This window comes from Hydra vulgaris, chromosome 11, assembly GCF_038396675.1.
Source record: "Hydra vulgaris chromosome 11, alternate assembly HydraT2T_AEP".
Taxonomy (NCBI): Eukaryota; Metazoa; Cnidaria; class Hydrozoa; order Anthoathecata; family Hydridae; genus Hydra; species Hydra vulgaris.
In genome coordinates, this window is record NC_088930.1 from 23,346,107 (window position 1) to 23,490,285 (window position 144,179).

At 26.9% G+C, this 144,179-nt stretch overlaps 3 protein-coding genes and 3 long non-coding RNA genes across 9 annotated transcripts in view; 2 read left to right on the top strand and 4 right to left on the bottom strand.

Annotated features, from left to right (window-relative positions):
- Positions 1-4,903: 4,903 nt before the first annotated feature.
- On the bottom strand, positions 4,904-14,666 carry LOC100204703 (DDRGK domain-containing protein 1). Its single transcript, XM_065810496.1, has 8 exons — positions 14,494-14,666; positions 14,311-14,421; positions 12,046-12,155; positions 7,817-7,918; positions 7,412-7,534; positions 5,827-5,865; positions 5,406-5,511; positions 4,904-5,191 (listed from the first exon to the last, which is right to left on the bottom strand). Exons 1-8 carry the CDS (start codon positions 14,630-14,632, stop codon positions 5,013-5,015), a joined length of 909 nt encoding a protein of 302 aa, XP_065666568.1. The 5' UTR covers positions 14,633-14,666; the 3' UTR covers positions 4,904-5,012.
- A 14,056-nt stretch (positions 14,667-28,722) lies between these two features.
- On the top strand, positions 28,723-94,038 carry LOC101241756 (rac GTPase-activating protein 1). Of its 4 annotated transcripts, XM_065810498.1 has the most exons (25): positions 28,723-28,973; positions 45,204-45,304; positions 49,952-49,992; positions 50,330-50,390; positions 54,643-54,797; positions 57,346-57,415; positions 59,798-59,848; positions 61,260-61,304; positions 62,313-62,351; positions 65,654-65,695; positions 67,258-67,414; positions 69,675-69,729; positions 77,595-77,642; positions 77,922-77,978; positions 78,074-78,131; positions 82,147-82,197; positions 82,270-82,315; positions 87,332-87,423; positions 88,495-88,551; positions 89,803-89,867; positions 90,040-90,100; positions 90,460-90,571; positions 90,868-91,106; positions 91,235-91,446; positions 93,397-94,038. In XM_065810498.1, the coding sequence occupies exons 1-25, from the start codon at positions 28,826-28,828 to the stop codon at positions 93,446-93,448; spliced, it is 2,115 nt and encodes a 704-aa protein (XP_065666570.1). In that variant the 5' UTR covers positions 28,723-28,825; the 3' UTR covers positions 93,449-94,038. The 4 variants fall into 4 exon arrangements, with proteins under 4 accessions (XP_065666570.1, XP_065666571.1, XP_065666572.1 ...); XM_065810499.1 differs by lacking the exon at positions 65,654-65,695; XM_065810500.1 differs by lacking the exon at positions 77,595-77,642 and having other exon boundaries at positions 28,724-28,973.
- Positions 94,039-116,859: 22,821 nt separating this feature from the next.
- Positions 116,860-121,438, top strand: LOC136087531 (uncharacterized). The gene is made up of 3 exons (XR_010641851.1): positions 116,860-117,132; positions 120,858-120,926; positions 121,280-121,438. It is a non-coding gene; the product is annotated as an uncharacterized LOC136087531 (long non-coding RNA).
- Positions 121,439-128,025: 6,587 nt separating this feature from the next.
- Positions 128,026-129,073, bottom strand: LOC136087218 (uncharacterized). The gene is made up of 3 exons (XR_010641634.1): positions 128,915-129,073; positions 128,739-128,818; positions 128,026-128,371 (listed from the first exon to the last, which is right to left on the bottom strand). It is a non-coding gene; the product is annotated as an uncharacterized LOC136087218 (long non-coding RNA).
- Positions 129,074-129,495: 422 nt separating this feature from the next.
- LOC136087219 (uncharacterized) lies at positions 129,496-130,066 on the bottom strand. Its single transcript, XR_010641635.1, has 3 exons — positions 129,964-130,066; positions 129,758-129,871; positions 129,496-129,678 (listed from the first exon to the last, which is right to left on the bottom strand). It is a non-coding gene; the product is annotated as an uncharacterized LOC136087219 (long non-coding RNA).
- A 13,888-nt stretch (positions 130,067-143,954) lies between these two features.
- The window catches only part of LOC105845741 (uncharacterized), a 69,854-nt gene continuing 69,629 nt past the window's right edge, over positions 143,955-144,179 (bottom strand). The window contains exon 5 of the mRNA XM_065810502.1: positions 143,955-144,179. This exon is cut by the window's right edge and continues 2,819 nt beyond it. The gene's annotated coding sequence lies outside the window, so the exon portion shown is untranslated.

A 144,179-nucleotide genomic window follows, 5' to 3' on the forward strand; every position in this document is an offset into this window, starting at 1 on the left:
GAACGAAGCAGTACAGCGAGACGGTTCTTAAACATTGAGGCAGACGATGCAGAAACCACATTCTCCGATAAACTATTTCATACATTAACAATTCGATTAGAAAAGAAACACTTGGGGCTGTTTAAATTGCAATGGTGTTTGTACAGTTTAAAGTTATGACCACGATTACCCAAGTAAGAATTGAGAATAAAAACACTTGATAGGTCAGTGGTCTATGGAAAGCATTCAGTAATAATAATTATCTTTTATTTGTTCGTTAAACCGACAATTCCCAAAGAAAATGAGGCTAATGCAGTCTTTCATTTTTGAAATTTTATTTCATTAAAAAATATAACAATAACGCTTATGTTATATTAATTGTCAATTAATTCTAAACAGACTTAAAAATAGAGGAAATAAAAAATTAATGGCCTATGAAAATAAGGGAGATCTTTTAAAAAATTTGATGCATTTTTCAAAGCATCAATTTTTTGTCTATTTTTATATGCCTGTTATGGACAAAGCAAGAAATTAGCATAGTATTGATGCTTCTTTCCTTGAAAAAGCAATATTTTAAAAATCTTATCATCATTATCACAACTTACACTATCACTAATTTTTAAACTTTAAAATCAAGTATTAAATAAAAAAAAATTATGAATTATTGTCTCATATTTAACTCTCCAAAATAAATTTGAATTCACAATCGTGAATTGTGAAATATAATAGTTTACGTTACTTTAACAGAACATTGTTTACATTCACATTATCATGAAAACATAATTAGCAAACATTAAATACACAGTGTTATACAATATGTTAAATAAAATTAATTATTAAAAGTTATTTAGGTCTTTTAAAGTTTATAAACTTTCCATAATATCTTTATAAAATGGATATACCGCATTTTGCTAATAAGCTTTTATTGGTTATACAGTATTTTGAAAGTAAATGCAAATTTATAGACAAAAAATATAGAGTAAAACATAGAGTATAATATAGTAAAATATAGAGTAAAATATAGAGTAAAACGCACACTTATCAATAAAAAATTAAATAACTTTTTTATCATTATTTTTTTATTTATTGGATAGATAATGAAAAACTGCATTAGATAATATATGTTAAATAAATAATAAAAAAAATTATCGAAAATATTAAATGTAAAGAAAAAAAAATTGTGCGGTTTGAGGCGACATTCTGATAAAACTGCACATTTGAGAAAACATTGAACTTTTTAAATTTTAACTTTTTTTTTATTATTTTTTTTAACACAACTTATATTTAAGAAACTATATTTAAGTTTTTACATTTTTTGCTACAAAAAAATTTAATTGCAACTACATATTTCTTTGGTAAACATGTTTATTTGCACAACCGTTCCCTACACATCGAATTCTCGCATTGCAACATTTCTGTATGTAACTGTTCTCTACACTTTTTACATTTTGCAACTTTTAATCGTTTGACTGTTGGTTCTTGTTTTTCATTATTGTTTTGCTGAGGTTGCTCAGCATTGTTATGCTCAGGCATTTGAGTACTTGGCATAGAGAGTCTACGCTTTGCGCTAAGTTTAGAAATTTTCACGGCTTCCTTTGTTGCTTTTTCTTCACCTTTTTGTTTGAGGAACTCGATCACATTTTCTTCGGCAATACATTTTCCGCCAAGTTTTGACATGTTGCACTGCTTCGATTTCTTAACATGCGATTGATTTCTACCTTGAAAAAACTGCTTCAACTCTATCTCGATACTGTTTTTGCAACGCTCAACACATGCTTGATACCTGTCAAAACTTGAAGCTGGTGTAGTTGAGAAAGATGGTAACCGGTGTGTAGTTGAAGTATGTGCTGCGGCGACTGTTGAAGATGATGAAGCTGTGTCTGTGCAAGATGTTGTAGGTGCTGTTGAGGCTGCTAAAGTTGATGAAGGTGGATTCACCGTTTGTGTGATTGCTAATGCCTTATGATTTATGCTGTTTTTATTAGGTGGAAATAAGCCAGTGTACTGGAAACCAGCGATTGCATGCAAGCGTGTAAAACATTTACCACTCTCGTACAGCAGTTTGAGCAACGGTGGAAAATTTTTTTAATCTAAATTCTTTTATTTTGAGTCTTTGTACAGAATGTTTTTTGTACAGAATACCGCTTCCAAAGTTTTGTGATGGGCATACAGACCATCTAATACTAAAATATGAACACCACCAATTTGCTCAGTTTCGGGTATAAATACTTCTTTCAGCCATAAATAGTATATATACTTCTTTCAGCCATATAAACGTATCGTGCCTCATCCAACCTGATTTTGAAATTGAATATTTGGTGTATATGATTATAATAACAAATAACATTGTTATTTGTTTATATAATCATATTGTTCATTTTTAATTAAACCGGAGTTAAGACTAAGAGTGTGCGGTTTTATCAGAAAAAAGTGTTTTTTTTTACTTTTTTGATTTTTTATTTAACTTTTTGTTCGAGCTGCATAAAGATTATACTATCAGAATTAAAATTAAATTTCCAACAAGATAGTACTAAAATTATTTTTATATTAGTTTTCGATTCAAGCGCTTTTTTTTTCGCAACGATAAAAAATATATAAAAATTTTTGACTCCCCGTTAAAGTTGTATAAAAAAAGAAAAAAATGGAGTTGAATCGGCATATAATTTTATCAATTCGAATAGAGGAGATTGTTCTATATTTGAATCTATTTTTATTTTTTTCATAGCCATATTTGTATAGTATTTATTGAGAATTTTGATCAGTGTGCGGAATGACTTCTGATCAGTATGCGGTTTGACCCGGTTTTACTCTATATTTTTTTATTTACCAGTATTTCAATTATTAACATTATTTTATATACTTTATGTATATATACATTAAGCAACAATAATTTTTCCAAATATACGAGACATGATTGAGTGGCAAAAAAATGTCAATTATCTCAAGACCACAAAAATGGGTATACCGCATTTTGAAAATACACTCTTCAAATGATTGCGTCTAGGAAGAAAGTTCGGAACATACTTACGTCATATTTCAGAATGATGACCGCAAGACAAGAAGTTAATAAATTTGGTAGATATATATCATTACCTATATCAAAACGATGTATTAATTTAGATTTGGATTGAACTGCATTGAAGGCGCAGAAACTCAAGTGATGGTAGATTAGGTCTAATCTTTGCCTTTTGCAGTATTAAAGATGTCTCAAGCCTATTTTGTTGCCTTGCGTTAAGCAGACTTGACCAAGGCTATACTCATTTTTAAGTAAAGAGCCTAAATAGACACTCAATATTCAAGGTGTGGTCTTATAAACACATTTTATAATTTGAATTTAGAAGTTTACCGAAAGATTTTAATTTTACCGTAAGTCCGTTGGGAGGTACAGAATCAATATCAGCTTAGGCAAAATCAAGATAGATTACATCAATAAACTGGTGAGATGCTATGGAGGACTTAATGAAAAGAATAATATCAAAAGTCTCTATTAGATTAGTTTTGCATGATTTATGATGAAGGAAGTCATGTTAAATTGCAGAGATCAAGTTATTATTGTTAATGTGCTATTAAATTTTGTTCTTAACAAGTTTTTCAAAAATTTTGCAAGCGATAGAGATTAGTCAAATAGCTCGATAATTTTCAGCAAGCAATTATTTCCCTTTTTTATAGACAGGACTAATATTTGCTAATTTTCACAGAGTGGGTATTATTCCAGAATTAAAGGATTCATGATAGAGTTTTGTTAATTTAATTGCAAACTTTTGGCACATACCTTAAGTATTAAGGGATGCAACCCGTCAGATCCGAAAGATTTTTAAGTTCCTTAATAATGTCTGAGATAAAGAAACCCAAGTTTTCATTATAAATATTTCATATTTAATATCACTTTTATTTAGCGGTGGAAAATGTTCAAAGCTTTCAAGTGTAAACATAGATTTAAATTGAGAGTTCAAGAAGATCAACTATGTCAGGAAGAGCTTCAATGATTCTGCCTGAAGTATCTTTGAGGAAAGAACTATATCTATAATTTTTCGTTGTTTGTTAATATATTTGTAGACGATTTGTTAATATATTTGAAGAATGTTTTGATTTTTGATATCATTTCTTTTTCATGTGTTCTTTTTGCTTTAAGTATTTCAGCTTTTACTGAACGATAAAAACGATTGTAATTTATTTTAAGCTCATTATTCTTCCATTTGTTAAAGCACTTGATATGCCAAGCGGATATTTTTGCTCGGATTAGATGTGGAATAACCCAAGGATCGTAATTTTTGTTTTGTTTTATTACTCTTGGGAAAAAAATATTTGCAAACGATGCGATAATTAGAAATTAGTAAATCGAACATATGCTCCGCAGTTTTATGAAAGAATAAAATATCCCAGTCGATGTATGAAATAAAGTTCGATATTGAATTGCAATCACCTTTGTTGTAACTAAACAATTAAGATTCACTCTTGGAAAACGGTTCTAAAACTAAGAATCTTCAAGTGATACTAAAATGACCCTTAGTGTTATTACCTAGTATAGCATTAGGAAACAAATTTAAAATAGAGCTACTGTTAAAACGTGTCACACTTTGTTAAAAGGTGCGACACGTTTATTAAAAGTATAACCCCAATTTATAAGAAGGGGTAACCCCAAATTAGCACCGATCCGTTTATTAGTGCGACCCAAAATTAACAGTGAATTAGTTATTAAAGGTATGACCCATAATTAGCAATGACTCGTTTAACATTATTCTCCTCAAAACAGAGTTATTTAAAAAAACACAACAAATGTTATTTTAATAACACAAACATTTAAGTAACACATAAAAGTGTTCCGCTCAAAAACTTTAGTTTTCAGACTGTATTAAATACATTTCATGCACTTGATACAGTTAGCAAACTAAATTTAAATTTACTGCACTGTATAAAAAAATCATTATAAATATTTCATATTTTCTAGTAAATAATTTTATTGTTCGGTCTATATATCGAAAGATCTAGAGACAAAATATAATGAAACAAAACAATTAAAAAATAAAACTAAACTAAGCTGGTGCCTCAATAAGTACATTTTTTCTGTTCGCCTCTTCAAGTTTTATTAAAGAATTACTTGATTCAGCAAGTTCGGCTATTGATATCCGACCACGTTGTTTTATGAACTTTGCAAAACTTTTAAGTTCCTCCTCCGAAATATAGACAAATTTTCCACGGTCATCCATAACACCTATATAGAATTTGATATATATATATATAAATATATATATATATTTATATCACCTATATAAAATATACATATTTAAATTTATATATATATATATATATATATATATATATATATATATATATATATATATATATATATATATATATATATATATATATATATATATATATATATATATATATATAAAATTACACAACCATAGCAAATTAAATACCAGTAATTCTTCCCATTTCTTGCAAGTTTTCAAGACGATCTATAACTTCTTGCGTTTTTAAGCTAAAGTGTGACGCTACATCTTCCAGCAATACAACTTTAGAGTTCTTCGAATGTATAAGAAATAATAGTTTTATTTCAATAAAAATTTATATTAAAAAAGTAACAACTCATTGCTGAAACAAAAAACTTAAAAAAAACAAAAAATAAAGATGGTAAAATCAACATTGGAATTAATAGGGTGTTGCTGGATAAGCAAACAAAAAACACATACACTTTCATCAAGTCAATCAGTGGGTATAATTAAGTGGGTATAAATAAGTATTTACTTTTTTCCTAAATAATAATAATCATTAAAAATTTTGATAAAATAGAAATTAAATAAACACCTTTATTAAAAATTAAAAAAACTCTAAAAATACCTTAATAAAATCAATAAACTCCTGCAACAATGATTGAGACTAAAATATAAAAAATTAAGAATAAACGGTAAACTGTAATACAAATAATGGTTATATATATATATATATATATATATATATATATATATATATATATATATATATATATATATATATATATATATATATATACAACAGCGTGTTGTCATTGATACTCACTTAACTGCTAAAATATTCACATCAGATTGGAAAAAAGTTACAAGTGGCGTCCCTCAAGGAAGTGTCCTAGGCCCTCTCCTTTTCGTACTATTTATAAATGATCTGCCGGACAACATTACCAGCCAGTTCAAGCTCTACGCAGATGATAGTAAAATTATGAACATGATAAAATCGAATGAAGATATGCTAGCTTTACAATCAGACATTGATCAAGCCATAAAATAGTCTCACAAATGGTTGATGTTCTTTAATGTGGAAAAATGCAAAGCAATGCATGTCGGTCGAGGTAACAGAAAATCTAATCAAGTCTATTCAATGACGAACACAGAAGGCACTCGTCGAAACCTGGAGGAAACTGAAACTGAACGAGATCTAGGTATTCTAATATCAAATGACCTCAAAGTCCGTGCCCAGGTAAAGTCTGCAGTCTCAGTAGCCTATTACAAATTGGGCCTACTAAAAGAAGTGTTCCGAAGCAGAAGCATTTATCTCTGGCGAACTCTTTACATCACATATGTGCGCCCACACCTGGAATTCGCTATTCAAGCATGGTCTCCTCACCTAAAAAAGGATATCAATATGCTTGAAAGAGTTCAGCGCAGAGCGACAAAAGTTTCCTCAATCAAACATCTCCCATATGAGCAACGCTTAAATATATTTAGAGTGACAACACTAGAAGAGAGAAGAGCTAGAGGAGATCTTATTGAACAGTTTAAAATTATAAATAAAATTGATGATGTTAACTTTTTTGTTCCTCAAAGGATCTCTAACAACGTATATTGCAGGAGGAGTCACAATAAACAGCTACACAGACAAATTGTCAGCGATTGCGAAGAGCGACATCACTTTTTTACTAATCGTGTTACACCGTCCTGGAATATGCTACCACAGGAAGCAATTGACACTCACTCGGTCAACTTATTCAAAAGTTTCCTATCATGATGGGCATCTTTTCTCGTTGACAATTAGCCCTACACATTAGTTAGTATAGAGATGCCTGGTGTTGCATCTCTTCGTCAATATACTTTATAATCAATGATTGACTAATTTACAGTATTATTGAATTTGTAAAAACATAAAAAAAAAAAAAAAATTATTATTGATTGTAAATTTATTGATTCTAAATAAAATCAAATTCAAATTCATATATATATATATATATATATATATATATATATATATATATATATATATATATATATATATATATATATATATATATATATATATATATATATATATATATTTATATTTATTTCCAATTCTCATAAACTCTCGACAACTTAGCTATTTTGTTTCAATATAAATAAATAAATAAAATATATATCATAGAATTTATAATAAACAAACAATAGGTACAAATATATTTAAAAAATAATAACAAAACCTCTTCTTCACTTAGTATACCAACATCTCCACTTTCTTCAACTGTAAACTCTGTTTTCAGTTTTAAATATTCCTCATTTTCTTTTCTTTCTTGTTCCTCTTTTTTTAAACGCTCTTTTTCAGCCTTAATAACAAAGAGTAAATTTTAATTTTATAAAAAAATTTTCAAAAACTAATTTATAACAAATTATTGATTCAAAAAAACAATGTTTTAAATTTTATAAAAACCCAATCCATTAGATTTTCAAAAAACAAAGTTAAAACCCTTGGTAAACTTTGGCTACGGACCTGTAGAAATAGACTCTTGACTATTTTACAATGTTTACATTTTAGCAAAACGTTTTGCCAAACAAAAAAATAATTTATAAAAATAATTTTTCAATTTAACTTGATATGTACTGCTTACCAACTCTGCCTCAGCTTGAATACGAAGCTCTTCTTCTTTTTTTTTTTCTGCAGCTAATAAAATGTCTCTTTTCTTTCTTTCCTCTCTTTCTTCAAGCTCTGTCTATTTTACAGAAATATAAAAAAGCACTTAACATCATGTTAAATTTATATATATATATATATATATATATATATATATATATATATATATATATATATATATATATACATATTTAAATATTCCTCGTATTCTTTTCTTTCTTGTTCCTCTTTTTTTCAGCCTTAATAACAATGCTAGGGATCTGTAGAACAAGACTTTTGACTATAACTCCTAACTGGTTGTCAGAAAGTTTTTCTGTATTTTAAAAAATTTAAATAAAAACATTTTATTAAAAAAAATAAAAACATTGTTTATATTATTCAAAACATTCAGAATATTTCAAAAACATTCAGAATGTTTTTAAAAACATTCTGGTCAACTAAATTTGCGTTTTTGTAGTTTTTTTAAAAAACGATTAATTTGTAATTAAATTAATGGTTTTAACTTTCTGATAACACGCAAATGTTGGACAAAAGTCAAAAGTAATTAAAAGTGACATACTTGTGGACAAAAGAATCATTTTTTACCTTAACATACTCCCAAATATAACAATTTATAGAACTATATATGTATATATATATATATACGTATATATATACATATATAAATATATAAATATATATATATATATATATATAAATATATATATATATATATATATCAGGCCTTGTTAAGAAGCGTTACGCAGCTCGCATTTTGCTTGCAAAAAGGCAATTTGCCTACGCGTTCAGCAGTTTTGCGCTACACAAAAACTTATATCTTTTAGAATAATGAAATTACCTTTTGATTGTCGTTAATGTGACGCTTATTCGGAAGAAATAAAGTCGTAAGTAAAAGCATTTAACTGCAATTGTAAACTTATAGATTTTTTGTTAAAGAAACAGTTTGTTAAATAATTTTTTTGTTGTTGTTAAAAATTAGTTTAAAAAAATTAAGTGTTTTAAGTTTTATCTTAAGGAATTAAATATATAATTTTCTTTCAAATATAAAATTTATTTTTAGTCATAATAGTTTAAAAAATGCACAATTTATTTTGATGTAAATATTTATTAATAAGATATTTTGTTTATTGTTAATTCAATAACGTAAAGATTTAATGACATTCGTTTAATTTATGAAAATAGATTATGATCACGAATATGTTATCGGTAACTGATAAACAACAAAAAAAACTCTTTCTTGAAAACTGAATGTAAAGAGATGTGTATCATTCAAAAACATACAACAGAAAGATTTTTATATACAAAAAAGAAAAGATAAATGGTTACAAAGCAAATATATAACCAGCAGTACTTAAAAGAAAAACAAATAAATGATTAGTGATGGGATACAAACAACAGACATTCTGTGTAAGAAGTTAACACCTGATCTAAATGAACTAAATGTGTGTATATTAATAAATAAATATAATTATATAATAAAAAAAGTTATGCATAAACATATGTGCATGCATTACATAGACATAAAGGGACAATATATACTTGATACATTAAAATTATATACATTTCACAAACAGATAAGAATTTATACTTTTGCTTTACACTTTAAAAAAAATAAAAAAAAATATAGGAAAACCATTATTTTTAATATTGACTTGAAACTTGTTTTTTTTTTCCTTTGCCTTATCAAATTTTGTTGCTGAAAATAAAAACTACCCTAAAAAAACAAAAATAAAAACAGAACACAAATTATTTAAATTGGTATTATTTTTTTGATTTAAATTTATTTTAATAATATATTTTATTAGTTTTGCTTTTTTTTTTTTTTAAACTTAGTTTTTTCCCCAATGCCTGATATAACAAAACTTGCCGTGACCAAGTTGTCTAAAATAAAATACTCAAGCATGGACATACAATATAAAAAACCACACACATTTTCTGGAGAGGCTTGAATTGTAAAAAAAGATTTACTCAATAAACAAAAGAAAAACCAAAAATTCAAACAAAACAACATTTAACATGTTCGCTGCCAACTACGAGCATACTTGTAGTAAAAAAACGCTATTTTTTGGCTAACTATGAGTATATTTGTAGAATGGGTGCGTAAAAAATTGGCCAACTACGAGTATATTTTAAAACATTCGCCAACACATTACGGAGGCTTTTTTCACATACAACGCATTGATAGCGTGTTTCCTTACGCTTCATTTTAGAACAAACACAACAAGGTTTTGTGGGCAATTTTTTCACTTCATTTAGTGGTATAGCAGCCAAATAATAAAGTTTGTTGTTGTTGACTCGAGGAATCAATGTTTCTTTGTTTATGTGCTCACCCAATAAATTGGTAACAATTATTTCCTGAAATTTAAGCAAGGAGATTGCTTTCTGTTCCATACTTGCAGTTAAGACATAAAGCATTAAATACAAATATATCGAAAATATGAACTACTTTTTTATACCATCTAGGGGTTTTTCTTTTGATCAGCTCAATCAACTCCTGACATGCCTTTATTATAATCTAGAATTATATTGGGTTAAGTTTCTTTACATCTCTTCTGTTTGTCACTTCAACCGTCTCTAATGAATGCATGTTGCTAATCATTAGAACGTCTCTTCTATCTTTCCATTTAGCCACAATTACACCTTCCCTGCTTCTGCTCACGACGTCTCCCTTTTTTAACTTAGCTGTTGTGCAATCTTTTGGATTCGATTTACGATCACCTCTTAATGTACCGCATATGTATGTTTTTTCTGTTAACATATGTTTTGATAATTCAAAGGAATTATAGAAGTTGTCAGTATACAAGTGATATCCTTTTCCTAGAAAATTCTCCATTAAATCTAAAACCATAGCCCCTGTTTGACCCAACAAGTGTTCATTGGGAGTTGCCTCTCCCGAATAGATTTTTACTTTCATTACAACACCATCAGATTCGCAAAGTTCATACAACTTGACCCCATACTTATGCTTTTTGTTTTTAATGTATTGCCTGAATATAAGACGTTCCCTCCAAAGCATCATCGACTCATCATATGAAATATTTTTATCAGGAGAGTATATTTCATCCATTCTATCATTCAAGTGATCAAGAAGTACCTTAACCTTATGCAAATGTCCGCTACATAAATCTTCATTATTTACAAAATGCCAGAAACGTAGCAATAGCTGAAATTTATTTCGTGACATTGTTCTTGAAAACAATGGAAATCTATAAAGACTGTTCTTAGCCCAGTAGTGGTCAATAGAAGGCAATTTGACACATTCCATATGCAGAATAATTCCAAGATATTGTTGCATATCTTCTGCATTTATTGGCTTCCAATCTTTATATCTAGAACTTCTTCTGAGAGGACGCACTTTGTTGATTTCTTGGGTTGCATAGCGATTTGTTCCATTGTATTTAGAAGCTCATCCATAACAAGTAGCTTTAAAAAATCCATTAGATTCTTACTCTCCATAAGGAACTTTAAACCAGGTTTGCCAATAAATTGAAAACTTTGTACAACGTTTGGCTTGTCTTTCCATTGGTGAACATTGTTTCAAGTTGTTGTACAACGAGTCCCTCCCCTTGTTCTTGCTCTTTTTGGTGGATGATGCATATCACTTTTGTCAGCTTCGCTGACTTCAGATTCAAACTCTGGATTCAGTATAACTGAAAGACGAAGAACTTGAAAAAAGTGAATCTGAACCTCCGTCATCAGGGTCATCATTTTCGCTATCACAATGCTCCTCCATAATTATATTTGCTGCTTCAATTGCAGAATATCTTTGATGAAATAAAAGGAAATATATGTGTATATTTGTTATTATTTATATTTTTTATATATCTATATATAAAAAAATTAAATATATATGTGTGTATTTATTATTTGCAAAAATAATTAAAACAACTAAAATGATAAATAAAATTTAAAAAAATAATAAAAATAGTCTGGCGAAAAAAATTTCTTCTCAATTGCCAAAGTACGAGTATACTCGTGATGATTTTTTTTTCTCCTTAATATTCAGAATAAAAAATGCTTTTAAATTATGTTTGATAGAAAAAATGTTATTTATTGAAATGTTATCTATCCTTGGCAGTGAGTATAAAACCACACAAAACAGCTTCAGCAGAAATTTAATATCGCATAATTTACAGCTTGGCAGTGTAACAATGCCTTGCTAAAACAGGTTTGGCAGCGAACGTGTTAAAACATAATTTCTCCTACCTTTCTTATTTCACGACTCTCTGCTTTCATTTCCAATTTTTTTAGCTTTTTAGCTCCAATTTTACCTACTGGTTTATCATCATCCCACATTTCAGGTCCTTCTTCATCATCTACATAATGATAAATTGTTTGTTTTTTTTGAAAAAATATTTGTACATATTAATCCAATAAATAAACTTTTTAATCAAAATTTAAACACACAACCCGTAGAGGTCAAATAAAAAGTTTACCATATGTTGTAGACATTTAAAAAAATTAAATATTAAGACCAGAATTTTTTTACAATAAAACAGCTCTCCTTGTATGTTCAACCTATTTCAGTGAATTTAACTGCACTTTTCCTATGTTCAACCTATTTCAGTCAATGTAGTAGCACTCCTCACATGTTCTATACCTATTTTAGCCAATTTATGCACACTCCGCACATGTTCTACCTATTTAAGTTAATGCACATACATTAAAAAATAATAATAAAAAATAAAACAAATAAAATTGAAAAATAAAAACAGTATTAAACATTAAAAAATAACCAATCACATCCTGCACTTCTGCAAGGATGTAAATAACTTAATGGTTCTGGCTTTTAGATAACAACAAAGTAATTACAAATGACATAATTTGTTGTCAAAAGAATCTTTTTTAACCTTCCATAATCTCAAAAGATAACAATTTATATATATATATATATATATATATATATATATATATATATATATATATATATATATACATATATATATATATATATATATATATATATATATATATATATATATATATATATATATATATATATATATATATATATATATATATATATATATATATATGTACACACACGGGTAAAACCACAGATGTCACATTTTTCTCATTTTGACAAAAATGAAATTTAGTGTTTAGTGGCATAAGATATCTGCTTATTAATATATTTAATTAAAAATATATTTTTATGACTATTTAGTCCTAACACAATATATAAATGCAATTTTTGTGCTAAATACAAGAATTATTTATTCACAGTGTTCTTTTGAAATACACAAGACACTCATTTTGGACATCTGTGGTTTTTCCGTTGTAAATTCATCAACTCATAAACCACGTTAGCTTGTAACCTTTTAGAGCACTTATATTTTTAAAGGTTGATGGTAACACATTGTAATATACAACCACAATGTACTAAGTGTGTGATGGGATAATAAAGCTGCCCCCCCCCCTCTTCCGTATTTACATTAAAAAAATTCAAATAAAAAATTATATGCAAGTTTTTCTTTTAACTTTATACAAAATATCATTGCAACCTTTTCTCTTCCCCAACCTCATCTATTTACCATAGATGATTCAATGATGTCTTTGTTCCATCACTTTATATCAAGTTTGTATAAGCCATACAAAAACCAATTGTGAACACACCAAAAGAAAAATAAAATAAATTCAAAGAAAAATAAAATAAATTTTTCAAAAATAAGATAAAAGAATATCAAATGTCTTATTTTGACCAGTTAGGTCAAAAAAGAGGCAGCAGAGCTATGTATGCTTATTTCAGTTTATCAGGCACTTTGATCATTGATCTAAACATATGGAATGTAACACACATAAAATTAAATATTTCCAATTTTCCATATAATTAAATTTTAACCAGCCTTTAATTTTTTAATTTCTTCAAGTGAACATGTCTTAAATGAACAAACAACCAAGAAGTTTGGTTTTGAAATTCTGCAAACTTCAGAAATGTTTCTTGTATCATGTTTATATATAATATTGAATTATTATGGTTTTTTATGGTGAGATCGTCTAGTGTTTCTGACAGAAACTTTTGATTTCCAATGGCCATGTTTCTATTACATTCTGTAGGTGTCATGCCTATACATAATGTAGCAGAGTTCTAATTAGTAGTGAAATAGTAATGCTGTCAAGTTTTTCAGTTTTATGAACTAGATAATAAAATCAATCTAAAACTTTTCATTTTATATTTTGCCTAGCACATAAATTGCAAATTAGTTTGATATCATTTACATTTGAGATAATTGATAATTCATAAAATTACTTTAAAACAACTTTGAAAACAAAATATGTGAAAAAACTGAGGTGATCATAATATTGTGACCAGGGACTGTATATATATATATATATATATATATATATATATATATATATATATATATATATATATATATATATATATATAGATATATATATATATATATACATATACAGATCTGTATGTATATATACATTTTTAAAAAGTAAATTATATAAATATTATACCACCCAATCTTTCAAAGTTTTCACTTTCTCGTTGAACTCTCATTCTACGAGGTCTTTGTATTCGAGCTCGTGATGGTCCTTCTAGTGAAGGTGATGTTGCAACAGGTTTTTCTAAAAAAAAAAACGTTATTACAAAACAAATATAACAACAGAACTTAACTCAATACAGCATTTCAAAATTACCTTTTTTTTTCTTTTTTTCTTTGTCAACAAAATAATATGTGAGCATTAAAAGCAGACCAAACACACATGCCAAAACTAACCATATGAATGCAGCATACTGGGTTCGCTCAGTAAGTTTTCCAGTTTTATCATTAACCATTTTCTATTCTTATCAATTAAACAGTAATAACCTTTTTTAATCATTTATATATATATATATATATATATATATATATATATATATATATATATATATATATATATATATATATATATATATATATATATACATATATTATTATTATTACTATTATTATTAATATTATTCTTATTATTATTACTATTATTATAAACTGCAATGAAAAAAATTATTTAACATTGCTTTTCAGTCCTTGTGCTGATTGGAAATGTGATATGGTATTGCTATGATAACAATTAACTTTGAATCCCTTGACTGTTTTAAAATATTGTATTAAGTCTCCTCTTTTCCTTCTCTGTTCTAGAGTTTGCAGATTGAGATTAGTTAGATGGGTCTTGTAATCTAAATTTCTTATTGCTGGTATAAACTTGGTTGCTCTTTCCTGCACATCTTGTAAAATCTTTGTCATTTTTTAAAAAAGGATTCCAAACAAATGCACAATATTCATTAGAGCTTTATAATCACCATGTTTATAATCTCGAAAATATTTTTAAGTGGTTTTTGAACAGGGAAAATTTTTAATTCAATAGTCCCATAAAAATGTCTTTTGAAACTGATTTAGCTCAATGAAACCAATATGGGAACCTATTTCTATTGCATATACACGATTGGATTATTGATTGAAATTAGATCAAGAAAGTTACGCTTGAATATTGCTTTACTAACTTGTTATTGGAAACAGTCATCAAAAGTTTTAAAAACCCTAAGCTTGAAACTTGTCCTAGGCCAAAACACATATCTCCTTTTGTAATGTGCTTTTCTAATTTATATATATATATATATTATATATTATATATATATATATATATATATATATATATATATATATATATATATATATATATATATATATATATATATATATATATATATATATGTATATATATATATATATATATATATATATATATATATATATCAAAGTAAAAACTTCACTATTCTCTTTCTTTTTAGTGAATTTTTCGTGCAAAGTTTGTTTTAATAGTAATAATTGAAATTTTAGATTTTAAAACAAAAAATAAAATCGGAAGATTAAAGAAATGATTCGATAAATAAAAATCATTTTAAAGTGGTTATAAATTATAATCACTTTAAAATAATGATTTTTATTTATCAAATCACTTTCTTTGTCACTTTCATTTAGCAAATATAACACTTTTACTTATTAAACATATAATAAAACATATTCGTAATACTCTGTTTCACTATTATAAAAATTGTTTTGAGTACAATAGTATCTTTTAAAATCAAAAAAATCAGTAGCGGTTCCGAGTAGGAAATATATAAGATTAGTAATGTTCCTATAATAATAAAAAAAAATTAATAAAAATTATAATCAAAATAATAATAAAAATAATAGAAATTTCACGCTTTTTTTTAAAAAAAAAGCGTGAAATTTTTAATACTTATGCATGGCTATAGTAAACAATAATTTTTTAAAATAATATGCGCAAAAGAAATTACTTTTTATATTTAAACTATTTAACAGCATAGCTTTACGAAAAAGATATTATGTAAAAATCAGATTTATAAAACTCTTACTAACTTTAAAATAATAAAGTAAATTTCTAACGTTTAAAACTTTTATTTTGGTAGTCAATAAAATGCGAAACTGCAAACTTTGAACCGGTAAAATACGAACTTTTTTGCACCAAGGCATTATATATTGATGACCACTACAGTTATGATATTTAAAAAAACGCTTACTCGTCAATTTTTTAATCTAAATTAAATATAGTGTAATTTGATATATTTTATTGAAATTAGATTGTATTTCTTTTAAATTAGATATAATTTATGTTTCTGCTTGAAGTCCAAAAATATATAGTAAAATCAATGATATATCAAGAATAACTAGATGTCTAACTGCCGTAAATCGGCATAAGAAAAAGTGAAGTAAAAATCGGCCATAATGGGGGGCAAAATCTTTACGCTATTTATCGAAACAAAACAAATACGAAGCTTAAGATTGTTTAATTTAAAGTAATCAATAAAAAATCGATACACAGATATCTGAAAAATTTGATGTTATTTTGATTTTGATTTAAAATTTAATAATTATATAAAGTATGCATTGTTTTTGTTAAGTATTTCAAAATCATACTTTTTTCATCTTTTTTTGATTTTAAAATTTAAAGTTGTATGATTTTAAAATTTAACATTCAACTCAAATCTTAGATTCAGTTGGATTTTATTCTATAATCTATTAACATTTTATGCACCTGTTAGTCATTAATTACCCTCTACAGTAATGCTAGGAGGTATTATAAAATAACTGCAAGGTAAACAGAGTTAAAACTTGTAATGAAACATTTTATAAAACTGCTTTGACTATTAACTAAGCTATGTGTGACACAATTTAGAGGTTCCTTCTAGAAATGTTAGAATTTTATTTATGGTTAAACACTTCTTGTTATCATAAAAATCATTATTACTTTTTTCTATAATTGATTTACCGTCAATAATTAAATAAATTTAATTCAATGTTATGTTATAATCTAGTAAGGTTTTCAATACAAAAAAAGCTCCATAGGTATTCAGGTATATAAAGAATATCTTTCCTCTGATAAGCGAGTCTTTCAATATAAACAACAAATCAAGAAAAGTAACAGTAAATAAAATTTAATTCAATATTTTTATTTATAATATTTTCATATATATATATATATATATATATATATATATATATATATATATATATATATATATATATATATATATATATATATATATATATATATATGTATACATATATATATATATATATATATATATATATATATATATGTATATATACATATATATATGTATATATACATATATATATGTATATATACATATATATATTTATATATACATATACATATGTATATATATATACATATAAACTGAATTTTTAAATGATTTATTATCCTTTTATATTGTTTATTTTATATTTATGTCATAAACCTTTGAATGTAATTAATTTATTAGATTGTTGACGTAGACCAATCATTGATTTTTTTAAAACTTTTTCTGTATATAATTGGCCATATCTTTGCAGTCTGATTGTAAAAAAGTCATTTGCTAACATTTTAATTAGTTGTGTGGAATGCATGTCTTTGGTGACAGCTTCATGCTCAGCATCGTGTTCATTTAGGTCTTTATAAAAATGTTTTTCACTGATAATTTTATTAACTGCATAAATAATTTTCAGTTTAAGGTTTCGTTCCACATTCATTTTTGGTTTTTTGAAATTGTCACCGCTGACATAAATTTTGAAAACGTTCTCGCATACTATTATAGTTTGTATAACATCATTTCTTGGAGCAATAAGCCCACCCCTATTTTTTATGTTAATCAATGAAAGAACTGATTATGAACATGTTATTTTTGATAATAATCTTCTTACAATAAATCCAGATATATATCCTAGTATTGCTTCTTTTTATATAGAGGTATTATCAAGATAATTTTGAATTGTAACAATATCAATATCAAAATTTTAAAAAATCTGTTTCAGGATTTGAATAAATTGCAGGTTTTTTACTCCACTTTAATGCAAAAATAGAGCCATTTGCAACATCCTCAAATGTTAAACAATTTGCATGCTTTGAGCCTACAATAGAATTGCGCAAAAGAATTCTTTTTAAAGATGACTTAAGTTGGATGCCATCTGGATTATTATTAAATCCATTCATTTCACAAATACAAGAGAACAGTAACTCAATATGATCTTGTGAAAATTTGTATGTTAGGCAAAATTTAAAAGGATGAAAATTTAAAGTCAAAAGCTCATAGGCTAAGTGTTGAAGACTTTTTGCAGCCACAATTAACCCTAATACAAAGGTTTTTCTCCTATGTTTTAATAATGGAGTACCATTAGCATCTGTCAACTTTGATAAGTAGTTTATTATTTGATCAAAAGTTGCATTCCAATAAGGATAATCATTTAAAAAAAGAGCTTTCTTATATGATTTTGAATAAAGATTTTTAGAGTTAAGCATATCAAATAATTTGTCAATGACCCTTATAAAATTTATAGTTTCTTCAGCATGCTTGAAATTTGGATGTTTGGAAAACATCAGAAATTTAATTGCATCTGCAACTGAACTACTAAGTGTTTGTACAGCAAACTTAACATTCATTTTGTGACGCTAGAAATAAATATGTTTTATTGAGACTTTATTTGCAAATTTCAATCCTTCTTCTTCTTGTATTTCATATAAAGCTTTTATACAACTCCATTTAATGTATTTTCAATCACAATCCTTAAGTACCTTTAAATCACATAACGCATTTCTAGCTAATTTTAGCATATGACTTGGGTCAGGGATTACAAATGTACATCCTAGTGATGCAGAATTAAGTTAACATTTACACCATTAAATGTAATGCTATGTACATTAATTTTTTTATCAGAAGAAATTGTTAATGCTTTTTTAATAAGACATGAAAGGTTTTCAGCTGTTATTTTACTACACAGTATATAGCCAATAGGTGTTTTCCAATGACCTCATAATCCTACCAGCATAAATACCAATGTTTCTGTAGCTGGTGTACTCTTTGTTGCCTAATAGAGGTCCCCCTGCTAATTAATTTTTCGAAAATTTTCCACCTAGGACATTCTTATTCTAACCCCTCCCCCCGGCTATTAAATTTTAGAAAAAATTCCATCTAAGACAAGTCAATTTTTTTAAAAAATTGTCTTTTTTACTACTTGCTTACGTTACGTTACGTAATATCATTCATTCAAAAAACTTTGTTTTAAAAAAAAAGAACGTTTTAATTTCTTCTTTCTATCGTTACGTCATAATTCATTAAAAAATAAATTTAATAAGTATTTAAAAAAACTCGAAATTTTCCAATCCCTCCCCCGCTTATTCCAGCCCCCCTGCTTATTAAGTTTTAGTGATATTTCCAACCCCCCGCTTATTCCAACCCCCCCTTCTATTAGGCACCAAAGAGTATCTGGTTCAATTGCAACAATATCTTTTCCATAATCTGTAAAGCCAATGAATCAACCTGTCTTTTTATCGTTTAGAACTGATGTTTTGATTGCCATTGCATCTATAATTAATGCACAATCTTTATAATTAATGTCAGTCTCTGCTTTTATACTAATATAACTTAAAACATCTTCAAAAAAACCAGGCTCACAATCTACAGAAGAAGTCCAGTTGGCTAAAGAGCTTGAAGCAGGTAAATGGAGTATAGGCCGTAGAAAATTGTATGCTTTAGGTGAGTAAAAATGCAGAGTTATTGCAAATTTTTTAATTTCATCAGTATACCTATGCCCTTTTAGAAGTGAGGTATTGTTTTTAAACTGATTTTTTATAATATCAAAAGTCAATCCACTAAAGTTTTTATAAAGAACATTAGCAGCATCTTCAGAAACATTTTTTTTTTGCTTAGACTTTTTAGCATAACCTTTAATGAATTTATTTTTTTTTCTTTTTGTTGCAACTTTTGTTTAAGAATTTTAATTTTTGCTTTTAATTTTGCTTTAGTTGGACTTGCATTTGTCGATAATGTACTTTTAGAAATAATAGTATCATCATTAATAATTTTGTTACTACTTTTGATAATATCAAAGCTACTATTTATATCCACATGGCAATCAATACTCTCTGTTGTTTCTAAAATAACACTATTAATATAAATTTTGTTACTATTAGCAGTAACATTACTGTTATCACTTATATCTGAATGGAAATTGATGTGATGGTGACTGCCTGTTTCTGAAACTTTTTTAATGATTCTCTTTTTATTTGTTTGTGGCAATATAGAACTAAACTTTCTTTTGACTTTTGGTTTTGAATCAATAATGGCACAAAAAAAGGTTTTTATTTAGGCTTGTTATTAAAATCAGGTATACTGTAATCTGAAGGTAAAAAATGATCACTACATATGCGGCTGTGCTCAGTAGGAATAAATGTTTCACCTTTTATAGCAACAATCCACTTTTTACAAAGTTTGCTATTATTAATTGGAAATTTATGAAATGCTCTGTTGTCATTTTTCATTTCTCTATTTGTGCAACCAGCTGCAGCACAAGAATTAACCATGATTTATAAATTTTGAATATTAAATATTGAATATTATTTGATCCAAACAACCGTGATTTACTATTTTTATAGCCTTCTATTCACTCACTGACGAGTCCGCATTTTTTGATTTTTTTTTGGTGGAGGCCAAAACTTCACAGCGCTTTTTGAAGCAATTCTTTTGATCGTACAGCCCTGAAATTTTAGAAATAATCTTTTGCCGACTAACAATAGCTATATTTGTTACATTTGATTCAATAAGTATTTTAGATTTACTATGCCCCACCTCCCCGTTGGTTAGATCTGGAACTCCGAAAAAAATATCGGAAACCGAGAGGGCATCAAAAAGTGTTAAGTATCAATATAAATTTAATTAAAATTTTTACAAACATTCCACTTGTTAATTTTAGACAAATAAAAATGCGTCCAAAAAAGAACAAATACATTAACCGAGAAGAAGACCCAACCAACATTTAAATTAATAAAAAAAAATATGCTCCAAATATTTTCGTTAATTATTATATACAGAATTCAAAATAAATTTTTATTGAATATTAATCATAATCAATAAGTGTAATAAATCAATTTTATCAAGACTAAAAAGTAGAAAATAAAATTAGTAAAAAAAACTTTTTAAAAAAAGCTTTCTATTCAATCGACTAAAAAGTAGAAAATAACTTTTTTTTGTTTCTGGTACTCGTGGAAATCATGTACCTAGTAATAATCACTTTTGTAAAGCCAATACTGGAAGACATTGAAGGCAATTCATGTACGTATGTAAACAAACAAACTCATCGAAGTAAAGGAATAGAAAGTTTGGCGCCTTTTAAGCCAGATGCTTTCAAAATCAAATTCGTTTTAAATGTACATAAAGCTAAAGGCACCAAACTTTCTATTCCTTTACTTCGATGAGTTTGTTTGTTTACATACGTACATGAATTGCCTTCAATGTCTTCCAGTATTGGCTTTACAAAAGTGATTATTACTAAGTACATGATTTCCACGAGTACCAGAAACAGAAAAAAGTTATTTTCTACTTTTTAGTCGATTGAATAGAAAGCTTTTTTTAAAAAGTTTTTTTTACTTATTTTATTTAAATTTGCCCTCCATAATGGCCGATTTTTGCTTCTCAAAATACGCGGAAGTTAGACAACTAGTTATTTTTAATACATCATTGAGTAAAATAAACAATTTAACGGCAAACGGAAAATGAAAAACATTACATCATTAACAACCAATAGAACTATGGTTCGCAAAAAAGTTTGCATTTTACCGCTTCGCAGTTCGCGGTTCGCAGTTCGCATTTTACCAACTAACTTTATTTTGTACAAAAAGTGTCACATAATTTCAAATTACAAGTTACAACTTTGACCTAGTTTTTTTTTTCCCAACTTTATTAACTGATGATGCTACATCATCATCAGTTAATAAAGTAGGGAAACTATGCTGTTCTTTTGAAAAAGTTTGTAACAGAACAAAAAAAAGAAAACTTAACGAGCCGTTAAGCATTTTTATTTTTTTTAGATAGAACTATTAATAACATCGACTAGATTCAGTATACATAACGATAAAAGATCTACTAAAATACACTCTTAAAAGGCTGTGTGATGTAAAAGCTCATGTGCTAATCACAACTTTTAAGGAACTAACTAAACCGACGTTTAGATGCAACTCTGGATTTGATGGTGCTACAAGACATTGTGTTTACAAACAAGTGAGTTAAAATAAAAACGGTAACGAAGTCTAACGAAAGAAGAAAGTTTGTTTTATTATTTGTATTGTACCATTTGAACTGAGTGGACTTTATAATAATAAAAACGTTGTAATATTATTCATCCAGGATATGAGGCCAATAGATTAAAAATAAGAAGAAAAAAAATTATTATATATAGAGATGATAAACAATCTACAGACTTGTTTAAAACGTTGCGGATAATTCGATAATAGAGTTTCAAATCTAGAGATAAATTTTCATTTTTTTCTTAAATGAAGAAAGAGAGCTTTTGATTTAGTTCCGCGATTTAAGGAAGTTAACGGACTTGGTATTAAAAAATTATAAATCCACGTATTTAAAATTTTATAAAATATCATTTAATATTAGTAACTGTTTAACTAAAATTTATAACAAAAGTAAATATATATTAATACAAAGTGGTTATTTGGACATTTAAAGGATTTTAGTAAAAAAAATGATCAAAATAATTTAGACTGCCATATATCTAATATCCGCAAAAATATTTGCGCTTACAAAAGCCATAATCTTTTTCTTGAGAAAGTTTTTAAGTTCGATAAGTAATTTCCTGAAAAAACATGCGGTGTTAAGATAAAAACACTTCTAAGTTTTTGATTTTTTAAAACCCTCTTTAAATCTTGGAAACGAAAACAAAAACTATATACGCTGTCATGGGTTAGTGTCTAAAGTTACAACTTACAATCAGGCATGGTGTAGTGCTTAGAGTTCTGGCCTCAGAACTGAAAGTCCGCTTTTCAAAGCCGGCTATGGCCATATATACATCATTGATCGGAAAGGAGGCGCAAACTTCTTAACTAAATTTTATTCCGTGATTCTCTGTGATAAGACAATTAGAACTTCTTGGAGCACCTAATATACGTCTAAGGTAAAAATAATAAAAATGAATAAATCTAAAAAAGGTCGTGGCAAGTATAATTTTTTTGAGCACAAACATCTATGTGAAAAAACTAAAAAATTAGGCAGAACTACATACTTCAAAAATCTCTGATGTAATATCAGTTGCAACAAAATTTAATTCGCTTTTTGTAAACGTGGTTTTAAACACTTATCAAAGTACAAAAAAAGTTTGTGTTTTTAACTTACTTGCAGAGAACTGCTCGATTAAAAAAACTAAAAGTAAACAAAACAACTGGCAATGATTCTATTTCAGCTATCATAGCTAAAGATTGCTATAGATTTAATGAAGGTTTAATAAATTTTTATTACAAACTGCTAAAACAGGTGTTTTTTCTAATAAACTGAAAACAGCAGTCATTACACCCAAACAGGAGATGAAAATTTAATAACAAATTATAGATCTATATTGTTGTTACCTGTGTTTTCAAAAATCGTTAAGCATATAATATATAATTGACTATTTGCATTTTTAATGGAATCAAAACCTTATATTATAATCAATATAGTTTTCGATCAAATTATTCTACAGAGAAAGCAACTCGTTGATATAATCAGCGGAGCCTTTTCTCATCATAAATTTACTTAAACTATATTTTTAGACTTGTCAAAAGCATTTGATATTGTAAACCATTAAATTCTATTAGAAAAGCTGAAGTATTATAAAACATTGAGAGAATATCATAAATCTCTACCTTCACTAAATTGGAGAAACGAGTATCATGAATGCAATCTTAAACACATAAACTCCGCTTATATAACTTTTTGACACTGTTCTTGAGCATTACAGCAAGCATTTTCCAAAACAAGAAATAGAAGTTTAAACTAAATACTTAAAATCTCCATGAAGAAACACGTCCTCTCCCACCCCCTCCCCATTCCTCCCCTCCCCCTTCGGCGTTGTTATCCCTGATATATAGCTTATCGTCGTCCTTAGCTGTAAAACAAATTAAATTCTAATAATACCTTAATATCTCTGTTATAGAAAATTAAACATGAAAAAAAAAATATTTAAAATAAAGCGAAAAATACACTTTTAGCATATATGCAAACGAAGCTTAATATAAATTAATATAAATAGTACTGCATATATATTACAATGTATATTAATTGTAAATATATGCGTGTGTTTGTATGTGCGTGTGTATTCATATAAAATGGGTTGTACGACAAACAGGGCCGGCGCGATTAGGTGTCACGTGGGGGGGGGGGGGTTAGGGGGTGTCATAAGCACTTTTGCCGACTAAAAGAAAAAAAAAAGAAAAGGTCCGCGTTTTGTAATTACGAATTACCCAGTTAGCTTACATTTACTGGCAACACTTTAAAAAATGCTGAAGTTATTAATTTAAACTAATAGTTATAAGTGTATATATATAGGCCTTTACTGTCTTGACTACATCTCTCAATTTCTGTAAATATTTTACCGAAAATAAAACCGAAAATTTAGCTGAAAAGATTAATTTCATTATAAAATGTTTTCTAAAAATGCAGTTTTTAGAAAACATTTTTTTGGTCTAAAAGTTTTGGTTTAAAACATTTAAAAGTTTTCACTTTACGAATAGCAAGATTATGAAAATGAAAAACAAATTCATACTGCAAAACTTGGAGAGAAAACTCTTGTCTCATTTGAATTGTGAAACAATATTTCTGAATTGAAGCTTGCAGAAACTCTTTAGAAATGTAGCGATTGCACTGCATATTTTTGCTTCAATTTCAGCAAGAGCGGCCTTAAGTGAGCTTTAATTTAGTAAATTGAAGCTCATTAAGAATTTTTTGCGTTTAACTTTGGGACAAGAACGAACCTTGCTATTTTAAGTATTGAGTCAAAATATTTACTTCCATGATATTATTGAAGAGCTTGCAGAACAAATGACAAGAAAGATAAAATTGTAATAAACAAATTCTGGAATACTTAATTATACTAATATACCAGTAAAAAAATCAAAAAATTTGAGGAGGCTTTTTTTTTTTTTTAGAAAAATCTATAGAAATAACAAAAAGATTACATCAACAAAATTTTATCCTTTTTCACTTTCTATTTTAACTATTCAAACGAGATTTGTTTTCTTTAAACAAAACGTTATCAGTGCAAGATTTAAAATGATATGCGCACCGCAATTGTTTGATTATTTGGGGTTTTGATATTTTTAAGAAGCTTATAAATACGCGCTATTTACTTTTTAAAAAGTTAATTAGTTTGTGAATGGGTTTAGCATCTCATTCAGAAATGGTAAAATATTTTGTAAAAATTGTCAAAAATAACTATTCTTTTAAATTAAATTAAAATTTAAAGTCATACAAAGTTTTCGGTTTTCGCTATATTTTTTTTAATTTTGCTTTTTACCGAATTTATAAAAAGTAACGACACAATTTCAAATTAAAATTTTGGCCAAAATCAATACCGAAACATAATTTTGGTCGATTGTTAGTTTACAAGCAAGAATCAAAGAGATCAATTCTCTTGCCGAGTACATTCCATGTGCTACCCAGTTCTTAAGCCTCGTAGAAGTAAGTGCCTCGTAGAAGTAAAATTCAGCATAGTTGCTATTGAGTTCTTTGGCATTCTTTATGATATTTATAATTTTTTTTCTGCATCAACTTATCAATGGGATGTATTAAAGTAAGGTTTTTCCCCCAAAGTTCCAAGACTCTCTCAAGAGTTTTTGATTATGTTAAAAACAGTGTTTAATAACAGAAATTGTAAATAACTATTTTCCATTTAGGTCACCCTTCCTGAGCTTAACAATGAACGCAGAAAGCAAAAAAAAAGGCCTTCTACCTTTTAACCAAAATGAACCAACTTGAATACCTTTTCTTGCTATTATTTGAAGCAGCATTACTGAAAAGTTCATTAAAGTTAATATAAAACTGCAGTCCGATTCATTTAGGTTTAGTCGAAAAACTGTATAACTTCATTTTAATATGAGCATTTACATTTCTACATTTTAATATGAGCAATTTCACTCCAATTTCGAGCATAACAAAACGGAAGTCATTTCTTTGGTCGATGCAGACAAATATGCTTAAGATAAAAAGGGTCCGAGAACACGTAAAAGATGAAATCTATAATGTGAAAAATATATTGTTTTATGGCTGAAGTTAACGTGATCTTCGTGATAATGAATTAGATTAAAGGAAAATAACCTATTCTGGATTGAATTCTCTGATTGGTTTTTACGTGAATCTTCCCAACATGAATGTCTCTGAGATCACATCCGCTGCAGAAAAATCTGTTTCCGTTATCCAACTAATCTAAACTCTTAGTTAAACTTTAAGAAACTATTAGCAATAACTATTTGATTTTTATTAAACAACCAAAGTTTCTAATTTTCACGTTATCATTAGTAAAATAATTAAAAAAAATGTTTTTCTTTTAATTTCCGCAGCAATTGATTTTTTTTTCAATTTTAATACAACAGCGCGCGAGTGGTGTCCGATTCGCCAGTAAACTTTGACAGTAGATCCCAACGTTTGATGTTGTTACCGAAAAAGTTATACAAATCTTTCAACGTTGCGAAAAAAATCTGTTTTTCAACACAACCTTAAACGGCATCATTTATCACTAAATTTAAATTATGAGCGGCACAATGTACGTACTCTGCGTTAGGCTGGATATCCTTAATATGTTTTTGTACACCATTATAAACACCACTCATCACACTGGCTCCATCATAGCCTTGCCCCACACATTTTTTTAAATCAATATTTTTGTCGATAAATAATGTTGTCACTTGGTTGACTATCACTGTACCCCACTTTAATCATGATAACTGAGTTATCATGATTAAAGCGGGGTTGCAAGTTGCAACCTGTCATATTTATTTTGAAAATGGGAAAAATTTCCAAAAATTTAGTTCGATCGAGATTTCTGGTGAGGATTCGAGGGCCCCCTGAGCTTAAGGGCCCCGGGGCACTGCCCCGCGTAGCCCTCAAGCTCAGGGGGCTCTCGATAAATTTAATTTTATTTGATATTACAAGATAATTTGTCTCACTTTCTTCTACTGAAAAAAGAATTAGCAAAAATTATAAAAAACAAACACCCAATGCTGTTTATATCAGTTTAGGCGGTCACTATATTTCTTAATATATATAAATTTTTGCATGGAACTTTTTAAACATTTTTTCACACTTTTTATAACAATTTTTATAACATTTTTTATAACAATCAGGGGCGGATTTTTTCACTCGCCAAGGAAGAGGCTAAAAAGGTCTAAAAAATAAAAAAAGTCCGCATATTTTCATTTATAAGTAACTTTTATTTTTAATTTTTTGTACTTTAGTGTAATAATCAAGTTCATATATGTATAATTACGTATAATAGTCAATTTCATTCGTCAGTATAATCGTCTAATTCTGACCCGCCACTGATATCAATTAGATTTTTTATTGCTTATAATAAAAATCATGTTTTAAAATTGTTTCAATATATCATGATCATGTTTCCAGAATAATCTATGGAAAAATGCGCGAACTTTGTGATTTTATTTTGTAACTAACAAAACGATAATAGTATTTTTTTTCCAAATACATAAATTGAAATTCAATTTCAAGGGGGCAAGTAAAATTACTTTTTGGTAGGTTTATTGAGATGTTTAGGTGAACAAAACCTGGTTGCTTGGTAAACAAATAAAGGTGTGAATATATTTTACGCCTTAATACACCATAGCGTTATTAGGTTGCAAGTATTTCACATACTTAAATACCATGGTCTAATTAAATTATTACGTATATATATCCTAACGAAATCAGCTTGATGAAAAATAGTAACAATTAATAGTACATAAACTTAAACATTCATTGGGGAATATTTATGATTTACACTTATTTGTATTTATGTATACAAATGTAAAAGAAAAACATTTTTTTTTCCTTTCCATTTTCCTTAGGGATTGTTGTCTAAAATCAATATTTCCGGTAACTATATAAAATTAATCTTTGAAATATAATTATTTAAATTCTTAATTTAAAAGAATGTTTTAGTTATAAAAACCAATTGTAGTGTTGGAAGTATACGTTATTTAAATATTTACTTTCAGCTTACTATTAGTCACATTTCTTTATTTTTTATAATATTATCATTTTTTTTACAATGTTACATATATAAATTATAACTTTATAATGCTTATATTTATAAGCTGCTTGATATACGCACTTGTTTCATACCGAGGATACGTACTTGTTTTGATTTATTTCTTTTTGATTGGTACAATAATTTCAAAGCGCGAACTCTCTTTAAAATGTTTATACTGTGGTTTTACAGACAAAAACAAATTTACAATTACCAATAGTTATAAGTTATAAAGAATATTTTAAAACCATATTTTTGTAATATTTATTTGAAAAAAATAAGTATTTTTATTATAAAATTTAAATTTTAGTATTATTTACTGTAATCAAAGGTCTATTAGACATATTATGATAAAAAGTTATCTGTAACAAGTGTGTCCACCCCGTTCAATTAATTTGAATTGTACAAGAAAAATGAAAAAGGCTAAGAAAACTGATTCCGAAAAACCTGGTAGTAAAGTTTCGTTTGAACAGCCAGATAGTAATATGACTAGCGTTGCCATAAAAAAATATGATGAACTTATACGATGTACAAATGTATTGGCTGAAGGCATTGAAACTGGTGAGTTTTTAAAAATTTTAAATGGTTATATTTTGTTTATTTATCATGCCTAGACTACATAAATGAAAGTAGCTAATTTAACTAAAAAAAGCAGTTTTTTCTATTGTATTAAGTGCACTATAAAGTACTAAAATTCTTACTTTACGTTTATAAAAAATTAAATAAATAAAAACTAAGTAACTCAAGTCAAAAGTTTCAATGTTTTCAATTTAATGCTTCATGACAACAAGTGTTATCTATGAAGTTCTATCCTTGCAGTTTGCCAACACTATGTCGTTGTGTAATATAATCCAACAAGTTTTTCCATATAAAGATAGCTCATAAAATTAAAAAGAAAATTGTAACACCCTATTGATCTTAATGACATAAATGTCATTAGGTGTTTAATTCGAGTTAATTCATAAAATTAGTAAATGTCATTTAGAAATAATATAAGCCATCATAATAATGTCACAGCTCTTAATATGCATTTTCTAGATCTTGATAAAAAAAGCTTTTTTTTGTCAAAACCATGGCCAGTAATGTTTACTTTAACAAAATATTGATTGTCAATATGTTTTAGTGTTGTGAGAAATACTTTTAAAAAAGTATTTAAAATACAAATACAAAGTATTCAACAAAAAGTGTTAGAATTACAAAGTACTTAATTTCAAAGTATTTAAAATACAAAGTACTTTTTGAATTATTAAAAGTGTTTCAAATCTGCTAAAGTTTAAAACGCCAACTAAAACTAATCCATAAGTTTTTTTTGACTTTCAGCTGCAACAATTTTTATAAACGTTTATTGGATAACAGATTTCAGCATAGCTCTTTAAGTAAAGTTTTTTTTAAAAATAAATGTTTAACTGGAGCCGATGATAGAACAGTGGCTTTAACTACTCTGAATAATTTTTTTTACCTATCAGATATTGCTCCAAACATTCTAATAAACATGTGTACAAAACATTTTCAAGACATACATAAACACTTGATAGTGACTTCTGACTAACACGCTTGTATGCAGTTTGTTTTTAGTGATTAAAATTAAAAAAATTCATCAGTCCCAGGTATTGAAGCTTCAGCAGCATCTGCCTAGCATCCAGCTAAATTCAATTTTACTTATCTTCTATCAGAGTTGTTAGTCCTTGGCCTTGGCCTCAGCCTTGCCTTAAGGCCAAAAACAAAGGCCTTGGTCTTGGCCTTGAAACTGTTGGCCTTGGCCTTGAAAATTTTGGCTTTGGCCTTGATTGTTTTGGCCTTGGCCTTCAAAAAAAATACATAAAATTAAAGAATTAAGTTTTCATTTTTTATCTTTATGTATTTTTGTTTTCGGCTTTCATATATATCTGCAAGTATATTTTCTTATTGACTTCGTTGAATTCTGCGCATAACCTTGGTCTATTTTTACAACGTGGTTTTATTGTCACAGTTCTTGCTACCGACAGTTTTTTTAATAATTGGCTTTAATGTAAGGCAAAAATTTAAGTCTTTGGTCTTGAAAATATTTGCGTAGGCCTTGGCCTTGAAACTCATATTTTTGGCCTTGACCTTTAAACTCTTGTCCTTGTCTTTGGCCTCATATCTTTTGGCCTTGGTCTTGGCCTTACTACTTTTGGCCTTGTTAACAACCCTGTCTTCTATAAAGGTTTTCTTAACCCAGTCTTTCTTCTGGAACCTCTTGCAGCTTCATTTGAGAATGAGATGCAGATGCAATTATATTAAAACTTGTATTCAAACAAGCACAAGAAACATTGATCTATGTATGAAATTTGTTCCCCTTCAAGTTTATCCAGAGGTTCGGCAATAGGTTTCATAAATTAATTGTATTCTAATATCTTCAACTCCACTTGAAATATATATTTAAGTCTTGCTCTTCAACAACTATCTACGGTAAACAATGGTTTTATCATTTCTCAGATCAATGACATGTGGGTATTTTTATTTTAAGTTTGCAAATAACTTTTTTTTTCAACACCTATATTAGGACTAGATACCAAAAGCTTGCTTCTTCTCAATTAAGATCTAGTTTTATTATAACAAATGACTCCTAGTTCAACAATTTTTGTTAAATAACTTGTTCTTATTAGCCTTTTTTATAAAAATTGTTCGGTATTATACTAAAACATTTATGTTAAGTAAACAAACAATGATGTTAAATAAGTCTGTTATGTTGAATTAAATCTTTCAACATTTCACTCCAGTATATCAATAATGATAATAAAATCAATCCTAATATTCCCCCACCCCCCTACCCCATAAAATTGTCACTTAACCTCATAATTGGAGAAAAGGGTTAGGGTTGGGATTAAGATTTTCTAACCTAATCCTAATGCTCAATCAATATATGTGCTCTCTGCCTCTTTTCCATTTAACCATGGTTTTAAACAAATGCGCTGAAATAATTAGTTTTTAATTATGTTGGAAATAAATAATTTTGACACGTTTATCTTTACTAACATTTACTTATTAGCAAAACGCTTTTAAATAAAGTAGCTAATGATTTTAATTAAAGAATCATTGAAAGTTAAATAATTTTTTATTTATATTATTTATTTATAGAAATTAAAAAAAAAAATTTTTTTTAGAAGCGACGACTTTAAACAGCGAAGGTCTCTCTTTAATAAACTTTATATTAGAATCATTAAAGTTTTTGCTGAGAAGAAGAAGAAAAAGGCAAACTTTTTTGAAAGCCGTTTAAATTAAATAACTTTGATCTTTACTTAGGTTTTTATATTATTAAAACGCATTTAAATAAAGTAACAAATCACTGCTAATGATTTTTTATAAAAACATTAATGAGTAATATATGTTTTTTTATATTTATTGAAGTATTTATTTTTTATTATAAATGTTTTTAAATAAAAAAAAATTATAACAATTTTTTAAATAAATGATTTAATTATTTTTACTTTTTTTTTTTTGTGTGAAGAATTGTTAAGAATCTTTTTTTAAACTTTTAAATGTACGCATTTATTAAACAATTGTCAGTTGTAAGTTGTTACTTTATTTAAAAAGGGTTTCGCATAATATGAAATTATAAAAACATTAGTAAAAATAAAGATTTCCAAACGTAATTTAGATAATCTTGTCGTTATAGTTTATTATTTATTTTAGTTAAGTTTTAATTTTATTTTTGCTATTTTAGTTTTAGTCAAGTTATTTTTATTTTGTTTTTCGTTATTTTTTTTACGAAAATTCATTTGCTTCTTTAATGATAAGTTTTTTTAAGTTTCTTTATAGTTGAGTTAAGATTTTTATAGTGTGTTTTTAAAACACATACAAATTTTTGAAACTTATTAACAGCCGTGGTCAAGTTATGTAAAATCAAATAGTATTTGCGTGGTCTGCGTGGTCATATTATGACGTGAAATCACACGCCTTCCTGGCCAAGCCTGATTAATAAATATCTTTGAAGTTGAGTTAATCTGTGCAGGCAAGTGTTTAACTTCTACACCTGGCCTACTTTTTTTTTTCATCAACATATTTGGTTATTTCAAAATAACATCCAGTACTTCCACACTAAAAAACTTACAAAGATCCCACTTAATTTAGCCTAATTTTCAAGTTTATCATTTCAGATTCTGAAAATTTTTACAAAATGTTACAAAAATTAAAATAAAAATCTTTTATTTTGTCTTCAGTCCTATGTTTTTTTGCCTAAAATAATTCCAAAAGTTTTACTTTTTTTATCGGAAAAACACCAAAAAATTTAGATACTTAATATCTGTGAAGTTACTTGTCAAATTTTTATTAAGTTGATTAAAAGGCTTTCGAAGCTTGTGAAGTAACATAATTTCTGTTTGAAATCCATCAGCTGAAGTTGAAACCTTTTAGCATACTTGCTTGAATACTAGCATACTTGAATGTACTCCATTACATAAGTACTCTAAGTACGTCTATTACACTACTCTAAGTATGTCTAAGTAGTGAACTGAACAAAAGATGAAATCAAATCATTTGTTGCTTTTGGATTTGTTTTATTTTTTTGTGTGAAATATAACATATAAGGATTTTACTGCTCCTGAATTCTGCGGACTGCATTGTGCATAGTAAGCCAACTTGTTGGCCTGGCTTTAGAATGAAATGTTTTGGACATGTGTATTCTTGTAAATCCCTGAATTCAGCCCTCCTAGAAGTGCTGTGGGCAAATTAATTGTAGCTTTGAAAGGACTCAGGTGAATACTATGGCAGGAGCATGTCTATAAACTGTAACTACTATGTACAGAGTGTAACTACTATGTACAGAGCCTCCTAAAAAAATCCTAAAATATCCTAATATTTGGAAAACATCCTAAAAAGAGCTAATTTATCTTGAAGTATAGATGATTTTCTCAAATACTCCTAAATTTTCCTAATTTTTTTGTCCTGAGTATAATGCATAAACTATTATCAGCCAATCAACAATAAAGTTAATGGAATAAAGTTAATGGTTCAGAATAAAGTTAATGGTTCAGACTTGGAGTTAGAATTGTTGTATACTGAGACAAGATAAATTACTCAAATGTATATTTGATATTTTTTAAATATTTTAATAATTTAAAAATTTTATTCTAATAAAATTTAAAGCTTTTTTTCTTATTTCTGTCTAAGTTCTGAACATCAAAATTATTTTTATTAAAATTTTATTTTAATTAAGTTGACCTAAAATAATTTTGTAGTTTCAGAATAGAAATGTCAGTCAAATATAAAGCTAAATTTTAAGAGCAGTTGAAAGACAATAATTATGAAATTTTTTATTTAGTTAAGCATTATGTTATTATGGGTATGTTTGATGATTTTTTATTTCTGCATAATCTTTCTTTTAACTACTCCTTTTTGCCAAAAGTTTTTTTTTCTAAAAATATAATTTTGTAATATATTTGTTTTTTTAACTTTTTCAATCATCACCTATCATAAAATTGAGAAAGCCACCAGCTAAATGCTAAATTTATAAAATAAATTATTCTGCATTATTTAACAATATTTTTTGCAAAATATATCCTGAATTTTTTAAATAAGACCTAGATGATTGCTGTATGTTTAAAGGTTATATCTGTTTCAGATCTGGATACAAACTCATTGAAAATACATGTTAATGAATGAAAGTATAAACAATATATGCCTTTGAGTTGACGAGTCAGATGGATTTGTATGTTAGATATTGGGACTCCTTATTAGAGATGGTAAAAACAAGATATTACAACTCTGAATTCTTGGTAAAAGCTCCTGCTGTTTATATTATGATAAATTTCTATAAATGTACGAGTGGTTTACAAGATTAAATGCTCCAGGTTTCCATGGATGGTCCAAATATTAATATGTCTTTCCTTTCTTATTTGAATGGTAAGAGAAATAAATGTGAACTCAGTCAGTTAGTATCAATTGGATCATGCGGCCTTTACACAATGCGCTGTTCATTCAAGAATGGTACAAATGCTTCAAGATGGAAGTTGAACAAATTACTGTCTTCATTATATAAGATATTCCACAATAGCCCTTCCTATCATGCTGATTTCAGAAATCTTACTCAAGCTCAGAGTTCAGACTATGCTCTACAGTTCTGTAGCCATCGTTGGATTTAAAATGAGAAAGTAGCAAAGAGAGCAATGGAAATATGGCCCAAGGTTGTTGTGATTATTGACTTTTTTCAATTTTTAGAAAAATTTACCAAAAAGCAAGCAACCTAGTTAATATAAGCCTGGGCAAAATATCAGTTATGAATACCTTTCTTCATGCTATAAAGATGTGTTAGTACCTATAAAGTTGCAATTTTTTAAGGAAACTGCAAAATTGTTAAATTTTTTCCTGTTAGTTTTCCAAACCCACTGTCCTTTGACACCTTTTCTTGTGGAAACACTTAAGAATATACTGAGGCTATTTTTATCAAAGTTTATCAGAAAAGAAGTTTTGTCTGAAGCATCCACAACTTTTAAATTATTAAAAGTTAATATCAGTGAGTCAAAAATCAAGCGTTGGTCACAAATATTGATCTTGGGTTTGGAATAAAATATGAATTACAGCAACTGAAATCTAGAAAAAAAGTTACTAATCACAAATATATAATTTTAAAATAGAAGTTCAACAGTCTTAGTTACAATGTGCTAACATATGGTTGAAAAAAGTGTGCTAAACTCATATTTTGCCAGATACTTATTATGTTTATCACCTTTGTACATGGTGGAATCTCATGAGATGTGTGAACTTTATATTGACAAGTTGTTGCTGAAATTAGTTGCTTATAAAAAGGTATCACCTTCAGCTGCTGATTAAGCCAAATTGCAGAATTCACAATTTTTAACTACTTTTGTGAAAGTGAACAAGGAGAAATTTCTTGGGCTCGAAAAAGAAAGTGATAGATTTGATTCTTTTTTGGTTCAATATACAGATGCTTCAAGGTTCAGGGACTTAATGAAAATTTTTACTAATATTGTCCCATGGCCAAGCATAAGTAGAGCGTGGATTTAGTATAAACCACCAACTTCTGGATAATAATATGCTAACTGATACTCTTGTTGCACAGAGAATTGTGCATGACCACATGCGCAGTGAAAATATAAAATTATCCCAATTGGCTATGACAACTAAACTTATGTTACACGTCAAGGATGCACAAAAACTATACTTTAGCAGTTCCTGAAGGCTTTAAAAACTAATTGTGATACTAAACTGAAAATTTTTAATAAAGAGATCACAAGATACCCTTGAAGATACCATACTTCAGCTCAAATATGATGCAGATAAGTATGCATTGCAAGCAAAAAAGCAGAAATCATTAACAGAAATTAAGTCAACCTTTCCAAAATCTAATGCGCTAAAGAGGGTTGCCACTGAAAAGCAGAACTTACTAGAAAAAACTCTGCAGCAAAAAAAGTACTTATTGACAAGAAAGCTGAGATTTAGATTTGAATGTTTAAGTTTTTCAATCGTTTTTTTTTTCGGATTTGATTATTTCTTTTCATGACTGGATAATATGAAATTTATAAAGTTAAGTTTTTGAAATTGGCTGTGTATTTTAGTGATTTTTGATTGTTTTTTGCTTAATCATAAAGTCATCTGTTTAGTGCAATGTTAAATTTGATAAATTTCTAATGCAAGTATGAAATTGATTTCTTTCAAGTTAATATTTTTGTATGTGTAGAGATGTTAGATTATTTTAAATAACAGTTTTTAGGCCCTAATTTTATCTTATTTATTTTAGCTAGGCATTCTTACAGTTTTTAGATAAAATGAAAATATTTTAGTGCCAATTTATTTTTGAAATCCTCCTAAAATTTCCTAAGATATTTATACTTTTTTTTTCAAATTTCCAGGTAAATCTCCTTAAAGACCTTAAAAAATATCCTAAATTATCCTAATTTTTTCAGACAAAAAAAGTGAAGCCACTCTGTATGTATTGACAATCAAAAAGAAAACATTGATAATTTCATATTTGTTCTTTTTCTTTTTTTTTTTTTGATGCCTGCTCATCATAATTATGTTATGTTAAAGATTTTGGGTTTATCTACTTTATTTTACATGAACTATATACAATGTTTAACTCTCTTGACAATAATTGCAATCATCATTAAAACATTTACAAAATATAATATATACAAAGTTTAACTCTATTCATAATTCTTAATAATTATAATAGTTATTAAAACACACACATAAATTACTGTGTATAACCAACACGTTTATCGTCGTGACTACTAGCACAAATAATGTTAACTAACCTAATTCACAATAGTATAATAGATTAATGCAGTAAATTTAGAAATTTGTGAAAATGTTTTTATTCCAAGTAAATATATATTTAAAACAGAAAAATCCTACAAAAATCATAAAATCTTGCATAAAATCAAAAATCATAAATCTCAAAAAAGAAAAAAAAAATTTACTAATTGTGATAAATCATTCAAAGTGGAAACACTGATAGCATCTATCCAAGATTGAAAAAAGTCCAGGTATTCTTTTTAATGTTAGCATGTTATTCCTAAGTCAGAGGTCATACTATCTTTTTTTTAATGTTGCCAGAATCTGAATCTCTATTATCTTCTGATGCTATTGTTTCTTATATATATTGTTTTCTCATTATATATGTTAATTTGAATAGTAACAGTGTGTACACTCAGACGTTTGGTCGGTCACCAGAAGGGCAACAGAAAGTATTTTTTCTTATATATGTTGTTTTCTCTTTGTATATTTTAGTTTTAAAGATTATTTGAATAGTAACAGGGATGTACACTTAGACTTTTGATCAGTTGCCAAAAGGGAGACTGAAAGTAACCAGTTTATTAATTTTGGTTGCCTGTTGACTTTGAGTTAACCTTTGCTTTTTTCTATAAAATTTTTTTGCATTCCGCGGATTTCTCACATATTTGAGTCATTTTTTATTATAGGGCTAAGTGTAGAATTGAAATAATTTACATAAATAAAAGTAATATAAACTATTGATAACGTTTCACTTTTCTACTTTCAGATAAAGCACATGCCAATATATACACTATTAGGTTTTTAAAATTTCACTTAATTTATCAAAAAAATACGCGCTTTCTTTTACAACAACAAAGTATTGACAAATATAAAAAAATAATTTATAAATACTTCAAAACTCTTTGCTTTTTATATGTTTTAATTAAGATCTTATTTGTTACAGGAGCCTAAAAACTTGAGATTTTGAAAGTATTTTAAAGTATGGTGTTGTAATTAAATTTAATTTTAAACTGCGCTAAAAATTATTAAAACTAATTAAACAAAAATTATTAATAGAACCTAAGTTTGGTATTTGAAAAAGATTATACTTCCTTATAATTTATTTCTTTTAACAGTCTTATACTTAACATTCTTTTTTTTTGTTTATCACAATTTTTTTTTTGCTTATATTTATAATATAGTATTTTTAATAAAGATTATAAACAATTTATAGATAGATTATTTTAATAAAGATTTTATTTTAATAAAGATTATAAACAATTTATATAGATTATATAGAATAGATAGATTTTATAATTTACCGACAAGTTATAAACATAATTTTTGTTCATAAATGTATTACGTCAAAGAACCTAACTCGATATTAAATTACTTTAAAGGTATCCCAAACCTCTGAGACATGTTGTGTTCATATTTAAGAGAATGATAAAAAATGTTTTGGCTAAATTTTTTTGATTAAAGCAAAAGAATTAAAGCAAAAGAATTAAAGCAAAAGAATAAATCTTTTTTTTTGTAGGCCAAAAAGTAAGCATAATATATACTGCAATCTACAGACTTGATAATGTAAACAAACAAAAAAGTCAACGACCTTATACTATTCTGACCTTTTAGCCTTCAACAAAACGGAGAATGCGAGCAACAGTTTTCAAATATATATATATATATATATATATATATATATATATATATATATATATATATATATATATATATATATATATATATATATATATATATATATATATATATATATATATATATATATATATATATATATATATATATATATATAAATTTATAGGGGTAAGGCTACTACAGTTCAACTTTTTTCCTAGAGTAGCCCCTAATAATAATAATAACAATAATAACACTAATAAAAATGATAACAATAATAATAATAGCAATAATATTAATAATAACAATAATAATAATAATAATAATAATAATAATTGCTATTGTAAAAAAATATAAAACAACAATAAAACAAACTGCAAAGTTGTTTTGACAATATAAAGAGCTTGTGTTAATGTTAGAGTTTAAGCATACATGTGTTATCTCCAGGCAGTGTTAGTACAAACGCTAGCAAATTTACTACCACGGCAAATTTAAAAAACGTTAAGCTTGAAAAACATTCAACATGCACATTTTAAGTGATTAATTATTCATGAATAATTTTAAAGTTTACTATTTCCAAAAACAATTTCAAAAACAATTCCAAGAACAATTCCAAAAAAAGTCTGCGCTATAAACAATCAAAGCAATCTTACTTGAAAATCTGCATCAAAATTCTTTAAATTTAAAGATGACTTTGGAAGTTAAAGAGATGTTAACCTCAAAAATATTTAAACAAATCATTTTAAACATAAGTATGAGTTTTAAACTTATTAATTATTCATGTAATGTACACTTTTAAACAGTCGTAAGAAATTTCTAAAAAGTGGTAAGAATTCTAGCTAACGTTTTAAAAGCGAGGCATTAGAAAGGAAATTTCCCTAAGACTTATTAATTATTTTTGAGAAATTCTTTTCTATTCCTAGCATTACCTTTGCATAACACTTATATGCTTAAACTCTCTGTTGAACAACTCTTAACGCTTTTTTATACAGTTTATAACATTAATAACATAAAACGCGTTTAAAATAAAATGAAGTAAATAAAATTAATGATCTAATTTATAAATTAAAACATTATTGTCACTTTTTTACGTTTGCGTTCACGTTTCACATGTTTGAAACAAGTAAGATCAAAGCAAGAAAACATTAAATACCACACTTTTTATAATTTATTGTTTATTGATCCAGCGTACTATTAAAGTATAATTAATTTTTCATTCAAATGGTTTTTAAGTTAATGTTTTCATTCAATTCTTTCATTTAAATTGTTTTGCAATTAAAGTGAAAGAAAAACATTTAGTCTAATAATTCGAATTAAGTTTAAATATATGCTTAAATTATTTTGAGAAAAAAATTTCCTTAAAAGAAAAATTATTTATTTTTTATAATTTAATTTTTGGTTTAAAGTTGCAATAATCACTGGTTTTTATTTAATTAATGTTTGCAACAGAATGTTTCTACTTTTAAAACTATTTTCAAGAAACAAGAAGTAATTAACTATTCAAAATGTTCATGAATAAAATAATACTTTCTTCCTCACTTGCACTGTTCTAAATATTGTTACTGTAGCTAGATGTATTTTTAACTGTCCGGAATGATCCTCACTATCCCACTGTATTATGGAAGTTGCTGCAATTAAATAATGCTGCTGCGATTAAATTATTAAGCGTTAAAATTCTTTTAAATTTTTTCTATTTTTTTTAGTTTTTAATTTGAATCGCAAAATTATTTGAATAAGAGAGTTTTAGAAGGCTAAAATGTTTTGTTCAAATAAATTTCTTTTTAAAAAAAATTCCTAAAACAACTTGCGTATTTATAGAAAATGTTTAATCTTAATATTGTTTTAAATAAAATTAAAATATAAAAAAAATGGTATCATGTTTTTCATATTCTATTCAAGATTTCTTGTTAAATTTTTTTAGTTAAAAGCTTATATTATATGTAAAACAGCATATAAGATATAAATAAAAACATTTGTATGGCTAACTTTGCAAGTCTATAAGTATATTAAGTAAATTTAATAGTTGAGTAGCTATAAGTTACTGTAGTAACCTAACTGGTTGCTTTGATTTAGTTTAAAGGTAAATTAACTGTGTTGTACTTTATTCATTCAGTAAATCAAACTAAATGAGGAACCCATCTGCAAAACGCGTTAAGTCACAAATATAAAATTTTGAGTTAATTTTATTTCCACCTTCTATATACTGATATCTATCATCTATTTAAATATTAGACCAATTAAAAAATCTTTGATCCTAAAAATGGACAAAAAAAATAAATAAATTTCTGTTGATGCACAGCTAATAGTAGTTTAGTTTTTCGTTGTTTTCTCAAAATCAGTTTATTCGAACTTGGTGCGTTTTGCAAATGTACTCCTCAAATATAACTTTAAAATATTATTGGTTTCCACACAGAGATTTAAAGTAATTTAAATTCAAAAACACTTTATGTAAAATAAAAATCTCCGCACAAGAAAGCAAATGTTCATATTCCTATTCAAAAGATAAAAGAAAAATGACCCCTAATAAAAACCTAGACAAAAACATTACTTTAAAGTGTGGTCAAAAATAATGTTAAATTAAAAAAAAACAAAAAACAAATGAAAAAATATTTAAAAAAAATGAAAAGCTAATCGCAAAGATGCGAAAAGTAATTGCGATATGCTTAATTCGAGCCCTGATATATATATATATTTTTTATATATATATATACTTTATATATATATCTATATATATATATATATATATATATATATATATATATATATATATATATATATATATATATATATATATATATATATATATATATATATATATATATATATAATATATATATATATATATATACAAAGCTGTGTTGACTGCGAATACTTTTATATTGCGAGAGCCAACACTATAGAAGAAACTCTATACAACATATGTTAGACCATATTTGGAATATGCAGTATGCACTGGGTCACCATCAATAAAAAAAAGGACCAAAGAACACTTGAAAAAGTTCAGCAACAAGCCACCAAGATTGGACATGCAATGAAACAACATATCTATGAAGAAAGGCTAATCAAACTCAACCTAACTAATCTAACTGCGCCAACAAAGAGGCCACCTCATTCAAGAATTCAAAATCATAAAAGAAATTAATAAAGGGAAAAGGTGTATACCAACTATCACAGGAGAATCTAAAACTGATCATAGAGGACAACTTAGCAAAGAATTAGTCTGCAATTGCTTACTGCATTGCAACTAATTATAACCAACTCAGGGCTCAATTTAATGGTTGGACATCAGACATTATCTGGCTAAAATCTCAGATTGTCAGATTAATTTAGAAAGTAATTGGACATTTTGACTGATGGAAATTAAGTTCTACAAAATAAATACTTTATTATTGAAATAACTAAAGAATAGACAAAACAATTCCTTATGAAAAAGAAAATAAATTAGCTTTAAAATAAAACTCAAGAAACTTGAAGCAAAAATTACTTTTTGTTTCGTTTTTAATTGCATTTGAAAAAAATTACTTTAAAACTTATCTTTTGAAACATTTTATTAAAGTTACGCAAAACGCTTTTACAAAGAACTTCTATTGATTGTTTAATAAATAAATAAATTTTATTTAATTTATTGAAAAGTGAAATTAAATTATTGAAAAGAGAAAAATAGAATATTTTTAAGTTGTATAAACATTTTTTTTCAAAGTTACACAAAAAAAAATTTGTTTAAAAAATTACGCAGTCTTTTTAAAATAGTAATTTTTACACATATCATGCTTTGATAAGTAAGTCAAGTTTAAAAAAAGAACTTTAAACGATTCTTCGTAAAAATAGAAACAAAATAAATAAAGCAATTAAATCATTGGAATATTTAATTTAACTTATAATTTAAAGTAACTTAAAAAAATTATCTTTAAAATGTTTTTAAAAAGGTATTGAATAATAGTCAAGCGTTTAATATTATCATAATAAATACATACATACAAAAAAAAATTTAACTATAACTTTTAATTTATTAACAAATAATGCGTTTGTTTTAAACGATCACTTTAAAAAAGAACAACAATTTAAAGTTATATGTAACGTAACGATTTTTTTAATTGCATTTAAATTATTAAAACCTCAAAAGAGCTGTCGTCAAATTATAAAAAAAGGACATCACTAAAATATATAATATTGAATTAAAAATTTTTTATTAAAAAAAAAATTTGTGATGAAATATTCTTAAAATAATAAGGACAGAAACTTCACTAGACTAACGAAAATGAACTGAATAACATGACACAGATTTTGATTGCATAACTTGGTCCCGTAAAACCGTAAAAATTATATTTTATATATATAATTTGATCGAACACTGTCCAATCCAAATAAGCTTTGATCGGACATTTTTTCCAGGAATTTATACATATACATACATACATATATATATATATATATATATATATATATATATATATATATATATATATATATATATATATATATATATATATATATATATATATATATATATATATATATATATATATATATATATATATATATATATATATATATATATATATATATATATATATATATATATATATATATATATATATATATATATATACTATATACTATATCAACCCTCTGAATTAGGAAAAATGAGGCATTGAGTACATAACAGTTTGAGGTTGTACATAACAGTTTTTGGTCCTTCGGCAATGCCGACCTCAAACTGTTACTGTTTGGCAAAAAAAATTTGACGTAAAGAAGTAACCATAATACAAAGGAACAAGGTCAGCGAATTTCTGTTGTCTTCAAACTTTGAGGTCGACAATAATTCTGAGGGTTTATATATATATATATATATATATATATATATATATATATATATATATAATATATATATATATATATATATATATATATATATATATATATATATATATATATATATACAGCTATGCTCAAATGTATGGAGCACCCCTATATTTTATTTAAAATTCAAAAGTAATGAACAAATAGTAAATGTGAATGTGTTTATTTGATACAAATTATTTCAATTCAACAATATTATTTAATATAATTAATATTTTGTAGCACCTCCCTTTGCCTTGATCACCGCACGTAGTCTTTTGGGCATGCTGTCCACAAGATCCTTACATACATTCGCTGGTATTTTTTCCCATTCATCCAGAATTTTGGCTTTAAATTCTTCTTTGGATTTACATCTGTAAATTGACAACTTCCTCTTCAAAATAGACCACAAATTTTCTATGAGTGACAAATCTGGAGACTGGGGGGGGCCACGTAATGAGGGGAACTTCATTTGTTGAAAACCAGTCCAAACTTTTTTTTGCCTTGTGGCAAGGAGCGTTATCTTGTTGAAAATAATATTGAGGGACATCTTCGTCAAATAATTTCAATATTGATGGCTCCAAAACTTCATTTAGCATGGTAATGTAGCGCTCTGCATTCATCCTACCCTCACATAAAAATATTTCACCTACGCCACTGGAGGCCATGCAACCCCAGATCATTGTGCCACCACCGCCAAATTTGACTGTAGGGATGATACATTCCGGCTCAAATGCTTCGCCTGGTCGTCGTCTTACAAAGGTGCCTCCAGGTTGCGCGAAAATCTAGGTCAAAAAAGTAAAGGAATACAAATTTGATATTATAAATTTCAACATGTAAAATTTCAGGTACTTAAAGGAATAATTTCGAAATGATATTTTTTTTTTATTTTTTGGTTACACCGTAAGTCATAATGATGCCTTACCTCTATATTTGATTCGTCTGACCAAATAATTTTGGCCCAATCTTCTGATGACCAATTTTGGTGCTGTTTAGCCCATTCTAAACGAAGTTTCTTATGGTGCTCAGTCAGCAATGGTTTTCGGCGAGCCCTTCTTCCATGTAAATTACCTTCTTTTAAGTATCTTCTAACACTTGGAGCAGAAATTTGAATTTTTCTGTGCTCCCACAGATCGCTAACCAAGTCTTTAGAAGATTTGGTCCGATTTCGAAGTGAAATCCTGTTGAGGAAACGATGGTTTCTAGGAGAAAGTATACGTTTTCTTCCCGTTTTTGGTCTATTTTCGTATGAACCAGTTTCACTAAATCTATTTATAGCATTTTGCACTGCTTTCCTTGAGCATTTCATAATTTTTGAAATTTCCACTTGGGAATGTCCTTGTTTATGGAGTATCACAATTTGGCTTCTTTCACTCACAGAAAGTTCGCGTGTTTTACTCATAATGAAAATAAATAAAGAACGATAAAAAAAATCACTACTTTTAAACAATAGATAATGAGCGGCTGACAATAGTTACGTTTAAGATAAGAATGAAATGAATATCTTAATTCGACAGAATTTATACTAAGTGAGTATGTAGACAAGTTAAGACAAGTCTAATCATGCCCAGACAAGCAAATTCAACATGCATTAAATGATTTACTAATGCTTAAACGTAAAAAACAAATAAAATACCATTTAAAAAAAAATTCATCATGTATATCTCATTTTTTAAACACAAATATATTTAAACAAATAGGTGCTCCATACATTTGAGCATAGCTGTATATATATATATATATATATATATATATATATATATATATATATATATATATATATATATATATATATATATATATATATATATATATATATATATATATGTACATTAAAGGTTTACTCTTGAAAAGAAAGTCAAAAAAAAATAGTACTAAAAAAAAGCTGTTACAAGTAATAATCTATTTATAAGCAATTTGAAGCACTAAAGATCGCTCTCTAGGGCAAATATGATAAGTGCGCATTTCATATTTTTGTTGACTACATTTCAATTTTACTAGTGCAAATAACATGCTGGCTGAGTTTTATTATTTTATTTTTTAAATATAGGCCAAAAAAGGTAATAAGTATTTTAACTTTATTGTAATTTTAGGTGATAGCTTTTCTTTTTTTATTCAATATAGAGTTTCTAAAGTTTGTTACCCATCAAGAAAAATGTCGTGAAAAATGGCATGTCACTGAAGAAGAAAATCACATGATGAAAAAAGATATGGCAAAATATAAGGTTAGAAATCAGGAAAAGAAAAAAAAAACTGTTTTTACTTTATTTAAAAATTTAGTTCTTTAAAGGGATCCTCTTTAAAGTCTAAGCTTGCCTTCTCCATTTTACTTTGGTTCTTGGAGTCTTTATAATATACGTTGCAATCTACAGATTTGATAATTTGTTTTATGCAGGTTCAAATCCTTTGTTTGGAACTATTTTTTATAATTTCAAATGTTTTGTTTCAAAGTAGTTTTGTTTTTTACCTAATATTAATACTAATATAATAGAAAAAAACTACGCGAAAAATTTTAGTGAAAAAAAAAAAAGTAAAGTAAGTTAGTATTTTTTACTGTAAAAAAGTAAGTTTTAAGGTAATTTTTTTTAATCTATATTTAATACTTTACTCAGGAGTTTTAAAGTAAAGATTTTTTTATTATCTATATTTAATATTTTACTCAGGGCTCGAATTAAGCGTATCGCGAGCGCGAATTGAGATTTTTCTCACCTTTGCGATTAGTATTTTCTTAAAAAAAATGTTTTGTTTTTTCCTTTTCAAATATAGCATTTTTTAGACTGTTCTTAAAAGTAATGTTTTTGTCAAAGTTTTTTATTACGGGCCATAAAGTACATCACACTAAAATTATCATTTAAGTTATTTAGTTTGATTTACTGAATGGATAAAGTACATCGCAGTAAAACATCGCAGTACCTATAAACTAAATCAAAACAACCAGTTAATTTACTACAGTAGCTTGCAGTTACTTAACTATTAAATTTACTTAATATACCCAAAGACTTGCAAAAGTTAGTCATACAAATGTTTTTATTTATATCTTATATGTTGTTAACACATAATATAAGCTTCTAATTAAAAAATATTCTATCAAGAAATTTTGAATAGAATATGAAAAACGCGATACCATTTTTTTATATTTTCATTTTATTTAAAATGGTATTAAGATGAAATATTTTCTATTAATATGCAATTTGTTTTTAGGGTTTAAAAAGAAATCTATTTGAACAAAAGAATTTTAGTCTTTTAAAATTCTCTTATTCAAATAATTTTGCGATTGAAATAAATAAAAAACTTAAAAGATTATAAATTTACTTGCAGCAGCGTTCGAAATACCCTTTAGCATAGTGAGGATCACTCCTGAAAGTTAAATGCATATCTAGCGTCAGTAACATAACAGATTTAGAACATTGTGCAAGTAAATAAGAAAATTTTATTTAAATTGAGTATTTTTTGTTTCTTGAAAGTAGTTTTAATAGTAGAAACATTCTATTGGAAACATTGTTATTAATGTTATAAACAGTATAAAATGGCAATAAAACAGCGTCACAAAGTTGTTTTACATTAACACAAGTTCTTTATAATTTCAAAACAATTTTTGCAGTTTGTTTTATTGTTGTTTTATAGCTTTTTACAATAACAATTCAATACTCTTAAAAAATAACACGTAAATTATTTTAGCGATTAGATTTTTTTGCGTTAATTTAAGCCTTATTACTAATAAATTAAAATTAAAAAGCAAAATTAATCAGTAATTAATAAGTAAAACAAAAAAGTTCTTATCAACATAAGAACTGTACATATATATGTACAGTTCCTATGTTCTACCTTTTCTTTTTATTTTCACTTGTAGTTTTTGTAATTTTGTCACTTCAAAAAAATGAATAAAATAAGTAATACAAGTCTTATCAAAAAAATTTGACATAATATATTCTTACATGAACAAATAATATATATTTTGTTAAGATTTGAAAGTACGCTAAATTTTTAATTTTGATTTATACTTATGATTGTTAAAAAATAAATATTTTATTTTATTTTTAATTGTATTACGAATATTTTGGATAAATAAATGTAATTTTTTGATTGTGGAAGAAAAAATACTTTAATAAATTAAAAAAAAAAATTCACAATGATATCATTTACTAAAGCCGTTATGAATTAAATGGACATAAAAAAATTATGAAGTCTGTAGATTGCAAAATATATTACAATGGTTTGAGACCAAAGTAGAACAGTTAAAGCGAAGTGGAAGATCCACCCCAGATATGGCAACAGTATTTCATACAAGGATGGATTTGAGATTTATAGAGATAAAGAATAAAATCAGGAGTAAGAAAGTGGCAAGCATGATAAAGGGATGCAACCTTAGCAGATGATAATTTTTCTATTGATTTGATATATGGCTTCCAAGAATATATAAATAATATAAAATTTATTAAAATAAAAACAGCAAAACAAACCTTTTATTTAAATACTAAATAAAATAAAAACGGTCAAACGTTTTATTTAAACTCTAAATAAAATAATAAAAATAAAAATGACAAAACAAATGTTTTATATTTTAAATGAAGTAATAAAAATAAAAATGACAAAACAAATGTTTTATATTTTAAATGAAGTAATTAAAATAAAAATAACAAAATAAACATTTTATTTACAATCTAAATCAAATAATTAAAATAAAAACAAAAAAACAAATGCTTAATTTGAATTTTAAATAAAATTATTAAAATAAAAACAAAAAAATAAACGGTTTGCTTAAATTTTAAATAAAATATAAAAAACAAACAAACAAAAGCAGCAAATATAAACATTTTGTATCATAAATATTATTATATTTATTAATATAAAATGTTCACATTTTATATTAATAAATATAATAATATTTTTGATATAAAATGTTGTTTGTTTAAAAGATCAGTAAAAAAAAAATCTATGTTGTGAAGACTATTTGACCTACAACAAAACAAAGAAGGCAAGCTTTGATTAAAACCAAAGTTAAAAAAAACCAAATTTAGCCCAAACATTTTTTTGTATCATTCTCTTTAATTTGAACTCAACGTGTCTTGGAGGTTTAGGATCCCTTTTAAATCTTTTTTAAATTTTGAAAGGTTTTAACAATGAAAAATGTTAAAACAAATCATGTGACTTAATATATAGATGTAATAAATTCCTGTTAACCAATCATGTTATTGACTATTGTTTTAAAATTGCTAATCAAAAATACCAATTTAAATTGTGATATAAAACACAAAATTAAACTCTAAAACTTTCAAGTAAACAAAAATAAAATCTTTTTTAAACAAAATCAAAAAGTAAAATTTTTAAAATGCAAACACGAAAGAAAGTTTTAAATTTGATAAGAAATGGTGCAAGGCCAAAACATGCAAGGCTAGGGCCAAGGCCAAAATTTTCAAGGTCAAGACCGAGGCCAAGGTCTTAATTTTTGACTTGAAAGCAAAGCCAAGGACTAACAACTCTGTTTTGATTAAGTTAACATAAAAAACACAAGAGAAAAATGAACACTTTTATTATTTAAAGAAGGCGTTTTCAACAAACGTTTTAACGAAATTAAATAAAAAAAGTATATTGTTTAAATACTGAAAAAACTGAGTTATTATATCCGGTAAAAATGCAATTACAAAAAATACAATCTAAATAAACAGCTTTCCCTACACCTCAATAATAATCTGAAACACCTCGGATTCCTATAGGATAATTAAAATCATGCACAGCAAATGTAAACAAATGTATTATTCAGTTTCAATCAATCTCCAGAGTTCTTATAAAATCTGGATATTCGTTTTTGTCACCCATTAACTATAGTACATTTGTTCAAATCTCTGACTTTACCGAATCTATACAGCATATAAATTTGTTGTTTTGATAATTCACTTCTTAATAAATTGGACGCTGTTGGAACAAAGTAATAAAAATTTGCAATCAACTTGAGTTAAACTTCGTCCAGTGTAAACTATTAGTTTTATACACTTTGTTTGTTTTACCTGTAATTTGGGCGATTAAAGAATTAATAAATAAATAATAAGAAATTTTCATAATTTAATTTCATCAAAACGTTTGCTAATTAATAGCAGTTATGACTTCAAAATCTTCATTCATTCTTTATTAAAAATGAAAACTGGCATTCTAATTTAAACAGAATGACTTAAGTTAATAAAAAAAAAGGAAAATACACTTCAACAATTAGACTTTAGAAATGTTGCTTTATTGTTTAGGTTAGGTTAAAAAGTAATTATCAAAAGCTATTTTGTTGATAAAAAGTAACAGTCCCTCAAAAACAAAAGAACAAATTTACCTTTAGCAGCAAAAATGTTGCTAAATGTAGAAATGCAAATTGCGGCAAAAAAAAATCAATTTAAATAATGAGTAACTTAAATTTAAGTAATAAGTTAAAAAATGAACCAATTTAAATAGTCGCCGGCCTGGCTACTCAACTACATCAAAACATTATTTCCATTAGTCCTTCGAAAGATTTGGGTGGCATTTACCATCTGGGGACCGGGAGTGGTGTGCAAGTGTACATCACTGATATATATATATATATATATATATATATATATATATATATATATATATATATATAATATATATATATATATATTATATTATATATATATAATATGTGTGAGTGTATATATTTATATATATATATATATATATATATATATATATATATATTATATTGTATATATATAATATGTGTGAGTGTATATATTTATATATATATATATATATATATATATATATATATATATATATATATATATATATATATATATATATATATATATATGTATATATATTACTATTACTATATATATTTACTTTTTTTTTTTCTATTTTTTATTAAGGCTGAAACAGACACTTTAGTGGTAAAGCTGAAGCATGCAAGGTTTGCTTAAATTTATATATTTTTAATGATATTATTATAAGGAGAGCTCATTATAGAAAGTTAAAAATTCCTAATTTTTTTTGTAAAATTTTGTATGATTATATTATGCAAAATGTTACAATTTGTTATTGTTCACATTGTTTGAAGCTAAATGAATGTTTTGTGATGAAATAGGTAAATTATTAGGTTTTGTGGTTGTTTTTTCTCACCATTTAAAATAAATTATGGATTTTATGTATAAGCTTATGTTGAAAAACGGAAATTTGTTTTTTGCTAAATATTTTGTTTATTTAGTATTTTAATTATAGTTAGATTTGTTTACAAATGATTGTTTTAGGAATCAATTAGATTCTGAAATGAGGAAGCGTTTAAAAGCAGAACAATCAGTTGACCACATGGTATGTTAATTTTATTTTATATTAGTAATTTTTAAAATCTAAATATTGATTTTTGTAAATTATAATTTGTATTAAGCAACATTTGTAAAAAAAGAAAGTTTAAGAAGTTAATTTACAATAGGTTATATATAATTTACAATAAGTTGTATAAAATTCTTTTTGTAAATGATCAATAAGTCTATATGATATATATTTAAAAGTGTTCAAAAAAAAGCAACAAAGACATCTGGTCCATTGAAGAATCAGCCATACTAAAATAGATTACAAGCAATGGAAATAATGAAATTAACATTATTTAGGAATTAACAGAGTGGAGGAATATAGGCAACTTACTTCAATTCTTTAAGTATTAAAAAGGTTTCAGTATAGTGAACTGGCATAAAGCTCTTAAAAAACTTTTATCTATCTCTAATGCATATATGCAAACGCGAGGTAACTCAAAAAATAATAAAAACATTTCTTTAATTTTATTTTTCATAAAATAAAATTTACAAAAATCGAATTAAGATATACTTATATGAAAATTTCGAAGAATTCATAGAAATTTAGAGAATAAATCTATTTCTTTTCTGCTTAGTATTTTTTGGAATTTCTCGCCATTAAGCGAGTCTTGTTTCACCTGATTTTTCAACAATAAAATTTTTTCGTTACTGTTTTTTTCTCATTCTAATCCTTAACTGATTTTTACCGTTACCATTTCAAATAATTCCAAGATGCAACAGCTTACCTGAAGAAGTTGTATCAGCAAAAACAATTAATGGCTTCAAAATAGCATTGGATAAACACTGGTGTAAAGTTTGTTATTAATGCAAACAACAAACTAAAGCTGCTTATGGTATAGGATTATCAATTCCTATGCCTAGCAGGATTAAAATCCTGTGCAGTTTGTTGTACTATTATTATATCATGCATGTAAATGATCAATTAGTGTATGTATATAATATATATTGCAAATATTTGTAAATATTAGAGGTGATTAAGTTCAGTTAAAAGGAACTCAACAAACTATTTTAGAAAAATGCTTCAAAGGTGCATTAAAAATTAATCAGAATTAAGCAGTGTCAAGCAATCAGAATTGTGGAATGGTTTCTTCCCTTTTTTACTAATTCTGCATTAACTGATGCTTTTTTTACACCAGTGGGTAGAGAAGCATTTCACAGCTTTGGAACACTTAAGTTGAGATATTGCTGACAGCAGGTCTTCATAAGCCACCTTTGCATAGTGCTGGTTTCAAAACCAGGCCCGCCACCATGTAGTTGCAACGAAATCGCAAGTATCCTCAGCTGTTCTCGCCAGTTTGGAAGAATGAAAAATGCAATAAGCGCAAAAATGCCTCTTGAGTTCTACCTGGCACTGTGCAGTGATGGCAACTTGTGCCATTTGATACGAAGCCATTTTTCCTCATTTTTGTAAAACTTGCTTTGCTTCACATAGCTGAAAAAGAAATTTAAAGTCATCTCTCCAGCCAAGGTAATCATACTCTGCTACCATTGCTGTGCCCTTGTAGGCATTTTTTAAATCGTCATAATGCTCCATAATCTCATCAATAAATTTGTAGTTAATGTTAGGCGACTGTGACTGTATAGGAAAAAAGAAATCCAACAGATTTCTTTTTTCCTATACAGTGAGTCCTCTGCAAACATATATAAAGCACTACAAGACCTACTTGATGATTACAATGCATGGAACAGTATTCAGATAATCATCTTTGACACAACAGCTGTAAATACTGGTGGCAAGAATGGAGTTGTAGCCAAGCTTTAGAAAACATTTCGAGACAAGGGATTCAATGAACCTCAATACATCGGCTGCCAACACCACACAAATGTAATTTTCCAGCACCTGCGTGCTGGAAAATTGCATTTGTGGTTCCTATTTAAAAAAACTCTGGAGAACTTTCTGCCCTCTTTAACTATTGTCCAATAAGTCTTCTCTTTATTATTAGCAAAGTCTTTTTATTCTTTGAACAACAAATTTCTCCATCTTGAGAAGATGGAGAAATTTGTTGACAACTTACTCTCTGACGATCAATATGGTTTTCGATCTTCTTGTTCTATGACCAACTAGCTAACTGCTGTGACTAATAGATTCAATCGTGCATTAGATAGAGGGGTGATAAGGCAAGAGCCATTACTCTTGATATATCTAAAACAATAAAATTTGACATGCTGGTTTTCTCCATAAGCTTGCTTCATGTTGTCTGCGAAAGTTTTTGAGATTATCAAATCATTTCTTTCTAACCGCTTTAATAAAGTCATCCTCGAAATCCATCACTCTTCTTTATGCCCTATTTTGTTTCTCATCTACATTAATGATCTTCTCGACCTTACATCTAAAGTAGCTCTTTTTGCTGATGACTCAATTTTATACTCCTGTCTTGACAAAAAGTCTTCTCTTTTCAATTAGAATAAGTAGCTGGTCTTGAATCTGATCCCACTTCTATTTCAGCTTGTGCAGTAGCTTTTGATTTTTAACTCTAACAAAACTCAGTCGTTTGCAGTTATTTACTGCAAACGACTATCTCAATACTGTCGACACTCCTATAGTGATGAATGGCAATCCTCTCACTAAGAAAACATAAAAAAGAGTCTTTATGTTTTCTTGGACTACTGACCCCTCATGGAAACCATATATAAAATCAATTGGTAAGTTAGCATCTGAAGGTCCCATCATCATAATATTGTATCTTGCTGGTCGTTGTTTAAAGAAGCTATCATCTCTAGTACAATCAACTAAAACTAATTCTCTCTTGATTTTTTATTTAGCTAAGTTGCATCCTACTATATCTGTCCTTGCTTGCTATAATAACTTTAATTTGTGTAGTCCAAATCCCCCCCTCCCCCCCCCCCCCCCACATCTCGATCTGTTGGAACTCTCTCCCATCTTCATGTTATAGATGAAGAAATGCAATAAAGATCTTTCTTTTTTTTTAAAACAGATCAGTAAATAAGGTCTATTAATGCCCTAATAATTATAAGTTTTTGTTTATCAAAAAAATTTAATAGGCTTGATTTAATAATAATTTATTAGAATAATATTATCTTTATAATTAGATTTGATTTTATAATAATATAGTTTACAATATTTTAACTGTGGCTTTTTTTTTTCTTTTCCTTTTTCAGTTTTAATGTATTTAGGAAAATTGTCATAGGCGATAGTGTGTATATTGTGTCATAGTGTGTATATTGCAATATACACACTTTATATTGTGTGTATTATATATTATATATAGGTTGTATTATATATTATATATTGTGTATTATATGTTATATATTGTGTATTATATATTATATATTATGTATTATATATAATTGTGTATTATATATTATATATTGTGTGTATTATATATTATATATATATATATATAGTGTGTATATTACACACTTTATATTGTGTGTATATTACGCACTGTATATTATATACTGTCATAGTGTGTATATTGCAATATACACACTTTATATTGCAAAAAAAATAAATGAATTTTTAAAGGCAATTTTTTTTTTGATAATTTTTAAATAAATTAAATAATTTTTTTTTGATAGTTTTTAAATAAAATAAATAAGCAAATAATTATAGGTAAATGAATTATGCTAATCAAGCCATATTTTAGCATAATTTTAGCAATTTCTACTTTTAGCAACTTTTAGCAATAAAAGTCAGGCTTGAAATTATAACCATGATAAAAAGCAAGTCTTTTATTTATTTATACATTTTTTTATAAATGATATATCTATATATATATATATATATATATATATATATATATATATATATATATATATATATATATATATATATATATATATTTATATATATATATATATATATATATATATATATATATATATATATATATATATTATATATATATATATATATATATATGTATATATCTATATATATATATATATCTATATATATATATATATCTATATCTATATATATATATATATATATATATATATATATATATATATATATATATATATATATATATATATATATATATATATATATATATATATATATATATATATATATATATATATATATATATATATATATATATATATATATATATATTGATAGCTTATGTATAAACATTTTCAAAATTTGGCTTTTGTGTTTTTGAATATCTAATTATTTAAATAAAACAATGCTATTATAAACATGTACATTAAATAAATATGCAGTGTTGAAAGTATTTGGGTCAATAAAGTTTATTAATATATTCTTTATTATCTATCTACAGGCTCGTCAACTTCAGTTAATTAAAGAATTGCTGCTGGATAAAGATAATACACATCAATTGAGTTCTGTTGATAGACAAGCACTTGCTCAATCTTTGAATAATTATAGCTCTGCAAACAATAATAGACATGGGGAGGTGGGACTTATGAACCAAAGGTAAAACCATACTTTTTTTTTTAAATAAATAACAAAACTGAACATATTGAAGCTCATACTTTAATACTTTATATTGCAAAAAAATGAATTTTTAAAGGCAATTTTTTTTAATAATTTTTAAATAAATTAAATAATTATTATTTTTTTGATAATTTTAAATAAATTAAACAAGTAAATAGTTATAGGTAAATAATTTATGCTATTCAAGCCATATTTAAAATTTTAACAACTTTTAGCAATAAAAGTCAGACCTAAAATTATAACCATGATAAAAAGCAAGTTTTTTATTTATTTATACATTTTTTTAATTAAATGGACTATTAAGTAGATAAAACTTTTGTTTGAAAATTTAACAACGCTTCTAAATTAAAAAATATATTAGTTTTATGCTTTTATTATTTCTGGTTTTTATTTATTTTATCATTCGTTAAGTTCATTTCTTTTTTCAGTTTATGGTTTGTTTATTTTCAATTTTCTAAATTTCAATTTTTAAATTAGTTTGGTTTTTTCAGCGCACTTTAAATTGAAAATTTTAATTGAGGTATTTTGATTTCTTTATTTCCCATGCAAAAAGTTCAAGTTATCCTAAGAAATTTATCCAAGGTTTGGCTAAATCGGAGAATTTTAGAAAGAAGAGAGTTGGCCTTTGAGGATAACTTTAATAAAGTGGTTAGAAAGAAACAATTTTATAATCTCAAAAACTTTTTTTTTTAAAATTAGAACAACACATGCCAATTTCCAGCAGACAGGAAAAAAAGACTCAATCAAGCACTTATTTTTATTTAATTTACAATTAAGAGACAATTTAAAAGAGTTCTAAAGAACACTTTTGTAAGACAAAAGCTGAAGTGATTTAAATGTCTTACATAACTTTGGGAGATGAGGCTTGACTTGGAACCAACGAGAAGGAGTTTAAGTTTCTATTCCTGCATGCAGAAACTGAACACAAGCTAGGATCAGAAAACAGACATAAATCAAGGAGTTAAGGTAAATGATTAGGGTTTTTAGGAAAATGAGTCACAATGTTAACTGTCTGGTTGAGAGATTGAGAAATGCAGAACTTATAGGTTTTATTGCCAGCAGGGTCAGTGGCGCCAGAGCCAAGCCATTCAGTGTGATGAGCATTAAAGTCACCAATAACAACAATATTGGCAGAGGGGTGAAGAGAGAGAACATGATCAATTTGATCAGAATTTTCATCTAAAAGAGTGCAGTCTTTAGAAGAAGGAGAATGATAGAGAGCAAAGAGAAAAGTGATAGAATAAAGAGGTGCTAAGCAGAAGCACATAAAAGAATGGTCGAAGGATTCAAACCTGATTTCACAAGAAATAGGTAAATAGATGGATATGTATACCCCCAAGTCAAGCATGTAACTGTTGTAGTCTTTATGAATCAAAGGGCAGTATCAGGGGGGCATTATTCAAAGATCTGCTCCATATATGAGAACAATATTCCATACAAGGACGAATTAAAGATTTATAGAGATTAAGTATAGAATCCAGAGTAAGAAAATGACGAACACAATAAAGAGATGCAACCTTATCAGATTCTAATTTTGCAATGGATTTGATATGGTTTCCAAAAAAGATTGGAAGTAAGAGTTTATCCTAGAAGACAAAGTGTAGATGGCTCATCATGTTCATAAATATTGGAAGATCTACATTATTGCAATAAGCATTAGTTGAAAAAAAATGAGTTTTATCTGAGATAAAGTTCACAGGCCTATTTAAGCTTGAAAAGGATCTCATTTCTGCTACAGCAGCAGTGAGAGCTTTCAAAAAAAATTTTCAGTCATCATTTATTTAATATAGACCGCAAATGATGTTAGGGTTAGGCACAGGGGTGACAAAAATAATATCTTTTTTTTCTTTTTGATGGTTTCAAATGGATTGGCTCAAGTATTACCTTAAAAATATTTGATGTTTAAGTTGTCATGTTGATAATAAAAAAATTAGTTTGCATAGTATATTCTAAAAAAAATACAAGCCCTCTATGATTCTATAACCAATTTACATTACTAGTCATACCTATATTACTTGTAATGTACAGGCATGCTGTAAATTTAATTTTTTTTTTTTTTTTAATGTTTTTAAATGCATGGCAACCAAGAAAAATGAGCAGTTGGTATTACTTATCCATGTATAACCTTTAAAATATAACCATTGCTGTAAAAAAACACAACAATAAAATTCCATCACTCTATTAAAAATGTTGTAAAGATGTTTTCAAAATATTTAATTTTAATTTTAGACATAAGTTTTAGAGTTCTCGTTTCATGTATTAAATCTGTCTGCATAATGCATGAAAATGAGGTTTGAACTATTGATCGAACCTTCCAAAGTTTTAAATCATTGTTGTTTACAAGTGCAGTAAATGAACCTAGATTTAAAAGATTGCCAGAGTTTTAAAATGAAAATAAATAATTGTACTTGTAAATTTTTCTGTACTATAGGTTTTAATTGCATAGCATTGCATTTTATTCATTTCTTAATGTTGCTCTAAAGTATTTATATATATAAAATTAAAAAAATGTTATTGTATTTTATAGCTACACATTTGAAGAGTCTGGTAGTGTATTGTCGCCATCAGATTACGATATGACAGATGATGATATATTGGTAGGGAAACAACAGAAAAAATATTTTCCTAAATTTTAGTTGCAGTGATTTTAGTTTTTAATGTTAGATTGTGTTAAGTCAATGAGTTCTGAAGTAAAATAAGCTTGTTTGTATTTATTTATTGTTTAACAGTTCTTCATTTATGAGTTATTCAATAAATATTTATCATTATTGCTAAATAAATTTATAAAATTTTTATTTTTAAAATAGCACTGATTTAGTCTTATAAAGTAGCACTAATTTAGTCATTTACTTATGTGACAAAAGAACCTTTAACTTTTATATTGATAGATATATAACATAGATATATTTTTATTAAGTTTTTAAAACTAAACACATATTATGTGTCCTCAATAACACTCTTAATATGAGTTCTGGAATAATTTTTTTTTCTTTACATTCATAAATAGTTATTGTTGAATTTCTTCTGTTTATTAGGTTCATTTAACATGTACAAAGTTTACTTTTTATTTTGAAAAAAGATAATAACAATAATTCTTGTTGAAAGCATTAGTTATGTTATACTTTTATATTTAATAATGCGATACAATTATTACCGCTCAATTAACAAATATTACAAAATACTTATGATGAAATTTTAAAATTCAAGTATAAAATCTGTTTTTACAAGTTAAGAGTATTTTTACTCAAGCCTATAAGGTTTTTTATTTTATTTTAAAAGAGTTACCACTTTAAAAAGTTGTTCAAAAAGTTATAAGCATAAATCAAAAACTTGTTCTTAAAAATCTATACTTTAAAGTTGTCAAATTATTCAAATGGAATTTTAAGATACAAGATTTTGTTATATTAACATAAAGTCTTTCCAGACAGAAAAAATAGCAACTTTTTGAGGAGTCTTTCAAAAACATAAATATCATTAAAAGTAAAAGTCTTAAGTATATGATGTTTTGCATTTTTGAAAAGTTTCTAAAATTTGAACAAATCTGTTTAAATTTTTTTTTATAATGATATCACAAATCCATAATGGCTGACAGAGTAGCAAGATTTTTTTGCCTTGGGGTATAGTAGCAAAAAAAGAAAAAAATAATACAGTATTATGGTAAGAAGTTACAAAACAAATATAAAAATTAAAATTTTTTTTCGAAACATAACTTGAATTGATTGTTTTTATGAAAATCTGAGTCATGCTATATAGGAAAACAATTATTTGCTGCAATTCAGTGAAAGGCAATACTGCATTGAAATGCATCATAAAAAAATATTTTTTTAAATTAAGTGTACACTTTAAAGTTTCTTCTTTTGCTCAGAATGGTATTTTCTATAGGACAAATATGGTTTGTGTTATGCATGATTGGCAAATTCTTTAAGACCAATGAAATACAGAATGAGCAAGAAATTTTAAAAATCTAAGCTATAATTTTGTGTTTATAACAAGCAGAATTTTTAAATAAATAACTGCTTCTGATTGGATAATCATTAGGTAACAATTTGAAAAAACACAAATCACAGAACAAAACTCCTTTCATTACAAAGACAGTAAAAAAAAAAAAAATTTCGAACACCAGTAAATGAAATCCTCAGCCACTGTCTGTAATGAGTTAGTTTGTCAGAATTTTGAGTTAATGATATAAAAGTTTACTAAAAACAAGCAGTCAAAAACTAAATTTTTTTAATCTAAAAATTAATATAAACACAATACATATAAAATATATACATATATATATACACACAATGTGTGTATATATGTACATATGTAAATATATATGTGTGTGTGTATATATATATATATATATGTATATACACACATAAATACAAATATACACATATGTGTGTGTCTGAATGTATGTATGTATGTATATATATATATATATATATATATATATATATATATTTATATATATATATATATATATATATACATACATACATACATACATACATACATACATACATACATACATACATACATACATACATATATATACATTCACAGACAATAATATTATTTATTAAATCATACTTCGTATATAGTATTGTTTTCCTGTTCTATTTTTAATTTTTTTGTTCATTGTTTTCTTGTTCCATTTTTCAATTTTGTGATTTTGACTGACATTTAAAAAATTTAAATCTGGTTTGAAAGCTTGACATTTAATAATTCTAGTTTTAAAAATATATTTGTACACTTGATGTTTGTATGTTGTTAGTTAACTAATAGTACTATTGAAAAATTGTCATCAAAAAATAAGCTTCAATATAATTCTTGGCTAAGGGCATTTTTTAAAATAGAAAACATTGGTTATTGGACATTAATTTAGGTAGGTAAAAGTTGTTTTATTAGTTTTTTAACCTTTGTATTTGTAGCAGAAGTAAATTCATTAATTATGCCACTCTCTTTCATAAAATAATTTTATAAACATTTAGGATGAAACAGGAAGTTCTATGGGACCGCACAAAGGAAAGTCTAACAAAAGGGTATTTTTATAATATAGTAATTAATAATTGTTTTAAATCAATCTATTGTTTATTTAAATTATAAAATCAAATTAAGTATTTACAAATTAAAAGTTTTCTAAGTTTTTATATTTTTAGAAAATTTGATTTTATATATACGTTTTAAATTTTTCACACCAAAACAGATTGTTAATGATCATTTGGTAATAAATCAATAAATAACAGTTTTGGCATACATAGCCATTAACCAAAATTAAGAAAAGTTTTCGAATAAATTTTTTTTTACTTTTATAAAATTTGTAAATTCTCTTATTAAATTTGTTTATAAAAAATGCACATAAAAAAAAACTATAATTTTTTCTCTTTATAATATAGAAAAATAATTATAGCTCTTAAATAAATAAATAACTATAACTCTTTATAAAAGTTTTTATTTTGTTAAAAAAAAAATAGTTTAAAGATTGTTAAATTGCTGTTTAAACATTTACATGCTAATCTAAATTAATTTATACATTTGAGTTGTATTTGAATACAACTCAAATGTATAAATTAATAGTAAAGAAATAAATTTTATTTTACAATTTTTTAAAAATAGCAATGCCAATCTTTGAGTTGATCCAAAGATATTTGTTGAAGATATTTAAAAGTTAGAACCTTTAACTAAAGATATTTTAAACTACCATACAGTCAATTTTTGTAATTTGTTGCTGATAATATTTTCCTTGCTTAAATTGTTTTCTACTTAACAACAAAAAACAAGGTTTAATAGATATTTTATTAAAATTAAACTTTTTTGTTAAAAGATTTTCCTATAAATTCCAATTAAACTTTTTGAAATTCTGTTAATTAATTTTTCTTAATGATTTGGTTAATTAATTTTTATGTAGTTATTTTTTATACACTTTAATTTCCAAGCTAATAAAATTTTTACTTAATAATCACTTGGCCTTGTTATTTAAAACAATTAAAAAAGTTCAAAGTAGATATTTAAAAGTATTTGTAATATACTAAATTGCAAACTTGTTATTAATATTCTTTGGGTTTTGTTGCTCAAAAAGATGGTCAAAATGACTTTTGTTAAAAATAGTTATTAAAAAAATATATTTGTAAATAAGTATATTATTATCACTATTTTTAATCAATTATTATATCTGTTATTATAAAATAATGTCATTTTACTGAAAAAATAATAAATACTTGCCAAATTATAATTTTCAATAAAGTATTTTATATCTTATTTCTTTTATAACACTTTCCCACTTTAATGATTGGCTCACCACTTCCTTTTGTACTACTTTGAAAATTATTAAAATACCTTTATTGACATTAATTTTTAAGGACTGTTAATATGTAAACATTTTTAAGAATGTTTAATATTTATAAAAATTTTTTTTTTTTTTATAGTAGTAAAATATAATTTTGTACATATTAGGGAAGACCATCAGCTCCTTTGTTAGAGACAGATGAGATTAGTGAGGTATAATTTGTTTTTGGTATAAATTTAAAGCTTTTGTTTTTATTGTATTGATTTCTGTTATATTTTACATACGATTTTATTCACCATAAGATCAAATCATGTTTAAAAGACCCGCTATTTAGACAGAATTTATTTAAAAAAAAAAGTTATAGTCTAAACGATCTTACTGTTTTAGTGTGATATTTCTAATGTAATCAAAGACGCAAATTAAGTGTAAATTACACTAACTTTGGAAATATTTTTGTGCAACAAATTTTCAGTTTGTTAAAACTGAAAACAAGGTATGTTTGTTAAAAACTGCGAACTTTGTTTTTATCATAGCATTCAATAATTATATCTTAATATAAATTATGCTGCAATCTATTGTGAATAAAAGACAAAGTTAATTTATAAAAAAAGTGTTTAGATAAATATTAAAATAGTTTGACTTATTTGATAAAATAACTCCAAAATAAAAAAGATTTTCTTGATTGTAACACAACCCAGCAAAAGATTTCAAACACACAAAAAGCGTTTTCAACAAGCTTTATCTGCTGTAAGAGATTTGTTTATTTTAAAAACTAGTTTAGTCTTATTTCAATATTTTCTGTTGCAAAAATTTACAACATTGATTAATCTGATCTGAAATCACCTTTTTTTACACCTTGAGGAAACTGGAAACTAAGTTAAGCATGTATAAAATAAAATTGGTTTTATTTTATACATGTTTATACAAGACTTGTTAAAGGCTGTCTTGAGGTTTTACAAAATGTAGTCAAGTGAAAATTAATTTTTAGTTTCCTGGGATTGTTCTAAAGGCTGCAGTCTTAAAAAAAAAACTTAACTGTTATAAAAAATAAACCTTCCATTAATTAGCAGTATTTTATTTACATTACATTTAGAAGCATGATGCTTCTAAATGTAATGTAAATAAAATACTGCTATTTAATGATAGAGTGTCTCTTTTAAAGGTTTTTGTTGCAAAAATAAATTTGTTTTTTTTTTCAAATCAAATGGTGTTTGTTTTAGGATCCTGAATATATTAAAAGGACTAGAGTTACAGAAGAGGTATGTATCTTGTGAATCTTTTACATACTTCAACTGACTACAGTGTGATCTAATAAGATTATTGATTTTTTTTTTTAAAGTTAACTAAAAATTATTAATGCTCATAATTATTTATAACTTATAAGATAATAATAAAAAAAAACTGAAAAGATTTTCTTTTTAAATATTTAAAATATTTTGTTTAAACTATTTAAGTATCAGTTACATTTTGTAATTATATATTTAAAATTAGTTTTCTTAAGTTTTAAATTGTGAACTTAATTTAAATGTTCTTTTAAAAAAACGAAGTTGTGTACATTAGGATGTTCAAAAAAATAACTTTTTATTAAAAAGTATTTTTAAAGTCTAAAAGTTCCTATATGAGTTTATATTTACTTGATGATTAGACTACTAAAAAAGGACTAAATTTGACAAGCTTATAAAATTGATGCATTTCATTAAAGAAAAAGTGTTATAACCTGTTAAAGGAACTGTTTGATATATCTTTTTAAAAATGAAAAAACTTAGTATTAATTACTTTTATCTCTAAAAAAGCCTTAAAACACATTTGTAAAAATTTACATTCATATGTTTAATTTAATGACCTTTCTGCTTTTAACCTGTGTTGTAGATAAGGATTTTTTTTTATTCTCATGCTTTATTCTCATGTCATTTTTCAATTACATGACACAGAAAAATTGTACATGACACAGAAAAATTTTTTATAACTGGTTGCCTTTCCTGGCATTAACTTGTTTTGCTAATCATTAATAAATATCTTATTGTGATACTAGGAAGACCATCATGACTTTGATCTTTATTACCCTTGCCCACAATTAAATTGAAGAGTTTTATATCAGAGTTTTCCTTCTCCTAGGTAAGTTGTTTTCAACCCAGCTAAGGAGCCTTCCCTACCCTGTATGAAGCAAATTTTACTGGATTATATATTACCAGTAGCAGAGCGGTCTGTCTTGACTGAAGTTATTAACTGACTAAAAAATTTTTTTTGTGATGCTACCATTAAGAAGATTAATAACCAATGTTTATGACAGTAAGTCATAACAAATTATTTTATAATTTATTTAGATGGTATTTTAGGTTGATTATATATTTTGATTTATTATTAGGTTTTACTTATAAAAAGACACACAATTTGATGCCTTTCTTGTTGTTGTGATTGTGGTAGCAACTTTTGCATAGTTTTTTTTCATATTATTAAATTGTGAGTATGTGTGTATTTTGCAATATTAAATATGTTGTTAGTGTATGTTATATGAAAACAATAATTTAAAAAGTAATCATCTAAATCTCATATTTAAAGATTTTACTTGGAATTTAATTGAATTTTAGTTGGTATTAAGGCTTCTGTTACAGTTTAATGTATTTAAATTTTTGTTATGTTATTTTTAAAACTTTAAATCAAACACACCGCAGTGATTTATGATTTGTTTAACCGACACAAAACACAAATTTAAATATTGTTTGAGTAGCCAAAATAAAAATTTTAAGTAAATGTTAGTAAAGCATTACTGATTGATTTAGATATAACTGAATCTCAACATGCGTTACAACTCATCGTCTGAGATATAACCAAGTCTAAAACTCAAGTGAAATTGTTATTGATTTGTTGGTTGACAGTTTAAAGTAAATGATTTTTGGGGTTGATCGATGATGGCAATTTTATCAAAATATTTTTGATTATTGTTTATTAACTTAAATTTTATAACAATTATTATCAAAATACATTCTTTTACTTCTATTTTTTTTTTAATTTTTTATTATTTTGATGTCTCGTAGATATTTTGACTTTAAAGTTTTGTTTCATATAATTCTTCAAAATCTTACCAACAAATTAATCTGAACTAATGGTTGTGCTGCACATAGTATACATATATACGCCTAGATTATTTTTATATTTGATATGTGGTTGCATTTTGTAAATGTACTACTAATTAAACGCATTGTTATAAAATTGTTTCTGACAATCTATAATACTGTAATGGTTCTAAAACTTTTCGAACCATTACAGTTTTATAGATTGTCAGAGTAGAGTATAGTAATCGTTCTTGTATTTTATGAATCGACACAAAATCCTTTAATAACTTATGTGCTGGTTAAGATGTTAAACTGATCCTATATTCGAGCAAGTGAGACTCTTTAGCTATGTTAGAGACAACTTAACTAGGAGAAGAAAATTTTATATATCAGCCCCAGTTTATTTACCCCCAATTTTGGGTAAGGGAAGGATAAGCTCACAAACTATAGATGGTAATTCTTCTGGTGGTAGTATTACAATAAAAATACTCAATCTGATAAATATGATCTGCACAACAGGCCAGGAAGGCCATCCAGTTGTGAAAATTTGCTTTAACTCTTCTATAATGTAGAACTCATCCTAACTACATAAGTATTAAAAAAAACAAACAATTTTCATTTAATGATGTTGTAATATTTTAATCTCCATAATTATAAAAGGTACAACATCAGTCTTGATTAAATGTATAACTAAAAATAATATTTGTAGTTTATAATAAGTTTCCTTTCTTCCCAAACTGCTCCAAAATATTTTTGACAATAGTTGACAATATTATTTGCTAAAGGTAAACCTAGCTACTGTATGCTTAATAGTTGCTAAAGGTGAAGTTAGCTACTGTATGCTGTATCTAGAGCATTTAATATGTTAATTGCAATATTTTGCTTTATAAACTTAAACATAGAATAAATAGCAGTGTCATTAAAATGGTTTCAAGTTTTTTTATCGAACCAAAAACAAATTATTTTTGTATCAGTGATATTTTTTTAAAACTCTTTAATACTATGAATTTTAAACTTCTAAAAATATCCAACTGGTTCAAATGTAATAAATTAACTTCAAATACAAATAAAATAAATTTTTTTTACTCACCAAAATTTTTGCAAACTGTTCATCAAGTGCATTTTTATCCATAATATATCTTACATATAAAATAAAAATCATTTCAAAAAATATTTTTCAATATCTACTTTTTTGAGCTAAAATTTAAAAAGAAAAAATTTGATCATCCTAATGTACATGTCTTTATATATTTAAAAATAAATTCTAAAATAATAAAATTAATGTTTAAAATGCTTTAAAATTTTTTTTAAGTGTTCAGTTATGATGAGCTTAGACAATGTAAAATACAAAGTAATACAATTTATTTATTTTTACTAAGTTCAACATACCTGAATTCTTAATCTCTTGAATTAAAAAAATAAATTAAAATTTAGTTGCCTGGCTTATTAAAAAAAAATTGGTTAGTGTTATGTTTGTTGTCAATAATTGTCTGTTTCAAATTTTATAGGGTACTCTGCAAAAGTATAACAGAAGACGCAGGTTTCACAAGGTTTTTAGTCTATTTAGTTTGAGATTTTAGTTGACGTGACAGAACATAGCTTATCTGAAAGTCGGTACTAAAAGTTTTAGTTAGCAAACAATATTTATACTTGTACGAGAACAATTTAAATCTTCTCTAGAAGCATAATATTTATTGTTTTTATTAGTTACCATAAATAGAAGTTTTCTTTTCTTTTTTTCTTTACTGAAGATTGCTATCATAAAATGACAGGTTTATTTTTTCCAATTTTTTCACTTTTTATAAATTAAAAAAAAAAAAAATTTGAGCATTAATGGGACAATTCAACCCATTCTGCGTTTGTTGGGGAAAATGTTTTTTTAGAAAAAAAACATTGAAGCTAAATTTCTTTGATTAAAACACAATAATAAGTGTGTAAACCAAGAAAAAATATATAAACTTAAAAAAAAATTAAACTTTTAAAGTTTAAAAACACGTTAAAGAAATTTATAAAAGTGATTTTTTTAAAATTAAATTCACCTCCTTAAGGCTCCAAAATGGGGCCTTTTTAAAAAAAAAATTTTCATTTTGTTTCTAGCTCTCTTATAAGTCTAAACTTCGAACCTTGTTAAACAAGGCCGCTGAGCAGAGAAACAGGTTAAAGGCATTGAATTTCTAAATTGTTCCAGACGTGTAAGGTGTGTTTGAATCTCAAACCTTTTGAATGTGAGCTTAATATTCTACTATTAATCTATTACCATATTAATTACATCATTATATAGAATTATTAGGTTTGTTGATTGTGTTTGTAAAAGCGCATCTGTTTTAAAGAGTTTAAGATTATACTAAAATGGCTAAAGTCAACTTAAGCCATTTTAGTCTAATAAACCAAGCTGGAATTTTTTTTTTACACTATGTTTTGTTTTTAAAAATGTATTGGAAGTTAGGAGTTTCTTTAAAAATTTGATTTTTTTAAAGCTTCTATTTGAAATTCAGGTATAGATGTCAGTGTTATGCATATTGTTTTTTTTTTTTTTTTGAAATATATTGAAAATTTTCACTATTAAAACATTCCATTAATTTTTTTTATTATTAAAAAACTAAAATTATAAAATAAACTTTAAATGAATAACTTTTATACTTTTAATTTTCATAAATTTGTACACCTATATGATAAAACAATATTGTACACCTATATATACTAAGTATATATAGAGGTGTATAAATAAAATATAAGCACCATTGTTAAATTTAAATATAGTTTAGTGTTGCATAATACAGAATGTGAAGAATATTTTAAAAAGTTGAATTTAAAATTAATTATATAAATTTCTAGAAAATAATTTTAACTTTCAGATAAGTGCTTCAAAATCTAAGTAAAGTTTAAAGTGAGGCGTTAAGTAAAATATAGTGTTAAACTGCTAACTGTTTTAAAAAATATTGTTAAATGAATTGTCCTAATGTGGACAGAATATGTTTATTAATGAAAATGAAATTAACAGTATATATCAAACAAAGAAACATAAACTAACATATAAAATACTAAACAAAATATGTAATATAACTTGCTATAATGGCAAATAATTATTATTTATATGATTTATTATAATTAGGTTTCACACGTTGTTGAAACACATGTGCAGTTAAAAGAAACAAGCCCACACAAAAATCTTCACTTAACAGATAGGCTCGATCATGAATTTCCAAGACCTCCTCCACAGGAAAAGCGCTTACCTTCACGTCAACATTTGAAGGAATCTGCCACAAGCAGTAGGTTTTTATTTGAAAAAAAAATCATCAATCTAACCAAAGCTGAAAGGGTCACTGTAGTTGATTTAAAATTGTTGTCTTATTGTCTGTTATTTAAATTCAGCTATAATTTAAATTGGAAGAATCAGTTATCTTATAATATTTATTAATAATGTTATTTATATAAATAATAATGTTATTTACAAATTTCTAATATGTTTATTTATTCATTCTGCCTTAAAAACAACCTTATTAAGAGATATTAATTGGTAAGATATACTAGCAATAAATCTTTTTATAAGTTTCTATCCTTCAATTAAGAAAAATCTTCTATATAATTAAATTTATGAATGAAAATCTTTGGCAGTACCATGTGAACTTTCAAAGCATTTCTTTTGTTTTCAATTTCAACATAAATCAAATTTAGGTTTACAAAAAAAATATTGGATTAGTCTTTTAAATGCCAGAGACAGCCATACAGAAACAATAAAACATTAAAAGTTTTTGAGCATAATTTACTTTTATCTTTATATGTAACAAACTAAAAATTGTACACTTCTTTTTCAAAATTGTTAAACACAATAACAAATCTAATTTAGTGATCAATTGTTATATGCATGCTGAATCCAGTATTATCTACATAGTGCCGTAAAGCAACTTCTTGTAATGTAGAATTTTGACTTTCAGCTAATTATTCTATTGAAACAATTTTTTGAAACTATAAATTTTTTAATTTTCATTTTAACAAAAATTAAAAAAAGTATTTAGCAATATGTTGTGATAAAGTTCAGTTATCACATTAGAACAAAAAGCAAGTAACATATACTTCTGCTGCTTGGTATCAAAACTCTTGAAAAAATGGTTCATAAATACTTTGTATTAATGGATTAGATATATAGCTAGTTCATAAAAAATTTGTATTTATGAACTAGCAGTAAGCAACAAGTAAACTGGATAATTAATTATTGTGGTACCAAGAAATATATGACTTTAGAAAATTATATAAATGATTCAAATAGTTTAATAAGTTTTTTTTATATAGAATAAAACAAATTGCTTCAGCCAAATGCGTGAAAACTATTTATTTCTGGTTAAACTTGACTTTGAAAAGTATGTATCGATAATTTCAACAATTAATGGTAGTGAATAAGCTAATAGATTAAAACATATTTCTAATTTTATATATGAAAGTTGAAAACCAGAAATAGCCTAATTTAAAGATTTCTAATCATTTTATTGATCATTTAAAGCTTCAAACAATGCAAATTCTTTGTTAATAACTTTTAAAGTATTAAATTGTTAGCTGGTAAAGTTAAACATTGTCAGATAAGTATTCATAAAGCTTATCAACTTTACTTTAAAAATGAATCTTTAGATTCTGGAGCAGTTCCCTTGTTTAAATCACTTAATTGACAATATCCAATTAAGATTAGCAATTTTCAATTGTACCATAAAAGTTCCTATTAAAAGATCTTTTGTTTTTGGATATTAAAGAATTAAGTCTTCAGTAATTTTAACATAACCATTTGAATTGCCTAAATATCTAAAAAGTCTACTGATATCAGAGTTTTTTTTATATTGAAAAGGACCTTTAACATTTTTTTATCTGCAAATATCATGAATTGATTTTGATCAAAGAGTTCCATCTTATCTTCGCATCAAGAATCATTGATTTTTGTTTAATAACTCTTTCAAACGACATTGTTGAGGAATATTATTTTTGGTAAGATGAATAAGTTTTCAATTTTTTTTTTGTCTCACAAAAATTCAATCATACTGTTGATTGGTACCTAATTAATCGCACTGTTATTGTCTAATTTTTTTTTGCCATTCCTCACCTTTATTATCATCAGAGTCTATCAGGTATTATCAGTGTTGAGTTCTTCTGAATGCTTTTTTTTTTTTTTTTTTTCACAAAGAACATCAGCAAGATAAATATCATGGAAATTTTAACAAAGTTTAACAAAGTTGTTAAACAATCAAAAGTTCTTCTAGAAGCTTCAGGTGGATTGAACCTCAAACTACCTGAATAGATTATTGAAGTGATTGTTTAATAACACCCTGATAAGTAAACTATATGTTGATATAGTTTACTTTTCAGCTCTTAATTTAGCAGTATTGTTAAAAATATTATATTTAGAAATAATAATAAGTTATACTAATAGTATATTGATTGAGTATAGTAGTTTATAATAAGAATAATGGTAATTAATTGATTGAATATCAAGAGTTCTAACATTTGTAATTCTTACTTGCATAATTTCATAATTTTATATCTAAGGTGAAGTCACTGAATTAAGCGATGATGCTAAAAGTAATTCTGAAGCAGCTCCCAGGTAACTAAAATTAACACTAGCAGTTTTATACATAAGTTTCCATAATATTATTGTTTAATTCAACAATTACATTGATAAAGAATAAGTATATAGTTCTCCTCCACAGACATTTATCATTGCCTTTTGTTTTTTACCCTTCACTTAATTTCCTTTATTTATTTGATCTTAAACAATTTTACTTTAAAAATCATAAAAAATTTCACAGTATTTTAAAAATAAGGAAGTGATCTGTCTTAGGGTATGATGTGATGTGATGATACTGTGATATATAATAACATCTTATAGTTATTTATTATTTAGTTTTATTTTTTGTTGTTATTATGACTCTTAAATACAAATAAACATAATAATAGATAGTGTTTGTTGCCAAGAAAGATATAATTAAGATAAGATATTGTTTTGCTTACCACACACAGTGTAATACACTGTAAAATGTTTATGTGTGTGTGTGTGTCTATATATATATATATATATATATATATATATATATATATATATATATATATATATATATATATATATATATATATATATATAATATATATATATATATATATATATATATATATATATATATATATATATAATTTTTTTTGCAGATAGCTTGTTCAGTTTTCGGATGTGTGTTTAGGGTAATAATCCTGTTGCATGGTAAACCTTTGCCTGATTAGATGCTTTCCACAGGGTACAACATTTCTACATAATATCTTATAATATCTATTTTTATTAAGAGTTCCATTTGTTTTCATGAGATTACCAACCTTATTAGAAGCAAAACAGCCCCACACAATTACTACGCAATTACTTAGTTTTTCATAGGCTGTTTGTTGCACCAAGATCTGTTGCTTTGTTCAAAAAAAAGAAAATCGAATTCGTTTGTTCAATTAGCTACTTAAATAAATCTAGCCCAAAACCAAGGTCACAGTTTTTAAGTGAAAAGATTTTATTATGAGCAGTATTAAAGTTTGATGTTATTTCTTTGGCTGTAAATTATCTATTTCGTTTTATTTTAGAGTATAGTTGACTTGTTTTAAACCTTTGATGTTTTGTAGAAACGTTCGCTTCTTTTCCTATCTTTATTTGTTCATTGCATTAAAGCCAACAAATAGTATCAATTTTGATTGTATAATTGTATGACTTATAAACAACTTTATAATTTACTATAAATTATTAAATCGTATAAAACTATTAAAATTTTAAGTGACAAACTTTTGTTGGCATTGTGTATGTAAAAATCATTGTTATATGGTCTTTTGATGGATTAAAGTTTGTTTACTAAAGAAATAAGTGGTTTTTGTTTCCTTCAGTTTTAGTATTTTATCTGAAAATGAGTAGCTAATGGCACAAAGTAGTTGCTTCTTTAAGATGAAACACATTGACATAATAATTTTGAGATATATTAGTTTCCTCATTTTTAATTTAAATTGATTACCAACACATGTTGTGTTCATATTATAGAAAATGTTTAAAAAAATATGTTAATAATAAATATATATTAATAAAATACTAAAATTTTCATTTTAATCAAAGTTTCTCCATTTTACTCTATCGTTGAGTCTAATAAAGTTTGGCATGCTGGTCTTCTCCATAAAAGTTGTCCTCGATGGAAAGCACTCTTCTTCATTTCTTGTAACTTCCTCAATGTTCTATCCTTATCCCTATACTCTTTAATTTACATTATTAATCTTCCAGACATTTTCACATCTAAGGTGGCATTGTTCTTTGATGATACTCCATTTATTCTTGTCTTAATAAGAAGTCAACACTATCTAATTGTTTGGAGGGGGCATTTGAGCTTGAAAAGGATCTTACTTCTGCTACAGCATGAGGCTCACAATGGCTTGTGAACTTTAGTTCCGATAAAACTCAATATTTTTCAGCTAGTCTTTATCGCATTAATTTAGATCATCCTATATTTATAGACAGTTATGTACTCGAAGAGCATCTACCCTTTATGTTCTAGGATTAACTATTACTTCCAATCTTTTTTGTAAACCATATATCAAATCCATTGCAAAATTAGCATCTGCTTGACATTTTCCTACTCTGGATTCTATTCTTTATCTCTATAAATCTCAAATCCGTCCTTGTATGGAGTACTGTTGTCATATCTGGGGTGGAGTGTCCAATGATGCTCTTTTTTTTTAAATAAGGTGCAAAAATGCATTGTAAGTATAGTTAAACCTGCTCCTGCAGCCAACCTTCAACTATTATCACATCGTGGTAATGTTGCTTCTCTTTCTTTTTTCTACAAATACTATAATGGGCACTGCATTATAGAGCTAGCATCTCTTGTGCCATCTACTAAAATTCATTCTCGTGTTCTGGTCATTTAGTTAAGTTTCATCTTTTTTCTCTGACTGTTTCTAAATGCTTCAAAAACTCTTATTTGTCTAGTTTTTTTTCTCAAACATCAGTTCTTTGGAATTCGCTTCCTTTATCTTGCTTTCCTGATTCATATAATTTGCAATCTTTCAAGTCATCTGTCAATCGTTATCTTGCTCTATAAACTTTATCTTTCCTCTTCCAGCAAATTCCAACTCTAATAGTATATATGTATATGTATATATGTATATGTATATGTATATGTATATATATATATATATATATATATATATATATGTATATGTATATATATATATATATGTATATGTATATGTATATATATATATATATATATATATATATATATATATATATATATATATATATATATATATAACTCACTGAGTTATTAAATAAATATTGCTCTACTATTTAATAATATTGAGCACTCTTAAACGCACAAGAGTATTTGTATTATTATTATTATACCATAATAATACATTATTTATTTTGTATATATATATACATACATACATACATACATACATACATACAGTATGCAAAAAAAATAATCGTACACTAAAAAAAAATCATAATTTCAAAGATTGCATCAAAAAAATGAGTTGTCCGTTAAAATATTTCAAAGTTTTTTTTAGATATCTTATCAAGTATTGTTTTAAGAATTTATTTGTGTATTGGTGAATTATTTGCTTTTCAAACCTATTGAATTTTACACAATTGATCTAATGATGCATAAAATTGACTGCAAAAAAATTAATCTTACAGTTTAAAAATAATGTTAAATTAATCAAATTCCATGGAAATTAGTATTGAGTGGGGCCTCCTTTAGCCTTGATGACCTCATCTAGATGATTTGGCATTGAGTTGATCAAACTTTGGGTCTCTTCTGTTGTTATTTTATCCCATGCCCTCATTATAGCTTCTTTCAAGTTATCTTTGCGTCCAAATGCTCGTTTACCAATATTTCTGTCCATAAAACACCATCTATTTTCTATTGGATTCAAGTTCAGACTTTGAGATGGCCATTCCAAAACACTGATGTTATTTGTGTCAAAGCATAACTTGATTTTCTCAATTGTTAAGAAGCATAATCTGATTGGAGCCATTGCTAGTGTGGCTGGTAGAGGACGAAAATGCAAGACCACTAGTGCAATTGATCGAAATATCATTAATGTCATCATTAATGTGAAGAAAAATAAATTTATTTTGTCAGCTAAATTAGTTTTAAAAATTCAAGAAGATCATAACATCACAGTGACTCCTCAAACAATCAGCAATTGTATAAGAGAACAAGGATATAGAGGTAGAGTGGTTCGAAATAAACCTTTTTTAGCTTCTAAACAAATAAAACATTGATTGGAATTTGCATCGAAGTACTTAAAAATGCTGATACTGTATTGGAAAAAAATTTTGTGGTCAGATGAGTCAAAATGCAATCTCATCTCATCGGATGGAGTCCAAAAAGTGTGGCGAAAAAAGGAGAAGCTTATAAATTGAGTTGTTTGTGAGGTAGTGTAATGCATGAAGGAGGAAATGTGATGGTTTAGGGTAGTATGTGTTGAAAAGAAGTGGGGAAATTTATATTTATTGATGACAAAATGGATGCTTCAATGTATTGTGAAATTCTCAAAGCTAACTTGCAACTATATACTTAAAAATTAAGAATGGGAAGCGATTTCATACTCCAGCAGGATAACAATCCAAAACATACCGCTAAGAAAATGAAGGTATACATTGACATAAATAACATTAATGTTTTAGAATGGCCATCTCAAAGTCGGGACTTGAATCCAATAGAAAATTGGTGGTGTTTTTTGGACAGAAAAATTGGTAAACAAGCATTTAGACGCAAAGACAACTTGAAAGAATGTATAATGGTTTCATGGGATAATAAAACAACATAAGAGACCCAAAACTTGATCAACTCAATGCCAAATCATCTAGATGAAATCATCAAGGCTAAAGGAAGCCCCACTCGATTATAATTTCCACGGAATTTGATCAATTTATTATTATTTTTAGACTGTACGATTATTTTTTTTGCAGTCAATTTTATGCATCATGAGATCAGTTGTATAAAATTCAAAAGGTTTGAAAAGCATTTAATTCACCAATACAAAAATAAATTTTTAAAACAATACTTGATAAAATATCTATAAAAATTTTTTTAAATATTTTAATGGCAAACTCATTTTTTTGATGCAATCCTTAAAATTATGATTTTTTTTTAAGAGTAAGATTATTTTTTTTTTGCATAGTATATATATATATATATATATATATATATATATATATATATATATATATATATATATATATATATATATATATATATATATATATATGTATATATATATTTATATATATATATGTATATATTTATATATATATATGTATATATTTATATATATATATGTTTAAATATATATATATATATATATATATTTATATATATATATATATTTATATACATATTTATATATATGTATATATATATTTATGTATATATATATATATTTATATATATATATATTTATATATATATATTTATATATATATATATATATTTATATATATATATATTTATATATATATATATTTATATATATATATATTTATATATATATTTATATATATATTTATATATATATATTTATATATATATATATTTATATATATATTTATATATATATTTATATATATATATATTTATTTATATATATATATTTATATATATATATAGAAGGGAGAGTGGGGTCCCATGACACACTTTTGGTTTTTGCTTCGTAATAATTTTTTTAATGCATATTTTTTTTTAGGCAATTGGTTTAATTTATAGAATAAAATTATCCCCACAAAATAAATTCCATAATTTACCAAAATATAACAGGTTAAACTTGTGAGACTAGTTAAAGTAAAATTAGAAATTGTTTTAAGGTACCCGACCCATGGGGTACCTTGATACACATTAGGAGTATCATTAAAAATGTAAATAGAAAGTATAAAACATTGAGAAAAGGCAAATTTTTTATGAAATGTAAACAAATTAATATTTATAACCCAAATAATGCATCCAATGGTCCAAATCATATTTCAGAAGACCAGAAAATATATCGTATCAAGTGTCATTCTTAAGCATTAATAAATAATGACTTTGTATTAAAGTAGGATTTTCTTGTATTAAATTTACATAAATCAACTATAAATATTAAAAGAAATGATTTTTAGAATTGTTTATGTCACAATGGAGTACTATTCTACAGTTTTAGGGCCTCCACAAATGCTGTATCATGTTACCCCATACTTTTTAAGAGAAAATAATCAGGTTTTTTTTTAGAATTAACTTGTTTTTTTAATGATTTTGTTTAATGAAGTAAAAAGCTTATGGATTGTAGGTTGCTAAATAATGTTACTTACCGATAGACACATAGAATAAAATACCTTACAATTTATGAGCTTTAAAAACTAATAAATTACTTTGTCACCAAAAAAAACACAAATTTCCACCCCTCGCATGCCTAATGATGTCAAATGATATGATTTTTTTTCAAAACATAGCTCTAGTAGTAATTTTCACTATATGAAAGTGGTTGTCACAACTCTTAAGATGCCTCCGCAATTACAATGTTTTATGGTGCCTCATGTATTATAGTACCCCATTCTCCCCATATATTTGTGTGTGTGTGTATATATATATATATATATATATATATATATATATATATATATATATATATATATATATATATATATATATATATATATATATGTTAATTTAAATATGGAATAAAAAGGTAAGTTAGTTATATTTTCTCTTCATATTACGATAACTAGGATTTTAAAGCCAATTTTAACCTCTCTAAAAAAATGGGAAAGAAAATATCTAAGGATTCAAAAATGAAGTTGAATGATATTTTTTAATTTATGTTGAATTTGGAATGGTTTGTCTTGAATTTTCACACAAAACACTTTTAGTGATAAATTAATATAAAACTTATTAGTGATCACAGCAATAATGGAGCCCCTGTCACTTGGTCTTCGCCCACTTTTTTAAATTTAAAAATTTTGAAATAATTAAATGTAAAAGATTAAAAATAAATTTATCTTGAAAAAATTAAATAAAAATTTAAATAAAAAAACAGGAATTTTTTAGATTTTTGAAAGAAAAATGAAAAAGGAGCTATGGGTAAAACACACTTGGTTTCATTATGCTGATATAGTGTAGTTGCAGAAATTGGAATAATTATATTATCTAAATTTTAAATAGCAGTTTTTTAATTCCATATTAAGGAATTGCAATAGTTTCAATGTCCATGGTTCCACACCTAGGCGGTGTGAACAGGAATAACCACAAGTTTTGTCATTATCTAGTTTCCATTATGGAAGAGTTAAAGCCATTCTTTACAACCAGATGCCTTTCTATGGATTAACCTGTTTTTCAGATTAAAAATGAGTATTTTTATTGTTACTTTCACTAGGTGGGGTATCATCCAAAGTTTACAAGCTCTTACTACCCTTGCCCACAAGTGACAAATTTACAATATAAAGCTTTACAGTTACAAACATTTTAAACTTATTTTTTAACAAATAGGATGAAAAAAATAAATGTTTTTAAAAGTATTATTTGATATTATTGTTGTTAATAGAAAAGGAAAAACTTTTTTTTACAAGATATAAAGTGAATAATTTAAGAATAAATTTTTTATTTGGTAATATTTTTGTTTCTGCAACACTATGATTGCATACCAACATATATGTAATATGAATGTAACCAATGGAGCCTCCAAGTCATAGTTATAATAGATTGTAAATTGTAGAGCAATTTAATAAAATCAGAAAGAATAGATATCATGAGAAGTATTGAGACTCATTTTAGATTTATAAATAATCTCTATGTTAGAAGGAGGGACATGATAATGAAAGGTTTAGGCATCTTATCTATGTGTAGTAATTATACTGTAGCATATGTAGTAGCGTGGTAGTGAATGTAGTAATTGCTTGCATAACCGAAAGAAAAATGAAAGAAAAATTAACAATATATACTATATATATATAATACACACACACACACACACACACACACACACACACACACACACACACACACACACACACACACACACACACACACACACACACACACACACACACATACATACATAAATAAATTAGAAAAAACATTTATCTAATTTTTTGGTTGTCTTCAACAGCATGTTTCTCTATCAGTAGGTTCATCAGGAAGCTTCCTGATGAAGAAACATGCTGTTGAAGACAACTTAATATTAGATAAGTGTTTTTACTAATTTATTATTGCTCTGTTCTTTAAGAACATTGAGCACTATTTGTAAAATATGCCAACATAATTTATATATATACATATACATATGTATATATATATATATATATATATATATATATATATATATATATATATATATATATATATGTATGTATATATATATATATATATATATATATATATATATATATATATATATATATATATTCTTATTTATTAGCTTTACATTATCACGTTATCGACATCAACAACAACAACAACAGCAAAAGTAGGACTAACAAAATATTAATAGAATTAAATTAACCCTCTTTGTTAACCCTGTCAATACTAATTTACTAACCAGTCTGATTAAGTAAATTCTTAAGTATCAAATTCACAATAGGAAATTTAAAAATTTGTTATTTCAACAGTTTATCTAATTAGCTAAAAATATCAAACTTTAAGTTTAATTGAATTTTATTGATTTTTGATGATTTGTAAAAAAAGATTTTTAACGTTATGTTTTATTAACGAAATTTTTTTTTATCATTTTTGTTTTTATTTTCAGGACAATGATCAAACAAAACACTATTTCAAATATATATCCTAGCCTTGATCATCTCACGTAATTACAGTTATTTTCTATTTAATTTATGCAATTTTCTATTTTATTCAAAAAGAATCTTTTTAATCTTTATTTTAAAATGTTTTTTTATCCAGATCACCAAAGAAGAAGTTTAATACAATTTCCTCTCCTCGTATGGCACGCAAGGAACTGGTATCTATTATTATTTTTAAAATACAATTTTGACATTTTTTAAATTCATTGTATTATTTTTTAAGTTATTCTATTGCAAAATATGTCAATTCGTATCTTTTGGTATTTTTGATGCATTTGCTATTTTAAAGTGGCTTAAAATAAGAAGCAATCATATTAAAGCAATCCAAAAGATCAATTTTGATTCTTCTCACCTTCTATTTTTTAAAGAGAGTTGATAAAAAATATTTTAAATCTGTTTATCTACTGAATTATATTTGGAAAGACAATCTTCCAATATGTTTAACATTCAGTATGATTAAATATGCAAAAGGAAATATCTAAAGACTTCAGTTTTGAGCAATTTGAAAATGCTTAGAACAGCAGCTTCGTATAAGCTTCAAAAAGGATTAGACAAAGATTTTCAGAGCTAATTTTTGACATGAAAACATGCAAGTTTTACCTTAACATAAATGATTGGTTCTCCAAAAGTTTACCTAAACATAAATGATTGGTTTTTGGAAATTTTTCCATAACATAAATGAGTGGTTTTTGGAAAATGCTTAGAACAGCAACTTTATGTTAGCTGCAATAAAGGTTAGACAAAGGTTTGCAGAGTAAATTAATAAATTGCAAATATACAAATTTTACCTTAACATAAATAAATGGTTCTTGGTGGAAAAAAAAGGCTCTTAGTATACTCATAGCATGTTTTTGCTACAAAACTAATATTAGTATAATATTTAATATCATTTATTAGTTGTATTAAAACACTTTGTATCATTAATACTTGTTTTCAATTTATTGGATTCTACTATTTGTATGAGAAGAAAAATTAGATATGAAAACTAAATCCCCGCTTACTTTATGTTGGTGATATTTGTCATTATATACATAATGTCGTCAAAAAGTACAGGTAGTCCATACAACACTTCATAAACAAAATGTTGTTTGTACTTCCTGTGCTTGCGATGATGCCTTCTTACCTTAATTTATGCTTCCTGGTCATCAAAGCGGTACATTTCTCTGTTTAAAGATTAAAAAAAGATAAAATCATCTTGAAGTTATCAATTAAGTTTTAAAAAAAGTTTAAAATGCAACAGAAGTTACTATCAAAACAAGGTGCAGAAAACAAACCTAGAATTGTTTAAATGAATTTTTCCAGTATAATGAAGCATTACTTTATATATTAGTTAGTATTTTTAAATTTTTCCTATTTTTAAATAATTTGGAACTGTTAGTCCATGGAATTTACATTACAAGAAAATTGAACTGGTAAAACAATTAAAACAGTTTTAACTTTATTTATAATTAAGACAAAGACGATAAAATATATAACAGAAATGAAGTTGAAATCTTTAAACTTGAAACAAAAAAATGCATGTCTTTCTAAGCACATTTAGTTTGGAACTAATGCTGAAAAATGTTTGTCAAAAATTATTTTTTCAAATCCTGGCTCAGACTCATTTTTTTTTAAGACATTGTATAAAAATTATTGACTTGTCAGTTTATTAATTTCCTTTTACCATCCAGTTATTAAAATCCTTTTATACAATCAACTCAAGGTTTCAAGACCACAAAGTTTACAGAGAGAATGCTAAAAAAACTTCCAACTTTTTATTTATCACTATAAATATAATGTTTAATCAAGAAGTAATGCAGCTTCAATTAAATATAGAGCTTCCAGCAATAGTTGCTGATGAGAAACCCATACTTCTTGACTATTGTTTTTAGAGGTTAAAAGTGTGTGTAGGTATATATATATATATATATATATATATATATATATATATATATATATATATATATATATTTCTGATGAGTCTTTATTGATGAAACACAGTGTTAAATGAACAAAAAAATTTGTTAGGTGATTTTCTACTACTTTATAATTGCTCTATTTTTTTCAGAACATTGAGCACCTTATTTTGTAGAATATATTTTAAAGTTGTTTACACACCCACACACACATACACACACACACACACACACACACACACACACACACACACACACACACACACACACACACACACACACACACACACACATCTTAGGAAAATGTTTTAATTATAAAAACTTATATTTAGTAGTCCTTATGATAACCTATTAATCAGCATAATAAACTACATTGTTAACAATAAGTGAAGTTTTAATTATTTGTAAACAAGACCATGTTGTGGTTTTCATTTACCAATTATTCAAACACGCTGAAGGGTAAAAGTAAATAAAAAACTTATCAAATTCATTAGTAATTAAAAACACTGAGGGTATTTAAGAAAGAGATATACTGTGCAATCCAGTTCACAAAAACATGTTGTCATTTGCAAACTGCAAGCAAACATTAAAAAAATAGTTAACATACTTTTGATATAAATCCAATGTAAAAAAAAAAGAAAGAAAAAGCTGTACAACAGTGAAAACTCTATTATTAAACTTAAGTGAAATATACAAAAATGAAAGGCCAAGGTATGCAATGGAAAAAAATAAAATTGATAATTATTAGTTTTTAAATCATTTTAAACATTAAAAATCATTCACAAACTAAATAAATGATCATGTTTTACAATTTATTTACAGCATAATTCAGATTTTTTGTTTGATAAAGGAGAATGTTTTTAAAACTTCAAAAAATTTAATGTAAATAATGCAAACAACAAAGCTCTAGAAATGAGCTCTCGCTTCATGATAAATTACTTAACTGCAATCTGTATTTAAAAGTAACAAAAAATTTTGTTACTTTTAAATACAGATTGTATAACTTGAAGAAAAATAAAGTTGGTCAAAAAATGGAATTCTTTATACAAAGTGTATAACTTGAAGGGAAAAAAAATGTTGGTTAAAAAATACAATTCTTTTGATTTTCATAAAATACATATCTATAAAATATATGGGTGGGATTAAAATATTAAGGGGCGAATTGATTCAAATTTACTAAATTGTGAAATTATTTGCAGAAAATACAGCAAATTTGCCACTACAAAAAAGATCACTAAATAGCTTAATTTTCCCCTAAAAAATATTAGTATTTGTCTCACTTTAAGCAACTAAAAGTCTCTATGTTGTTTTTCATTGCTTTTTCTACTGATTTTTGTAATAGCGGAATATAATAATTTACAAATAACAAAAGAAAATAGTGGGGTTTAATACTGAGGTTATATAAGTAGAACTTTGACATTAATATAAATGTTCAAATTAATAAAAAATATAGCGGAAATTGGGGTATTTATGTAAAATACCCCAATGCCCCAACTTCTTTAAAGGTTTTAAAAATATACCCTTTTAAGAGCATCAAAAACTATTGCAGATAATTGGATTTAAAGAAACGTGATACAAGACAGTGCCACGCTGAGCTTTAGTCCACTTTTCATGAAGCAGATTGTAGACTATAGATAGATTTTAGGCTATGGCTATAACTGGATATAATATTATAAGTCTACATTTATTACATAAATATTAAAATGTTTACACTATGTTACATGATGCTCTTGCTTTGTTGCAATGTCAATTTTTTTATTTTCAAATAAATCTGTAAAAAAAAACAGTAATAATTTTCTCTACTTGCCACTCATTAGCCTTAATGAACCTAGAAATATTTAAAAAATGTTTTTTTGGCCCAGGCTAATATATAATTCAGGGGCTATTGTAAACCTGTTTCGACAGCACTGAAAGTATTTGGGTGTGTCCAAATTTAGACATTAAGGACCTTTTACAGCAAGATGCTGGCACATGGGCGGTACTGCTACCTAAATTATTTTCATAGACTAGCCCCTAATATATATATATATATATATATATATATATATATATATAATATATATATATATATATATATATATATATATATATATATATATATATTTATGTATGTATGTATGTATATAACCATTATTTAGTTGCTGTTAGCGGACACACACACAAGGACCTGATTTTATGTGTTATGAATACTTAAAGAAAATAAGCTTTTATATATAGTATTAATCATATACTGCTAGAAGTAAATTGTTTATATGTTGTACTTTTTTTTTATTTCTAGGCTCATTCTTTTGTTACTAAGATTGCAGTAAAATTAGAAGCATGTGGGCCGGTAAATATTCACTTTTTTTTGTTACTAGTGAATTTTAGTATTTTTAATCTTATTTTAGTTTTAATTTATTAGTGCAAAAAAAAAGTTCGATTTGGAAGTTCAGTTGCAAAGTGTAAAGGTGAGAAATAAATTATTTTCTAATTCATATATATAAATCTTTTTGTAAAAGTACTTGTTTGTCTGAAATGCTATAATACAAAATGTTATCAGGAATAATATTCAATTGTTCTTTTTTGTTTTTTTAAACATCAAACTAACTTTTCTTTAGTGTCCTTTTTAACTAGCAACTTTCCTTTAATCATTGTTACCCATTTTTTGTAAATTTTAATATTTTATTCTCTGCAATAAAATAGTTTTTAAAACCACAGTATCATTTGAAGATCTGCTCTAGATATGGCAGCAGTATTTTTTACATGGATGAATAGCATCCAGAGTAAGAAAACAGTGAGCATGATCAAGAGATGCAATCTTAGCAGATGCTAATTTTACAATGGATTGATATAGTTTCCAAGAAAAATTGGAAGTAATAGTTATCCTAGAACATGAAGGGCAGATGACTCATCTAGTACATTACCCTTTATAGATATAGGAAGATATAGATTGTTGCGATAACGATTAGCTGAAAAAATTTGAGTTTTGTTTGAGTTAAAGTTCACCAGTTACTAAGAGCCCCATGCTGTAGCAGAAATGAGATCCTTTTCAAGCTCAAATGTTCCTCCAAGTGATCAGAGAGTTCTGGTTTCTTATCAAGACGAAGAAATAGTAGTATCATCAGCAAACAATGCCACCTTAGATGTGAGAATTTCTGGGAGATTGTAAAAGTAAATTTAAAAAAGTATAAGACCAAGGATAGAACCTTGAGGAACCCCTAAAGTTACAGGAAATGAAGAAAAGTGCTGTGATTTTCTGGAAAGCCATTTGGAAAATTGACTAATTGTGTTAGAGATTAAAAAAGGCAAAAATTGTGGGTTATAACACCTGCAGAGTCACTGACACCAGCCCAAATCCATATAGTGTGATGAGTATTAAAGTCACCAACAACAACCATATTAGCTGAAAGATAAAGAAAGGGCTCGGTCAATTTATCAGATATATCATTGAAAAGAGTGCAGTCTTGTGATGAAGGAGAGCGATATAGAACAAAGAGAAAGACGATAGAGTGAAGTGGTGTTAAATGAAAGCACATAAAAGAATAGTCTTTAGATTCAAACCTAGTTTACTTACAAATGGGTGAATTCTTATGCATGTAAATGCCCAGGCCTAGCATGTGACTATTAGAGTCTTTATGAATTAAAGAAAGATAACCATCAACACTAAGATCACAAGATGAGACAGCTGAACTCAAATTAGACCCACAAAAGGAAGTAGGTCTGTTGAACTCAACAATAAGTTAGACTCAACAGAAGAAAAGTTACTTTAAAGACCTCAAATATTAGTGAATGATAGATTTAGAGAACTTGGTGATAACAATGGTTTTTTGTGTTTTATAGTTTTTGGTACTTTTGTCATCTTTTAAATTGGTTAAAGAATTTTACTGAAAGCTCAGATAGTACTCAATACAATTTAGTTTTAATTTATTGCTGCATGTGTTTTATTGCACACCTTTAGATGTTCACCTTTCACACACATAAAAACTTACTATTACATTAGAATTATTAAACTGTATTATAAAAACGATATTGATAAATCTGTTGTTACATAAAATAAAATTTTAAGATTTTAATTTAAGATTTTTGGAAAAAATGTTACTTTAATAAATAGAATAGCTGATCTGTTCTTTTTTTTTATCTATTTCTAAAAGTAGTATATTAAAAAAAAAAAAAGGAAGAATAAGCAATTAAATCAAGAAACTACTGATTTAATTAATCTATTGCAAAGAAAAGATATAATTGGTGTTTTTAGACTTGATATATTTTTACTAAATTTAATTTGTGTGTTTTATTATACTATATAGTTTTTTAGATTAATATATTAGTGGTATTTTATACTAAATAACTTTATTGGTTTTTAAAATTTTTTTTTGAAGACATAGGTGTGTCTGTCAAATGATATTATTGCTGAAATAGCTCGAAAAAGGTTTATATCCATAAATCTCTTTATCTGTCACAAAGCTTTCATATTCTATACAAGATTTTACCCATATTAGATGATTTATCAATTCAAAAATTAGTAAATCATTTTTGTGCTGTGTTTCTAATTATTCATTTTTTCTACCTGAGATGGGGCGGTAGTTAAACTACTTCAAGAAATAACTGAGTGTAAAAGATGTTGGCAAACATAACTAATTACAAGTCTCTTCTATATTTTCCTTGAATAAATTTGGATTGGATTCAATAATAAATACATTTTAAAGCAATACAGCACTTTTGGCTTGAATCTTGCATGATGAAATCGACCAGGAATACTAAATTTGAACCTTTTTTTTTGAGAAACTACTATCAAAGATATTTCAGCTATTTCATGATAATATTTTTAAATTTACCATCCTAAAATTAAAAGATATGGTTTTAAAATATTATGATCATATAAATTGATTGTTTAAATTGTTTTTAATAAGTAACTACAAACAATGCAGTTGTATCTACCCTTTTTGAAAATCTTATTATCCATTATATCTCTGTACTATTCATCTTTAAGATCATTTAATTTTCCAAGTTCCTGTTAAAGTTGAACTCCACTTTAACAGAACTGTATCTTTTACAAGATCATTTCAGACTAACTTCAAGTTTTTATTGAACTTATTGTCTGTACCTGGATATATCTTGTTAAAGTGGATAATATCTATTTCTAAAACATGAAATCTACTGTCAAAAAAAAGTAGAGAAAATATGCTATTCTCTTATATAACTTCTTTGCACTTTAGAAGTAATATCAGAGTAGATACACTGTATATGATGAGTGATGGCCTAAAGAATCTATTAGAGTCTGAGCTGCCTTGAACTGCTTTTATTGAGCATCTAACTCAATACCAGGAATACCTAGCAGCTCAGTTTTCCCATTCACTTTCACAAGTACAGCTAATCTATTTCATGTAACTGAAGTTTTATCTGTATATTCTCTAAATAATTCTCTGTGAACAGAAATCATCTTATGTGCAGAATTAGTCATCTTTTATATGCTAAGTTTTTGAGCTTCTGAACTTCTACACCTTCTGAACTTCTACACCTCGAAGAGATAATGCTTTGAACACATGTAATAGTAGTGTGCTGGTTGACAGAAAGTCAACCAGCACACTTCTAATTTAAAATATGGAACAACAAATTCCTTTCAAAATATGAAGCGAAGATTGAGATTCAGGCCCAATCAGACTTGTTAAAATTGTATCACTACCAATTTTTTTGAAGACTGGTTTACCAAGAAGTTTTCTGGTATTAGAGTCAAAAGCAACTTATCTGCCATTTCTTTCTTTAATGCATTTATCATCAAACAATGTTTACTAAACAAGACAAACAGGATGACTTCTTTTGACAAGTACCATTGATGATAAGGGAGCTTCTTAATCACAACATCACCAATATCTTTGTCAACATCTCTAAAATCAAACATGTAATAAACTGGAAGTTGTTTATAGGTGCATCAGCTCCACAGGATGCTTTTATCTATGCCGGAAAGTACAAATAAGTTAAAAAGCCATTAATTCTTATAAGTTTTGCAACTGTATCTATTTAAAAAACATTCATTTTTCCAGCATATATGTTGTTGGTCATCCATCGTTCCTAATGCATAGCCACCCAAGATTATCAGAGTGTTTTCAGCAGATTTACAATAATCATCTCAATAAAGCAATATTTATTTCAGCTTTGGTTTAAGGTATTTTATCATGCTCGTCCATGTAGGCTCTTCCTGTTGTTGGTCAAATAGAAGTTGTTATCTCGTTTTTTCAAAATTTAATTAATTCTTTCATAAAACAGTGCCAAAACTTTAGCTGTACAATTAGAAGCAACTGAAAACAAATCAAAACCTTTTTTGAATAATGCTTCTTTGCCTAATGTTATTCTAAAAACATAAAAGATAAAAAGAATTAATGAATTATACTCAAAAAATGGGACGCATGTTCAGAGGCTTTTAGGGACTTCAGAATCACTTATCTAAAATAGAGTGGCTTTTTAAACAACATTTTTGAAAAAAACCTGTTTCTACCCCTTTACTTTGTTCTATATAATATTAAAACACTAGGTTTAAAATTTTTTTGAACAAAAAATTATTTTAGGGGTAGCTCAAGACCCTTAAAAGTTTGACTGGTCCCTAAAATTTTGAAAATAAAAGTTCTTCTAAAGTATGTCAACCTGGTACTCAAAAGAAGCGAAATTATCTAAAAACTTTAAAAATAATGATGAATTTACAAAAAAATAACTTTTTTTTTAAATAAATGCATAAAAACTATTGTTTTTAAGCTGGAAAAAAAAAACATCATTATTTTCAAGTTTTAAAAAAATAGTTTTTTTAAACATGCTTTTTTTGTAAAGTAATTACTGTTTTTGAAGTTTTTATATAATTTCGCTTCTTTTGAGTACCAGGTTGACATACTTTAGAAGAACTTTTATTTTCAAAATTTTAGGGACCAGTCAAATTTTTAAGGGTCTTGAGCTACCCCTAAAATAATTTTTTGTTCAAAAAAATTTTAAACCTAGTGTTTTAGTATTATATAAAACAAAGTAAAAGGGTAGGAACAGGTTTTTTTCAAAAATGTTGTTTTAAGAGCCACCCTAATCTAAAATCTGTAAAAATTATTTTTAAACATAATGATAGTATAATGAGTAAAGCTTCAATTTGGGTGGCTCTGAGTTTGATAATATTTTATGGACAACCCTCTCACACACACCTACTTTTTATTGTGCAAGTTAAGATTGCAGTTAAACATGTTTTTGCTGATATTTTAATGTCCAATTCTCAGAAATAAGTTTTAAAAAAGAAGGAAACAAAGAAAAATACTTTTCTTTGTTTCTTTATTCTGATTACAAGTATATTAATATATAAACTGATAACAAAATAAATGTGTAATTATAAAAATAATTACACATTTATTTTGTAATCAGTTTATATATTAATATAGTTATTGAAAGTATATAATTTATTTATATAGTCAATTATTTTAATAATTAATTTCTATAAAATATAATTGATTTTTCTTTAGAATGCAAAGTTGTCTGCCATCTTGAATGTAAAGATGATGTTCCTTTACCTTGTCTTCCAAGTAGCAATACACCTGGAAGTAAAAAGCAGAAGGTATATGTTTCATAATTGAAAATATTATTTAAATACACTTCTGTAATCAATATTTTTTGAATAGTTCTATCTTGTATTTGTTAACAGGGAAGCATTATACTTTTTATAATTATCTTACAGTTTACAATTTTTCTTAATGAGCATGAGTCCCCCATGAGCCATTTCTATAAATAAAGTTATTCTTTTTTTTTTTTCATCTAATTTTTATAACTTCAATTATTATCATAAGAACGTTTCAATTTTTAAAAGTTTGTTTTAAGAAATAAAACTCAAATAAGTTTTTCAATTTACAGTATAAATTTTGACTATGCTAGTGGAGTGGTGTAGTTATGATAGAGCACTTATTTTGTAAGTGAGAAGTTCTCAGTTTGATTCCTATCTCTTGGTTTTAGGGTAGTAACACACTCAACTTGTTTTTCAATTGACTGTATTGCCCTCAAAATAAATGAGTAGCCTAATTTGATGGTAGTGATCCCTTAGCCTAAAGGCAAATGAAAAAACTTGTTACAGTGAACTAGACCTTTCAGTGCTAATAAATTTAAAATACAAATTTTTAAAATTGTATTTTAAATGAAACATTTTGAGACAATAAAGTTTATTAGAATTTTTTTGTGTTTGTTGATTTGGCAAAATTTTCAGTTTGTATTAATTAAAACCATATTTCAAGTTTATAGTTATATATATATATATATATATATATATATATATATATATATATATATATATATATATATATATATATATATATATATATATATATATATATATATATATATGTATGTATGTATGTATGTATATATATATATATATGTATGTATTGATGTATGTATGTATGTATGTATGTATGTATGTATGTATGTATGTATGTATGTATGTATGTATGTATGTATGTATGTATGTATGTATGCATGCATGCATGCATGCATGCATGTATGCATGTATGCATGTATGCATGTATGCATGTATGTATGTATGTATGTATGTATGTATGTATGTATATATATATATATATATATATATATAAATCTGTGTGTGTGTCAATTATGTGAATTGATTTTTTTTATTTTCAAGGAAGGTACTATTGAATATTATTTGACCAATAAATCAATGAAAGTTCCTCCAATTGTTGTAAGTAATTTTTTTTTTTTAATTAACTGAAGACAAAGTTACCTAATTCTACAACTGATTTTTTATATTTGTAACAATAAAGACTTACAATGATTGTTTGTTTATTGATATGCTATATGATTTTACTAATACATTGCTTATTATTAACAAATCTAAAAATTTAAGGTTTTGTTATTTGAGTTATCTTTTCAGAAATCTTTTCTATTGTTTTCAATAATATCTGAAAATTTAAGAGGTCTCAAGAAATTGGAAAATAAAATAAATAGAAAACTAAGTAATTTAATAGCTAAATAATATCTCTAAAAGCTAGCTGAGTTAATTAAAAAAGTCAACATTTTGTATACATGTTTTTTTATGTTATATATTAATATACTTCTTAAATTTTTTTAGTTACGTTATACAGAATATATTGAAAATTTTTTTTTTGACTAGGCTAAAAGAGTTTTGAATCTAAGTTGCTTTTTTTAACTTTCCTAGTGTTTTTTTCAAATGAGTAATAAGTTTATAAGCTTATTTACATTGTTATTTACTTCATATTTAAGTATGAGATTATATTAGTTATTTTTAATGTAATTTATTAGTAATGCAAAATTCTTTGTGTACTTAGCCTTGCATGAAACATAATTGATAATGTCATATTCAAATAGCCATCTGCAGAGGCTATCTATTACTACTAGAAATAAATGAATTTTGTTTCTAAATTAGCACCAAAAAAAATCAAAGTCAAGCTACAAGTCTTTTTTATTATGTCAAACTAACATTGAACTTTGATTAAAAATCAAAGATTAATTAATAAAAGCACGTTATAAACTTTTTTTTTCCACATCTTTCAATTTTCTTTTTTTACAAATTGTTCTTTTGCATTGTTTATTGTTTATTTCCATTTTGGTATTTATATCTAAAAAAAATCTAAATTTATCGTTGTTAAGTTGAACAGGTTTTACATATTAATCAAATGTATTAAGGTGTTCAAAAAAGCACCAAAGGTAGTTTGAGGTGAAAATGCATAGCTTATGTGAAAAACCATTTTAAGAAATCCATAAATGTTAGTTTTGAATAGTGTTCACATCAACACTTTTAAGGGTCTTTACACCCTTATACTTGGTAGAAGTGCTTAATTTTATAAATAAAACCAGGATATATTTCGAAATCAACTAAAGTGATTTTTTGGACCAATACTTATCAAATATTTTATCTTTTGTATTTGTGCATTTAAAAAAAAAGAAATAAATAAACTGGTTTTATTTATAGCAAAACTGTATTGAAGAAATAGAGAAGCGTGGATTAAAGGAAACAGGTCTATATAGAATTCCAGGGTGAATTTTTATTTGTTTTTTGTTTCTTTTTTTATTAATATCATCAACTAAATGCTGATGCAGAATACATTTGTGTTTTTATACATTTGTTTACTTAAACTTGTTAATAAAAAATATTATTAGTAGGTGGGTATTAATAGTAGAGGATATTAATAGTAGTGAGTATTTTTAGTGCGGAAAAAGACGTTAGGGAACTAAAAGAGAAGTTTCTTCGAGGAAAAACTCCTGACTTGGTAAACATTTTTTTTAAGAACGTTGTGGTATTGAAGTTTATAGTTTATAGAAACTAACAGTTTTATTTATATTAACACTGACTTATTTATATTTATACAAATTTATTGGTTTATGTCTTATGTTTTAGATATTTTAAATTATTTAATTAAATTATTAGACTGTATTGCAAATTTACAATAAATCCAAATAACATAATAGTTAATAAAACAAGATTTTGTTAAAAAAGAAAACATGATATCAAGTACTGAATCAAATCATGTATTTTGCCTTGTTATTTTTATCTACACCTATGTTATTTTTATCTACACCCTTTTTGTCCTATTATTTCTAATGTTTTTTAATTAATTTTTTTCCGTAGAGCAAGTATCACGATGTTCACGTTATATGTGGATGTCTAAAAGATTTTTTAAGAGGTTTGAGTGAACCCTTAGTAACCTTTGGATTGCATGAGTCTTTTATTTGTGCTGCTGGTAAGTTTGTTGGTTTCATTGTATATATATATATATATATATATATATATATACACACACATACATATATATTTATATATATATATATATATATATATATATATATATATATATATATATATATATATATATATATATATATATATATATCTGTGTGTGTACGGGTGTTTGTGTGTTTTTATAAATTAATTTATAAAATTTATAAATGAATATATAAAAACTTCGTTTTTAAATATTGATTCATAAAGTATTTAAAGAATTTTTTTAGCACATGTTTTTTTATTTTATTTTAAAAGCTTTGAGTGACGAGGATGATAGTTTAAGTGCTATGTACCAATGTGTAAGCGAACTTCCGCAAGCAAATCGCGACACGTTAGCTTTAGTCATAGTTCATCTTCAACATGTTGCACAATCTCCCCAGACACAAATGTGTATTTCAAACCTTGCCAAAGTTTTTGGTCCTACCATAGTTGGTCATCGTTCACAAAACCCAACTCATATGGAAATGTTAGAAGATATTAAATCACAACCAGAGGCAATTATTTTTATAAAATTGTTTTAAATATATTGATTTTAATAATTATTTGACTATTACATTTTCATTTAGATTTTATTGCTTTCCTTGTGTTAAAAATGTTTACTTTGATTTTGTTTTATGTATAGGTTGTTTGTCGATTGTTAGAGATGCCTTCAGACTACTGGAATCAGTTTATTGGCAGCAACCCTGCTTCAAAAACTCCTCCTTATAATCCCGGATATTTTACTGCCACACCTACTACACCCGAGCGGAAACCTGAACTTTTTTCAGAAAGTCGTTTAGGACCTTACAACAAAGAAAATAATGATCCCCGAAAATTTTCCGCTATGACTCCAAAGTAATTGATTTTTTTTTAGTTTAAGTTAAAAAAGATTTGATTTTAAATTTTAAAAATACTGTTTTAGTTTTTAGTTATTTTTAAGTTTTATAATTACTTTTAGTTGTTGAATTTTTTTTTATATACAGTATTGGTCATTAATAACAATCCGCCATGGTTTTTTTGATATTATTCGACTTTGATTGATAATAAATCAATGATTGTTTGACTCATTTCAAATATAAAAAGCGTAAATTGATGAGTAACATATTTTCTTTTAAATAAATATAGATTTTCATAAAAGTATCAATCGATGCGCTAATCATCTGGTTTTTTTTAACACTTACCTCATAATCTAAAATATTTATAATGGCCAAAATTAACTATCCACTCTATTATTTCAAAATTCCTTCAAAATAGCGTTTGTCTTTGAGTAAAACTTTAAAGTTATTTGCAAATTAATAATTATTGTTAGAGAGTTTTTCTTAAAAATTGTTACAAATGTTTAAAAAGTTTGTGTAAATGAAATATAAAATTTAGCATCTAATTAGCAACTACAACATTTCAGCAATAAAAAAATCAAAATAACTGGAAAAACTATTGATAATATGACAAAATGTAAAATCATAGCTATGAATGAACAAAACATCTCAATGAGAAAAATTGTGAAACATTTAAACACAACACTTCCACCTGTTAGCAGAATAATCAACCGATATCATGAATACAAAACAATTGAAAATGTTCCGCGTCCTCGAAAACCCACCATTTCAAATGAAAGAAATGAACGTTCACTTATTCGCATAGTGAAAAAAGTTATCATCTACTGATCTCAGTCGAAAATGGCAGTATGCTTCTGGTGTTGTTGCTAGTGTTCGAACAATTAGAAGAGTACTACAAAAACATAATTACATGTGGCGAGCTGCTTGCAAAAAACCCCGTCTATCAAAAAAACATCAGAAAGCAAGGAAAAACTGGTGCTTAGCTCGAAAAATTTGGCCTAAGAGCATGTGGCACAACGTTCTTTTCAGCGATGAAATGAACATTGAGGTTGATTCAAAAAAAAACCGAGTAATGCTGAGAAGAATGCCACATAAAAGAATGCGCCCAGATTGTTCTATGTATAGAAAAAAACAAGGTAGTGGCAGTATAGGTATCTGGGCCTGCATGAACTATGAAGGTGTCGGTTGCTTCAAGCTATTTGATGACAGGCTTGATTCTCAAAGATATTTAGACATATTGGATAATTATTTGATGCCTTATATTGACATTTTCCGAAAAGACACGGGAATTATCTTCCAACAAGATAACGCTCCATGTCATAGTGCTAAGATTTGCAAGCAATGGTTTGAAGAAAACTACATTAAAGTCATGTCTTGGCCTGCCTATAGTCCAGATCTCAATTGCATTGAGAATTTGTGGTCTTGGTTAGACCACAATCTTGGTAAAATTGAAATAAAAGATCCGGACCAGCTGAAAGAAGAAGTAACAAAATTACTAAATAATGTTCCAAAAGATATTACTAAGAATTTAGTGAATTCCATGCCGAAACGGATCAATGAATGCTTAAAAGCTAAAGGATTGTCAACAAAATATTAATTTTGTTTTTTTTTTCATTTTTTGTGTATTATAATTTTTTTTTGTTCTTATAGTTAGTTAATTTTGTTGATGTGGTTTGTTTATTTTGGCCACATTTTTTTTTTTTGATACATATGAACACTTGTTTTCATTTCAATATTTCAGTTTTTAATTTTTTTATTTTATTATTACTTTATAATAAATTTATATAGTAATTATTTGATTTATTTGAATAAAAAAATTGAAGAAAAAATCTCTTTTAATTTTTAAAATATGTAATTTCAAACTTATATTCATACTACAATAACATGATGGAATGTTATTAATGGCCAATACTGTATATATTAATACCTTTTTATGAATATTTTATCATTCAACTTTTCTATATTATAGAGTAAAATCGAGTAAAGACTCCAAGCGCCAGTACTTCAATTCACCGTCGTAATATATATTTAAAAGTTTCTTATGAAAAGAAATAAAAACTGACACGAGAATGGCTTGGATAATTCAAAAACATTGCGTAAAATTGCCTATTAAATTTGAAGATTTAAAAGACTCCTTGGAATTATAAAAATAGTATGTTAATTGCGTTTTGTTCTTTTATAAGAATATTCTCAAGAAAGCTCTTTCGGGTTTTTAAATATTCGTTTCACTTTGTTTTTTGTTTTTTTGTTTTTTTATCAATTTTGATATATCGTGAAATTTGAAACTTTTTAAAGATTTTAAAAGTTTTTCAAAATTTTACTGGCCTTCATACTTTTATAAGTATAATTTTAGTTTAAGTGTTTAACTTAACAAAATTTTTATGAGTTAAAAGTTTTGAGATTCTTCATCAATTTTAAAACGCAATCTTTACTAAGGTAATTTGAAAAAGGGCGAGAATTGAAATTTTGATTGTTAAAAAAATTCTATTTTCAATAAGTATTTTATTTAATTTTTTTTCCCCAAGAACTATTTTATTTGTAAACTTGATATTCATTATTGTAATCTATATATATAAAAAATCTTTTAAATATTTTATGAACTTGTAATCAATCAATGTTTTTTTTTTTTTGAGTTTAAGTTTATTTTAGAAATTAAAATACATGCATATACTACAAATCATTAATAAAACAAATTAAATAGATAATGTGTTAATTAGATTTGATTATATAAAAAAAAAACAATGAAACTAGGCAAGAGCAAACTATAAAAAGTCTGGTGTCGCTCTTCTGATAAAGAAGAACGAGACTGGGCTCTTGGTCGCGTGAAAATGATTTATATATAAAAATGCTTTTAAATTTAACTGATGTTAAAACAATTATTATATTTATACATATATATATATATATATATATATATATATATATATATATATATATATATATATATATATATATATATATATATATATATATATATATATATATATATATATATAGACACACACACACAGCGGTGGCCAAAAATTAAAGACCACTCTTTTTTTTTTCAAAATTTATTTTTAACCTTAGTATAATTTTATTTTGGAAAAAGGTATCAAAAAAAGAAAAAAATTTTTATTGTATTTTATATTTATTATAAAAGAATTTATAATTTTTTTACAAAATAATGTTAAAAAATTGAAAAACTGACTAGTAAAAAATATAAATGGGAAAAAAAATTGGACAAAATTTTAAGACCAGTTTCAAAAATATTTCAAAAAGCAATAAAAAAATAATTTAGAAACGTGTTGTTCCTCCATTTGTTTTCAAGCACTCTTGTACTCGTTCTGGCATTGAATTCATTAAAGTTTTGATTACTTCATCAGGCACATTTTTCAAATGATGAAGGATAGAAGATTTCAAATCTTCCAAATTGTAAAGCTGTTCTTTACCAAGCTTGTGATCAAGCCACGACCATAAATTCTTTATTGGATTCAAGTCTGGACTAGATAATTTTGTTTTGTAAAAAAAATAAAAAAAACACCAATAAAATGTTTTATCTTACTACATTTAATGCATTAGTAAAAAAACTGCTTTTAGTTTAGAATATAAGGCGACAAATGATGAATTTGGATGAATTAGTAATTTGATGTTACTTTTTATCAACAAACAAAAAAAATGAATTTCTGATATCAAATTTGACTATTATAAAAACAAAAAAACTATACTTAATTATTAAAGATTAACTGAAACAGACTTTATTGACGTCTGAAAGCAAACCGCAATTTTCGCAAAATTATTGAAAATGTCGTTAAAAGGGGGATTAAATGAGTACGTTTTTAAATCTAGCAGTTCTTGTTTTAGAAAATAATTTCACTAAGCTGATAAACTCATTGCATTACAAAATAAAGCCAGATTTCGATTAGTAATATTTAGTCAAAACATTTAAAGTTCAAGCATTTTATTTCTTTCTGTGCATGCAGTTCTAATAATATTGTTTTAGGTTGTTAATAAATAAAGACTCGCCAAGTCTAATAAAATAATTCATGACCAAAATTGAGTTAAAGTTTCTAAATTAATCTAGCTTTTGGTAGTAGAACTATTTTATAGTACTTGAATCAATAATTCCTTCTCACAAAAAATAAAATGTTTGCTTAAATATACATATAGCTGGTTAAAATCGTTTGATAATTTGTTTTTAATCTCATAAATAACTGTTTCATATTCAGTTGGTCCACTGATAATTTTTATTTTCATATCTCTATTCTCACTGTTTCATAATCAGTTGGTCCACTGATAATTTCTTCAAGTAGTAAACTAACTTTGTACACCCAGTTTATACTAGACTCACTTCATTCTAAACCTAAAGAACAATTGCTCGACTCACAATTGTGACAACAATTATTTGGATAAAATTCGTTAATAAATAGACCTATTAGTGGCCACGTCCTATTAAGAGCCGCTTTTTTGAGGACTGTTTTCAAAGATTTTTTAAACAGGTTGATCAAATATTTGGATTTTTTCTTCAGCTATTTGTACTATAAATTATATGCAATATATATATTTTTAGCTATAGTTTATAAATAGAATATTTATATTATGTTGAAGATATCGTTTTTTTTGGGGAGGAAAATAGCCGGTTTTGGATTTTTTAAACATATTTAAAATAGTTTTTATGATGCATTTTTTTTAGGTTCAATTATTTAAGTAGGTTTATTTTAAAATTTAAGTCATATATTTTAAACACTTTGTTAAGCTACAAATAATAAGTTTTAGAATTTTGAAAGGCTTTGTATATTAATACTCACATCGCCCATTTATTGGCCGCATTATATACCATATTGTAGCCATTACTTTGTTTGCTTTTTATTTTTTATTGTTAACTCAGTTATTTTTTGTGCTGATACAAGCATGATATAAGGAAATTTATTTAATTTACTCACTTAGGTATTCAAATAACTATTTCTTTCAATTGTAAGGTAGAAGTTTTGTTTTGCAACAGTCTTGTTGAAAAACAAAATAATAATAAAAATATCTCTGAAAAACTCAGACTAATAAAGAAGCAAAGTATTGTAACCTAAGTATTAGGTAATGATGGTCTATTCTTTAATGATATAAATTGTTATTATTGCTATACATACATATATATATATATATATATATATATATACATATATATATTTATATATATGTATATATATATAAAAAAGTTAGTTGATTATGCCACATCTAGAGCAAATTGCGGTATTGGATTTGGAAAAAGACAATTTATGAAATATGTCTCACAGCTTAGTAAGAAATACAAGATAAAGTTTAAACATGATACCCCATCAGAAAAGTACTGGCGGTTATTTAAACAACGACATAAAACTATGGTTTTAAGAAAACCTGAAGGAACATCATCTGTTCCACATTAACGCATGTCAATCCATAAAGTTTTCAAATATTTTTTAGCATTTCAACAAGTTTTTAATAAGTTGGGTACTCATGTTATGCCTACTTCAATTTGGAATATGGATGAGACTGGACTTCAATTAGACATTAAACCACCCAAAATTGTTGCAGCTTGGGGTGCCAAACATCTTCAGTCTCGCACTTCAGGAAAAAGAGAAACCATCACTGTAATTGCTGCTGTGAATGCAACTGGTATAGTAAGTGACCGGGGTCAGGGCCGGGGCTAGGTTTGATAACACATAGCCATGACCAGGGTCAGGTTTATGATCAGGGCTGCATTAATATTGATAGATCCTATAAAAATGTTATTTTTAATTAAAATTTGATATGAATTTTTTTTAAAAACAATATTTTATAGGATCTATCAATTTTATTGTAGCCCCGGCTGGGTTTATGACTGGGGTTGCATTTATATTGATAGATCCTATAAAAGTATTTTTTTTAATTATAACTCGTATCATAAATTTTAACTAAAAATAACATTTTTATAGGATCTATGAATATTAATGCAGCATTGATCATAAACTCATCCACGGTCGCGGCTATGTGTTATCAAACCTGGCCCCGGCCATAGCCCTGGTCGCTTACTAAGCTGGTATAACTATTTCACCACATCTAATACCAAAAGGTAAAACAATAAAATCACTTAAAGCTTTTAATACAAGTGATGCACCAGTTGGTTTAAAATGGAGTGCTAGTGAGACTGGATGAACAAAACAAGGAATAGCGTATCTTTGGTTTACAAATACATTTTTGCCAAACATTGGAACTAACAGACCGCAGATATTAATAGTTGATGGCCATGATTCTCACAATTCAGTTGAGTTATTATCTGTTGCTATTGACAACAAAATTGAAATTGTTAAGATGCCAGCACATTGCTCTCACTGGTTGCAGCTATTAGACCGTACTGTATTTGGTCCCATGAAGACTTATTACAATACTTGTTGTAGTGATTTAATGAATACATACTGTTACAATTAAAAAGTCAAACTTCTGTGGATTGTTCAAGAAAGCTTGGGATCAAGCATTAACTGCTGCTAACATTGTTTCTGGTTTTCAATCATGTGGTATATTTCCCTATAATCCTTCTGCAGTTCCATATGAGGCCTACTTGCACAATTCACTTTACTCTGACCAGTTATTAGGGATTGAGAATTTGCTTAAATCAAGGTTTGATTCTTTTAAAAATGATACCATAAATTATCAATCTGGAATATCACTAAACAAAACTTTTGAAAAATAGATCAATCCCAATTCAAATTGTACTTTTATTGATGACGTTGATACAATTGAAACTATAGGTATCTTGTCTAGATCAGAAATTCTGAATGTAGATTTAGATCAACTGGATAATGATACATCAATAATTTTATGGAATAGTTGTTTAACTCCAGAACATTTGAATGCTTTTAATTTCTGTTATCAAAATGGTTTTGATATTTCTGACAATTTGTATTTAGCATACAAGGAATTTTGTATAAACCAGAATGCAATCAGTAATGTTTCTTTTGATCTCTCATTAATAGAAGCTGCTAAAACAATTCCTTTATCAATAGAAACTGATATTCACCCTGTCTCTATACCAAATATTTGTGTTGATTGTTCTAGTCCAATATCTATTAAAACAAGTTCATTGAAAAGTACGATTGACAATGATCATGATGTTCTCTTTTACCCAAATTTTGTTGTCGATAAGTCAAAAAACAATAGAAATACTAAACAAAAGTATTTTGTTCTAACTTCTCCTGAAGCTATGCAAGCCAAGTTAAATGATCTAACAGGATAGAGAAATAAAAAAGCAATCAAAACATATTGATTTTGTTATTAATAAGTGAACAAGTTAATATTTTTTTACCAAATTTTGTTAATACTTTTTTATGTATTTCTTGAGTTTTGATTGATAAAGTTTCTTTGAATTAATATACAATTTTATAGATACAGTTTTACAAATAATTTATTTTCTTTTTAAGTTATTTTGGCCATTGTTGGAGGGGGTACTTATGTCTAAGCTAGTTTTTATTGAGTAATTAAATCGTTTAATAAATTTATAAAATTTAATGTGTAACAGTTAATAATCAATATTTAACTAACTCATTATTTTATTTTAAAACCTTTTTTTATTTAAATCTTATAAAAATTAAATTATTTTCACAACATTTTAACCTTTGGCAAAGTTAGTGGAATCTAATTTTCTAATAAAAAGCCAACTGGCTCTTAATTAGTCAACCCGGCCATTAATTGGTGTTTATTCAAAATTTAAGTTCAAATGAATTGTTTATATTGTTTATTTTTTCTATTTTGGTTACAATTAATCAAAATAAATTGAAAGAATGTCCATTATTAAATATAGCAAAGAAAAATTAAATCTGACAAAATTACTGTCTGCATAGTGCCTTTTAAAAAAGATGTGGCCATTAATTGGTCAGTTTGCCCTAGTTTGAGACGTAACGCATAAAGGTTACGTCATCGCAATAAAACTTTAACACAAAGGTGGCCGATGCTAGAGCCGACTTTTCAATTTTAATACAGAACCGATTCATTAGAATTACTTTTTCGACCGACTACTTTGCGTGAATAGAGTCGACTTCTACAGCATCGACTTTTAATAAAGACAATGGATAGGACCGACTCCTGCACAACCCACCATTTTAAAAGACTTCATTTACAACCGATTAATCAAATATACACCTTAATTAAAACTTAATCAATTTTTTTCCAATTTATTAACCCTTTATTGTCCATGAGACAATAAGTAATTTTTAAACAATTCAAGTGAGGGATACAATGACTTTGAATCAAAGAAAATCGAATATCTTCTTTGCATCTGACGGTTTCATGCTTCTGTTTATACAAAAAAATATTACTCTAGTTTATATATATTTTTGTCAGTTGGTTCTTAATTGATTAATTAATTTTTTTAGTAGTTGTTTGTAAATCGATTTTTCACTACTCAGTTTTAAATAAATATTTGGTTAGTCAATTGTAACTAAAATTTTAATAAATCTATCCTGGACAAAGTCGGTTCTATTAAGGTGGTACAACACCAGATAAATAAAAAAATGAAATAGACCTCCAAAATAAAAATGCTTTTAAATACAGTTTACTCAAATGATTTAAATAAAAAAAAGAATTTTTTTAATATTAGCGGATAAACTATCAAAAAATTCGTTTTTGGACAAAATTTCAAAACATATCTAAGGCTAGCCATCATCATATGACCTGAAATTTTGTACACTTACTCAAAAACACTATTTTATTCCATTTAACAAATAGATTTTTTAAATATCAAAGTAAAAGATGAGTTATGTAGATTCTCCTCATATTTTATTTATTTTTTGACGTTTTAGATAGATCTGACTAAAAAAAAAAAAAAAATTACTGATCATAAAAAAAAGTCCATCTGTTAAATGAATTTTATAGGCATTTCGAGAAAGTACTGAAAATTTCAGAACAAATGAACAATGCTAACTTAAGAAACTGTGTTTTGAAGTTTAAGCAAAAACAAAAAAACGCGAACTGAGATAAACAGCTTTGAAAAATTCTTGATATATTATTTACAATATTAACTTAAAATCCTCCTGAAACATAACTGTCATTACATTCTTTTGCTTTCTCCTCATCTAGGTGACTTTTTTTGATGGCTCTAAGAGTTTTTTTTCTTTTTTTTCCCTTCTCTGATGACTTGCACCTCATTTGACTAATCCTTTTTTTATTTTTAGAAGTCGCTGAAATATTTGATACCTTACCATGAAAACCAAAATGTCTAAAAACACTAATAACACACTTTGCACCATCATTGTATGCTAAAATAGCTGAATACGTTCCCATTTCCAGTGTTGATTTAGAAACAAAAACTCTTTTTGGTACACGAGCCCAAATAAGTCCATTAAGTGCCTCAGTAGCATTTTGTGTGTTTCCATGTAAACATTTTGATAACAATTCATCTGATTGTAAATTTATAATTATTGGTAGAATTAAATCTTTTACCTACAGAGGTTTGGTAGATTTGGGTTTATAATTCTTTAGATTTAGAGCCCAGTATTTGCACCAACTATATTTTCCACGAGGACAAAACTGGTGGCGTGTGTAGGAATCAGGAAAACCGCTGAAGTGGAAAAGTATGGCATAAACTGCTTTCTTCATTAAATACAAGTTTCCCACATTAGATCTGATTGCAAGACCATATAAATTTTGTTTTGAATTAATGCAGTTTTCAGTGAGTTTACCTCTGCCTGATATTGGTTTTTGAGTACCTTTTTGGGCTTTGACAAGGTTTTGTAGACATGTTCTTAACCGTTTTTGAACATGTCCAATACATTCCAGTTTTACAGGCATAATACCATACTCTTTGTAAGGATCTGCTATTATTACATCATTAAAAGAAGATGTGTCCTTATCTCCTAGATATTCTTTATATATCAACTTATTTTTTAGTAAAGAACTCTTAAACATACCCACAGCTCCTACAGATTCCATACTACTCGATGAACCCTTGTGATTCGATTCACACTGGTGATCAACCAACCAACACTGATACTCTGAAGTTTCTCTTTTAGATCTCCACATTTTATATCCATTGCAATGTTTGGTAAATATCTCTGCATCAATACATTTATCACTACAAACAGCAGTTACAGCACCATTCAACGAATTATGACCTCAATTTTGCCATGAACCATCAATAGAAATTCTAACTTCTTTCATTTCAAGAGTGTTGTTAATTGATTTGGTTTCAAAAGCAGCTTTTTACATACTTTCCTCAGCAGCAATTTTGTATACTAACATGGCAGTTTTGTTTAACTTATTAAAGCCATTAGGCAACAAACAATAAAGATTCATACAGAAGGAAAAAGTTTTTATCGACTCATGACCAGTACCTATTTCTCGAAATCCGATGACAGCTCGCAGATTGATCTCATATGGTGATTCTAGAGATGAAAGTTCTTTTTTAACAGTATCAATAGAAAACTCATTTGTGTTTAAAGAACTCTTTGGCTTTGGTGAAGTTCTAAAATTTTTAGAAAAGTTACACTTTGTACCTTTCATCTCAAGTAAATGACAAAAGCCCATGCGAGAACCAACATTATCTTTGATTAACAAATTTCCAATAAAGCAATTGGGGCAAACAATGTGTGCAATTAATTTCTTTAACATTAAAAAGTTAATAAGTATAAAATAGTTGTCAGATTCACATTTATCCGAGCTGAACGATACATCTAACTTTCTTGAGCTAACACAAGAAATCTCGTGATCTGCAGGTTTTGATTTGAGAATATCAGATGGTTTAAACCCATTCCATTTTCTGCTCTTCTTTCTAGTACTATTTTGTTTATTTGGCATTTCTTTTGTTTAATTTAAATATATATAACGTATAAATTAAAATGAGTAATAATAAAGGTTAGTTAATTAATAAGCCTATTGTACACACCCTATTTTATAGTACACTAACTTAACTTTTATGTATGTATGTGTATATATTTATTATTATTACATATTTTAATTTTTGTATACTTATTTTATAGTTTCATCCTATTTTTTTAGGATAAATTTTGCTAGCACTTTTATTTACTCACCTTCGAAAAACTTTTTTTTGTTTCAATAGGCAGAGTACGAGTAATATTTGCCTCCTTTGATGGTTATTACAAGACACTGATATAAGAACGTGGTTTTGGATACTTTTTGGAGGCTCGTAATAATTGTTGAAACCCATTGATGAAGAAGAATGAGATAATAGTTTTAGAGAGATATAGAACAAAGAGAAAGGCGAGAGAGTGAAGTGGTGCTAAACGAAAGCACATAATGAATATTCTGTGAACTCAAACCAAGTATATTTACCAATAGATGAACTCTTACAAATGTATATGCTTAGGCCAAGCATGTGGCTATTGGAGTCTTTACAAATTAAGGTATTTAAATAGATTTTGTTTACCAAACATGATACGTGGTTGTTATGATTGTAATTTAGTTTCTTAGGATTTTTCAACCATTAATAGTTTGATATTATCAGCAAAATAACAGGTGAATATTTCACGCATGTTTTAAAAACACATAGTGTGGAAAATAAGTTGTTCGATTTATGTAGAAATCCAGCTAATCTTCTAAGTAGTAAGCCAATATTTGACCGAAGCGAAGTAAAGGTTGGTAAAGTAATTCTGTTAAGTAAATCTGTTTAGAGCCATTTTTAAAGATAAACATTACTTTACCAACTTTAAATAGGTTAGTCAGTAGTTCCACGCCTAAAAATAGAAATCACGAGGTTTCCACTTAATATAACCTAGATTTCATGTTTGTCGTTTTATAAGATTCTAAAAATCTTATAAAATATCTTAAAAAAATAAAAAATAAATAATTCCTTTTGTCGTGCGTTTTTTGTCTAAAATTATCCAAAAAAATCTTACCTCTTTTTTTGAAAACACAGAAAAAATTATCATGTCAAAATAAAATACGCATATTAAAACTCAAATTTTAAGGGTAAAATTAAAACATTAAGCAATACATTAAAATCACGTAAAAATTATTTAGGAGTATACCCTACCAAAGCATTTGATTTGACTATCAAAACTTTTTTCAAAAGATTCTCGGGCAACTCAAAGTCATGAGCAGTGAAATTTTTTTTTTAGTAAGCTACCTTGTTTGGCCTGACTTTAGAATGCAATGTTCAGGACATTTTGCGTAAATGGGTTCATCTGATAAAATAGAAAAAAATTTGGCATATTGGAAAATTTTATCAGAAATTATCTCACCACAACAGAATATTATTTCATTCTGCATAGTTTTTGAAAGATATGATACATTTTTCTTATGGTTTTTAAGATGATTTTCTAATTCACTATCGCCGCCTCTAACACGATAATTAAGAATCTCCATGAAGTTTCCAACATTAAAAGAGGTTCTATATTGCCCAACTTCTGAGTAATACTGAGTCATCATTATGACCTCTTAGAGCAAGTCCTTGACGGCCACATAAAATAATAGTATCAATTATTGGCCCAAGTTTTTTTTATTATTCTCAGATATCTCTGCAAGGGTGTTTTGATCTATGATATCATAAATAGGTTTTGTATCACCAGCAGCTTGCCTCATAACATCATTAAAAAGACTCTGCGTTTGAGAATGCAAACTATTTATGTTCAAATCACAATGGCGTTTTAAGGCTGGGAAAGCATCATTTAAATTTTTCAGTGGTTCTTTAAACAACACTGAAACCTTGTAATTCTTTGTTGGAAAATCATCTCCAAATAATACACATGGCAAGCAAAATCCACCATTTAATTTTTTAGAATAACAAAGCCAAGAAAATATATAAAACAGACAGGGGCTCAAAGAAGATACGGATGACTGGTTCACCACAATCTTTTCATAGAGCCCCTTTACAATAACATTTAAAGCCCACATGGCTTTAGTAAATTTACAATAAAATATTTTTTCTGAAAAATACTACGTGAAGAATAAAACTCAATAACATAATTTACAATAACATTTAATAACATTTAAAGCCCACATGACTTAAGTAAATTTGCAATAAAATATTTTTTCTGAAAAATACTACGTGAAGAATAAAAACTCATATATACACATACACATACACCTCATATGTACACATACACATACACAAACACATATACAAACATACTTACACACACATACATACTCGCATATATATCAGAAGTTTAGGAGATGCAATTTCATTTGTCGTTTAAAAGAGGAAGTGCTTTTCAAATCTTTTATATTGTTATTTTTTAATTGATTCCATAATGACGGACCTTGGTTAATAACCGAGAATTTTGACACTTGTGATTTTACTCTGCTCAATTAATAGTTATGGTTGCTATTTGACCGAAGATTGTATTTTTGTGAAAACGCCAATATAAAAATATCAGAAAATACTTTTGGCAGCAAGTTATTCTTATATTTATACATAAATATTAATATTTGAAGCGAATTAAGTTTTGATATATTTAACACATTCATGTATTTCATTACAGAGGAAAGGTTTTCTAATCTTTTTAAATAGTTAACCGCTTTACACGCGTGGTTTTGTAGCCTCTGTAATCTTATTAATTTAGTTTTGTGTGTGTTAGCCTAAACAATATTAGCGTAAGAGAAATGACAATGAACAAGACTGAAGTAAAGCATTTTGCGTGATTTATAATCAAGAAAGGCCCTAGATTTATATAATACACTTCTAACAGATGATGTTTTTGCTTCAATAAGACTAATATGTTTTTTCCATGATAGATTCTCATCAAATACTACTCCCAAAAACCTTGTATAATTTATTCGATTTATTTCATTTTTATTAATTGACAGTTTTGGCAACTTTAACGGAAGATTAGTTGATTGTCTTATTTTATGGAAGAGAGTAAAACTTGTTTTTTCACAATTTAATGATAACTTATTAGCTATAAACCATTGGTTAAAGCTTTCCAGTTCAGTGTTCATTGTTTCAAACAATATTTTTACATCAGAATTGTTGTAGAATAAATTTGTATCGTCTGCATACATAATTGACTATATTTATTTGGCTGGCATCGTAACAGAAAAAAAGTTTCTTTTACGAGACTCTTTAAAATCATAAACAACAAGTGGTACAAAATGATTGGATGTAAAAGCAATCCCTGATGGTAACTTACCTATCCGACAGAACATTATATTACTTTGTTTCTTGTTGGCTTCAACTCGTTAACCCTTAGTGCTGAGCTGTAGAGACAGTTACCAGAAGAAGTTGATCTAAAATAAATTTAAAAATATATATATATATTTTTTTTTAAATATATATATACATATATATATATATTTTAATATATATATATATATATATATATATATATATATATATATATATATATATATATATATATATATATATATATATATATATATATATATATATATATATATATATATATATATATATGTATATTTATTTATACATAGTTAATTATTTAAATATTTTAACCCAATCAGCCTAATTTTTATAATTTTCAGACTTTTTAAGCCTCAGATTAAGCGAAATTTGTTTCGCCTTCTGAATAAAAAAGCCATTCGCCTAATCATAGTTTTTAACACAATCGCTCATTTCCACGGTTTGCAACTTTGTTGTTTGCCGACTTTGTGCAACCGTAAAGAATAAAAAATTCTGAAGTTTCAAAAATTTAAAGTAAGATGCACTTTAATTATAATACAATACTTCTGCTTAGGTAGCCTGTAATATAGATCCGCCACTGCCCTTATGCTGGATCTTCTAGCTCCTTTAGGACCTTCAAGCAGACTTTAGAAGAAATTAGGTGAACATATCACAGTTAAAAAGGAGGAGCATATCACAGTTAAAAAGTAAAGGACGAGTGCTTTCAAATGGACGGAGTCTAAGATGTGAGCGCTATACGTAGTGTTGCAGGTGTCTACACAAAACCCAACAAGCACATGCAAGCGGATTCCGTTATTTTGTTACAAAGCTAACGTAGAATCCGTCAGTAACTTTGCAGTTCCATCTTGAACCTCAATCATGTCCAGTAGCTCAACCACAAGACAACCATGACTGACGTCATAATACTGGATCATGGCAGCCAGTTTCTTTTTAACAGAGATGTCTGTTGTCTCATCAATCATAATGGAAAAATAAGTATTTTTCATCGTTGCTACAATTTCTTTAAGTAGCTAGATTCCCAATCCTGCGAGGAAATTAGATAATTAATCAAAGTTGCAGATTGCTGTTGACATACGTTGAAAAAATATTTCTTTCAAATTCAACAATACCTTGTCTGAAAGACTACCAATTTTTTGTCTTGCACATAACATCTTGAAGACATATGCATGGTCTGCGAATAACCTTTTTACCAAGTGCACAAGTTTATTGGCCAAGGATAAAGCTAAATTGTTCTTTGCAATAAAATTGGTCATTCTATATTTTACCTTCCCCACATATTACTGCTGTATCCCTGATAGTTAGCCATTGATTTACGTAACAGCCACTGATTTTCTGGTACTTTTATCATGTTACTTTTATAAAAAATAGCTGTATCAGAATGGCTCACTAAACCACCCTTCAGGTTTGTTAGAGATTTGTTACATGTTTTGCACTTGGCTACATCCATTTTACTATTTTTGTTATTTTTCTTTGTTAGCCATGTTTTTAATTTCAAAAGTTTAACTTTTTTGTCAACAATTACAATTATCATTAAAATTGTTCACGATATATAACGTATACAAAGTTTAACTCTCTTGATAGTTCTTAATAATTGCAATAGTCATTAAAACACACTCATAAATTACCGCGCATAACTTACACGTTTTTCGTCGTGACTATGTACAATGTTAACTCACCGAATTTACAGATTTAAACAGTAAATTCAAAAATTTGTAAAAATATTTTTATTTCAAGTAAAATTACATTCAAAGCAGAAAAGTCTTACAAAAGTCATAAAATCTTACATAAAATCAGAAATAATAAATCTCAAAAACAGAGGTCGAAAAATCTTACAAACTTTTATTTCAATTAAAATTATATTCAAAACAGAAAAGTCTTACAAAAAGCATAAAATTAGAAGTAATAAACCTCAAAAACAGAGGTCAAAAAATTTTACAAAACGTGATCATGTAAAGTGGAAACGCTGAGGTTAGTGTAAATTCAATTCGTTTACAATAATAGCAGAAGGTAACTAAGTTCTTGGAATGTGAAAACAAGTTTTTTTTGAAGGAATGCTGTTTGGCCCAATTTCTTTTTGTGAATTCATTACAGACATATAGCCTATTGAACGATATATATATATATATATATATATATATATATATATATATATATATATATATATATATATATATATATATATATATATACATATATATATATATATATATATATATATATATATATATATATATATATATATATATATATATATATGTGTGTGTGTGTGTGAGTGATTATATGTTTGTTTAATAGAAATTTTTTGTTCTGTATTTTTTGTCATAAGAGACAATAACTCAAGATTTTGCTCGGATTCTGTTGCATAAGAAAACGACAATTCCCACCAAGATCGAACATATAAATTTGTAAAGAACTATATAGATATAAACTTGTGTAGATTTTGTTTGATTGATTTGCCAACATACATTAACCTTACATTTGTCAATGCTGAAGAGCATGAACCATATTTTGACCATTCAACAGCTTTATCAACGTTAATTTGTAAGGATCCATAACCATTTGGCGATTTAATAACTCTAATAATCTTGCTGTCATTAACATAAAGTTTTATAAAATGAGCAAATATATTAGTAAGATTGTTGATTAAGATTAGAAATAAAAGTGGGTCGAGTACTGATTATTGATTATTGATAAATTATAGCAACATCAATACTCAGTATATTGTTAATTAGTGATTTGGTTGATTATTTTAAAACTTCTGAAAATGACAAGAAAATTAGTACAAAATTTATAAACAAGCCATTCGCAAATCACTATACTGCATAAAGAGTTAAAACATGTCATAAGTTAGCAAAACTATAAGAAACCTTTAAATAAACAAAATGGGTTATTTAGGTTAAAAGAAGTCAAAGTCAAAAACAAAATCTTTTTTTTTGAAAAAGGCACTTATTGAAATTAAAAAATAACTTACATATTAAGGTGGTACTAAAGCATTAAAATCATAAAAAAAAACAATTTTGGGATTTTTATTTCGATATGTGTAGAATTCAATTCTGGTTTCAAATGTGTATAACTTTGATATGTTTGTTTAATAATAGATTTATAAAAAACCAGGTATAATTTTATTCGCTTAGCAACGACTTAGCAACGCCAAGCAAGATTTGGTTTTGCCCCAAAATCTAGTAATATATCCATGTTTTTAAACAGGGGGTCACATTGAATCTTGCAAATAAGCTTTTTTGATAAAATGCCTTAAACCCATTAGCTAAAACTACATTTTTTTCATTAAATCACGACTGCAAGTTTCAAATTCTAAAGTGAAAAAGACACCAAACTACAAATACAATAATTGTTTGGTGTTGTTCATTATTTATTTATTTTAGTCAGAATTATAAAAATATTTATTAAGTATATTAGTTGGTTTTTTAAGAAAAGTATTTAAAAGCAAAGAAAAAGATGGAGTTTAAAGGTAACAGGTTCACAAAAAGTAACGAGCTTGATGATAAAACCATGCAATTCAAAAAACCTTGTTCAAGTGAAAGAAAACTTAAAAAAAAAATGTAGTAGTTCATTTAGTAACGATGATTATAACATTCTAATAAACTTTTTGATTCTTCAGAATGACTTTGTAAAGTTTATTTTTTGTCCTAAATGTAGGAAAACAGTAACTTTATCAAATAATTTCCAAAAAAGAAAGGGATTCTCGTATCTTCCATGGTTGAATGGCACAAATTGTGACTGGAAATATGAATTTAAATGCTCACAGAAAACAAATAAACTTACTTTAGGAAAAGCAGTAAGCTGCATTAACTATCAAATGGTTATAGCTTTTCGTGAGATTGGTCAAGGTTATCAGGGAATCCGTACATTTGCAAACATTATGAACATGTCAACACCATTACCATTTCCTTCGATATCAACTAATAGATAATAAATTTAATACTTTTTATAACGATACAGCTTCAGAAAGCATGAGCAATACAGCTTTAGAAACAAAGAGTTTACTTGCTACCAATACTTTTGCTAACAATAGCATTGCAAATTGCCAGATCTATGTTGATTGTACATAGCAAAAACATGGATATTCGTCAATAAACTGTGTTGTAATTTAATTTCAAGAGAAAATGGAAAGTGTTTAGACACAGCAGTTTTATCCAAATATTGCACAGAATGTGTCATGTGGAAAGAGAAAAAAACAAACCAACAACCTGAACTGGCAAACAAATCATATTTGCCAAGTAAACCACAAAAAATCTTCAGGTTCTATGGAGGCTGCTGGTGCTATTTTAATGTTTTCTCGATCAATAAAAAATTATTGTTTGCGTTACACTTTATATATTGGTGACGGTGACACATCATCTTTTAATAAAGTCAAGTCTTCTAAACCATATGGCAAAGAAATAATAATTGAAAAATTAGAATGTGTTGCCCACGTTTAGAAGCGATTAGGTACACAATGCTGCAGTTTGCTTCAAAGTATGAAGGGAAAAATACTAGTTGATGGAAAAAAATTAAATGGGGCAGGAAGATTGACAGATAAAGTTATAAATAAATTTCAAAATTATTATGGAATAACAATTAGGCAGAATAAACTATTATTTTCAATGAAGAAATCTGTTTGCGCAATGTTATTTCATAATAATAATATAAGTAATCCCAACGAAGGTCATCAATTCTGTCCTTAATACAAAAACAGTTGATGCTTGTGGCAAACAGATAGATTTAATAATCAAAAAAAATTCAAACCCACATTGAATATATTATATATTCAATGTGGGTTTGAATTTTTTTATATAGATGTGACTAAGATCTTTAAAAAAATTTCTTAGAATTGCCAACTTTTGTTTTTGTTATTTATTAATCGCGTTAAAAACTTCGTTTTGTACAGTCTTGTCCCAAAGAGGTACAATATTAGCTAAAGGGATAACCAAACCGATAATCGTTTAGTTATAATTAAACAATTATCGTATATTTTAAGTATAATTATTCCAGCGGAGAGTCAAAATAGCAATTTACGTTTAAAAAGAAAAATTTTGAAAAGTAGTTTGCTAACTGTGATCAAAGTGGGTTAAAAGTTGACTGGATAAGTTTTTAACAACCGTTGCACAGTGAGAAATCTTTTGATCCAAAAGCAAATTAAGTGACTTAATTCAAACATTTTATCTGATAGTGGGTTTTGTTACTAACATTCTCACCAAAAAATTTCTTATTTATGAAATTCTAAATGTGACATGCTCAATGGTAGTGGCTTCTTAAAATAAGCTTTTTAAAGATTTTTGAAAAAAATTCTCGAGATGCTGAGTTTTAGTAATTATTATTTTTTTAATATAAAAATCATTGAAAAATTAAGAATATATCTATCATTTGAAAGATTATAATATTGACTTTTAAAAATAGAATTAAAAATTTTTTAGAAAAAGTTGATACTACAATTTTTAACATTGAAAGTAAAAAATTCATCACAAAAATATACAAAAAGTTTTTACTTTGATGAAAATATAAAAGTTGTTTCAATTTGTATATATATATATATATATATATATATATATATATATATATATATATATATATATATATATATATATATATATATATATATATATATATATATATATATATATATATATATTAGGCACGTGTGCAAAATTTTTAAACTATTACAATGGTGAAAATTTCATAAAAAACGAATGATTCTACTAAAAGTTATGCCCATTTAAGTGACAAAAATTCATTATAACGAATGCTTAAGAAATCTGCAACCAACTTAAAAAACTAGCGTTCGGTTTACGGAAATTTTGTAATAGAACTTCATTGTTTAGTTTTCAGCGCATTACTTTGCCTCGGTTATATTTTTATTCAACTTATAACTGAAAAAAAGTTAATTTGTTTAAATAAAAAATTTATTTTAATTAACAAAATAAAAAAAATTATGAATGATAATAAAATAAATCAATTTCTATATGATTAAAAATTTATTCATAAACTTGTTTATTTTATAACTTTTTTTAAAGGTATTACTTATTATATAACACTTTACATATTTAGGCCTAAATATTAAAACGCGTAGTCGATTTGTTGCGTTATTATGTATGCACATAGTAGGGTTCGGACTGTCTGCGCAGATCTGCGCAGACAGTGTAATTTGTCTGCGTAGACGTCTGCGAAGACGTCAGCGCCGACAAAATTTACTGTTTTGCAGACGATTTTTTGAAATCAACAAAAAAAGTTTTAAACTTAAAAAATGTTTTAAGTAATATTTTAACTTTATTATAAATTCAGTGATTAGTAACAATATGAGTTTTCAAAGATTCTTACAATAATAAAAAAATATAAAGCTGGAGCCTATTCGGTGATATCTTGACATTTAATTTCATTGAAAATTGCACCTTCTTCAAGAATGTAATCAGTCTTGCCATTTGTGTCCATCAGCACGCTATTGGTATACAAGAATACCAGCTTTTCAACTCTCTCATTCGTAGACGATTTCTTAGTCGCGAGTGAATAAATCGAAAGGTCGACCAAGCTCTTTCTGCTGTAGCCGATGAGCAGATCATTTCGTTAATAGACTTAGCAATTTCGTAAAGAGCAAGATATTTATCGCGACCGATAATGTCCCTATCGCTTCACGCGTTCATCTTGAATATTGTTTCCTTTCTTCTCTCAGGCAGCACAGCCATTTCTCCTATAAAAGCAATCAATTCATCCTTAGCAGTGTCAGCAATTTCAGGTTTGATCTTTTTGGCGAATTCAACTGTAGCAGTGATAAAATCGGATTTATCTTCATTCAAATATAAATCTTCTGTGGCATTTTTGGGCGGTAATATGAAAGTAATTCCAATACCTGGTGTAAAGAGATAATCGAGGCGAGATTGCACTTTTTGTTAAATGTATTTATCGTCCATATATGAATTGTACATTTGACCAAAGTAATCATACACGAGAGACAATGGAGCTTCATCACTTTCTAGCTTTCCAATCACGTTGGAAGGAAATTCAATGCTTTTGACAAGCTTAGAGAGATGGTCCCAAAATGGGTTAGATTTTATCAACGCCATAACATCAGCAGATGTATTCTTTGGCTGAATTTCCTTCAGTAATGTACTTTTTCGTCTACCAACTTAATAAGAAGGGTTAGGGTTAGGGTCAGGGTGAATCAGGGTTAGGGGTTAGGGTTAGGGTTAGTGTCAGGGTTAGGGTTATCTTTGAATATTTTTGTGGCCTCAGTTGTAGAAACTATGCCTTCACAAGCAAGTTTTTTCCATGAGCTCCGCATCTGAGAAAATCATCAAATATGTGAAAAATCATCACATCGTGAATACAAAGTTTGATGAAAGACGAATTGCTCTGCTAGCTGAGATATGTGGATATTTCTCCAAGCTAATTACATAACAGTGGCGTTGTCGCTTATGAAACTGGTAATTTTTTGTGAGCCAATCTTCTCAATAACTTGTAAGATTGCCGCGGCAACTGCGGATGAATTTTGAATGATTCCGGATGTATTTATCGAGGTGTAAAAAAAGGCTTCTGATCGGGCATCTGTCATCCCGACGTCGTACGCATCTGTCATCCCGAATGCTAAGGCTTTAGCATTCGGGATGACAGATGCGTACGATAGGTTGAGCAACTTAACGAAATCCTTAAAGGCCTCCAATTTGACTAAACAAAATGGTGTACCCATAAAGAAATTAGCAAGCTTCGTGTCGATATCATTTTTGGGCTCTTGATTAATTAGTGAATGTACACGCTGCGTCGGTGAATCAGACGGAGACGGAAGTTGCTGAGAATTATTGATTAGATGTGACGATTCATAATTACGCTTAAAAAACAATTTTTTTCCTCGACACTGGCGTTTGGACATGTTGATCTTTTATGCGCTGCAAGGCGTTCCTTCGACCATTGAACAGTTTTTTACATGCTAAGCAAGTGCCAGAACGCTTCTCTCGATCAAGATTTGTAAAATAATTCGAAATTTTTTGTTTTCCATTATAAACATTTTAAATGACAAAAATACACGATTTCTTGACTTTAAATCACTTTAAATTGTTGTAAGAAACATTTACAAAAGTTTATATCGATTGATTATATGTAGCTCGAACCAAAAAGAAACAGATAAGTAATGAAAAATTTCCAGATTGTTTAAAAGGTTGTGCAAAAGGACCTAGATGATCATACGATGGTTATCGCTGTGTATTAAGCCAAATTACCAAATTTCCGATTATGCTTCTGACAACAAAAAACACCAAGCCACTGCCAAATATATAAATTAATATTTACGCTTCTGAAGACAAAAACGCCAAGCCGCGAAATGAAATAAAAAATTTTCCAAAATATGTTTGAGAAAATGGTTGTCGAATTAAATTATTGTTCCTTAAAATATATTTATTTCTATCTCTTTGTAAATACAAGTTGCGAAAAGAAACGGTTGGTAGGTGGTAGGTCTTGCATTTATACATAAAATACATAAAACAAAGAATATTAAAAATATTTAACTCGCATATATTGAGTCATATATCATATTAAAGAGGCTTGGCTTGAGCAAAACGGTCCTTGAAATTAATATGTATCATCACATAAAGATTAAAAAAATGCAAAGCAACTTGCTCACATTTTAGAAATCATTTGGTATGCTTATATTATTAAGATGCTTATATAACCCAAATCTATCAGTTTGTTTTAAATATTAAATTAAACATTTTATAATTTTTTTATGCACATACATTAAATCACGTGATTGCTAGAAGAATTTTATTAAAATTTGTCCGATAACTTATGCATCAGCCGTTAATTTTAGTCTGTTGAACAATATAGTTTTTATCTTTTTCCAGAAATTAATTGTATGAACTCATTTAGAATACTAATACTCAAATAATGTATTTTGGCTTGAATTTGGAAAACTAGTAACACCCTTATTTTTACGGTGTTTTCGTAGAAAATCTAAATATTATTTAGCGTATGCACTTTACTACTTTAAAAAAGGATTAATGGGTACTTCAATCATTAGCATTTACAAAAAAATAATCATGACCCAGTAAGAAAAATTTTACGTCGAACCGTTGTTGTAATTTGGTTGGATTTTGGTCGAGACGCGAATTAACTAAATTCCAACGATGTTCCAACGCCGGCATAACGGTGTTATTCTAACATTTGTCTATCGAACATTGGAGCAACGTCGGAAAAACGTTATCCACAAACATCCTGTATGTTAACATTAAAACGACGTTGGAACAACTTTGGTTGTTCAACATTAAATTAACGCACAGTGACTCAAAGTGAAGAAAAAACGGCAAAAATTATATAACCATTGCATTTTAATATGCATTAAATGAATAGTTATTTTTTTTGCCTAAAAATCAATTATGTTAAAGTTATTTTTACGCGCAACAACCAGCAAAACGTGCGCGTATCTAAAAAACACGCGCGTATTAAATTTTACACGCGCAAGCAGATTTTTTTTTTAATTTTACTTCTCGAATCGAATTTATCTGGGTTCACAGCCTTCTTTACTATAAAAATAAAATTGTTTCTATTAATGTTGGATTCAGTTGCTGCACTTTTTAAAGAAGCTAAGGCCAGTGCTTCGGGATTGTTTTCAGCTGGGCAATTTTAGCTCTTTTGCTTCTTTCACCAAGATTTTCCCAAACTTTATTTTTTCTACCTGGACCTTCTTTAAATTTAATTCTTTTAACAAGATCGGGGAAAAACTCCTCCTGTAAGTAGAAAACTTATTAAATAGAATGATTGCATAAAGAAAATTATTAACAAATAACTCTGTTTCTTTACCTGCAGCAAAACATCTTCTTTTAAAATCAATCTGTCATAGTTTCTATTATGCTTATCTAACTTAGCTTCCACTTTTGCTTTAAAAACAGACAGCTTATTCTTTAGGTTGGTAAACTCTGATTTATCGAAGTCATCTTCATGAAGGTTATAAACATTTAAAACTTCTTTAAACAAAGATTCAAGCAGATTAACTTTATTGAAACCTAGCTCTTTATTTTTTTTGAGGAAGATTAATTCCTTTCATGTTTTATATATTATCTATAACATAACACACAAAAGTTATCAATAGTTTAACAATCTTATTGTCATTTACATTATAGCTTAATAGATACAAGTATTTTGAAAATCAATATATATATATATATATATATATATATATATATATATATATATATATATATATATATATATATATGAGCTATAAAAAAATTACTTATCAAATTTTTTTATATTTTACACTGTGTTTTCATCTCTAAAGACCCACCAGGATTAAAAAAATTTGATAAGTGATTTTCTGCTAATTTATAATAGCTCTGTTTTTTTAAGAACATTGAGCGCTCTATTTTGTAGAATACAATTGAAACTATTTGTACAACCTTTAATCGTATACTCGCTGAATATAATATTTAGCGAGGTAATGATAAAAGCTCTATTTTAGATTGGAGCCAATTGGAGCAGGTAAATTTTATTCCATTAAATGGTGTATTGCTGACACTAGTCAAAAACACTAAAATCAGCTTGGAGTTATGCGGAACATTTTTGTTCTCGTACCACAAATAATGTGTTACTAATAAAAAAATTTTTTTTTACTAAGATTTTTCTTCATGCTGAGTAATAGCTTAAACCTAATAATCTTTAGAAAAAATCATTCATTTACATTGTGAATTGACAGAACTTTAATAAATTAATAAAAAATACAAACAATTTAACTACTGTCTCCATAAAATAATTTTCTAAAACTGACTATTATATTAAACATTTCCATTTTTTTTCCGTCATAAAAAAAGCATCAATAAAGGGCTTCAAATTAATACATAACCTTGCAATAATGGCTTCAAAAAAAGTTTTAAATTGTTATGCATCTGGCCTTACCATCATTAAAAGTTATTTGTATTTAAAAACTAAAGACTTTATTTTTTTTCCTTTTTTGCCACTTATTAAGGATTTCGAGCCACTGTGCAAGGTTAGCCTGATTAACGTTAGAACGACTTTAGAGCAACGTTGCTTTTTTACGTTTTTACTTTTGACATCAAAAGCCACGTCAGCATTCTACCGTAAACACAACTTGATTTTTGAAAAACTTGCGATTTTGTTATTGTTAAAAATATCATTTTTAATCTAGTTTTTAGGCATTACGATCAGTAATACTAAAATTTATTAAACCATTTTATTATATTCTACAGTCGAATCATTTAACTAATTAATAACTAGACCTAATAAGTTTTCTTATAACTTGTGTAATGCGTTTCTTTTATGAATTGAGTAAAAACATTTATTAAGTGTTACTTCCCAGTGAAAAATAAAACCGCGTCCCACATGGGTTCCACGTGGGTTCCGTGTGGGATTGATGGGATTTATGTGGGACGGATTTTCCCATGTGGTATCCGTATGGAAATTTGTCACCTTAAACCCATGTGGGTAATCCCACATGGGTTACATGTGGGAACCATATGGTATTTACACACATGGATAATCCCACGTGGGTTTCCCGTGGGATTTGCATGGGAATTAATTTAAAAGCTGGAAACTAAAGAAAAAAATTTTTAAATCGACATTGCATTGCGTTACGTTTATATTGTGTGAAAATATTTTATATTAATAAAGAGAATGGCAAGCAAGTATGTAAGTACCACGAATAATTTTTATCTTTCTTTATAGAAATAAGATTAAGATTTGTGCAAATAGACGTATTATTAGGATAATATAATAGTTATTTGAATATAGATCTTGAGTAAATTATTTGCAAACAATTAACTGATGCAAGTTGAAATGTTGTCAAAAACCAATCTTGCATGCATGGGACACTGCAGTGTCCCACAAAGAAATGCAGGTTTGAAAGTCAAAAAATTCCCAATATTCTTTATTAAAAAAAGAAAAAAATAGGATGGAGATTGGTTTCTGTAACTTTTTTTATGCTCCAAAACTTTTAACTTTAGATATAATAAGGTCCTTAAGACTTAAGGGACATACGAACTACATTGAGGAACAAAAACAGGATATTTACAGAAACTTTTTAATTTTTAATCTGGAGTACCACAGTGTTATTGAGAATAAAGCCTCTGGTTATGTTTAAATAAAATAATATGCTTTAAAATGCATATAGTTATAGTATAACTATATGCATTTAGGAGTTATGTATAACTGTTATACATATAACTCCTGATAGTTAACTATATGTATAACTAGTTATACATATAATTTGTTATAAAAACTTATTTTTTAAGGTTATGCTTGAACAAATTAGTACCAATTAATTCAAATTCAATATTTAGTTAAAGTTCAAGTTAATGTTCTTATTTATTCATTGTTTTTGTTAATTTTATATTTATTTGTTCAAATTTATCAGTTAGTACTATATTTTACTACAGTAAGAATGTTTATCATTGTTGAACGTGATTTTATTAGTAACTTAATTTTACTATCAACATATTTTGACAACACCCTTTATACTTTAAATGATGACAGCTTTACTTTTCTATTGATGTTAAATTTATTACGTTTCAATAACTCAGATTGAATCTTAACTGAATTATTGTAAGCTTTGTAGGGGTTTGTTGTATATCAAATGGTGTTGTAAATAAAGTAAAAATAATATATATATATATATATATATATATATATATATATATATATATATATATATATATATATATATATATATATATATATATATATATATATATAACATTAAAACAATAAAATTGATACAAAATTTCACTTTAAAACGAATATCATTAACATTGTGATGATAATAGCATTAGGAAACTAGTATTTATGTATTATTATTATACTATAAATAAGTAGTTTTTTAATTCATTTTATAAATGGAGACTATTATAGGAATATTCTTACTGTAGTAAGAATTAGTACTAGTTAACAAATTTGAACAACTAAATATAAAATAGTGAAAAAACAATGAACAAATAACTTGAACTTGAGCTAAATCTTGAATTTGAATTAATTGGTTCTAATTTGTTCAAGCATAACCTTAAAAAATAAGTTTATATAATAACTTTTATGTATAACTAGTTATACATATAGTTATCTATCAGGAGTTATATGTATAACTGCATGCATTTTAAAGCATTTTATTTAATTTATATATTACTTTAGATCATATTACTTTGAATACTGGACCCAGAGACTTTATTCCCAATTACACTGTGGTACTCCAGATTAAAAATATAAAAGTTTCTGTAAATATCCTGTTTTTGTTCCTCAATGTACTTCGTATGTCCCTTAAGTTTTATGAACCTTATTATATATAAAGTTAATAGTTTTGGAGCCTGAAAAAAGTTACAGAAACCTCCCTATCTCCCCCCTATTTTAATTTTTTTTTTAATAAAACAAAATTTGACTTTCAAACCTGCATTTCTTTGTGGGACACTGCAGTGTCCCATGCATGCATGCTTGGTTTTTGACAACATTAGAACTTGCATCAGTCAATTGTTTGCAGATAATATACTCAAGAACTATATTCAAATATCATATGAACATGTTAGAGAATGTTCATATGATATTTGAACATCACAAATTTAATAATATTGTTGTAATATGTTATATAAATAATTCCATAATAGATTATGATATGAAAATAAGATAGGATATGAAGGCAATGATCAAAGAATAAATTTACTTATAGAAATTTAGAAGTTTGTTTATTAGTTTCAGAATATTATATTATGTGTGACCGCGGCCTTCTATAATAAAAGGCCTTGACATCGCGCAACAAAGTTGTTAAACTGAAGGCCAATTCCTAATACTGTGTTTACATTTTCATCTTTTAACATTAGACCAAAGTTTGTGTTCGCACTTTTTTAATAAATCTTTAAAATGTGATTGGTTTATAAATTAGGTAGCTCAACATCAAGACGATAATGTTTACAACATTATCGGTTCAAGGCGTTAACATTGTAAGGTAATAATATTGTCAAACTAACAATAAGTTTTTTTAATAATTAAATTGCCTTAAAAATGCCTTTAAAATGCTGTGTATCTCTTTGCAAGTCGAACTATCTCAACTACAACAAAAATATCAATTTATACAACTACAACTACAATATCAATTACAACTACAACAAAAATATCAATACTCAACTACGACAAAAATATCGATTTATAAATTCCTGAAGAATCTAGAGGAGAGAAAAAGATGTAGTGAAGCTATCCCAAGAACTGGTTTTATTGTTACAGACTATACAGCATTATGTCAACTGCATTGGCCAAATGAAGCACCTTTTGAAAGCAAATATGGGAAGCAACGACCTTTAAACCCACCATCTGTTTTTAAAATATTCCGCCTAGTTGTTTAGCCACACCAGCAAGTAAAGTTAGAAAAAATGTAACTTCAATCGGTTTTTGAAGCATTTTACCAGATGAGTTAAATGATTTTCTAAAAGAGAACGAACTTATATTTGACGATATTCAATCTTTGTTAAGTGATAATAACAATGTTATTGTTTTCCAGCTTAATAAAAAAAGTTTGCACATACAATCAAAAATGTACAAACTTGGTGTTCCATTATTTATTTTAGTAATTTCAATGATTATTCATTTGTAGCTAACCATAATGGCACAACTTGTAATATTTCATATTTAGCTGTAAACAAATTAAAGTTAATAAAAACAAAATCAGCTTTATTTGAAGCAGTTAGATTTTTAAAAAATAAAGAAAGTTCGCTTCAATAAAATATTCTATTCGAACACCTTAATGCTATGAGAAAAGTTAATGTTGGTGAAGTTTTATATACTTCAGATATTATATGTTGAGCATATGAGTATTTTGCTATGCGACGAAGTTTATATGATTGTTTGTGTATTGACTACTAGTTGCCAAGTGTAAGGACTTTAACCCTGTTGAGATATATTGATAAAACTTTTTTTTTGCTTGAATCAACTTTTGTTGGTGTTTTTTATTGTTGGTGATTTTTATTGTTACCATTTTTAGCAAAAAAAATTAAAAATACAGTTATCTTTCTAATATATAGATATATACTTTGTTATGGTTCTGCTTGTTACTGATACTATTTAATATTACATAAATATTCTTAATGAAATTTAAAATACGAAAAGCATGATTATCTTTTAACAATTTTTTGGTTTTCTTTTTATATTTCCGTTTTTACTAGAGATTATTATTAGAAAACATAGACTGCCATTACACCCTACCTAATATAAAAATATATCAATATAAGTGAAAGTTTAATCGGCCTTCAGTTTTTACGGCATTTTGCGCGATGTCAATGCCTGTAATGATAGAAGTCTACATCATTGAAAAAGTAGGTTTTTACATTTTTGTTTTTGTTTTTTTGTTTAACTACTTATACTTATTGATCACTTTTTTTCAGGATTCTCCTCATGGGTTCAAGCTCATTACGCATAATATGTGTTCAATTACGCATAATACGTTAGTCATTGTAAGTAATAAATTAGGAAATAATTATTTGTGAAATATTGTAGTCATTAATGACTTCAAACTGGCTAATAATTAAAATTGCTCGACTAATAAGGTTCCTTATTAAAATTGCTCTCTTTCTCTCTCTCTCTCTCTCTCTCTCTCTCTCTCTCTCTCTCTCTCTCTCTCTCTCTCTCTCTCTCTCTCTCTCTCTCTGTGTCTCTGTCTCTCTCTGTCTCTCTCTCTCATTCTCTCTCTGTCTCTCTCTCTCTGTCTCTCTCTCTCTCTCTCTCTCTCTCTTTCTATATATACATATATATATATATATATATATTTATATTTATATATATTTGTATTTATTTTTTTTTTTTTTAGAAAATGTTTGAAGAAAGTTAGAAGATACTAAAAACCTTGGTATTATACAAGCCGAAGCGATTTAATTAATTCAATTGACAAAAAACGGCGTGTAAATTGCAAAAGAAAAAATAATATTTTTAATATTCGTTTTGGATGTATTGATTAATAGCATTTATTTTTAAATAAATTCATTTTGCAACACGTTTTTTAATTTTATAAAATTTCGTCATAATAGTTTAAGGTAAATCCCACATGGGTTTTAGGTGGAAAACATCACATGTAAAAGATCAAAAATGCTACACATTTTGAATACCAAATGGGATAAAGTACCAAATACCAGATTAAGTTAAACCTCTCTGAAAGCTTCGATGATTAATTTTAAATTACTATTTAAGTAATTTTTAAATTAAAAGAATTTTAAAAATTATCATAGAAGCATTCGGACTTTCATTTGTCTAGTATTGACTACTTTTATACCATTTGGATTAAAATATGTGGCATTTAAGATCTATAACATGTAGTATTTTCCACCTATATCCCATGTAGGATTTACCACATAAAACCCATGTGGGATTTGCCATATGAAACCCACATGGGACAAAATAATAATCCCCATATGGGTTACATATGGTAAAAAACCACGCGTATCCCATATGGGATTTACCATATGGAATCCATGTGGGATTTACCATATGAAACCCACATGGGACAAAATAATAATCCCCACATGGGTTACATGTGGAAAAATCCACGCGTATCCCATGTGCGCTTTTTCACTGGGTTAAAGTAAAGATAATAATTTGTTTTTTTTATATAATACATAGTAGTATAATACATAAGTTATATCTTATACTGAACTTTTCTTTTTTTTTAAGTTAATTGATATAAATATATAAACAGTTTAAATTTAACTTTCAATGGTTTAATTCTGATTTTAATTTTCTCTGGTACCCTAAAATAGATTGCTATTATATCTAAATGGTGTCTTTTAAAGTGGTTTGATGTTTCTTTAGGTCAAAGTCAAAGTTTTTATATCGCCAAGTAAGGGGCTGAAAAAAAAAGTAATGTGAGTAAGTTAAACATCAAGGTGATTTGCATAAAATTCAAATTATTAATTTACTGACAAAAACTTTATGACATGCTATTCCTACAATATTATAACTGATACTGACTCTTACAGTTTTGAGTCTCAAGTTACGAAAAAGGGTAAAAAATTAATTTTTTCATATTTTTGCGTTAGGTTATTTTTATTTATTTTTATTAATATTCACCTCCGCATTACTACCAGGGATGTGGTAAAGATCGAACTCCGAACTTCATACTTAAGAAGCAAGCAATTTGCCACGACACCACTACCACATAATTAAGTGTTCATTTTGTTTTTTGAATTTTTTACTTATTAATTTATTATTAGTTATTATTTTCAATACGTTATTTTCAGTATTTTGCAGTACAATGTGTTTCCTCTAAAATTTAAAATTAAAATTGATTTTAGGAATAGAAAAACATACCCTACAGAAACAGCAAAATTAATAATTTTTAAATTAAAATCTAAATTTTACACCAGAACTTATATTGATTTAAATCAATTACACACTCAGTCAGTCATTTAATTTTTGAAATGAATCACAAATTTCGTATTTTCCAAAATTCAGAGTTGAAACCCCAAATTCAGAGTGGTTAAGAAAATATTTTAATAAAATACAAGTCAATATATATTTTTGTACAGCTTTTGTATGTGATATATGATATTTATATTATGCAAAACGCTTTCAGATCAAGTAAAAAATTATTTGTTTATTACTAATGATTGTTTTCAATAAACACATTTTATTTAAATTAGCTATGTTTGTTATTTTACAATTCTATATTTTTTTATGATCAATTTCAATTGTTTAAAACTATTTCTATATATTTATTTTATATTTCTATACTTATTTTATAAACAACGGCAACTTTAACTTTAAACATTTTTGTGTCTTCAAAGCTAAAACAATATTTGCTACACTGGCCTATATCATAAATATGATTAATTTTATAGAATTTTGTTTCTGTTTTTAGAATTGAAATAATGAATAAAATAGAAAAAAGGCTTATTTTAAAGAAAAATGATTAAACAAAGACATTTATCCTCATTTTGACTCTTGGCTAACGAAAGGGAAAAATAACACCCAGGCAAGACGCAAGTTGTACCATAAAATAATTGAACTTTTGAACATGGGTATTCAAGCAATAAAAAGTTTCGAGAAAGGAAAAAAAACATATTTTATTTGCAAGCAATTTCTCTTGTTTTTTAAATCATCTGCCTTTAAAAATAAAAATTCACCTAATTCGGTGGAAGAGTCTAATTTAAAGATAACTGATAGTTTCTCAACAGGACAAATAAAGCAGCAATCTTTAGAACTCGTCGTATCAAATTCTAATTAAATCTGTGCAGAAATTATGTGGGCATTGTATTGTTGTTTAGATAAAATTTCTAACAATTCAAATAAAGATGTGGCAAATTTGTTTCAAGCAATGTTTCCTGACAGTGAGGTTGCTAAATATTTTCAAATGGGACCAAATAAAGTTGGATATAGCATCACTCATGGTCTTGGGTCTCATTTTAAAGGCTTACTTTAACAACAACTGAGCCTGTCTCCTTGGCTTAATGTATCCTTTGATAAATACCTCACCAAAAAGCTCAAACTTGGCAAATGAATTTACTCATTTGATATTGGAATGAGGAAAAAATGCAAGTTGAAGTGATGTATTAGGATTCCTCGTTTATGAGACATAGTACCAGTCTTGATTTGCTAAATCATTTTAATGAAAAGATAAGTGATCTTAATATCAGCAAAATTATTCAGGTCTCTATGGATGGACTCAGTGTCAACTTGAAATTTCACAGAGTCGTTCAAAGCAAACGTGAAGAGTACTATCTAAACTTCTTGATATAGGCTGCTGTTCCCTACACATAATTCATGGTACTTTCAAAACAGGTGTTGAATTAACTGATTGGGAACTTAAAAGACATTCAAAAGCTGCTTTACCTTATTTTATGATTCTCCTGCCAGAGGAAGTGACTTTATCAATATCACTGAAGGCTCTGTGTTCCCGCTTTCATTTTGCGCAACCAGATGGGTTGAAAACAAAAAGTTAGCAGATAGATTAATTGGGTTTGCTGCTGAATTCTCACTGTCAAAGCTCAGAAAGAATGATGCAGTTATTTTGAAAGATATGAAAGAGTTTAAAATTCAATGCATGGACATTTTGATTTCAGCTGTTGAAAAGTTATTTAAAAGATATCCGCTTGATTCCGTGATTGTTAGCATGAGTACTTGTTTGCTGCCAAATTTTTATGCTCAGATCACACCTGAAAAAAATAGGAATCAAATGAAAATATTGCTGCATCATCTTATCTCAATTGGAAGATTAATTGCTTCTTATTCTGACAAAGTTATCAACCAGTTCTCAAATTTTATGTCCTCAAAATTTGCTATGAATCAAAATGTTTTCATTAGTTATGATTTTTACTTTAAAGACATTGACATAAAAAAGTATTCAGAGTTGTCATCTGTCATTAAGTTGGTTCTGACTCAGCTTGTGAAACAAGCGGAAAAGGAAAACAATATCATTGGTCACCAAAGCGAATGCTTTAAAAAGGAAAAGTCAGGAGAAAATGAAAGACGTTGCTAGGTTGCAGGAAACATTGATATTAGAAGAGAAGAGAAAGAAACTGAATTAACAATCGTTGCATTTTGACAATTTGTTTGATTATATAAAATACTATTTATGTTGACATTTATGTAAATATGGCTAGTTAAAAAAAATTGATTATGTTTTCCATATAAAAGTTTACTTAAAAATGTTTAAAAGATATTTGCAAATTAATAAGTTAATCTAGCTACACTCTTACGAAAATCGGTTTTTCAAAAAGCCAAATTTGGTTTTACGGCTTGTCCCAATAAACGAACCAAATTTGAATATCTAGAAAACCAATTTATTCTGGTTTTACAGAAAACCAAATTTATTTGGTTTTCTGAAAAACCAATTTGAGTATCCAGATAATCAAACTATGTTGGTTTTCTAGAAAACTGACGCTATTTGGTTTTCTAGATAATCAAAATTGGTTCGTTTATTGGGACAAGCCGTAAAACCAAAAATTGGTTTTTCGGCAATAACGATAAAAGTAATACTTTATGTCAAAATGCTTAACACGAAACGCAATTTTCGCATTTATGATTACACCATGTAACAACATTTTTGTTTATGTTAATTTTTTAATGTTTCTTACATAATTTTTGTATGCTGATTTCAGTGGTACCATTGGTTTTTCTCTATCATCAAGATTTCCTGAGAAAAAGCATAAAGTATATTTCGGAGTTTTCGTATATGTGTAATGCAATTAAAACATTATATATATATGCTGATTTTAACTATATTCGTGTGTTTATTTTCAGTTTAACTAATTACAATTGTTACATGAAGTGGTGAATATGTCTAGTAGATCCTGCAAGCTTTGTCCTGACTCATTCTGTTATGTTTGTGGTTACTATATTAGTCCAACACAAGCTAAACATAAGATTGTCAGTGGTACAAAATTCTTTACTGCATATCATGCTTATTTTGGCATGGCTATGGGAGATCAGGACAAATCGTGGGCACCACACTACAGTTGTGGTAGCTGCAGATCAACTCTGGAAGGATGGCTGCGTGGAATCCGAAAGTCAATGCCCTTTGCGATTCCGAGAATATGGAGAGAACCGACGAACCATCATGATGACTGCTTTTTCTGCATTGTTGACATTTCAAAGTATAAAAAACCGAAAGATAGGCTGACTCTAGTTTATCCAAGTATACCATCTTCTATTGGACCAGTTCCACACAGTGATGAATTGCCTGTTCCTACTCCACCTCAATCCGAAGAAGCAACTGCATATCATTCTGAAGTAGACTCACCGGATGAACTCAATGATGACTGTGATTTCAGAGAACCGAATGATTCACCTCATTTCCCTATCTAACAAGAACTTGATGACTTAGTACGAGATTTAGGTCTCACTAAATCAAATGCAGAACTTCTGACATCACGTTTGAAAGAATGGAATTTATTAGATCCAAGCTGCAGAACCTCGAAATACCGAAAAAGACATGAAACATTCGCATACTTTTATGTAGTATCAGAATCACTGTGCTATTGTCATGACGTTCGTGGTCTTTTCAATGACATTGGCATTGTTCACAATCCTGAAGAGTGGAGATTATTCATTGACAGCTCAACAAGAAGTCTAAAGGCAGTTTTGCTCCATAACGGAAACCGATTTCCTTCGATTCCAGTAGCTCATTCCGTTCATCTAAAGGAAGACTATAAGAACGTGAAGTTGTTGCTTGAGAAAATCAACTACGACAGTTACAAGTGGGATGTATGTGGAGACTTTAAGATGCTAGCATTTCTTCTCGGTCTGCAAGGAGGATACACAAAGTACTCGTGTTTTCTTTGTTTATGGGATAGCAGGGCTGCAAACCAGCACTTCACAAGACGTGAGTGGCCAGTGAGAGAACATTTACAGCCTGGTTTGCACAATGTTATTAATCAATCTCTGATACCTGTTGAAAAGATCTTACTACCACCCCTTCACATTAAACTTGGTCTTATCAAACAATTTGTCAAAGCATTAAACCCAGATAGCGCAGCATTCCAGCATATTCGGCAGATGTTTCCAAAGGTGTCAGATGCAAAAATTTCAGCAGGTATATTCGTTGGTCCACAGATTAAAGTTATGTTGGCATGTAAGGAGCTTGAGGACAAAATGTCTGCTGTTGAAAAAGAAGCATGGACTGCATTTAGACATGTTGTTCATAGCTTTTTAGGCAACAATAAGAGTGATAACTACAAAGAGATAGTGGAAAACTTAATTGTACGGTACGCAGATATGAAATGCAGAATGTCAATAAAGCTGCATTACCTGCATTCACACTTGGAATTTTTCAGACCAAGTTTGGGTGATGTGAGTGAAGAGCACGGGGAACGTTTCCATCAGGATATTCTTGCAATGGAGAAAAGATACCAGGGCAGATGGGATGCAGCTATGATGGGTGACTACATCTGGTGTTTGATACGCGATGACGAGAAACTTCATAAAAGAAAACCTCGTTCTACTGTTCACTTTTAGTGTTTTTTGAGATTGTGAGAGACTGTTACAATACAATATAATGTAACATTATGTAATATATGTAAGAAACATGATGTAACATGAAGTTTTGTAACATAACATAACACTTTTGAATTAGTAAATGTTTTATATTGACTAAAGTAGAATCTAATGCAAAACGATTTATATTAATTATATGTTTAATTGATTTTTTTTTTTTTACGACCAAACGATTGATGCAATAAAAAATCCAATGTCATATTCAGACTCAGCATACTCAAATTAATTAAGAAACATCAAAAAACTTTGATAAACAGAAATTTTTTTTTTTTTGTTACATTGTGTTATTTTACAAAACTTAACTTCATGAGTTATATTTTGCAGAATAGAAATATTCGGCCAGAGATTTCAATTTAAAACAAAAATTAAAGTTTAATAATTTGTTACCATATTTATATATATTTTTTCATACGTATTTATATACATTATATAAATAAATGGTGTTATATAAAAATCGTATTCTATATAGAAATATTTATGTGCTATGGAACATATTAATATACAACTATATCATTTGAAAAAAAAAAATTCTCTATAAAAACAACTAAAAGTTTGTAAGCGAGCTCAAAAAATAAACTTGATTTAAAAAAAGGTTTTGAAACAAATTAATAACATTAGTATATTAATGAGTTTTGTAACTTATATTACAAGTTCATACAACTAGCAATGTTTTGAATGTTACCAGGAAGTTTACTATTTCGTTCCAAAACGTAATGCTCTAGAAAAGACAAGGTTTTTTGGAGTTTCTTTGGATATGCGATATCAAAAATATAATATGAACAGATGACAAGACTCAAGCCACAAGTTATATCAGGAACAGATTTGCTTAATGTCACCCCGTTAACTACAGACTTATTCGAGTTGGATTTATAGCATCTCCCTCAATTTTCAGAGCTGGGGTAGGATAGATTGGATCCTAATAAAGAGAAGCATAATATTAACAAATATTGATATTGCATTAGTTAACCTTATTTAATAATAATAACAATAACAATAATAATAATAATAATAAAAATAATAATAACAATAATAATAATATTAATAATAATAATAATAATAACAATAATATATATGCAAATAATTAGAATGAAAAAATATAAATTTTAAAAATATTAAAATGTATATAAAATAAAAAAGTTGACTTTAATTGTTTGAGTTTTTAAATAAAAAAAGTGAACTGAATTTTTTCTATCAAAATTGATTCAAATAAATGAATATTAAAATGATTTAGATGATAATGATATACAATCATTTGAATGAATATACTGATCAACAAAACTTACTAGCGTCATAGTGAATAAGATTGTTTCTTCGCCACAAAAAATGCTTGGAAGAATTAATGCATTAAGGTTTTTCATTGTTGCTAAAAATAGGAAAATAAAATACAAAATTCGAGTAACAATTAAATAATTTTAATATTAAATTAACAATTATTACTATCACTAATCTCGTCCAGTACCTCATTGCACAATGTTTTCCATCTAGCTAACAAAGGTTTTTTTAAATCTATCAACTTCTTTATTCCCTCCTTCATTCTACCCAATAATAACAAGTAGTTATTATCAATATCTTTATTTGTAATAGCTCTTGCTGCTGCAAAAAGCTAAAAATAAAACAAAGAAAATGATATCACAAAGCCGCTAAATAAAGAAAAAAAAAAATTTACTCCCACCCTAACATTGCAGGGGCAATTCTAGAAAAATTTGGGAAGCGATACCCCGGAACAGCATGAACAAAAACACAGACTAATAAAAAATTGAATTAATACAGAAATATTAATCTTCCCACGCCAATAAAGAAAAAAAAATCCAACTAATAGTCTTATTTAGTTTTATTATAATTTTAATTTTGTTATGTATTTTATATATAATTTATGTTTACTTAAAGGATATTTCTTTATAAAAAGTAATATAACAAATGAAATTTCAGGACTTGCATTAAATGGGATAATTATTGCTCATATCATGAACGTTGCAGTTTTAAGACAATATTAACAGAGCAATATAGATATTAAATAAATAATAAACCACTTACAACTTTTCCATGATAAAGTACTGGGAATTTATTTAGGACATCCAAAGTTCTTTCATATTGGCATGTATATTTTAATGCCTCAATTGACAAGACAATCTGGTGAGTCAAAAATTCTTTATCAGGTCACAGTTTTTGACACTCATCAACCACGCTTTTTATAACATCTTGAGTTATACCATCATCCACATTCTATAATATAATAATTAATATATGGTAAGTAAGTTTTTCATATAAACATGTATTATATATGCAGCGAAATCGTGCTTACCTTATCACTTAAATGATGGCAGTGACGTTTTGCTGAGTACAGATTAGTAGACTCATTCAGCAAATCAGAGTTAGCTCATTTAAATTTTGCCTTCAACAAATGCACAAGAAGTTCCTGACAATAGAATAAAAGAAAAGCTTCTTTGGCTATATAATTTTGTAACATCATTGATATTATTAGTTTTAATTATACAGTTAAATACTCACAGAGCCATTGCAGTGATGGGGTTTTAGAGAAGGATAACTTAGGAAAAGCTCATTTGCTATTTCGTAGTAGTTACTTGTACTTGGAAATTTATAAAGCATTTACTTTGGTGAAAAGTAATAAAATATTTCATTTCAATTTTTATTATTATTGAAGAGATAGTTATATGTTAAGAAATATAAGCAACATTTTTCCAACTTTAATACTGATGATAAATAATGCTTACTTTCAAAATTTGACTATTATACTATTTTAACTTATAATTTAAACAGTAATCAAAATACTTACAACCCATACTGTTGCTTCATGATATCAAAAAGAAAATCCATAATGTATTCCTTTAGTTTTGATCTTTATGGAAGACTAAAGTTAATTTCTTTTCTTTCCACAGCAGCAAGGAGAAGAGGGGGCAATGTCAGTTTATCTGAGGAAATACTAAAAATAAAGTTCAAGACATTCATTTGAAGACCTTAGTGCTAAAAGTCACACAAAAAAAGTTGAAAGAAAATATATTTCAATCAATATTGTTATATGTTCTTTTTTTTTGAAAACTCATAAAAATTTAATTAAATTATAATTCATAAGTTATTTAAATATTTTATTCACTGATTTTTATTTATTGATTTTGTTCATAAATTTAAATTTTAAAAACAAAAAGACTATTCAAAAAAACTAATACAATGTTTTCTCTAACTTTTTTTTTGTGACTTAAGTACATTTAGCACAAAAGTCTTCAATTATGCACAAACTTTTTATGTTATAGAGCCCTAATAGTGTAAAAGTATGTGTGCACACACAAAATCTTGGCTAAATATATTGTATCAATTTAATTATTTTTTCGCTTAATAATATAACACTTTATATAAGAAAACATTTAAGGGAAAATAAACAAAGTTATAAATATTTACAAATAAACAAAACATAAATTACTAAGGTTCATAAATGGTTGGTGCCTCATTAATGTCACACACAGGTGACATTGTAAAACTTACATTACAAGAGTTTAATGTAGGTGATGAAGATCTTACACATATAACGTTCTTTGATGCTAATTCTTTCTTAAAAACGATATATATATATATATATATATATATATATATATATATATATATATATATATATATATATATATATATATATATCATCAGAAATGGATTTCTGATTGAATCTTTGTTGAAATGAAACACAGTGTTAAATGGAAAAAATTTTTGCTAAGTGATTTTCTACTAATATATAATTGCTCTGTTTTTTTAAGAAAATTGAACACTCTATTGTGTAGAATACTTTTTAAAGTTGTTTAAATATATATATATATATATATATATATATATATATATATATATATATATATATATATATATATATATATATATATATATATATATATATATATATATATATATATATATATATATATATATATATATATGTTGGCTAAATCATCAAACAGTTTACAAACATAGTTTAATTTCTTTCAGATTTTTTTTTTTTTTTGAAACATTGAAAGCATATTACGATATATTGCTAAGCAATAAATAATTTAAATAATTAGTACAAAGATATTTGATGGCATTAGTTTAATAAAACAATCGAACGAGTTGTCTTAGAGTAAAATTAAATATAGAATACAGAACTCTTCAGCAATACTATAACTAACGAAAAAATGATAGAAATGAAGTTGTACGCCGGTTTAAAACAAATATGGAAGCCAACTACCAATCAAATTCAAAGATGATAGATGGAATCATAGTCACAAGAAATAGATTTCTTGTGACTATGATGGAGTTCTAGAAAACCAAAAGAAAAAAAATTCACGCGTTAATTTATTTTAAACGAATAATTTTTCAAATTTGAATTGTTGAAAAACCAATTTATTTTCGTTTCTCTCGCGAAAAACCAAATCATTTTTTGGATATGCCGTAAAACCTTTGGGTTTTCTGTGGAGTCGATCGATTTTCTAGATAACCAATGAAGAACCAATTTTCGCAAGAGTGTATCGATACTCAAATTCTTTTTTTAATGTTTCTAACCATATTTTGTTATACTGTGTTATTTTTATCTAGAGATATTGTTGATATATTATTAATATATATATCAGTAATATATATATATATATATATATATATATATATATATATATATATATATATATATATATATATATATATATATTTATTAGTGATATAGTATTAACAGGATTGCTTTTAGTTTTAACTTGAACCAATAAACTTCTTGATATAAGTCTTAGAGTATTATAGAGTCAATAGCCATAAAAGCCCTATTTACTCAATATAGATGTGTCTCACTTAAAATATTTTTTTTATTCACACAACAGCCGAGAAGGTCTACTCTTTTTTTTTTAATTTGCAATTCTCTGTCTCTCTTAATCTTTTATTTTCCACAACATAACTTTTAATTAACTAGCGCATATCAGCGATTCATAAGCAATAAATTACAAAATAAAAAAATTATATATAGGGGGAAGGAGTGCACAGTTGATTGGCGTAGACAGTTGATCAAAGGTTTTGTTGACGATCACACCCTTATTTTGTAACACATAATATGTCACGTGGACAGTAATTTAGGTTATTTGGTTGATTATTGCCATTTTGACCATGAAATATGCTTTTATAATTTTTTTAAATTCTTTTTGCGTTTTAAAGGCTAAAAAGTAAATTTTTGACATCATCAAACAAATCAAGTTGTGCACAAGGTATGTATAAATAAATATTTTTGTGTGACAACTTTAAAATGTAATTTTGTAGCGTGTGTTATGATTAAATTTGTTTGTAATTAATGTGTATGCCATGTTATAGCTAGAGAGAGAATCATAGGTAAGTACGTACACAGTCAATCATCATAGGATGGTGCACAGTCGATCAATGATCGACTGTGTACTGCTGTTGATTGATTGTGCACTGATTTTGCTTATACTAAATACAAATACCTGTATACAATTTTCTTCTGTTTTTTTTTTTAAAGAACATACAAATTGGCATTTTTTTATGTTTCAAATTAATATAAGGCTGATTTTCTTCATTTGAAATGGTTTGGAAAAAGGCTGTTGCTAGAAAAAAAGGAACAGTGTTATCAGAGTTTATGAAACAAACTGTCGCAGCTGAGTTAGATAACACACAGACAATCAGAGGTGCATCTAAGCGGTACAATATACCTTATGGTACATTGCATTTTTATGTATTAAAAGCAAAAGATGTTTCAATAGATAATATGAAGTAGTGAATATGATGCAGAATGAAAGAAAACCTGCGATTTGTTGCACGATTTCTCCGAATTAATGGCGGTGATTTTGTCGTTGTAAAATTTAAAACTTAATGACGGTGACTTTGTATTTGTAAAAGTATTGAAAAGCCGAAAACTGATAAACCCAAAGTTATTCATTGCATTGGCAAAATCAAAGAGAGAGATCGTGAAGTAATGATTGTGTATTTAAAAAAAAAAAAAGTTCTAAATAATTTCAGTTTATTATCTCAAACAAGAAAGCTTATGAAACTGTGAGAGATGACATATTTTGTAAGGTACCACAACCAATAGCTCACGGAGAAACAGCACGGGCATCAAGGCATTTAATATTCCCAGTTGATCTGTCGGTCATTGAAAATTTGTCTTAATTTCGTTGATGTTTTCTACTATTTAAGTAAAAGTTGTTCAATTTCCATTTAGTTTTGAATTTAGTTGAGTAATTTAAAGAAAATTAGAACAAATTAAATGCCTTAATTTAAAAACATTTTTTCCTACTAGCCTATTAGATAATGTCTCCATATTAGTATATAGTTTAGACTAAATAATTCATTTAAAAAATAACTATAATGTCTATCGAGAGTCTTTTATTTCTTATTGGTCAAGATGTTTAGCAAAAACAGGTTGTAGGTACTATATCTAGCATATACTTGTTACACTGATCTGATGTGTTCTATTTTGATTGGCTGTGTACTTATATGTGATCAATTTTGTACACTAGTATGACTCAATCGATTATTTTCTATTGACCACTTCTAACTTCATTATATGCAAAACCTTTTAAATTAAACAAATTAAGTTAGGAGGAATTGAATGCTGAATAATACTGACATTTTACATTAGATATCAGATACATTAGAGATAATGTTCAAACATTGTAATTTAAAATTATTATTTTTGAAAAGTGATCAACTGTGCACTCCCCCTAATACCACAATTATAAAACGAAAGTTAGTTAGTCGAAACATTTTTTGAAATTGATAGAGCTAGTTTTATTTTAAAGCCCTTGATGATTTTGGCATTAACAACGTAAGATGGCAAGTTATTTCAAATATTAACAATCTGTTAATTATCATTTAATATTAAGAAACTTGATATATTTAGGCAAACTTAAATAGCGCAAATAAATCAGCGTTATTCTGTGAAAACAATTCAGCGCTAGAGATTTTTCATGCTTTTATTTCACCTTTTAATTATGGGCTCAGTGCCGGGTATCCGGACTCGGACTTTCTTCTTCCGGGTACACCAAATCGGTGACTCAGCATAAACTGGTTCCAGCACATCTCTAATATATATAAATATCATAGTGCTATCATTTACTTATTCTCTCAACTCTCTAACTACAAAACACGAACCTAGACGAACAAGGCCGCTTGGCGGAAAAACAAATTAATCCTATTATTTAATAAAATACATCTGATTTTGTCAGACAGAATAGATCGCTGGTAGAATTTAAAAGGCTGCACAGTTAATTTCTTTTGTATACTGGTCCCTGTGTACTAAAGATACAAACCAAATTAACAGCATCAATGCATTGGTTATGCATTGATGCTATTGAATTGGTTTGTATGGCTGGATTATTGAAGCTGTGGATTATTATGGTCGTGGACCATAATAATCCACAGCCTCACATCATACAATGATTCATAACATAACCTGATTCAATTGTTATAAATTTTTGAATGACCGCTTCTTGAAATGTCTGAACTCGAGTAATTGTGGTATTTATATTTGTTCATTTCGAAAGTTTTTTGATTTCGTTCTTGAAAATGCTTATAATTGGATTTGTTTGTATCTTTATATTTCTTCATATACTTTCCTCTTTTAGTGTCAAACAAAGAATACGCGATATAGTTGAAATTTGGAAAGAAGGTAAAAATCAAACTAGTTTCACTCTAAATTATTGTATATAATTTTGTAAATTTTAAAATAAAAGAATTTTTTTCTTTAGTTTTATAATTTCCGCATTCAATTATTTGCCTGGACTAATATAATTACCGTGTATGACTTTAATAAATAAAAGGAAAAAAGAGCTTTACAACGTGATGCTATACAGTGTAATATTGTGCTTTACTGTTCTTTGCAGTGTAGAAATAATATTGTGAACGTGTTAGAAAAACGTTGGAGGACGTTTGAGACTAATGCCTTTCTGACATTATTGAGTTCAAGTGCAACATTGTTGCAACGTCATTTTTACATCGTTGCAAAAAGGTTTGCAAAATGACGTTTTTCCGCTGCTTCATTTATTACATCATACTAACATCTTTTTAACAATACAGAAGACGTTGGAACAACGTTGTTCCCACGTAATTCTTCCAACTTGGGGAGGTATTTGATTGGTACCTTTGCTACATAAACTTATCAATAACTAAGCGTAGATCTGCGGAGACTTTTTTTTCATCAACTAAACGTAGATCTATGGAGACTACTTTTTATGTCAGTGAGTATCTTGCTCTTCTTTAAAAAGCTCAGGCTTGAAATAAAAAGTTCCAATACCTGCCGTTGCCGTAAATATAATTATTTTAGATATTTACAATTTCTTAACATTTACTTTTTTTTTACCAAAAAGTTATTGTTAGTTGGTCTTATTTTTTTTGAAACAGGATACTGTTTTTCCTAAATATTGGTCGCCAGGGCCGGTTTAAAGATTGTTTTTGGTATATGCAAGATCAAGGTTTGGCGCCCCTTATCATAAAAAAATATATCTGTTTATTATATCTATATAAATATGTTTATTATCAACTTATCATATAATGTATTTTGGTAAATGGTGCATATTTTTTAAAACCTTTAAAAGACAATAAAAACATAATATTGTATTAAATATTTATCGTACTTTACATAAAAACAAAAATTGTAAACATCATGAAATTTTCATCAAAGAAATTAAAAAAATACATATCTACAGTTTATATTGACAAAAAATAAAACTAATCATCAAACTGTTTATGCCTTAAGTTTTGCTAAGTGTTTCAAAAATAAATGGATTTCAATTTTACTCAGAACCTGGTGTTCAATTGCTAATGTTACTATCCACATAGGTGGTCCTGAAAAAGGGTCAATCGAATTTAATTTTTGGTAATCTTTAATTTTAAAAAAACTTATTTCTCTGCTGACCACTGATACCGGGAGGGTAAGTAAAATTCTCAATGCTACATAAACGTAAGGAATGATGTCAATCAAACGGTTTTTTGTAATATAAGTGTGGTTTTGGAGCAGCTATCGTTCGCATTGCAACATTGGGGCTAAGATTACAATTTCACCTAACAATTCATTTTTTTTGACGTCACTCTTGCCGTCCGCTGTCAAAATGGAATGCAGGTTTTTGCACTTTTTTTTGAAATGCATCTGTTTCACGTTATTCTATTTTTTCATGTTTAAGAGAAATTTTGATTTTAAACTAAATCTTTCTGACAATTGTCTAAAACTAGAAAAAAGAAATTTACTTTAAAACCGATAAAAATCATTTCGGATACAATCAGTTTCCAAAAGGATATCAACAAGTTAGTTGAATAGACAAGTATAAGGTTTATGGAGTTAAAAAAAGAGAAGTGCAATGTTATGCACATTGGCAAAAAGAACCCTAAGACCATCTATGCGATAACAGAAAATGATGTTAAGTACAAAACCATGCAAAACAACAGTAGAATGTGACTTGGCGTGTTGATCTCATCAGACATCAAATGACATTATCAAGTTAACGCAGCAGCAAAAGCGCAGAATGTACTCAGAGTTATCAAGCACTACTCATTTTTAAAGGTTTCAAGTTGAAGTTATTTTTACTTCAGATTTTTTTAAACCACCCTTTTGAGCAGGTTGACATGAAATAGAAACCGCTGGAAACGAATTAAAAGCCGTATCTTTTTTCATTTTTTGGCCATTTTTCTAAATATTTAAAACCTTCAAATAATGAGGGGGTCTTAAACTTTATGTGGCTGTATTTTTTGAGCGTCAAAATATATTTTGATAAAATTTGAAACCTAATTACAATTTATGATGAGATTTAAGATAATATTTTGTTTCTTTTCAAAAATTACTTGCCCTCAACCAGGGGGATGCAGGGGGTGTTTTTCAAGGGTATTTCTTCTCTTCAACTCAAGTGGCTTGAGCCTGAAATTGAAGTTTTATTTAGAGACTAATTACTAATGATCTAATATCAAACTAATGGCATAAACACAATAATTAGACAAATTAGCCTCAATAAATTACGTCAATTGTCTGATAATTTGTTTAAATTAAACAATTTGGTTGAGTATTTATTTATAAAATTTAAAAAATCTAATACAGAAAATACTAAATAAAAACGTTTCTGTACAAAATGAGTCTGCAAAAAACAAGATCTCATTCAGAAAATAGGAGATGGATATGTCTCTATTGTGTCAATAAAGATAAAAAGTATCTATCTTTGGAGAAGAATGATTCATTGATTCATCTGATCAAAGACTTTGTGGAACCTGGATTCAGTCTAAGCATAAGTTATCATCCGTCAGGAATATGCGGAAGCTGCAAGACAAACTTATATTTAAAACAGAAAGGTAAAGCTATCAGTAAAGCTGTGGAGACTTCCTGGATAAATGGTCGTGATCAAATTAAAAATTTAGGAAGAATTAAACAAAAAGATGACAACTGCAACTGTGGCATTTGCTGGTTAGGGCAATACTAAAAGTAGTACTAAAAGTAGTAGTACACTTAACCTTTCTAAATTCACCTACGTAGAATCTGAAAACATTACATTCGAAAAAAGAAATTCATTTTGCTCAGAATGCTGTCAAATTGTTGGTCCTGGTATTCGACATCCTTGCAGCAAAAAAAAAACTGTTCAAAATATTCACGCCTTAATTACTTCAAAGAATCAAAGTATCGCTGACAGAGTTGTTTCTTGTTCGCTAAAAAAAATATCTGTTGTTGGTAATTGTAAAAAAATAAAACTTGTAACACGAGGAAAAGCTCCTCCTGTTAAAGTATACAGAAACCAATCACCTATAAGACATATAAGAAGTGAAACAATCATGAACTTGAAGATAAACCATGATCTTTCAAATTGTGCAGTGTTAGGAATAATGAAGGAGATAAGAAAAGATGTTGGACGATCTGGAATACAGGAGAACACTTATGCTGAAGTTACAAACAGGTCCCGCTACTTGAATAGGTTTTACAATGTGAAAAAATGTCAGCTCAAGATCGGTAAAAACTTTTTTGAAAAAGATATTGTTTATTGTACTGACCTATCTATGCTCGTAACTGAAGTTTGTTCCTTCAGAAAAATGGATATTTTTAATTCTGTTGTACGCGATGGTATTGATGGAGGGCAGGGATCTCTAAAGATTGTCATGAACGTGTTTGACACATCAGTATTAGATTTTCAAGCAAGAAACCAGAAGTACACAAGGGTCAATAAAGTGATTATCTTAGGCATAGTTCGAAACGTAGAAGAGAATCATCACAATCTGAAAACACTTTTTCAACTCCTTCAACTCAATCAATTGAAGTTTACCTTGGCTTCTGACCTCAAATTGATCAACATTATCATTGGATTATCAGTAAGTATATTATTTTATTTACATTTTATATTTTAAGTAAGCAATACTTATAAGTTATTTTCTATAATCGAGGGTCACGGTGGAAAATACTAGTGTTGCTATTGTGATGGGTCGATGAATGAAAAAAGAGTTCTAAGGACTTTCGTATCAGTAGCAGATGAATTCAAAAAATACCAATTTGATAACAAACCTTGTATACAGGTTCAAAATTTTAAAAATGTTACTTATCCATGTCTGTTGGATCAGAAATTGACTGAAGAAATTATCAACATAATTCCACCACCTGAATATCATATTTATGAACACCATGTTAGTGAAGTTATTGATATTCTCTTCACTGATAAAAATCTGAAGAAATTTCTTAAAAAGAAAATGGTTATCAGGCATGGCTATAATGGTGGTGGTTTTGATGGACCTAACTGTGCCAAAGTTTTAAGATCAATGGACGAAATGACACTTTATTATCCAATTGAATATCAGAAATGTATTAAAACCCATAGGAGGTTTAAAGAAGGTACTTCATTGCTTTTTAAATTTTTTTTTAACACTTCTTCGATCGTTTTTAATTCAATTAGTACAGATAGGGTCTATTGACCTACCAGTCTAAATAAAATTAGGAGACACGAATATGTTAATACTATTATTTTCAGCAAGTTAATATTTGGTTAAACTTTGTTTGATTTAGTAGCTGAATGCTGTTTTGAGATGAAACTCGATATATCCTACAAAGAAAAAATAGACAAGTTTGTGGAGTCCATGCTTCACTTAAAAGTATATGTCCATGATATATTTGCAATGAAGATTTCACTTGGATGGAAGTTTCACATAATCAGGTTCCATCTCAAGGAGTATCTCGAAAGGCAGAAAATCCCGCTCGGTATTACATCAGAACAAACATCTGAAGCAGTGCATAAAAACTTAAATTTTATCAGTATTACATCAGAACAAACATCTGAAGCAGTGCATAAAAACTTAAACAATACACTGAAAAGGTTTGTTCTATCTGAGAAAAACGTCCATCACAATGAAATTATAAGAGCTATGGTTGTTGAATACAGTTCAACGAGATTGTATGAAGATTTTTTAAGAATATATTTATATTGAAAAATACCTATTTCTTTTTCATTTTTGTAACATATTATAATTTTTAAAATACTGTTTGTGGCATTTCATTTGTCTGATTTTGTTATTGGAGATTTATTCATGTTTTGTGTGTGTAGAGATGGAAAATTTGTTGCATTCCTAATAGATTGTTGACAAGAAGATAGTTGCAACTATTATTTTGTTAATATTCATTAAAATGATAATTTTTTGCTAAAAATTACGGAAGTCAGATCACAGGGGCAGGAATACCCTTGAAAAATGACTCCTGCATCCCCCTGGTGGACGGAAATTATTTAAAAAAAAAAAATTATTTATCTTGAATTCAAAAATAAATTGTAATATGGTTTCAAATTTTATCAAAATATATTTTGGTGCTCAAAAGATACAGTCATATAAAGTTTAGGACCCCCTCATTATTTTAAGGTTTTCTATATATTGACCATTTAGAAAAATGGTCAATATATGAAAAATGATGCGATTTTTAATTCGTTTTCAACGGTTTCTATTTCATGTCAACCTGCCCAAAAGAGTGGTTAAAAAAAAATCTGAAGTAAAAATAACTTCAACTTAAAACCTCTAAAAATGAGCTGTGCAAGGGTACCTTCACTCATTTAAATACAGAAATGATTCGTACTCTGTACACAATACTAGTTAGACCTCACCTTAAGTTTGCAATCCTACTTTAAAAGTACTTTGAGATTGAAACACTAGAAAAGGTCCAACGTCGCGCAACCAAACTGGTACAGAATCTCAAACATCTGAGTTATGAGGAGCGACTATCCAAAATGAAGTTGACTACGTTGGAGACAAGGTGTTTGCGCGGCAATCTAATACAAGAGTACAAATTATTGAACAATATAGATCATATTACATGATTTAAACCACAACAATTTGCACCGTCATTACAAGCAAACGGACCAGCATCAGCAATAAAAGGTCATAATCTAAGAATTGAAAAAGAAAATGTCAAACATTCTTCGTATCGACAAGCATTTTTTAGTAACCTTATTGCAAATGAATGGAATGCATTACCGATTCATATGGTGAATGCGCAGTATTTGAACTCTTTTAAAGCAAGACTTGATAGATTTTTATTATAAATTTTTTGAAATTTATTTAACTCTAATCTTTTTTTATATATAATTTTGATTTTTAACAAATTGTAAATTATTATAGATAAAATAAAGAGTAGTGTAGGCTGTCATAACGCATATATAACCATGGTAACCATATATGTGTTTCGCTACAGCATCTATATTACTATTACTATAGTAATAGTAATATAATATCTTTCAAAGTAATATATTACTTTGAAAGACTCCTTTTCCGACTTTACATCTTTCAATTGCCGACTTCACAGGTTCATCAGTTACCTTCATATGAGAATTTCCTTCTGTCTTACTTGGCCTGACCACAACTTTTTCAGAAAACCAGTTTTATTGCGTCTGTAATAACATTATACAACCCATATTTCTATTTCATGTTCTCCAAAAATCATCTGAAGTATTTTGCTTACAAAACTAAATTTGATCAAGTCATCATACCAAGTGATCAAATAGCAGACGAATTTAAAATCTGTAGTTTTCTTGACCATTCCTATAGTGGTACATTTTTAAAAGCATCAATATTGGAATCTAAGGTGGATTTACAGACAGCGTTATAAACCTTATCAATGTGATATTGCAAAGGTTGAAGGGCGTCTATCGTGCTCTCCCAACGGATTTCACTAAGAGGTTTTACATTCAAATTGTTTACATGACTTGTTAATATACTCCATCTATAGGTTAATCCAGAAAAAAGTTTTAAGCCTCCTAGATATTACTGAAAAAGTTAACGGCTGCAGAGCAGGAAAATGCTGCATTATTGATAACAACGTTTAGTGAATGGCTTTCACAAGGAACAAAAATTGCTCGCAGGTTTAGATAAAGGATCCTTTTTTGTACGTCTACATTCTTTTCCTTCATGTTTGATCTATTACAATAACGTTGGCCATGCATATTTTATAAGGTTACTCTTTTTTTAAGAGCTTGTCATCCCTTGCCCAGATGTATCTACGACCTGAACAAATCCAAGAAAATGTTCCCTCAAGTTTACTTCGTCTCCTTGAACTGTATTAACAAACTGTACTAACTGTATTAACAAACCGAACAACAAGTATCGTTTATTCTTTACAACTTATTTTCGCAGCTAAGTCAAGAATTATAGAATAATACAAAGCTTTCTTTCTGCAGTTCACTCAAGATAAACTCTACAGGAACAAAGACCGATAAATTAATTTTGAATTTTTTTGCTTAATAATGTACATGAGTTTTTTGAAAGTTACCCGATGAAGATATTCAAAAGAACAGTGTCAAATTTTGAAATGTATTCAACAAGTTTTAAAAACTTTCCATCGTTTTCTTTGAAAACTGTTACACTTGCTCTACGAAAATCTTTATTACCAAGGAAATCTAATACTTTGTTACCAAGGAAATCTAATACTTTGTTACCGAAGAAATCTAATACTTTGTTACCAAGGAAATCTAATACTTTGTTACCAAGGAAATCTAATACTTTATTACCAAGGAATCTAATACTTTATTACCAAGGAATCTAATACTTTATTACCAAGGAAATCTAATACTTTATGACCAAGGAAATCTAATACTTTATTACCAAGGAAATCTAATACTTTATTACCAAGGAAATCTAATACTTTATTACCAAGGAATCGCACAATACAAAGGGAAGAGTTAAAGCTAAAGTTTTTGTTTTTAAACAAGACTTTGTAATGTATTTGTATTCAGTTCATTTTTTCAAGAAAAGGCTTAACTTTAAATGAAAATGATGAACTTGACGTACTCTATCTGATACTTGGTTATAAATTAAAGTCTTCTTATACCGAAAAAGATTTAACTGCTCCATTAGGAAGGTCTTTTAATTTTTGAGACTGTGAATTTTTTCCTGACGTCTTCTGCTCCTAAAGTGCAACTTGTTTTGTTTTCTGTTTGTTGCGATTTATAAAAATGGTTGAAAATAAACCCGACACCCAATATCAAGAAAAAAATATTATAGAAATAGAACACACTGGTTACGGAACACAACGGCTTACACAACGGCAATATATTATCTTCTAAATTATTATTTGTTAACTAACTTGATAGCAACAAATGCACTCTTACACCAAATCTTTCCTGCAATTATCGTCTGGATCGATTTAATCAATGTATTTTCTTGTTTTTTGTCTTCTCTCTCCATATCTGATTTGTGTTTTCTTCAAAAAAAACTCGAAGGTTTCTTTTTTGTCACCACGATGACTTACAAATTCTTTCAAATAATTAACTAACTACTGCTTTTTGCTGTAAACATTTTTTCATTAAAGTGCAGAGCAAGTACATACAAATTAATAATTTAAAAAATAAACTATGGCGCCATTAAATGTAAATTCACAATTACATAAAACGTACAAAAATATTTAACGTACAAAAAATACGATTTAAATAAACAATTAACTCACAAAATTATTCTTTCAACAATTAACTACTAGTCCTTGATCTAATTATTTTTTTCATTGAAGTGCTGAGCAAGTATTTGAAGTGCTGAACAAAAATGCACAAAATTAATAGTCAAGCATATAAAATTTGGCGCCCCTAATACATAAAGAACTTAGTACTTGTAGACACTATGGACACCAAAAGTTATATTTAAGTTTCTTTTTTTAAAAAATCAAAATTGTGATTTAAAAAAAAAAGAAAGAAAAAAAAAACATCGTATGGGCCAGCGCGGCGCTTAATTTAAAAAGCTGTCATTTAAAGTTCTCGGTGAGCCACTGACATTAAATCTAAAATAACATAAATCTAAAATAACACATTTAAAAAATTTAATAGCTTAAAACTCAAATTTATAAACTTAAATCTTGAAATATATAAATCTAATATTTAAGAAAAAAAAACTAAAACTAAAATAAAGATCCAAAAACAAAAGTAGGTGAAAAACTAAGGTAGATCAAAAACTAAGGTAGATCAAAAACTAAGGTAGATCAAAAACTAAGGTAGATCAAAAACTAAGGTAGATCAAAAACATATTTAAACAACAAAAAAAAAGCATAAAAATATTCAAATTTTTATTGTATTCAGAAAATATTACATTCATCGTAATAAATGATAAATATAACATCAATGAGTATGACCCCAGGAAAAAAAGTTCTATAGAATTTCTATAAGCTTTTGAAACATATAGTTCAGAAATTCTATAGAGTTCTATAGAATTTCTATAGAACGTCTGTTAATATCTATAGAAATTCCTACAGAACTTTTTCTTCTACTGTTTTTTCAATG

Excerpts from the sequence above, each read along its gene's own strand:
- LOC100204703 (XM_065810496.1), bottom strand. The coding sequence starts at position 14,632 with ATGGTTAATGATAAAACTGGAAAACTTACTGAGCGAACCCAGTATGCT. Across the intron at positions 7,919-12,045 it reads AGAGTCGTGAAATAAGAAAG|ACAGAGCTTGAAGAAAGAGA; the intron begins GTAGGAGAAATT and ends TCTGTAAAATAG. Across the intron at positions 7,535-7,816 it reads TTCAAGCTGAGGCAGAGTTG|GCTGAAAAAGAGCGTTTAAA; the intron begins GTAAGCAGTACA and ends TTTGTTATTAAG.
- LOC101241756 (XM_065810498.1), top strand. The coding sequence starts at position 28,826 with ATGAAAAAGGCTAAGAAAACTGATTCCGAAAAACCTGGTAGTAAAGTT. Across the intron at positions 62,352-65,653 it reads GGACTAGAGTTACAGAAGAG|GGTACTCTGCAAAAGTATAA; the intron begins GTATGTATCTTG and ends CAAATTTTATAG. Across the intron at positions 77,979-78,073 it reads CCTAGCCTTGATCATCTCAC|ATCACCAAAGAAGAAGTTTA; the intron begins GTAATTACAGTT and ends TTTTTTATCCAG.